Source organism: Eumetopias jubatus, unplaced genomic scaffold, assembly GCF_037043125.1.
Source record: "Eumetopias jubatus isolate StellerSeaLion01/CBP00866 unplaced genomic scaffold, mEumJub1_p1.0 scaffold_2, whole genome shotgun sequence".
Lineage (NCBI taxonomy): Eukaryota > Metazoa > Chordata > Mammalia > Carnivora > Otariidae > Eumetopias > Eumetopias jubatus.
In genome coordinates this window covers 158,711,945-158,833,840 of record NW_028274808.1, presented here as the reverse complement: position 1 = coordinate 158,833,840, position 121,896 = coordinate 158,711,945, and the positions used below count along the sequence as shown (strand labels likewise).

General features: G+C 37.6%; 1 protein-coding gene, 1 long non-coding RNA gene and 1 pseudogene across 2 annotated transcripts; all 3 read right to left on the bottom strand.

Moving 5' to 3' along the window:
• Positions 1-691: 691 nt before the first annotated feature.
• On the bottom strand, positions 692-39,409 carry PDCL2 (phosducin like 2). The gene is made up of 7 exons (XM_088021346.1): positions 39,151-39,409; positions 26,105-26,109; positions 24,034-24,154; positions 23,384-23,474; positions 10,214-10,357; positions 3,980-4,188; positions 692-849 (listed from the first exon to the last, which is right to left on the bottom strand). The coding sequence occupies exons 1-7, from the start codon at positions 39,407-39,409 to the stop codon at positions 692-694; spliced, it is 987 nt and encodes a 328-aa protein (XP_087877472.1).
• A 2,717-nt stretch (positions 39,410-42,126) lies between these two features.
• LOC114206728 (uncharacterized) lies at positions 42,127-51,772 on the bottom strand. The gene is made up of 4 exons (XR_003608707.1): positions 51,697-51,772; positions 47,774-47,821; positions 46,681-46,720; positions 42,127-42,199 (listed from the first exon to the last, which is right to left on the bottom strand). It is a non-coding gene; the product is annotated as an uncharacterized LOC114206728 (long non-coding RNA).
• A 12,263-nt stretch (positions 51,773-64,035) lies between these two features.
• Positions 64,036-64,176, bottom strand: LOC114206863 (U2 spliceosomal RNA; annotated as a pseudogene).
• Between the last annotated feature and the right edge of the window lie 57,720 nt (positions 64,177-121,896).

The window sequence follows — 121,896 nt, the reverse complement described above, 5'->3', positions numbered from 1 at the left end:
CAAGGCCCCTAAATAATAGAATTTAAAATCTATTGATATAGTGGCACCTGACTGGTTTAGTCAGTAGAGCATGTGACTTAATCTCAGGGTCATGAGTTCAAACCCCCCATGGGGTGTGGAGCCTACTTAAAAAATAATAATAATAGGAGCATCTGGGTGGCTCAGTCAGTTAAGCGGCTGCTTTTGGCTCAGGTCATGTGGGATCAAGCCCCGCATCTGGCTTTCTGATCAGCAGGAAGCCTGCTTCTCCCTCTCTCTCTGCCTACTTGTGCTCTCTCTCTCTCTCTCTGTCAAATAAATAAATAAATAAAATCTTTTAAAAAAATAAAAAGAAGAAAATAAAAATAAAATCTATTGATGTAAATGAAATGAAATTTCATGGTCATCTTTCATTATATTCATTCATAGGCCTCTTTGGGAGTAAGCAACACAGAGGACTTGTAATATTGGTGCTCTTATCCAACATGGGTCAAAAAGAGGATAAACCACAGAAAAATATTAAGGGTTCAGTACAAACTCGGCTTTCATTGGAGGCAATAAATATTCTGAAATACGTGAAAGTTTTTTAAATGATATATAAGCTATCATTCTAATATAAATATGAAAATAAATCCATAAATTTTCTGATCTCTGATTACAAAGGCAGTGAAAAACATTCAGTAAATAATTTGCAGCTATTTATTAAATATTTCTATTTGGTATCATCATTATCACTGTTTGAACTACTAGTGTCATCATAAAAAGAAGTGTTTCTAATTGAAGATACCATCACATCTACAATGCCTTTTTTGGGGTTTTCTTCTAAATCAGTCTGTATTGCTCCAACTTCTGCTAGTTTCCATTCAAGTTCTGCAATAAATAACCCATCATTAAATCAGATAAAAATCTTGGAAAATGAAAATAACTCCTCATCTATGTGAAATAGTAATTGATGCTAATAAAATTAATGTGTAAATGAGGATATATTTAGAACTGAGTGACAATGAAAGTACTGCAATATCAAAACACATATTGGATACAACAAAGTTATACTTAAAGGGAGAAATTATGGCTAAAATGTTTATTTTAAATTGACTAAAAATAAGTGGCTTAAAAGTTCAAATCAAGAAGCTAGGAAAAGAACAATAAAGTATACCCAAGAAAAGCTGAAAGAGGAATATAATGAAGAAAAGACTTATTAGCAAAAATAGAAAAACAAAATCAGTATAGGTGACCGACAAAATCAAAAGCTCATTCTTTGAAGAAACTAATAGACATACCTCAGCAAAAATGATCACAAAAGGAAAGAAATCAATTCATATAAAGAATTTACATGGGACGTAACCAAGGTAAAGATTCTAATATGGCTATGACACTATGAAAAAGTTATACCAAGACATGTGAAAACTTCAATGGGAAAATTTTAACAAAAATATAAATTACCAAAATCTATCTGAGAGAGAAACCAAAAGAATTGAACTGATAATCCAAAACCCCAGTCCCTATAAATTCATAATTTTGTTAAATTTATTCCTAAGTACCGTATGGATGAACAGAATATTTATGAGGCAAATTACAAAACACACTTCTGAGGAAAATTATAAAATATGTTACAAAATGTAATATATATATCTCTGAGGAAAATTACAAAAAACAAAAGACCAAGATAAGTGATGAGATATATCTCATTCATGGATTGGAACTTCCACTGTTATTGGATATCAAGGCTCCAACAAATCATCTATAAATATGATTCTAATAATCAACAGGATTTTTCATGTAAGTGGACTAATTCCAACATTCACATGAAATTCTGAAAAAGATTTGCCCTGCTGGAGACAACTGTAGATTTGTTATAAAGCTGTAGTAATAAATGCAGTGCTGTATTGATTCAGGGACAGACAAATAGTAAAGACTTCAGAAATAAATTGAAGCATTTGTGGAACCATGAAAAATGACATTAGGAAACATTAAAAATCAGTGGGGAAAACACCTCACATACATTAGGATTGTTACTATACAAAACACACACACACAGAGTAAACAAGTGTTGGTGAGGATGTAGAGAAACTGGCACTTCTGTGCACTGTTGGTGGGAGTGTAAAATGGGGCAGCCACTATGCAAAACTGTATGCTGTTTCTCAAAAACTTAAAATAGAATTACTATATGATCCAGCAATTCTACTTCCAAATACATACCCAAAAGACTGGGACTAGAACAGATTATTTGTACACCTATGTTCATAGCAGCATGATTTACAAAAGCCTAAAGGTAGAAGCAACCCAAGTGTCCATGGACAGATGAATGGATAAACAAAATGTGGTCCAAACATAAAATGGAATATTATTCAGTCTTAAAAAGGAAGGAAATTCTGGGCGCCTGGGTGGCTCCGTTGGTTAAGTGACTGCCTTCAGCTCAGGTCATGATCCTGGAGTCCCTGGATCGAGTCCCGCATCGGGCTCCCCACTCAGCGGGGAGTCTTCTTCTCCCTCTGGCCCTCCCCTCCCTCATGTACTCTCTCTCTCAAATAAATAAATAAAATCTTTAAAAAAAGGAAGGAAATTCTGACAGATGCTATAAAATGAATGAAACTTAAGAACATTATACTAAGTGAAATAAGCCAGTCACAAAAGAATACTGTATGATTCACTTATATGAGGTATTGAGTGTAGTCAGATTCATGGAATCAGAAACCTTGCCAAGACTGGAGGAGAAGGGAATAGGGAGCTATCATTCAGTGAGTATAGAGTTGCAGTTATGCAAGACGGAAAGAGTTCTAGAGATGGATAGTGGTGATGCTTGCACAACAATGTGAATGTGCTTAATGCAACTGAACTATATACTTAAAAATGGTTAAATAAATAAGTCCTGGGTATGTAATGTACAGCATGGTAACTATAGTTCAAAATAGTTAAGATGATAAATTTCATATTATGTGTATTTTACAACAATTTAAAAAATTGTTTAAATATACAAAAAAACACCAACCCCCCCCAAAACATGGACCAGGTAATACACTATTCATCATAGTGATTGTCTGTAAGGAGACAGGAAGGGGAATGGGACTAGGAATGAAACTATACATAACTTCAACCATATCTGTAATGTTTATTTGAACAACAAACAAATAGCTCAAGCAAATGAATAAATGTTCACATTTGTTATTTTTGGCAGTAATCAATTACATGAATGTTTGCTATATTATTGTTTGTACTCTTATGTATTAATTTTTTTAATTAAAAGGATGAGGTTCAATGGCTTTCACATGATGGTGTGAGAAGAAGATTTTAATAATATAAAGCCGTTCCAAGAAATGACTAGATCAAGGATATGGCCTTAGAAGTAGGTTAGCAAGTAAAAATTATTAAAGAAGTTAAAATTATAAATACTGTGCTATGAAAAAAGAAAATAAAGGGAATTAACTGACAAAATCAGATAGTACGTGGACAAGTGAAAAATAAATTGTATAGAGAAAATATGCTATAGAAATTTAGTAGAGAAGAGGAAGACAAGATTATGAACTGGTCCAAAATGACATAATGAGAGAAATGGAAACCTAGGAGAACCACAAAAAAATAGGGTATGAGAGAGAGAATAAAGAATGGTAGAGTATTTTGGGTACAGGGAACAAGTATGAGACAAAGAATAAAGGCATAAGTGAATAAGGGGTTTCTGCAGTAGTGGTTGAAGAACAGCTTGGCTGGAGCAGAAACTAGAAAGCATTGAGTAATATAGTTGGATAGGTGGGCTGAAATTTTCAAGCAGAAGATTCTGTATTTTTAACTTATTTCACACAAGGAACCATTAAGGATTTAAGCAAGTAGATGTTGTAATAAGAGTACTATTATTAGGAAAATTAATCTGGAGGCATACAAGAAGAGACTAGAAGGGAGGGAAAACACCTTATGTTTTATCGAAATAAACTTTCATGATACTTGTTAATTTATGGAAGTCTTCACCTGTTTTTTTAAATAAACATTTTAAAAATAATATCATTACCTTCCAGCTTGAGATTTATCCCTCCACATTCTATAATTCCAATGAATTTGCCTTCTATCTGACCGTTTTTATAAACAAAAATTGTTGGTAAACAATTGTCATGGTAGTGTTGAATACAGCTATTCACGATGGCTTTAACAAATTTAGTTTCTGGAAACTTTCTTGCTAGGAGACTAAGATGCTGGTTAACCAACAAACACATTGGGATGCTAAAAAGAGAAACAGTACACAATATCTTTAAAAGCAGACTACTTATCTCAGTCTAATGAAGTAAGTGAAACATCCCCATGACAAAAAAATGTATCTTTGGATATGGGTTTTTTTTTTTTAATTTTATTTGAGAAAGAGAAAGAGGGTGTGTGAGGGGCAGGAGGGGCAGAGGGAGAGAATCTTCAAGCAGACTCCCTGCTGAGTGCAGAGTCCAATCCCTTGACCCATAATATCAAGACCTGGGTGGAAACCAAGAGTCCCGAAGCTTAACCAACTGAGCCACCCAGGTGCCCCTCTTCGGATATTCTTTTGATATAACAGCTTATCAGCTCTCATCCTCTCTTGTTACCTTTAGTAATGATAAACTTCAGAGTCCTCCCATATTTATTGTAAACACTATTATAGCCTGGGAGTGAAGCTTGCTATCATGGGAATTTGATGCCTAACTAAGGCTATCTACATCTGACTTAGCATCAATTTAATCAAGTTAGTTCCCAGTTTATAGGACCCAGGAAAAACAAAACAACACAGCACACTTCTAGGGAATCCTTGGCAGTTCTGAGTTGAAACAAGGGATTCCAACTCTTTCCATCACCCCACCACCTTGGCCTTATTTCCACATGAGAATATGACATCCAAAGTGTCTCATCTCAAACTTCCTTGAATTTTTTTTTAAGATTTTATTTTATTTATTTGACAGAGAGAGAGAGAGACAGCGAGAGAGGGAATACAAGCAGGAGGAGTGGTAGAGGGAGAAGCAGGCTTCCCACCGAGCAGGGAGCCTGATGCGGGGCTTGATCCCAGGATCCTGGGATCATGACTGAGCTGAAGACAGACGCTTAACCACTGAGCAACCCAGGTGCCCCACAAACATCCTTGAATTTCTTGACTCTGACATACTTCACCCACACTTTTCTTTGACATCCCAGTCCATGCAGCATCTTGTTCCCAATTATCCAGAACTATTCCCCATCAGATATTTAAGGGGCATCGGACTGGCTCAGTTGGAAGAGCATGTGACTCTTGATCTTGGGGTCATAAGTTTGAGCCCCATGTTGTGTATAGAGATTACTAACAATAAATAAACTGAAAAAAATTGATTGGAAGTGTGACCAGAACCTATAATTCTTCCTGCTCTCTGTCAGTTTCACTCCCAATATACCCACTCTTCAATTAGTTCCTTTTCTCTATCATTCATTCACAGCCTTATCAAACTGTTTCAGAGCCAATCCTTTATTTCATCCCATACTCATTTCACATGGGACCTTTCTCTGTTATTTTGCTCTCTTTTCCTGTTTTTTTTTTCAATCTTCTCCACTTTCTATAAATATATTTAAGTTACTAAATTTTTTAAAAGTTCTTTACAACTCTGTGTCTCCTTCAAATAACTACTCTCCTGTTCATAGCCCAAATAAAAAGGGAAATAATCTCTATGTTCCATTCACTTCCTTTATTGAAAGGTTTTCCCTTTTTTTGGCTTTTTTGATTATACTTTTTTTCTCCCCCAGTGCAAAAAAAAAAGGAGGTTTTATTAAAGCACAGGGACAGGACCCGTGGGCAGGAAGAGCTGCTGCGATAGCACTTTCTATTAATTTCCTTTTTAGTTCTTTGACTGCCTTCTTCTATGACTCAAATGTAGATGTTCTATGTGATTGTGTCCTTCTCACACTAGACACATTCACTGTGCAATCTTATCCATTCTGACATTAACACTGATGAATTTCATCTCCTCTCCTCCCTCAAAGGAAAAAAATGTATATCTGTATATGTTATACATTTCTTCTGTATTTTCTTAGTTTGGCACTGAGGCCAAAAATCTCCCTATTCTCTACAACATCTAATCGGTAATCACATCATATTGCTTCTACTTCCTTATCTCATATCTAACCTCTCCTCTTTTTCTCCATTACCTTACTCCTTTCCTTTCTTATCTGAGCTTCATCAGATTATCCTAAGGGTCTGTTTCCAGTCTTGGTTTCCCAAATTCATCCTTGATCCTGTTGACAAAGGGAGCTCAAAATGAAAATCTCACCAGGTAACAACTGCCCTTCCTTCAAGCTTAAAATTCCTCAAGGGCTCCTTGCTGCCCTCAGGATAAAGTCTGGGCTCTTCAGTATAGCTTTCAAGGTTCTCTGTGGTCTCTCTAGCATTATTCTCTGCCTGCTACCATATTACTTAAAGCTCTCCAAAGCAAAATGCCGTCTTATTTCTGTATCTTTCTTCAGCTGGACACTCCATCTAACATACTCCATTAATCCTGTCTACTTCCTCTTTGGGGAATCTTATTTTTTGAGGCCAAGACCAAGAATTACATACTCTGTAGAAAGTTCCATACTTCCTTCCTCCAAGCATAAAACTTACTACTCCCTCTTCAGTGCTTCCACGCTGTGTACATAATTCAACTGTAGCACCTAAGAGACTTTATTATTATGTCTAGTTGTCTCTCTCTCTACTATATTGATGGCATAGACAGATGTTTTATAGCCTTTGCATCTCCAGCATCTATAAAATCCTCAGAAATCCTCTTAATAGTAGACAATGTTATATATCAATTCATAGAGCAAGAAATTTAATGCATTATACATTTAACTTATATTTCAGAATATATTTCAGAATTATATTTCAGAAATATATATTCAGAATAATTATATTTCAGAATATATAACATCATTTATTTTCATAATTACAACCAACTATAAATCTAGATACTGCTTTATTTTAGTGGGTGACCTACTTTAATATTAGAAAAGTATGTACTGCCTAACTTAAATATCAATTTTCCACACAAAGCAATTAACATAAATTGACTTTATAAGTTTCAATTTTCCTCAAATAGTGAAATGAATCCACTAATATCTAACTTAAAGGAATTTTATCATACTGTCAGAATGAGAGCTGAGTCAGTGGTATGATGGACACTTACAGGGTAGGTGGGGTGAATGGCAGAAGGTAGGTGGACATTGATGGTGATAGTGAAAAGTGTAGAATTAAGAGAGTATGGTGTAACAGATTATGTGATTAGTGCAGAGACAAAGTGGTTGCCTGAAGACAATCTGACAGCAAGTGGTAAGGGAACAAATTTGGTGTTGGGGTTCAGGGGCCAGAATTTAACTCCAGAAGAACTATAAAATATAAGGGAGACCTCTGCATCAGAACATGAGATAAGGGCCTAGTTATGGTATTCAAGGCTCAAAACATACATTTGGCATAGGAATGATGTAAAAACCCAAAATTGGAATTTGGGCACAGGTGTAAGACTGAATAAAATCAGAATCAAGCCTGCCTGGAAGCTTAGCCACTAAGCTCACTGGCCCAGGATGATTCGATCCCTCTAGGGGACACTAGGCCAGCTGAGCCTTCACTTGGATGAAAAGTTGGCCAAGTTCTATAATTTTAACGGCAAAAAGACATTAAAATTACAGAACATAGGAACCGAGTTAAAAAACAAACTCTTGGAGCACCTGGTTGGCTCAGTCCGTTAAGCATCTGCCTTGGGCTCAGGTCATGATCCTGGGATCCTGGGCTGGAGCCCTGCCTCAGGCTGCCTGTTCAGTGAGGAGCCTGCTTCTCCCTCTGCCTCTGCATCTCCCCCCTCTTTATGCTCTCTCACGCTCTCTTTCAAATAAATAAAATCTTAAAAAAAAAACTCTTTTGTTCCTATAAAATTTATAGAAGGCAGCTAGAAACACAAATATATTTAACAGTTATATTCTACTCTACAATATGAAAAGTTATGAGTCAATCCATTATTAAAAACTAGACTTTTCTAAGGACTATTTGTCACACAAGTAATTATTTTCTGTTGTATAAATTTTATTATAAATTTTCTTAAAATGTGTGTTTTATACCAACACATAAATGCATTTTCTTAATGTCAAGAGAATGAATATTTTATGTAACTATCTTAGATTGACTGCCCCTCAGAAAATCTTCTGGGGTCACAAATACTTAAAATATTATTTAGAAGATTCTTATTCTTCGAGTCCATCAGAGGAAATGAGAGTTTGAAACAGCCTAGCTGAAACTATAACACATTCGATCTCTTTCATAAATTTTTGGAAAATTATTTGTCCAACCTAATCCTTTCTCTAGAAATAACCATTAAAGTAAGTAATTTTGTGCTGTGGTATGGGCATTCAGAACCAACATCTATTCTGCCAATCACACTGGCTCCCAGAAAAAGATATTCAGTGAATCACTTCAGTATACAACATTTCTCACACACAAATCCCATTATTGTAAATGTCAGTGTCTCTCATACTTACTTGTGAGGAACCAAAATCAGCAGCATTTACCAATTGGTTTAACCAGATAAGTGGTATAGGAAAAATGGGAAATGATTCTTTTTAAGGCTTTAAACTACTCAAAAATTAGTTTCCAAGCATTTTAGTTACAATAACAGTAATGTCTTCTTTAATGGGACATGGTGTCCTCTCAAAATTTGTCTGAGGAACTGGTGAGCTGGTAAACAGCGGGGCTCTGATTTGCATAAATTGCTCTGTGCAGAGTTTCTGTGAGGACCTGAAGAGAGAAGAAGTTTTTTATTCAGAGAACGAGATGAACACAAGGAGGAAACTGGCATGGCCTCTGTTCCCGGAGTGGCGTGGAGCCCAGGCAGAGTAGCTGGGACCTAATGCTAGAGAGATTTGTGAAACCCTGGGAGCTTGCAGTGTGTCTGTGGCACAGAGTTGGGGAAAAGTCCACTCTACCCAATTATCATATACCAGGCTGGTAAGGTCTGAGGACATTTGGGTTATGCTTAGTACAAGTAGGCACTATAAATTGTTTTAGGAGCATAGGGGAGTACAAGGGAATTGTTCTGTTAAAAGAGACTTAAAAGACATGATCTATCCAAATGCACTGCATGACCCTTGACTGGATCCTTCGTCAATTATTATTAATTTTGGAATTATTACTAATTTTGTTAGTTGAGAAAACAGTATTATGGTTATATAGAAAATGCCCTTATATTTTGAAGATGCATGCTGAAGTACTCAGGAATAAAGGTGTATGCTGTGTATAATTTGAAATGATTCTGCAAATATATATACATGCACATAGCTACATACAAATAAAAACATATAAAAGTGGCAAAATGTTCATTATTGAATCTACCCAGCTGGTATTTAGGGTGTTCATCTTATCATTATTTCTACTTTTTTGAATGTTTGAAATTTCCATAATAAGTTAAAAAAAATTAATGGCCAAAAAGTGTTTTTTTTCTCTTTAAAGTTTATTTATTTAAATAATCTCTACCCCCAACATGGGGCTCAAATTCACAACCCTGAGATCAAGAGTTGAATGCTCTTTTGACTGAGTCAGTCAGGCACCCTGAAAGAATGCTACTTTTCTAAAAAGTGTGACAAGTTCTTTAAATTAGACATGAAAACCTAATAAAAAACCGAACTTAATCCCTGAAGCCCATTACTCTCTACATGTATGTATATGTTAAAAAGAAAGCCACAAGGCCCAAGGTGGAGTTACTTGCTCCCAGGACAGCAAAGACTTAATTTCAGTTTCAACCTCTCCAGGAGTGATATTTTAAGTCAATCAATCTGGAATTTTCTGGTCAGTACCAAATGAGGTAATCTGTCCCATGAGCTCTCCATTGAGATGAGGTAATGAATCTAATAAGAACTCCCCTCCCATTCCCCCTAAGAGAAGGTGACCTTGCCTGAATAATCCTTTCTTTTCTTTCACTAATAACTTCCTGTCCCACCCTCCTTGCTATAAAAACCTTCCATTTTGTACAACTCATTGGAACTTCCCTCTACCTGGATAGGATGCTGCCTGATTCATTAATCACTTAATAAAGCCAATTAGGTCTTCAAATTTACTTGGTTGGATTCTGTTTTTTAACATTATATATGTATATATGTATGTGTGTGTGTATATATATATATATATATATGCTTTCTTTTCTTGAATAATCTTTGTTATATGCTTTATAAAACCTCAAAACCATACATAAATATCTTAAAACATTAGTATAATAACATTTTGCAAAAACGCTATGGTAATTACCTTGATCTGTATAAATGAATTATAACTGATACATCTTTTTCTGCATTTGTGACTTCATTCACATACTGATTTCCAGAAATTTCTCTTAATTCCCCAAATTTTTGTTTTTTCCTAAGAGCTTTCCATTCTTGTAACCGCTTTTCTCTAATTAAAAAAATGAAATAAAAAAAAGAAAATTGTCATAGTCTTCAGGTCATCCCTATATATAGTAACAATTTAGGGCAATGAATGTAATGCTAGAACATATTAGACACTTTAAAGAATGATAGAATAACTATTAATGGTCTTATAATGCTAATTTCTTTTTTTTAAGATTCTATTTATTTATTTGAGAGGGAGAGAGAGAGAGAGAGAGCACAAGTGGGGGAGGGGGAGGCAGAGGGAGAGGGAGAAGCAGACTCCCCACTGAGCAGGGAGCCTGACACAGAGCTCCACCCCAAGACCTGAGATCATGACATGAGCCACAGGCAGACACTTAACCAACTGAGCCACCCAGGCGCCCCCCAATTTCTCTTTTCATACAGGCATTTGTGTTACAGGTATTGCAAAGAATAAGGAGTTAGCTATTGATTTTTTGTTTTCATAATATTTTATTTATTTGCGAGAGAATGAGAGAGAGAGAGAGAGCACAAGCAGGGTGAGGGGCAGAGGAAGACGCAGACTCCCTGCTTAGCAGGGAGCCTTATGTAGGGCTCAATCCCAGGACTCTGGGATCATGACCTGAGCCGAAGGCAGATGCTTAACCGACTGAGCCACCCAGGAGCCTCAGCTATTGACTTTTAAATTTATTTTTATTTAAGACTAGGTCTTAATCATAGCTATAGAGTTTATTTAGACATTGAGCTAACAAATTCTCATACACAGGTTAAACACTTACTAAGGAATACACATAATAATAGCTAATATTTATTGAGTGCTTACTATGGTACCAAGCACGGTTTTAAGTGCATTATATTAACTAATTTAACTTTATCAAGTTAGTACTATTATTATCCTGTTTACATGCTCTTAACTATCATGCTAAGCTGACCTTCAGTCCAAAGCCTTTGCAAATATGTGTAATTACTTGTTATAAATTTATTGCAGGAAGAGAAGTGGTAGAGAAGAGTGATTACTTAATAGTGTGACGGTCAACACTTCTCTTCCTCCTCTACTCGCACATTCTCCTCAGTTTTCTTTGTTATTTCAGTGGGTTGGGCAGGGAGAGTCACACCTAGTTTTGCCATCAGAAGGAGACCTCATGTTCAACGGCCAGCATTTTTCACCTAGCAATCACATCAATTGGGATTCAGTCACAAAAACAGAAAGCCCTCCAGCTATCTTAAACAGACTTAATCTGGGGGATTAAGTGCTTAACACACTTGATGTAAAAATGAAGACTACAGGCTGAGCTACCAGGAATGACTCCCAAAACAACATTGAAAACTGGTCTGCCAAGGGAAGAGCTTTCTCTGCTGCAATCCAGAAACTGGGGAATCTGGACCTACTGTTTCAATGTGCCCTACTATCAGCCTACACTGGGCATCAGAAAGCCACTGCAGCAACTGTTGTCTGTAGGGACCTATCTCCTTTGCAAAGACTGGAAGAAAATATTTGCAGAAGACACATTGGATGAAGAACTATTATCCAAAATATACAAAGAACTCTAAAACCTCAACAATAACAAAACAAATAACCTGCTTTGAAATGGGACAAAGACCTTAACAGACAACTTACCAAAGAATATATTGATGACAAATAAGTGTATGAAAAGATGCTCTACATCCATGTCATCAGGAAAATGCAAAATGAAAGAAGAGACAACTACATATCTATTAAAAGGGCCAAAATCCAGAACACTGATACCAAATGATTGAGAGGATGTGGAGTAACAGGAACTCTCATTCACTGCAGTGGGAATACAAAATGTATACCTTTTGGAAGATAGTTTGGAGTTTTCTTGTATAATTAAACATACTCTTACCATATGATCCAGCTATCATGCTCCTTGGTATTTATGCAAAGAAGTGAAAACTATGTCTACACAGAAACCTGCACACAGGTGTTTATAACAGGTCTAATATTTATCACTGCCAAAACATGGAAGCAATCAAGATGTCCTTCAGTAAGTAAATGGATAAACTGTGGTATATCCAGATAATGTAGTAGTAGTCAGTGCCAAAAAGAAATGAGCTATCAAGCCATGAAAAGACACAGAGGAACCTTAAATGCATATTACTAAGTGAAAGAAGCCAATCTGAGAAGGCTACATGCTGTATGACCCCAACTATATGACAATCTGGAAAAGGCAAGACTATGGAGACAAGACTATGCTTGCCAGGGATAGGGGGAGGGGCGGAGGCTGGCCAATAGGCAGACCATAGAGAATTTTTAGGGCAGTGAAAATACTTTGTATGATACTATAATGATGGTTACATGTCATGCATTTGTCCAAGCTCATAGAAAATATAACACTAAGGATGAACTGTAATGTACACTCTGGACTTTGGATGATTACGATGTATTGATGTGGGATCATCAATTATAGTAAATCTATCACTCTGGTGGGAGATGTTGATAATGGGGGAGACTATGCATGTGCTGGGGCAGGAGGTATATTGGAAATCTCTGTACCTTCCACTCAGTTTTGCTGTGAATGTAAAACTGCTTTAAAAAAAGTCTTAAGTGTGCCTGGATGGGTCAGTTGGTTAAGCGTCTGCCTTTGGCTCAGGTCATGAACTCAGGGTCCTGGGATCGAGCCCATACTGGGCTCCCTACTCAGTGGGGAGGCTGCTTCTCCCTCTCCTCCTTCCCCTGCTTTCTCTCTCTCTCTCTCTCTCTCTCTCTATCAAATAAATGGATAAATAATAAAAACTAAAAGAAAAAAGTATAAAATTTTTTGTTGTTTTGTTTTGGCTGTAAATGAGGAATTTGCTTTAAATCACCACTATCAGGATGACTACAGAATTTTCCCTTGTTAATAACTTTTGAAAGGTTACAGTTTCCTGTTTCCTTAGATTCAAAGTGACAACAGAGATATGAAAGTAATGCCATAAGTTGGTGGCAATTAGAGTTGGAGTTCTGATACAGAATATGGGAGTGAGAGAACTTCCCCATAGAGTACTCCCTTTAATCTCTGTGGCAGAGATTGGTTGGGCAGTCATTGGTATATTTTCCTCTTCCAGGGTTCACGGGAAAACTACATTAGTCAGCTTCCCTTGCAATTAGATTAGGCCCAGGAGCTTGGATTGTGGCCAATAGAACAAGAGTGAAAGTGTTACGTGCATTTCTGTGACTCAGCCCTGAAATCTCCTATACTATCACTCACTCTATCTCCCTAGTCCCCAAGCCTGGAGGGAAAGGATTCTGACATGATGAAGACAACCTAACGAAAAGAGCCCAGATTCCTAGTCATCACCCAGAGGAGAGTTGCTCAGGAGAATTGTAGGACCCACACCACCTGTGAGTGAGCAACTGTCCCGCCTGAAACCATTGAGATTCTGTAGTTGCTTGTTAGAGCCGCATTAATCATCTCAATTCTCATCTCAAATTCTGCTGACACAAACGGTTACATTAGTAGGACTGCTATCTTTGAACAATCCTTGCATTCCTTGAATAACTAATTATTCATTATATGTGATTATTTTAATACACTATTTGCCAATATGGTATTTAAGGTTTTGGCATCTATGTGTCAAAAGAGAGACTGGTCTAAAGCAATGTTTTTCAAGTTAAGGCATGTGGACATCCTATATGAGAATCACTTAGGTATAGCAGGTTCCACAGATGGGCATATTCCTGAGATCCAACCCAAATTTACTGAATATTACCTCTTGGTGCTGGTCTCAGGAATGAGCATTTTTATTTATTTATTTTTTTTTTTAAGATTTTATTTATTTATTTGAGAGAGAGAGAATGAGAGATAGAGAGCACAAGAGGGAAGAGGGTCAGAGGGAGAAGCAGACTCCCTGCTGAGCAGGGATCCCGATGTGGGACTCGATCCCGGGACTCCAGGATCATGACCTGAGCCGAAGGCAGTCGCTTAACCAACTGAGCCACCCAGACGCCCAGGAATGAGCATTTTTAAACTTTATATTATGGACAGTTACTAACATATACAAGGTGAAGAGACCCCAGATGTATGCATGGCCAATCTTCTTGCATCTTACCCCCATTATCTTCTTACCTCAAGGGCTATTCTGAAGCAAATATAAGACATCATATAATTTCATCTGCAAATATTTCATTACATATCTCCAAAAGATGAGAATACTTTAAAAAATGTAACTCACATGGCACAATCACACCAAAAACAGTAATTCCTTAATATATTCAGATATTTTTTAAATAATCCTATTCTAAAATACATAAAATATCCATAAAATTTACCATGTTAACCATTTTCGAGCGTTCAGTGGCATTGAGTACTGTATCCATTTTTAAAAGTTTGTTTATTCAAATGAGGATCCAAATTAGATTTATAAAAATGGTTGTTATATATCTTAAATCTCATTTAATCTACAGATTCCTTTCCATCTATTTTTTTTTCCCTAGCAATTTCTTTGCTTTTGAAGGAAACCAGATTGTTTGTCCAAGGTTTCCCACAGTTTGAATTTTGCTGGTTGCATTATCAAAGTCAATTCACATGAGAAATATACATTTTTTTAAAAGATTTTATTTATTTATTTGACAGAGAGAGACAGTGAGAGAGGGAACACAAGCAGGGGGAGTGGGAAAGGGAGAAGCAGGTTTCCCGCTGAGCAGGGAGCCTGATGCTGGGCTCGATCCCAGGACCCTGAGATCATGACCTGAGCCAAAGGCAGTCGCTTAACCAACTGAGCCACCCAGGCGCCCGAGAAATATACATTTTTATTAACAATGTTGGGTGATTGTTTTGACCAACCAACCTAAGAATCATGAATCTTATTTCCTTTCTTATGAGGCTTGTCTGATTGTGACAGTCAGGTTATATTATCAATTAATATAACAATGTTTTATGCAGTAAGTTAGTAAGCTTTCCATCTTTATAAAAACATAGGTTACATGTACCTTGAAAATAGAGAAGAATCACCTAGAGAACAAATTTTAGGAAGCAGTCTAGCTTCTCTCTTATTCTTTTCTCCTATTGAGTCAATTTTGGAAATTTATATTTTCATCAAAAAATCATATTTTTTAAATGATGCATATGCTCATATATCAAATATTCTGTTGGTCTGGCTTTTTCATTTAGTATAATGCTTTTGAATTTCACCAAAGTTATTGTGTATATCAGTAGTTTGCTTTCTATTCTTACAGAGTAGTATTCCATTTCATGAATATACTACAATTTGTTTATTCATTCACTTTGCATGTATTCATCATATCAATGGACTTTTAGGTTGTTTTGTTTTTAGCTATTATGAATATTCATGTACAATTCTTTGTATTGACATATATCTTCAATTCTCTCAGGAATGTGATTGGTGGGTTATATGTTAAATGTATATGTAACTTTGTAAGAAATTGTCAAACTGTTTTCCAGAGTGGTCATATGAAGATTTCAGTTCCTTCATGATATTTACATTTTAATTGTCATATAATTCATATATTAGCATGCCTTTAAGATATTGTGAGTTCGGTTCCAGACCATGGCAACAAAGCCAATATCACAATAAAGTGAGTCAAATGAATTTTTCGGTTTCCCAGTGTGTATAAAAGTTATGTTTACACTATACTGTAGTCTGTCAAGAGTGCAATAGCATTATGTCTAAAAACAACAATGTAGGGCAGCACCTGGGTGGCTCAGTTGGTTAAACGTCTGCCTTCAGCTCAGATCATGAGCCCAAGGTCCTGGGATTGAACTCTTGACTTTGGCTCAGATCATGGTCTTAGGGTTGTGAGATGGAGCCCCACATTGGGCTCTGCTCTGCACTCAGTGGGGAGCCTGTTTCTCCCTCTCCCTCTGTTGCTCCCCCTGCTTGTACTCACTGTCTCTCTCTCTCTGTCAAATAAATAAATAAACACACAAATAAATAAAATCTTTTTAAAAATCTCAATCCTATCTTAAAAAAATAAAAATAAAAACAATAATGTACATAAAATACAAATAGCAAATAAAAAATATTTTATTACTAAAAAAATGTTAACCATCATCTGAGCTTTCAGAGAGTCATACTCACTGAACATAGATCCCATAACAAATTTAATAGTAATAAAAAAGCTTAAAATATTGTGAGAATTACAAAAATGTGAAAGTCCTGAAGTGAGCAAATGCTTTAGAAAAATGGCACCAAAGCCTTGCTCAAGGCAGGGTTGCCACAAACTTCCAATTTGTAGAAAGCACAATATTTGCAAAATGCAATAAAGTGAAGTACAATAAAGTGAGGCATGTCTGCACAATAAAATTCAACTATTTAAAGTTTACAAGTCAGTGATTTTTTTAAAAATAAAGATTGATTGATTGATTTTAGAGAGAGAGAGAGAAAGCACAAGCAGGGGAAAGGGCAGAGGGAGAGGGAGATGGAGAAGAAGACTCCCCACTGAGTGCAGAGCAGAGCCCCAAACGGGTCTCCATCTCACCATCCTAAGACCATGATCTGAGCCAAAGTCAAGAGTCAGACGCTCAACAGACTGAGCCACCCAGGCGCCCCCAATTCAGTGATTTTTAAAATATTCAGAAAGTTGTGCCTCCCTCACGACTATCTAATTCTAGAATATTTTTGCTGCCCCAAAGAAATCCCATCTGCAGTCGTTCCCTATTCCCCCATCATAGGCCCTAGTAATTAATAATCTACTTTCTGTCTCTATAGATTTTCCTATTCTGGGACACTTCGTATGAATGGAATCATATAAAATGTGGCCTTCTGTCACTGGTTAATTTCACTTGGCATAGTATTTTCAAGGTTCAATCATGTTGTAGCATGTATTAGTACCACAATTCTTTACATGGCTGAATAAAATTCCATTGTTCCGATACACCACACTTTGTTTATCTACTACCCAGTTAGTTGATGGACATTCACATTCTTTGTACTTTTTGGCTATTATAAATAATGCTACTATGAACATTCATGTACATGTACATGTACATGTTTTGTATACATATCTATCTCAGAGTAATTTCTGGATCATGTGGTAATTCTATGTTTAACATTTGAGGAAATTCCAGACTATTTTTCTTTTTTTTTTTTTAAGATTTTATTTATTTGACAGAGAGAGACACAGCGAGAGAAGGAACACAAGCAGGGGGAGCAGGAGAGGGAGAAGCAGGCTTCCCACTGAGCAGGGAGCCCAATGTGGGGCTCGATCCCAGGACACTGGGATCATGACCTGAGCCGAAGGCAGACGCTTAACGACTGAGCCACCCAGGCGCCCCCCAGACTGTTTTTCAAAGCAATGAATCATTTTACATTCCCACCAGCAATGTCTGAGGGTTCCAATTTCTCCACATGCTCACCAACTCTTACTGTCTGTCTTCTTTATTATAACTACCCTAGTGAGAATTAAGTGGAATCTCATGGTTTTGATTTGCATTTCCCTAATGACTAATTAAGTTGATCATCTTTTCATGTACTTATTTTCCATTTGTATACCTGCTCTGGAGAAATGTCTATTTAAGTCCTTTGCATGTTTTTATATTGGGTTGTCTTTTATTGTTGAGTTCTAGGAATACTTTATATATTCTGGTTAGTAATCCCATATTATATATATAATTTGCAAATATTTTCTCCCATTCTGGGGGTTATCTTTTCACTCTCTTGACAGTGTCCTTTGAACAAAAGTTTTCAATTTTGATAAAGTCCAGTTTATCTATTTTTTCTTTTGTTGCCTGTGCTTTTGGTGTCATTTCCAAGAAATCATTGCCAAATCCAATGCCATGGACACTACTCCCCCTCCATGTTTTCTTCAAGGAGTTTTATAGTTTTAATTCTTACATTTAGGTCTTTCATCCACTTTATTTTTTGTTTATGATATGAGGTAGAAGTCCAACTTTATTCTTCTACGTGTAGAAATCCAGTTTTCCCAGTATCATTTGTTGAAAAGATCGAATGGTCTTGGCACCTTGTTGAAAATCATTTGACTATATATGTGAGGGTTTCTTTCTAGGCTTTCTATTCTATTCTATTCTATTCTATTCTATTCTATTCTATTCTATTCTATTCTATTCTATTCTATTCTATTCTATTCTATTGTCTGTGTGTCTATCCTTATGTCACTGCTACATTGTTTTGATTACTGTCGCTTTATAGTAAGTTCAGGAAGTTTGAGTCCTCCAACTTTGTTCTTCCTCAAGATATCTTTGGTTTTCAGGACATGGATTATGTTTCTTTGTATTCATTTTGCCAATTTCTGCTCTTAACTGGAGATCAATTAGATTAATTTAAAATACACTTAAACTATGCAATGTTAAGTGCCTGACATTAAGCTTTTGATTGCTGAGGCATCCATTTCAAAAGATACACATCTTGGAAAACACATCGCCACCTGTATGACACAGCTACTAGCAAAACGACCAGATAAGGAATTAGGCTGCCCCCATCCATGAAGATCCCTCTTTCAGACTTACTTCTGCCATTTAACTCTTCTTTGCATTTCTTACGCGCTTTTTTCCCCTTAATTCTCCCATCACTGTTTCTTTGTGTTGAGTTGATTTTTATACTGTGCCATTTTAATTTGCTTCTTTTCTTTTATTCTTTTAGTTTTTTCTTAGTGGTTATCTTAAGGATTAAAATTAATATCTTATAATGACCTACCTCGAATAATACCAACTTAGTTTCAATACCACACACACTCTACTGGAATACACCTCCATCCTTCCCCTTTTATACTGTTATTGTTACAGACTACATTGTTATATATTGTCTGTCCATTAACATCAACTTATAATTGTTGTTTTATATATTTGCCTTTTAAACCATACAGGTAAAAATAGAGTTAAGAACCAAAGTTGAGTAATGCTTTTATATTTACTTATGTAGTTTTTACCTATGTTACTTACTTCTTCAGAAGGCTTTGAGTCACTGTCTAGTGCTCTTTAATTTCAGCATGAAGGACCCCTTTAGCTACTTTTTTAGGGCAGTTCTAGTAGTAACAAACTCACTTAGCTTTTATCTAGGAATATCTTCATTTCTCCTTTATTCTTATAGCACAGTTTTGCCAAATGAATAATTCTCAGTTGACAGTTGTGTGTGTTGTTGTTGTTGTTGTTTTGCAGCACTTAAAATGTATCAACTCACTGCCTTCTGGCCTCCAAGATTTCTGATGAGAAATTGACTGACACTTATTAAATGTCCCTCGTATGTGATAAGTTGTTTCTCTCTCACTGATTTCAACTTTCTGTTTTTATTTTTTCATAGTTGATTATGATGTGTCTTTATGTGGTTCTCTTTGAGTTTATCCTACCTGAATTCATTGAGCATCTTGGATTTACAGATTTATGTCTCTTCTCAAATTTGGGAAGCTTTCAGACATTATTTCTTCAAAATATTCTCTCTGCTCCTTTCTCTTTTCTTCTGATGAGATTCTTACACTATATTAGTTAGCTCACTTAGTGTATCATAAGGCCAATTAGGTTCTGTTCACTTTTCTTCATTCTTTTACCTTCTGTTCCTCAGACTCAATAATTTCAATTGTCTTATCTTCAAATTTGAATTTTTCTTCAGCTTGTTCAAATCTGTTTTTGAAGCCCTCATATATATTTCACTTCCATTTTTATTGTACTTTTTAGTTTCAGAATATTTTTTTCATTCTTTTTTATAATTTCTATCTCTTTATTGCTATTCTCACTTTGTTCATATGATCCTTTCCTGTCTTTGACCATGTCTTCCTTTATCTCTTTAAGCAACTTTAACTTAGTTGGCTTAATGTTTTTGTCTAATAAGTGTGACATCTGGGCTTCCTCAGGTATATTTTGTATCAGTTTATTTTGTTCTTTGAATGGGCCATACTTTTTTGTTTCTTTGTATGTCTTGTGATTTTTTTGTTGAAAAGAACAATGGATTCTTATAATGTGGTAACCCTAGAAATCAGACCCCCCTCCTCTATGATTTATTTTATTATTGTATGGTGTCTTTGTGTCAGGGATCAGCCTGAGGTAAAAGCATTAAGGTCATCTCAGGTCTTTTTCTGAGCTTTCATCTTTCCCAAGCCTTTCTAAATTCCCTCATTTATTTGGTAGTTCTTGAATGTCCAAAAAACAAACAAACAAATGAACAGATGTGGCTCCTTTAAATCCTCCGGAAGCCACCTGAGCCAGTGAAAGTTGATACCATGGCAACCACTTTTTGGGCCTATACTTCCACATTTAGAAGCAACAATTCATAATCAGAACATTAAATGATATTGAGGACAAAGTCTTCATTGTCCACTCTGGCTCCAGCAAGCTGTGCCAGAAACACAGGTTGCTGTCCAAACAGTTGCCTACCGTGGGGCTGGGGATAAGGGATGGGTAGCTATTACCACACTGAGGGCTGAAATCAACCAATACTAAAGACAACTTACCAGCTAAACTTTATCTTAGAAGCTGCAAGCGTTCAAATAGACTCCAGAGTTCCAAAGCTGTTGCTTGAGACAGTTTCTGTCAGTACAATAGTTATCTAGGTGGACAGATGGATTCCTGGAGCTTTCTACTCTGCCATCTTTCTTTTCTTTTCTTTTTTTAAGATTTTAATTATTTATTTGACAGAGAGAGAGACAGCAAGAGCAGGAACACAAGCAGGGGGAGTGGGAGGGGGAGAAGCAGGCTTCCTGCCGAGCAGGGAGCCCAATGTGGGACTCGATCCCAGGACCCTGGGATCATGACCTGAGCCCAAGGCAGACGCTTAATGACTGAACCACCCAGGCGCCCCTCTGCCATCTTTCTTTCTTTTTTTTTTTTTTAAAGATTTTATTTATTTATTCATGAGAGACAGAGAGAGAGTGAGGCAGAGGGAGAAGCAGGCTCCCAGGGAGCAGGGAGCCTGATGCGGGACTCGATCCCAGGACCCTCAGGATCACCTCAGCCGAAGGCAGACGCTTAACCATCTGAGCCACCCAGGCGCCCCTCTCTGCCATCTTTCTTGATGTCAACCTACTCAGTTGTTTTTTGAAAGTCTCTCAAATTTGGGTTTCTTGCATGTATTTTTATAATTTGACAGAGATTACGAATTATTGACAAGGATACTACATAGGTAATGTGTCCTCCTCAGTGCATCCTATCAGGAGTTACTTGATGTCAATATATATTATTGGTGTTGTTAACCTTGGTCACTTCCATAAAATGGGGTCTGCCAAAACTCTACACTGTAGACTTACTATTTCCTCCCTTATCATTACTAAATATTTTGAGGGAGACACTTTGAGATTATGAAAATATCTTGTTTCTATTTAAGCTTCCCCACTCATTTCAGCATCTGTCAGCAGGGCTGGCCCATGGAGATTATTACTCTGGTGTTTGATGGTGATTTTTCTCTTTCTTTTTTTTTTTAAGATTTTATTTATTTGAGAGCGAGAAAGAGAGAGCATGAGTGGGGGAGGGGAGAGGCAGAAGGAGAGAGAGAGTGAGGAGCAGACTCCCCAGTGAGCAGGGAACCCAATGAGGGGCTTGATCCCAGGACCCTGAGATCATGACCTGAGCCAAAGGCAGACACTTAACCAACTGAGCCACCCAGGTGCCCTTGATGGTGATTTTTCTATTTTCCTCATCCTATCTAACACTTATATATTGGAATTTTCAGTGAAGAAGAGGTGTTACTTTCTCTGAATTTGTTCATGTATTAAGTTATTGATTTATATCACTAGGGACTCCTGGATATTTATTTTGTCATCCAGTATTATGATTATTTATTTTGTTGTTCAAGTTGTTCCAACTCTGGCCATTTTCCAATCTTTAGTTTGGCTCCTATACCTTTAAAAGATATTTTTTCCTTAGCATTTCTTTACTTTCTGGTACCACAAGATGCTCCAGACTCATATTGTAATTACTCAACTCACACAGTCTTCTCCAAAGAACACTGGTTCCTGTTATTAAAGAATAGCATTTATAAAACAAGAGCTAAGATCTAGGTATATTCATGCTACCAGACTATTGCTGCTTCTAACCCAATTCACTATTAGGTTTTTTTTCATTTTCATGTTAAACAAAGCATTCTTGGGGCCAATCTCATTTGATCAGGATGTATTGTTCTTTTTTAATTGCTGGCCCTAATTTGCTAATATTTTGTTTAAAAATTTTGTGCCTATGTTCATAAGAGATATTTTTCTGTGATATTCTGTTTTTAAAATTTATCTGGCTTCAATATCAGGATAAGTTGGGAAATATATGTACCTGTTCTAATTTCTGAAATTTATTTATGACTGGTATTTAATTATATGATAGACATTATCTTAGAAGGAAAACTGTGGCTCTTATTGGTCTTTTATGGATATTTTCCACTTTACTTATATGTAACTTGATGAAGTTCCACTGTATATTATTGGATAGTTTTTTACTTAAGCAAAGGCAAAAATATTCAAGAAAAAAACTACTCTTATATAAAGTGAGTTGGTTTTAAAATGTTCTTAAAAGTACCTCACTGTTTCAGTTGGTAGAGCATGTGACTTTTGTTTTTTGTCGTTTTTGTCTTTTTTTAAAAGATTGTATTTATTTATTTATTTGAGAGAGGGAGAGAGAGAGAAACAACATGAGAGGGGAGAGGGTCAGAGGGAGAAGCAGGCTCCCTGCTCAGCCGGGAGCCCGATGTGGGACTTGATCCCAGGACTCCGGAATCATGACCTGAGCCTAAGGCAGTCGCTTAACCAACTGAGCCACCCAGGCACCCAAACATGTGACTTTTGATCTTGAGGTTGTGAGTTCAGGCCTCATGTTGGGTGTAGAGCTTACTTTAAAAAAAAAGAACCTAAAATGTTCCTGGGGGGCCTGCGTGGCTCAGTCAGTTAAGCATCTGCCTTTGGCTCGGGTCATAATCCCGGGGTCCTTGAATCAAGGACCATCAGGCTCCCCGCACACTGGGGAGTCTGTTTCTCCCTCTTCCTCTGACCGCCCCTGCTCGTGTTCTCTCTCTCTCTCTCTCTCTCAAATAAATGAATAAAATCTTTTAAAAAAACTAAAATGTTCTTAAAAACTAGTTTTGTTCTCTTAAAATCTATTCTGTAGGAAAAAATAGGGCTTTTTTTGTTTCATTCTTATACTTCTCCATTCAAAAACTCATAAGTTGCCCAAATAAATCACTGTACCTATATATTTCAATAGCTCTCATATCTTCTTCATCAAATTCATCTTCAGCTTCCTTCAACTGTGCAAGAGTCATCTTTTCATATGGTTTAACTAAAACAAAATAAATTTTAGATAATTGAATTTAAAAACCATTTTTTACTTTATAGTCACATGGCTAGAAAAAACAATGTATAGATAAATGGAGATAAAGATATCTTTAATGTTGCAGGTTCTCCAATATATAAATCTATTCTGTGGCTGACTACTTCAGGTTTGTTTAAAGTGTGAATTTCCCTCCAAGTTCGCAGAGCTACCAAGCTACATTTAAAGTAGATGTGAACATCAATTAGACCCCATAAATTTAGATTTTCCAAGTACTTGAAAATCTTGACAAATGAAACATACTATTTACATGATCAAAATAGAAGGTAATCACGAGCTAGAGGAATATGGCAGAGAAAAGTCTCACTAGGTTAGATACCAGGTCATTTCAGCTCTGTTACTAACTAGCTTGTGACATTCAACACATCAGTTAAAATTTTTACGTGTCAGTATCCTAACTTCAAAAGTATGGGTGAGATTTCTAATGTCCTTTCTCCCTCTAAGTTTATGGAATACATTTTCACTATCATTATCTCCTTCATCCAGCCCACCAAATGCATAACTGTACCCATTGCTTCTTTCTGTAAACGTAAAACCATTTCTTCAATTTCATCTTTTGGCTCTTCTTTTGGAGGAAGAATGCCAAAATCTCTTAAAATTTCATTCCATTCTGTATCTTCATTTGGATCCTATTAAAAAAATAGAAAATCTATTAACACAATTGTGCATTTTAATATGTGTATGTGAAATTGATATATAGCATTTTTAATTACACAATTGTTCATGAGCTCTATGATAACTAGATAATTAGTTTCAAAGACTAGAACAAAGTGGCCTACTTTTTCCTCATTTCCCAGCACTAGCGGTACCACATACTTCAATAAATAGGATACATCCTCTACCCTCAAAGTTACCCTGAAATGTTTAATAAAAAATCAATTTGGAACACATATATCAAATATTAATGAAGTAAACTCATAAATCATGGAAAATTCTCTGATGACTATAGAAGGCAAAACCAATTCACATCATGCACAAATACAGTTTTGTTTTTCTACATAGGCATTTAAGACCTCCAGGTGAACATGTTTCTCTTTTCAACTATATAGCTTCAAGGGGCTCTTACTCCCAAGCTAAATGTTAAAAGAGGCTAGGAATTTTTCCATAGTTTAAATTCTGTCTAATCATAGTTTCTTTCTATGAAAGTTAACCTTGTTTTCCTTGTAAATTAGACTTTGATATTTTATTTGCTTCTTTTCCAAAAGTTGTAATATATTAATTCTTTTCTTTCTAGTCTGCTGTCCATTTTCTCTAATATTTCCAGAAGAAGAGAGAACTTTACATACATAAAGGAATACTGTAGGAAAGTATTTGATAACCTTGAATGATCTCCACATTCTGGTATTCACATCCCTCCACAGCCCCCTCTCCTTGATTATGGGTGGGAACTGTGACATGCTTCTAACCAAAAGAACATGGCAAAGATGAAGAAATGCCATTTCTGTGATTATACTCCATAATATTATAACTCCATCTTGCCAACACTCTTCTCACTGACTGGCTTTGATAAAGCAAGCTGCCATGTTGTGAGGTGCCCTATGTGACTGTGCATAACCCACAATCAGCTAGAAATTGAGGTCCTTAGTCAAATAGCCCCAAAAGAACTGAATTCTGCCAAATACCATGTAAGTGAACTTAGAAGTGGATCCTTCCTCTGTTGTACCTTCAAATGAGACCCCAGCTTTGGCTGACCCCAGCCACCAAATTTGTGGTGCTTTGTCATGCAACAATAAATTACAAATACAAGTATCACCTTCTCCTCTTCATTCTATTCTTTGGCCAAAGTTTTGTTTTTCTATACACTCTTTGTCTTTTACTGGTTTCTCTATCCATGAGATCTTCCAATCCCATTCTTTCTTCTGTATGTCTCACAACAATAAAAAATCAGCATCAGTAGGAGTTCTGCACTTGGTAATGGTAGACTAGATAATTTGAATCAAGCCTTTTTCTGAGAACATCTAATAAAATTTGAAAGCATTGGAGAATCAACAAGGCAGTGAAGAGAATTATCAGGAGAACATCTTAGATGAGAAAGAGAACTAGATAAGAGTTCTATGTTTGGGGCAATTCCCCTTGGATCCACTACCAGTTCTGCAAGAGGCCAAGAAGCTGAGAAATCAAATAAAGGCTCACAGATTTGAGCACAGTGACCAGAGACAGAAATCATTAAGAAAATGATAACTAGTAGATCATTGTATATTTGGAATTTAAGAAAACACTTTCTAAATAATTCATGGGTCAGAGAAAAAAATCACAACGGGAATTAAAAAGCATTAGGAATTGAATGATAACAATAAAGCCACATATCAAAAATATGTACACTTCAACTAAAGCAATTCATAAAAGAAATTTTATACCCTTAATTTGATATTTATATAAAATAAAAAAAGATTTAACTATTAAGAATCCAACCAAGGAAGTTGGAAAGTTTCAGAAAATCAAGATAAAAATCAAAACAAAGATAGAAAGACTGAAAGTAGAAAATGATGCAATGAAAAGTGAATATATAATAAGATTAACAATGAGAAAAATTGATTCTTAAAGATTAATGAAATTGATAAACACTTATAAACACTTACCAAGACTGATCAAAAAACAAAAAGTGAGAAGGCACAAAACCCCAATACCCAGCAATGTAAAAGGGGAACTCTTGACAGGTGATACATTTTATACAAGGTCCTCTCTATTGTATTTTGCTCTTTTTTTTTTCCTACTTTAAGGTGGAAGCTTAGATCATTGACTATGAACCTTTCTTTTCTAATATAACCACTTATATTTCCCCTTTATATATTCCCAATATATATATTTTGGTATATATATTGAAAATATATATATATTTGTATATATTGTATATATATAAATATATTGTGTGTGTATATATATATATATATATATATATATATATATATATATATTTGGCAATATATTTCCCCTTTACAAATTCTTTAGCTCCACCCTACAAATTTTGGTTTGCTGTACCTTTATTATTACCCAATTAAAAATATTTCTAACTCTTTTGTAATTTTTTACAGACATTTAATTATTTGGAAGGATGCTGCTTAATTTTTAAATAATTTGAACTTTTCTAGATATCTTATTAATAATTTATAATTTAATTCTCTTTGGTTAGAGAACATACTTTGTTAAGATCTTGATTTTTTGAAATGTATTGACTTGTTTTATAACCCAGTATATGATGTATCTTTGTGAATGCTTGAAAAAAGTGTGCATTCTGCCACTGATGGGCTTTCTCTAAAAATCAAAGGATGGTTGACAGGTTTGTTCAAGTCTTCTATTTTGTTAGCAATTTTTATATCTAGTTGTTCTATCAATTACTAAGAGGAGAGGTGTTAAAATCTCAAATTATGACTGTGGATTTGTCTATTTATCCCTTGAATTTGGTCAGATTTTGCTTTATGTATTAAAAGTCTAATTATGCAAATACACAGCTATATTTGTAATATCTTCCAGATGAATTTCTCCTTCTATCATTATAAAATCTTCCTATTTCTAGTAGTAATCCTCTTTGTCTTCTCTTAAAATGTGAACAATTTTGTCCATTATTTCTTTCAATTTTTTCTCCCTTCTTTCTTCACCTTCTAGGATTCCAGTTACATGTATGTTAACCCATTTAATAATGTCTCCTCTGTTCATTAAATCTCTATTCACTTTTCTTTAATGTTTTTTTCTGTTTTTCAAATGGGCACTTTCTACTGATGCGTCTTCAAGTTCCCCGACTCTTCTGCTGACTCTGGTTTGTTGTTAAGCCTATTCAGTGAATTTTTTTATTTCACTTGTTAATCTTCTCAGTTCTAGAATTTCCACTTGAGTATTTTATTGCCCTATTTCTCTGCTAAGGTTCTCCATCTGTTAATTCATTTTTCTTTAATTCCTTAATGATATTTACAATAGTTGTTTTAAATTCTTTGTTAACCTCAGTATCTGGACAATCTCAGAATCAGTTTCTATTGATTGCTTTGCTTTTGAATATAGATTGTATTTTCATGTTCACTTCCTTTTGCTTGTCTAATGTTATTGTATACTAGACATTGAGGATGATAGAGATTCATGATTCTGTTGTGTTGTTCCTTGTAAGCGTGTTGATTTTTATACTTTCAGGCAGTTAACTTGGCTGGGCTCAAATACCAAACTATTTCAACTGAAATAATCAGCAGCTGGAAACTCAGATCTGTTCAGTTCTTTCACCTTCCAGTGGCTACTTTTTATAGGCTCCTTAAAGTCTCCTACATACATATGGAGTTTAGCTGACAAAGAGCTGGGTGGATTTTATACATAGAATTTAAGGATCCTTTCTATATTACTTTCCTTTCTGAGACTTCCCCACAATTCTCTCACCACTCTAGTAGCCCAGAACTTTGCCCTCCAACAACTCAATCTATTAAGATGGTGATTTTCTATCCCCCTATATCAATGATTGTGGAATGCCCTCAGGTACTCAACTGTATGTGATCTTTTTAACCTATTGTGATAGTTTTAAAATAATCCACAAATTCACTCTCCTCTTTGGAGAGGTTAAGTTTCATACCCCTCCCATTGATTAGGCTGGACCCAGTGTCTCAATTCTAATAAACTGAAAACATGATGGAAGTGATACCACATGATTTCTGAGACTAATTCATAAAAGGCATTGCTGCTGGGTTGTTTTTTTTTTTGTCAATCTCTTTCATCCCTTGCTCTGGGGAAAGCCAGTTGCCACGTTGTAAAGATGCTCAAGCAGACTAAGTCTGCTTGTGCTGCCACAACAGAATATAAGACTGGGTGGCTTAAAGAGAATTTTATTTTCTCATAGTTCTGGAGACTGCAGGTCCCAGATCAAGGTACCAGGAAGGGTTAGTTTCTAGTGAGAAACCTGGCTTGCAGGTGGCCACCTTCTTGCTGTACTCTCACATGAACTTTTCCTCTGTGCACAGAGAAAGATTGGGGAGTTGGGGAGGAGGAGAGAATGCTCTGGTGTCCCTTACTCATCTTATAAGGACACCAGACCTTTTGGATTGGGAACCTACCTTTATGACTTCATTTAACCTTAATTACCTCTTTTTTTTTAAGATTTTATTTTGTTTAAGATTTTATTTATTTATTTGACAGAGAGAGTGAGAGAGCACAAGTGGGGGAGCAGCAGAGGGAGAGGGAGAAGCAGGCTCCCCAATGAGCAAGAAGCCCACTGTGGGGCTCGATTCCAGAACCCTGGGATCGTGACCCCAGCCGAAGGCAGTCGTTTAACCAACTGAGCCACCCAGGCGCCCCCCCTTAATTACCTCCTTAAGCATCCTATTTCCAAGTATAGTTACATTTGAGGTTAGGGTCTCAACATATGAATTTCAGGGAGACACAATTCATTCCATAAAACAGCCCTATTGAAAAGTCCAAATGGGGCGCCTGGGTGGCTCAGTTGGTTGAGTGACTGCCTTCGGCTTGGGTCATGATCCTGGAGTCCCTGGATCGAGTCCTGCATTGGGCTCCCTGCTCTGCAGGGAGTCTGCTTCTCCCTCTGACCCTCCCCCCCCATGTGCTCTCTCTCTCTCTCATTCTCTCTCTCAAATAAATAATATCTTAAAAAAAAAAAAAGTCCAAATGGTGAGAAACTGAGGCCTCCTGCCAACAGTCATGTGAGTGAGCCATGTTGGAAGCAGATCCTGCAACCCCAGCTGATGTCTTAATGATGTACTCTCATTAGATATTTCGAGCCAGAGCCACCTGGCTAGACAACTTACAAACTTCTGACCCCCAGCAACTTTGAGATAATAAATATTTGTTGTATTAAGCTGCTAGATTTTGGGCTATTTAGTTACACCATAATAGATGACTAATATGCCTATCCATTCAGGGGCTTTTGTCTTAGTTTTTTTTTTTTTTAAGGTCTAGAAATCTTAATTAAAAAAAATAATCAGAGATGTAAAATAATATTCCTGTTCCCCTATTTACCACAGCAGTATTCATAATAGCAAAATTTAGAAATTTTAGTATTCAGCAAAGAAATTAGAGGTCCATTCAGCTTTTTACTTCAATGATTATAGTTTCTATTTCTAGAGGTTCTTTTCCATTCCTTTATCTGTTCATTCTTTTTTTTTTTTGGTATTTTAATCAAAGTATTTCATTTATATTTTTGTTCATTCATTCATTCATTTAAAATTTGAATTTCAGTATAGTTAATATATAGTGTTATATTAATTTCAGGAATACAATATAGTGATTCAACAATTCTATGTTTACTCACACTGCTCATCATGATAAGTATATATTTTTTTAAATATTTTATTTATTTATTTGACAGAGAGAGAGAGAGCACAAGCAGGGAGAGCAGGAGAGGGAGAAGGAGGCTGAGCAAGGAGCCTGATGTGGGACTCAATCCCAGGACCCTAGGATCATGACCTGAGCTGAAGGCAGATGCTTAACCGACTGAGCCACCCAGGTGCCCCATGATAAGTGTATTCTTAATCCCCATCACCCATTTCACTCATCTTCCCACTGAACTCCCCTTCACTTCCCACTGACCACCAGTTTGTTCTCTATAGTTTAAAGTCTGTTTTTTTTATTTGTCTTTTTTTCTTTGCTTCTAACTTCCACATATGAGTGAAATCATATTCTTTCTCTGACTTATTTCACTTAGCACTATACTCTAGATCCATCCATGTTGTTGCAAATGGCATGATTTCATTCTTTTTTATGGCTGAGTAATATTATATAATTATATTAATTATATATAAGTAATATTAATATACATCAACTCCATTTACCCTTTTTCCAACTTATATGTTACTGTCTTAGTTCAGGCTGCCGTACCAAATTACTGTTCACTGGGTGGCTAATAAACAACAGAAATTTATTTCTCACAGTTCTAAAGGCTGTAAATCTGAGATCAGGATGCTAGCACAGTTGGGTCCTGGTAAAAGCCCTCTTCTGGGTTGCAGATGGCTGCCTTCTCCTTGCAGTACTTCATGGCTGAAAGACCACAAGCTAGCTCTCTGGCCTCTTCTCTTCTTACGTGGGCAGTAATCCCATTCATGAGGGCCCCACCCTCATGACCTGATTACCTCCCAAAGACTCCACCTCCAAATGCCACCACGTTGGGGATATTTCAACATGAATTTTGGGGGAGGGGCCATAAGTTACTCTTATGTAACTCATTTTATTTCCATATTTTTTCTTAACAATACATTATCATTATTAATATTGCTGTTATATTTAGCCAACATTTCCTCAGATTTACTCACATTATTTACCACTTTTTTCTTCATTCCTTGTTGAATCTCAGACCATCCATCTGGAAATACTCTTTCAGCCTGAAGTACAACCTTGAGAATTCCCCTTAGTCAGGACTTGCTAGGGCATTATTCTCTCAAATACCTAAAGCATGTTTTTATTTTGCTCTCTTCATAAAAATAATTTTTCTTTGCTCAGCAATAAAAAAGAATGAGATCTTGCCATTTGCAACAACACAGATGGACCTAAAGGCTATAATACTAAGTGAAATAAGTCAATCAGAGAGACAAATACCCTATTATTTTATTCGTATGTGGAATTTAAGAAACAGAACAAATGAACAAAGAAAAAAGAGACAAACAAAGAAAAAAACCCAGACTCTTAAATACAGATAACAAACTGGTGGTTGCCAGAGGGGTGGGGGGTGAGGGTTTGGGTGAAATAGTTAAAGGGGATTGAGAGTACACTTATCTTGATGAGCACTGAAAAAATGTATAGAACTGTTGGATTATATTGTACACCAGAAGCTAATATAACACTGTATACTTATTATACTTCAATAAAAAATGATAGAATAGAATCCAACAAATCTGGAAGCCTAAAAAATAATTTTTCTGAGTATAGTTTTTTTTCTTTCAACACATTGTTCACTACTTTTTAGATCCACTGTTGAGAAATAGTTGTCAATCTCTTACACTTTTGAAGATAATCTGTCTTTTCTTTGCCTGTCTGCATTTGAGATTTTCTTTGTAGTTCTCTGCAGTTTTGCATGATGTATTTAGTTGTGTATGTAGGGCCCAAGGGCAGGCTGCCTCAAGACGGGCCACTTTGGCACACTGGTTATTTTATTTTTTAAATTTTTTTATTTTTTAAAGATTTTATTTATTTATTTGAGATAGAGAATGAGAGATAGAGAGCACGAGAGGGAAAAAGGTCAGAGGGAGAGGCAGACTCCCTGCTGAGCAGGGAGCCCGATGTGGGACTTGATCCCAGGACTCCAGAATCATGACCTGAGCCAAAGGCAGTCGCTTAACCAACTGAGCCACCCAGGCACCCTGGTACACTGGTTATTTTAAAGTTACTTAAGAGACAGCCTTATGCAAGAAGAACACTCAGACTCTCTTCTGGCCTCCTGAATGCAGGAAATAAATCTTCCATGTGAAAAGTACCCTCCCTGCACGAGGAGGTAAAGAGACATCCTTACCACCAGAGATGGAAAATTTAGAGCCCAGAAGCCTGTATTAATAATAACCCTTGTTCCTGTTTACTAATTTACTACCACAGCCCGAACTCTGTTTAGAATTTCTTACTAACTGAAGCTCCCAAAGTTTTCTTTGATTTGTCAATTCCTCACAGATTTATTCTCTATCTAAAGTGTGCAAGAACTGTCGGCCTTCGTCATTTCTTTAAATCTCAATATCATCATTGGGTTTCCATATGCACATAATAAAACTTTAGTTTTTTTTCTCTTGTTACTATATCTCATGTAAATTTAATTTAGTCCAGCTGGAAGACCTTGAGGGTAGAGAAGAATTTTTCCTTCCCTTCACGTATTTCTTTCATTTATCCTGTGTGGATTCACTGGGCTTTTAGAAATTGTAGAATGGTATCCTTTAAAAGTTCTGGAAAATTCACCTCTACAACTGAAGTCAAACTTGGAATGCTAGATTTTTCCTACTTTATTAATTTTTGTATCTTTCCATATTTCTATACTGACCTGATAAACCTATCCACCTATATTTTTTCTTTTATTGCACATTTTCATTTCAAGAAGTTTCATTTAGCTCTTTACCAAAAATTTTTACTGTGGTAAATGTAAATAATATAAAATTTACTACCTTAACCATTTTTTAAGGGTACAGTTCAGTGGCATTAAGTACCTTCACACTGCGGTACAACCATCACCATTATTCATCTCCAGAATGTTTCATCATCCCAAACTAAAATTCTGTACCTATTAAACAATAACTCCCCACTCTTGAGCTGTACCCTTAGCCTTGGTAACCACTATTTTACTTTCTGTCTCTATGAATTTGACTGTTCTAGCTACCTCATACGTGTGGAATTGTACATTATCTATCCTCTTGTGACTGGTGTATTTCACTTGGCATGTTTTCAAAGATCACGCATGTGGAAACATGTATCAGAATTCCCTTCCCTTGTAAGGCTGAATAATACTCCATTTTAAGTATACACCACAGTTTGTTTATCCTTTCATTCACTGATGGACAGTTGGGTTGTTTCCACCTTTTGGCTAATGTGAATAATGCTGCTATAAATATCGATGTACAAATATGTTTGAGTCCCTGCTTTCGAAACTTCTGACTATATACCTAGGAGTGAAATTGCTGGATCATATGATAATTCTATGCGTAACTTTTTGAGGAAGTACTGTAATGTTTTCCACAGCAGTTGCACTATTTTACATTTCCACCAGCAATGCACAAGGGTTTCAATTTCTCCATATCCTCATCAACCAACATTTGTCATTTTCTGCTTTGGTAATTGTTATCCTATGAGTGTGGTCTCTCATTGTGATTTTGATTTATTTATTTTTATTTTTTTCAAAGATTTATTTATTTTAGAGAGAGAGAGAGCACAAGTAGGAGGGGTAGAGGGAGAGGGAGAGAAAATCCCAGGCAGACTCTGCGCTGAGCATGAAGCTTGGTATGGGGCTTAATCTCATGACTCTGAGATCATGACCTGAGCTGAAACCAAGATTCGGATGCTTAACTTACTATGCCACCCAGGTGCCCCTATTTATTTTTATTTTTAAAATTTTTTATGTGTTTTTTTTTTACATAAGCTCTACACCCAGTGTGGGGCTTGAACTCACAACCCCAAGATCAAGAGTCACAGGTTCTACCGACTGAACTAGCTAGGTGCCCTTGTGATTTTGATTTATAGTTCTCTAACAATTAATGATATTGAGCAGCTTCTTATGTGCTTATTGGCCATTTGTGTATCTTCTTTGAAGACATATATATTAAAATTCTTTGCTCATTTTTAAAAGTCTTAATTTTTTTATGAAGACAATTGTTTAAGAGCAGTTTTAGGTTTACAACAAAACTGAGAGGAAGGTACAGAGATTTCCCATATACCCTTGTCCCCCACATATGCATAAACTCTCCCATTATCAACATCCTCCACCAGAGTCTTACCTTTTTTTTTTTAAGATTTTATTTATTTATTTGACAGAGAGAGACACAGTGAGAGAGGGAACACAAGCAGGGGGAGTGGGAGAGGGAGAAGCAGGCTTCCCGCCAAGCAGGGAGCCTCATGCAGGGCTCGATCCCAGGATCCTGGGATCATGACCTGAGCCGAAGGCAGACGCCCAACAACTGAGCCACCCAGGAGCCCCTGTTACCTTTGTTTAAAGCAAATTCTTCATTTAAAGCCAAAATAAGGGGCACCTGGCTGGTTCAGTTGACTGGACGTCTGCCTTTGGCTTGGGTCATGATCCCAGGGTCCTGGGATCAAGCCCTGAGTCAGGCTCCCTGCTTAGCAGGAAGTCTGCTTGTCCCTCTCCCTCTGTCGCTCCCCCTGCTTATGCTCTCTCTCTCACTCTCATTCTCCCAAATAAATAAAATCTTTAATAAATAAATAAGTAAATAAAATGTTGTTTCAACATTTTTTAAAAAGCCAAAATAAAACAGCAACTATTTTTTTATTAAGACTTTATTTTTTAAGCAGTTTTAAGTTCACGGCAAAACTGAATGGAAGATACAGTGATTTCCAATATACCTTCTGCCCCACACATGCACAGCCTCCACCATTACCAACATCCTCCACTGAAATGACACATTTGTTACATCAGCACATCATAATCACCTGAAATCTATAGTGTACATTATGGTTCCCTCTGGGTGTATATTCTCTGAGTTTGGGAAAATGCATGATGACATGTATTCATCATTATGGTATCATACAGTGTATTTTCCCTGCACTAAAAATCCTCTGTGCTCTGCCTATTCATCCCTTCCCTGCTTTCAATCAGTGACCTTTTGAAAGTCTCCATAGTTTTCCAAAATGGTATATAGTTGGGTTCATACAGTTTGTGGCCTTCTCAGATAGGCTTCTTTCACTTAGTAATATGCATTTAAGGTTCCTCTGTGTCTTTTCGTGGCTTGATAACTCATTTCCTTTTAAGCACTAAATAATGTTCTATTTTCTGGATATACCACATTTGTTTATTTATCCATTCACCTACTGAAGGACATCTTGGTTTGCTTCCAAGTTTTGGCAATGATGAATAAAGCTGTTATTTTTTTTTAATTTTTTTAAGATTTTATTTATTTATTTGAGAGAGAGAATGAGATAGAGAGAGAGCATGAGAGGGGGGGAGGGTCCGAGGGAGAAGCAGACTCCCTGCTGAGCAGGGAGCCCGATGCGGGACTCGATCCCGGGACTCCAGGATCATGACCTGAGCCGAAGGCAGTCGCTTAACCAACTGAGCCACTCAGGCGCCCGAATAAAGCTGTTACTAACACCGAAGTGCAAGTTTTTGTGTGGACATAACTTTTCAGCTCTTTTGGGTAAACATCAAGGAATGTGATTGCTGGATTGAATGGTAAGAGTATGTATAATTTTATAAGAAACGTATTCCAAAGGCTATATCACTTTGCATTCCCACCAGCCATAAATGAGAGTCCCTGTTGCTCCAAATCTTTGCCAGCATTTAGTGTTGTCAGTGCTCCAGATTTTGGCCATTCTAATAGGTGTGTAGTGGTCTCTTATTTTAATTTACATTTCCTTGATGACATAGATGTGGAGCATCCTTTCATATGATTATTTTTAATTGGCTTGTCCTTTTGATATTGAATTTTAAGAGTTCTTTATATATTCTGGATATTAATCTTTTATCGAATATATAATTTACAAATATTTTCTCCATTCTGTGGTTTATATTTTTGCTCAATTGAGAGAGCAATGTCCTCTGATGCATAAAAGTTTTAAATTTTTATGAAGTCCAATTTATCTATTTTTTTCTTTGTTTTGCCTGTGTTTTTGGTGTCATATCCAAGAAATCATTGCCAATCCAATTTCACGGCATGTTCATTATTTCCCCCTATGTTTTCTTCTAAGTGTTCTATAATTTTAGTTCTTACATCTAGGTCTTTGATCCTTTTTCAGTTAATTTTTGTTTATAATGTGAGTTAGAAGCCCAACTTCATTCGTTTGCATGTGGATATCCAGTTTTCCCAGCACCATTTGTCAAAAGACTATCCTTTCACTTGAATGATCTTAGCATTGTTGCAAATCATTTGACCAGTGAGGGTTTCTGTCTGGGCTAATTTATTCCATTGGTTTATGTGTCTGTCTTCTGTCAGTACCACATGGTTTTGATTACTGCTGCTTTGCAGTATATTTTGAAATCAGAAATTGGGTCCTCCAACTTTGTTCACCGTTTAAAAGACTGTTTCAGTTATTCCAGGTCTCCTAAGATTTCATATGAATTTTAAGATGGGTTTTGACAAAAAATATCATTGGGATTTTGGTAGGGATGGCACTGAATCTGTAGACTGTTTGGGGAAGTATTGACACATTAACAATTTAAATCTTCCAATCCATTAAAATGGATTGTTTTCTACTTATTTATGTCTTCTTTAATTTCTTTTAGCAGTGTTTTGTAGTTTTCAGTGTACAAGTCTTTTGCCTTCTTGGTTACATTTATTCCTAAGTATTTTATTTTTTTAAAGATTTTTTTATTTATTTGTCAGAGAGAGAGAGAGAGAGTACATAAACAGGGGGAGCAGCAGAGGGAGAGGGAGAAACAGGCTCCCAGCTAAGCAAGGAGCCCAATGTGGGACTTGATCCCAGAATCTTGGGATCATGATCTAAGCCAAAGGCAGACGCTTAACAGACTGAGCCACCCAGGTGTCCCTATTCCTAAGTATTTTATTCCTTTTGATGCAAATATATAGGGAATTGCTTTCTTAATTTTTTTTTGATTATTCATTGTAGTGTATAGATATGTCTTCATCAAATTTTTAAGCTCACTACCCCCTGCAGGTAATTTCAACCTAGTCTTTTACTTTTTTAAACTAAGACACATAATTTTTTTATAACCTGTTTCTGATCATTCTAACAAAAGTCTTCTGTTGGTTCATGTTCATGGTGCCCCGTTTCCTTTGTGTGCTTGGTTACTTTTGATTGATTTCTGAGAACTTACCTGAGGGAATTCTTTGAGGCCTAAGATAAAGATATCTCCTACACAGAGGATTTTTTATTTCTTCCAGGCATTTATAGGCACTAAGTATATAACTAATATATATATATCAAATTCATAATTTGAGGCTTGCTAGACCACCCAGACAATATGCCTTAGGTTGTAATCTACGTGAGAGTTGCCTTGGGCCACAACTTCTTGGGGACAGGTATTATTCCTTTTCTTTTTCTCCCCTGTTCCACTAAGCATCAAGACAACCTTCCCTGAGTTCCCGTAGACGTGAGTTTATCTCTTGTTCCTACTCCTATTAGTCTACCATCCTTTGGTGGACCATACCCCTTTGATTCCTTCTTACCCTGTGACTCTACTCAGGATCAAAACACAGACTGCTAATGCCTTCAGGGTAAAAGTGGCTTTGGGACTGTGGAAATCCATTTACCTCATTTTCCAATTTCCCTTCAGTTTTGGTCTCATAGTTTCTTACTATCATGTCATCCCTTTGATGCTTTTAAGGAAGTATGTTTTACATGTTAGTGAGCATTTTTACTTGTATACAGCAGGAGAAGCTCACTATCATCAAAAATTCCAGCACTACCTTTTTAAAAAACTCCCTCTGCACTTGACATCCCCTACCATCTTCTCTTTTCTCCTTCATGGTTAAACTTCTTGAAACAACTGTCTACATAAGCTGTAACCACTTCCACCTTCCATTAACTCTTCAACCCACTCCAAAGTTCGCTTCCAATACTTTCAAAAGTGCTCTAGCTAATGTCACCTACAAGCTCCATGTTGTTCATTTCAATGGATATTCATTGTATTTGATCTCTTAAGCAGAATTGGAGAGACTCTGTCATCCCTTTCTTGTTAAAATGGTCTTTCTTGATATTCTTGATGCCACATTCTTACGGTTTTATATCTTCTCTGCTCTTCCTTAACTGATCTAGGAGTTCATTGCAATGGAATTTAACAGTAAATGCTCTATAGTCTATTTTTTCCTTCACTTTTAGAAATTATCTATGAAATTTTATCAGATAGAAGTAAGTACCAGGGTGCCTGGGTGGCTCAGTCAGTTAAGCGTCTGCCTTCGGCTCAGGTCATGATCCCAGGGTCCTGGGATGGAGCCTTGCATGGGACTCTCTGCTCAGCAGGGAGCCTGCTTCTCCCTCTGCCTCGGCTGCTCCCCCTGCTTGTGCTCTCTCCCCCTCTCTCTCAGATAAACAAATAAAATCTTAAAAAAAAAAAAGAAATAGGTACCACAATCTATTTAAAACTATTATGGCTTTTATCATACTACAAATAGTTAACATCTGTCTCCCTTTTATTCCCTCATAGTAAACTCTTTTAGGATAAGTCCATAACTAAACATAAACACTGAATAACTGGCTGTTGAATAAATCAATGAATAAATGAAGAAAGGTTAACGTGCTGTTAACTTCACTCTCAATTATATGTTGGTCTATTTCTTGAAGAGCAGGTATAAATCCAGATAAATTTGCAGCGTTTTCACAGACTGGATAAAATGTACTTGCTAGGAATCTATTATTAACACAAAAGGACTATCCATTAAAAATTCTATGTAATTTATGTTCAAATATTCTAGTAAATTATACAGTATATGCAAATAGAAAATAAATATGTAAAACAAGAAAAATCACAGTGGTTTTAATTTGGGGGAGCAGGTGGGAAGAAGCTGTTTCTGAAAGTCGAAAGAGAATTTTACTCTGACAAAAGAAGAAACAAAGGCACAGGCTTTTCTGGTTAATAAGGAAGCTTTAGACAGAGGAGCCTCCTCCTAAGGAATAAATGGAAGTCTAACAGAGCTTTTGCAATCAGGTAGGACAAACTCCAGGGCAGTTGGTCTCTCTCAAGACAATGCAACTACTGGGTTTCCGTTCTGATCTTTTTTTTTTTTAAGGTAAGGGAGCAGAGTATTTAAATTGAATAACACTTGGGCTAAAGTTGCGGTCTATTTCTCAAGTCATAAATAGTGCAGCAGTCCAGCGCCAAGGACACAGGTGTGAAACACAATCCTCAACAACTCTGAATGCTTCCCCCAGAGACAAACCGAAGTCTCGAATGTTGAAAAATGGTGTTCTCCTGGAGTGAATCCGGACTTCCCTCAAACCTCAACAGAGACGCACGCAAAATTTAGCTCGTACCAGAACAAATGTTAGAAGCCACCCATTGTGGGCCACCCCCCACCTTGGTGCTCACTGGACTCCCCTGGGCGCCCACCTGCATGGTGTTCCCCTTTGCCCTCGTGTGCCGTCGTCGTCCTGCCACTGGTGAAGGACCCCTGACTCACACCAAAGTCTCCTTCAAAGTGGAGGCCAGCCAGGCCTAGCGGTTGCCACCACCCAAGGGGAGGGGGAGGGGCGAACAAGGGCCTCCTACGCATGCGCGCTGCCGAGTGCAGCTTTGTTGCCAGGCAACGTGGAGGCGCGGCCGGGGTGGGGGCATTGCTGTGGGTACAGATGCACCAGGTCCAGGGCATCTATCCCTAAGCAGTGCCTCACCTGTTTGCAGTCTAGTACTGGTGCTCGTATTCTTCCTACCCTTCCTTCTACCACCACCAAATCAGCAAGTTGTTTCAGAGTTGTTTCAGAACCTCTGGCACCCTTCAACCCCCGAGTCCTATCTTCATGGAGAAATAACAAAATCCTGGGGAGAGAACCCTCCAGAGGAGGGCTTCCTAACCTGGAGCCCATAGCCTATATTTGGATGGATTTTAAGGGATCCCTAGCCCACAGCCCCCAATTGTACATAATTTTGTTGTATGTATACATTTGTTGGTTGGGGGAGGGGGGAGGAATTGGGGGTTTAGGACCAGAACTTTCATCAGATGCTCAATGGCTTTCCACCCCCGTATTAAAAACCCACTCACTGCCTTAGAAGACAGGAACTCCGGCTTTAGGTAGGAAACCTAGACAGTCGGGTTCCTTGGCAGTTAGGTTAAGGAAAGGGTGTTTACTGGGAGCTGCCAGAAATGGGAGGAAAACATTTGATATTATCACCAAATAAGGTTATATACATGGTCACAGAGATCTACTGATAGGATTTGGAAAAGAAGAAAAAAGTGTTTTTAGTGACACAATTTTAATCTTGGGTTCAGTATTGGACCACTTCATGTGTAGCGCCCAGTTAATATTTAATACAAATCCTGTACTCCTGGGAGCCTATATATTTTGTTGTGTTTGTATATAAAATATTAATTTGTTTAATATAAAATATTTTAAAACAACCCACAGTTTTTGTAACGATGTTTTGGTATTTTTTCTTCCTTTATTTTTTTAAATATCCTGGGAGCCCTGAAAAATGTAAATGACTTAAGTCTCTCTGTATTTCTTTCTTTTTTTTTTTAAGTTTTTATTTATTTGACTTTGACAGAGAAAGACACAGCAAGAGAGGGAACATAAGCAGGGGGAGTGGGGGAGGGAGAAGCAGGTTCCTGGCTGAGCAGGGAGTCTGATGCGGGGCTCGATCCCAGGACCCTGGGATCATGACCTGAGCTGAAGGCAGACGCTTAACGACTGAGCCACCCAGGTGCCCCAGTCTCTCTGTATTTGTAAGAGGCTCTGGGAACTGCTTAAATTAATATTTGATTCCCTTTTATTTTGACAATCCAAAATCCACACTAGTTGAATTACTACTGTGTGTAGCACTAACTAATGTTGCCCTATATATTTGTGGCTTTAGAGCAGGAGGCCCTCGAGCCTCTCAAGTCACCAACTTTAAAAGCAATTCCTTTTTAAAATTTTTTGTCTTTTCTTCCTTACATTCTTTGCATGGGTTGACAAGAAGTGAAATTCAGGGACTTTGTTAGTAAAAGGAATAATTTAAGCTGTAATTATTGGTCGGCATTAGACGATAAAGCTTTGTGAGGGTCTCTACCCTGAAGAATTTAAGACAATCCTACCCACTCTAGAGCCAACCCCCTCTAATCAGCCAGCCTCCTTGGTGGTGGAGGAGGTTATCCAAGAGGGGGGTCAGAAGGGAAAAATCCAGAGGAATCTGAAGGGAGATAACTAAGCATCCATCTGAGGTTAATTCTGTGTCCAATAAACACTGATTTTGATGTAAAAAGTTTTCCAAGTGTGTTCATGATCCTCTACTAGTGAGATTTTCTTTCTGGCAATGGACAAGACCGGTTGCCTTTCAGATATTGCAAGGTAAAGTGACTTTTTTTTTAAGATAAATTGAACACTACTAGGTGATAGAAAAAGCTAAACCCTGATATTTTTGTAGCAATCAGACATCTCTTGGTAGATAAATCAGAACTTGCTTATTGGACTATTTTGATGGATAATGACCAAATTCTCCAAATAGTGTAGTTTTAGTTGGTAGTCACATTCTAAGATAGTTAACTACTAGACACTATGGTATTTATAAGAGCTGGTGATTTTGTCACTGATGAAATCCAAATAGGATGAACTAAAATAGCTCATTAAAACTCAACTCTCTTCTGAGTGCCTTTAATAAAAATAACAAAAGAGCATGTGTGTCAGTACAGTTGACCCTGAACCACACAGGGGTTAGGAGGACCCCCTGCACAGTTAAAATCTCCCAGACTTAACTGCTAATAGCCTACTGTTGACCAGAAACCTTACAAATAACATAGTCAATGAGCACATATTTTGTATATATATTATATGCCATATTCTTACAATAAAGTAAGCTAGAGAAAAGAAAATGTTATTAACAAAATAATAAGAGGAAATAGGGGCACCTGGGTGGCTCAGTCAGTTGAGTGTTCCTTCGACTCTTGATTTTGGCTTAGGTCATGATCTCAGGGTTGTGGGTTTGAGCCCCAAGTTGGGCTCCCCACTCAGCAGGGAGTCGGCTTGAGATACTCTCTCTCCCTCCCCCTCCCCCCACTTGTGTGCATGCTCTCTCTCTCTCTCAAAATAAATAAATAAAATATTTTTAAAAAAGAGGAAATACACTTACTGTACTGTACTGTATTTTTTGAAAAAAGTCCATGTATAGGTGGATCTTGCAGTTCAAACCTGTGTTGTTCAAGGGTCAACTGTACTGTCAAAAGCTGCAGGGATCTAAGGAACATCATTATTTAGAGCTTTATTACATAAGAAAAAAATATTTTAAGATGCTTTTAAAATTGTCAACAAATTAAACATTTATAATCTCAACCAACTTTTATTGAGAATGTTTACAACACAGGGATTCTCAAACATGATAAGTTTAACAAGGATTGTTTCTGAGAAGAAAAAAAAATGTTAACATTTTGCATCCCCTGGTGCCGCTTCTGTGGAAAATAGTTGGTATCCTGTATAAAAAGAAAAATTAAATTTAGAGTCAAGTATAAGTGAATATGTGAAGGTGTGTATGTAATGTTAGTATACAGATGTTTCTCAGCTATTCTTCAGTCTGTATATTTTTAGCTATTAATCTCTCTCTGATAGAACACTTATTCTACATGTCTGTATTTTCCAAAATTTTACAGTATTTAACTATATAAAAGTGGTTTCCTAAAGTTCATTGATGCCAATAAGATTTATGAATAAAGGGTGCCTGGGTGGCTCAGTTGGTTAAGCGACTGCCTTCGGCTCAGGTCATGATCCTGGAGTCCCGGGATCGAGTCCCACATCGGGCTCCCTGCTCTGCAGGGAGTCTGCTTCTCCCTCTGACCCTCTTCCCTCTCATGCTCTCTCTCTCTCATTATCTCTCTCAATAATAAAAAAAAAATCTTAAAAAAAAGATTTATGAATAAAATATTTCAAAAGTTGCAGTTACTCCTCATGTATTTATTTCCTTTTGTGCAATTAAATCACCCTATTTTATGTCTAACCATTTTCTAAGTAAGTATAAATCCTCAGGACGGAGTAAGACCTCAGATAATCAGATGAGAAAAACAAAGAAAAAATGATTATTGAACTGTTTCGCTACTGACAAAATAAAATGAAATCTTAAGTGAGCTAGTCTGTGTAAGCCCTAATCCTTGAAAAAAATCCAAATAAAGCTATTTTCCTCAAAGAGAAGTTTTTACTAAATTAACCAAATCGTGGATTAAATTCCATTTCACATTTGTGAGCACTCTACCACTTGATTTGGTGTTACAAGCACAGACATTTTTTCCATTTAGTATTAAACTATTTTTTGGTTTCACATTTTATAAATGTCTCTACTTTGTAATATTATAAAAGATAGCTTCTTTTCCATTATCCTTTTGTTCTTAGTTCCTTAAAAAAAGGAAAAAAATTAAAAAACAAATAAAAAAAGGAAAAAATTAAGAATATATTTGCTCATATTTCTGATGTGAACAGGCCTTTGCTGAAACAGGAATTAATGCCAAATATAGTCTGAAAATTTAAGTTCCTAATTATGTCCCATGAACACATTAAATTTTTTCTCCACTTTTTCAATGTATTTGTCTCTTTTATTTCTGTCTTACCTGAGTTGGCTAATGTATAAGAACTGCATTAAATAAAAGGTGACAGATTATTTTTGTTTTGTTCCTGACAACAGAAATTCTCCAAAGTGTTTTACTATCAAGACTGCTACTGACTTTGAGACCATTATATAAATAATGTTAATAAAGATTCATCTCTTTCTATAAGAAGTTTTTTTAAAACAGCAGACATTGATATGGAATTTTGAGATGATTAAATAATTTTTCTTCTAATAGTGAAAATATTTTAATAGATCTCCTAATGTTGAACCATCCTGAGTTGTTAGAACAAACTTCACTTCTATGGAGTTACATGATTTTAAAAATATACTGCTGAATACAATTTACTAATATTTCTTTAACATTTTTGTATTGATATTTATAAATAGGATTACTTACAGTTTCCTTTTTTATACTACTTTTATAAGGTTTTGGTATTAGTATTGCTGACTTCATAAAAAATATTTTGAGATTTTTCTTCCATGTCTGAGCTATAAAAATTTAAAATCTATTGGTCTAGTACTTTTGAGGGGGTAGTTTCTAGATATGTTTACAATTTTTTTCCATGGTCATTAGTCTGTTCAGAGGGGTTTTTTTTTTCTTTCTCCTGACATCAATTTTGGTAGCACCTACTTTACTAGACAATCCTCCATTTTATTCAGGTTTTCAAAGTGATAGGCACAGAGATTTGCAAAGTACTGTTTTATGATTTCCATTTCTTCTATATCCGTTTTAATTTCCTTACTTTCATTTGTATGTTTGTATATTTATGGTTTCTCTTTTTTTTTCTTAAGGTAGGCTAATTAGATTATTTTATTTTTTGCAAATAAATGGATTTTGCTTTACCAGCTCTTCTATTTTACTATTTTATAATGTATTAATTTCATTTTTCATTTTATAATTTTCTTCCTTTTGCTTTACTGAGGTTCACCTTGTTCTTTTTTAACTTTTTGAATTAAATCCTTAATTCACTCATTCTTTCTTGCTTGATAGCATTTAAAGACTTCAATTTGCTACTGAATATGGCTTTGGCAGAGTCCCATAAGTTTTAACATGCAATATTTTTATTATCTGTTTTCTGGATATTGTATAATTTTTGGTATTACCTTCATTAGAAATAGAGCATTTTGATTTTTGTTTCTATGAGAAAATACTAAGAATTTTAACATTCTTTTTTTTCTTTTTTATTGTTATGTTAATCACCATACATTACATCATTAGTTTTCGATGTAGTGTTCCATGATTTATTGTTTGTGCATAACACCCATTGCTCCACGCAGAACGTGCCCTCTTTAATACCCATCACCAGGCTAACCCATCCCCCTACCCTCCTCCCCTCTAGAACCCTCAGTTTGTTTTTCAGAGTCCATCGTCTCTCATGGTTCATCTCCCCCTCCGACTTACTCCCCTTCATTCTTCCCCTCCTGCTATCTGCTTCTTTTTCTTTTTTCTTAACATATGTTGCATTATCTGTTTCAGAAGTACAGATCTGTGATTCAACAGTCTTGCACAATTCACAGCGCTCACCATAGCACATACCCTCCCCAATGTCTATCACCCAGCCACCCCATCCCTCCCACCCCCCACCACTCCAGCAACTCAGTTTGTTTCCTGAGATTAAGAATTCCTCATATCAGTGAGATCATATGATACATGTCTTTCTCTGATTGACTTATTTCACTCAGCATAACACCCTCCAGTTCCATCCACGTCGCTGCAAATGGCAAGATCTCATTCCTTTGGATGGCTACATAATATTCCATTGTGTATATAAACCACATCTTCTTTATCCATTCATCTGTCGATGGACATCTTGGCTCTTCCACAGTTTGGCTATTGTGGACATTGCTGCTATAAACATTGGGGTGCACGTACCCCTTCGGATCCCTACATTTGTATCTTTGTGGTAAATACCCAGTAGTGCAATTGCTGGATTGTATGGTAGCTCTATTTTCAACTGTTTGAGGAAACTCCATACTGTGTTCCAGAGTTCTTTATAGATTTTGGATACTAGCCCTTTATCTGATATGTCATTTGCAAATATTTTCTCCCATTCTGTGGGTTGTCTTTTGGTTTTGTGGACTGTTTCTTTTGCTGTGCAAAAGCTTTTTATCTTGATGAAATCCCAATAGTTCATTTTTGCCCTTGCTTCCCTTGCCTTTGGCAATGTTTCTAGGAAGAAGTTGCTGCGGCTGAGGTCGAAGAGGTTGCTGCCTGTGTTCTCCTTTAGGATTTTGATGGACTCCTGTCTCACATTTAGGTCTTTCAACCATTTGGAGTCTATTTTTGTGTGTGGTGTATGGAAATGGCCCAGTTTCATTCTTCTGCATGTGGCTGTCCAATTTTCCCAACACCATTTGTTGAAGAGACTGTCTTTTTTCCATTGGATATTCTTTCCTGCTTTGTCAAAGATGAGTTGACCATAGAGTTGAGGGTCCATTTCTGGGCTCTCTATTCTGTTCCATTGATCTATGTGTCTGTTTTTGTGCCAGTACCATACTGTCTTGATGATGACAGCTTTGTAATAGAGCTGGAAGTCCGGCATTGTGATGCCACCAGCTTTGCTTTGCTTTTTCATTATTCCTCTGGCTATTCGGGGTCTCTTCTGGTTCCAGAATTTTAACATTCTTAAGCTAACTATGTATTTAAGGGTTGAGATAGTGATATGAAAAAAATATTTGCAAAAATATGTTAAGCATAGAATCTGCATTTAAGATTACATGAAGTTAATAGAATATTCTTTTATTTGTGTGGTATAAATTTATCAATCTGCATTTGGGTTTAATTTCAAAATTCACTGGCTAATAAGATATTAGGAGTAACATATTTATTAAATATGTAGGGCCACCCATATATCTACTATATCTCCAGCCTTGATGTGGAAACTCTGTGAGTCCCCAAGTAGAAGTCATGTTCCTATATCTTTCCACATTTTCTTAGTTCTCTACAAGTGGTAAATCACAGCTTTTATAAAGAATCTTTGGATACAGGTCACTTGGAAAGCAGAAATGCATTCAATCTGTAAGTTCTGCCCATTATTGTGGACACTGATTACCACAGTAAGAACACAATCCCTGACATATTACTTGCACGATAAATGATGATAAGGTCAATGTCTACAAAACCAGTGAGGACTATTGTGGCATAGTCTGAGGAACATGGGCAAAGAAAATCTGGCCCTAAAATACTGACATTTTTCATCATATAAAGCCCCCATTGCCCCTATAACAGTAGTATGTATATAGAATATTAATGTACACATGCAATCAAGTAATAGAAATATACTGAGCATAGTTTAATTTGTGAATATCTGAAAATGATAGAAATTTTCAAACTGGGTTGAACTGAGAAGTACATACCATTTTAAATGTAACCTTCTGACCTTCTTCCATTGCGTGGCTAGAAAATAATAAATAAGAAATAAATCAGTGTAACTAAGGAGCGAAGTTAACTTTCATACAAAGCAACCTAATGATTTTGATGGGTGTTATTATTTCTTCTTTTAATGAGTTTTGTTCTTCCTTCCATCCATTCTCCAATTTGTTGTTAGATTTAGTTTCCAAAATGCAAATCTTACTGTATGGCTCTTCTTAGCCTAACAATAAAGTTGAGATTCCTTAGTTAACTATTTCACTGGCTAATTCCTGTTGATTCTTCAAATTCAGCCCTTAAAGCCTTCTCTGTACCTCCTCTACTCTCTGGCCTGGGTTAAATACCTTTCTTTTAGAAACCTCAGCCCCTGGAATGAAGGTGCATTTAACATAGTATTTTGTATTTGTTTATTTATCAATTTTCTCTATTAGGCTGTAAACTCTTAGAGCATAAGAATGGAATCCTATCTATCTGTATGCTTCTAGTCTTTGCAACACTGCCTAGCACCCAGTAGAAATTCAAAAAAGTTGCTAAATGACTGAATAAAAAATCTCTGGTAATATAGTAAGGATACAAACATTTTAGAAAGTAAAGCTCCTTAGAAAGAAACTCATATTTTGTACACAATTTGGACAAGCAAAATACCAAATGCAATTACAAAGTTTTTTCTACTTACAGCCTCTAGTATAGTTGATTCTTTTACTTTTAAAAACTTATGAAAATAGTATAACTCTTCCAGTCTCCTGAATCAAATATTTAGTAAATGATTCTTTGGAACTTAAGGAGTAATGCATCCTTAAGACACTCATTTCCTACACATGAAATTTCATAGAACTAAACTGTTTAATAGGTGAATGTCAACTGGGGTATTTACAAACATGAGTGGATTAGAGAAAAGATCAGAGATACCATAATATTAAAACAATACAGTGGGGGAAGAAGTGAATCTCAGACTAGAACACCTGATTTCAAATACCTATAAACAAACTTAAAAGCTTAATGTAAATAAATGCACAGTCAGGGTATTTTTTCAATTTTAATGTTGAGTGATTTTTTTTTTAAAATACGGTATTTGCATACCCTGAACAAAAACTGTCTTCGAACTTGGATAGGACCTTGGAATTCTTCCTGGAAGAGAAAACGAGGGCATTACACATCAACTAACAGTAAAAATAAGTGCAAATTCTTAGTGAATTCTTAGTGAAGCTCCAAGTTATTTTCATCTACCATAGTTTAAAAGGAGGGAATCAAGGACTTAAGTATATAATTCCTATCAATAAGGAATCTTTGAATGTATACCTGAGGAATTTTCACCTAGCAATATCACCAGAATGTTGTATTTTAAAATAATTTCCTAAGGGCAGCTGGCTGACTCAGCCGGTAGAGCATGCAACTCTTGATCTCAGGGTCATGAGTTCGAGCCCCATGTTAGGGGTAGAGTTCACTTAAAAATCTTTTTTTAAATAAAATAATAAAATAATTTCCTTATCAACATAACAGCTTCTAGGAAGTTTGTCAGTTGTATGTATATTCAACAGTAAGTAGAATGAGAAATGACAGTTCATAGATAATTAGCTATATCTAAAATCTCCTCTCAGCATTTTGTTACAATGAAATAGTTTCCTTAAGATACATATTGTATGTGCTACCACATGAACAGGGAAAAATATAAAATGGAATCATGCCAGAGCTAAAACACATCTAAAACACTTCCTATATTTCTATAGGAATTGAAATTGAAATTGAGGGACAACTTTGGTAAACTATATTCAGGGAGACTTGAGTAGATTTTCCCAGTATTCCCCATATTCACAGAAATGATAATGAAAAAAATACCAAATAAGAACAAACCAATTTCTCATAATGGGTATATTTTGAAGTGGTTCTTTTCTTAAAACATTTCATTTTAAACAATGGAAAGATTTGACATTTTATGGTTTCCATAAAATAGGTTCTTAGAGCTTCCTATTTTCAACAACTACTACTTATAGAAGTATCAGGTTGGTGGGGTGCCTGGGTGGCTCAGTCGTTAAGCAACTGCCTTCAGCTCGGGTCATGATCCCAGGGTCCTGGGATCGAGCCCCACATCGGGCTCTCTGCTCAGAGGGAGGCCTGCTTCTCCCTCTCCCACTCCCCCTGCTTGTGTTCCCTCTCTGGCTGTGTCTCTCTCTGTCAAATAAATAAATAAACAAATCTTTAAAAAAAAAACCCAAGGTATCAGGATGGCAATCACTATGAAATTTATCATCAAGGCCTTTTGAAATTATTCCATAAGTATAATAAAATTTTTAAATTCTAAGAAATGGCTCTGACATCTATAAAATTCTGAAATTCCATATTAATTTGGGGTGCCTGGTCGGCTCAGTTGGAACAGCATGTGACTTGATCTCAGGGTCATGAGTTCGAGCCCCGCATTAGGTGTAGAGATTACCTAAATAAATAAACTTAAAAAAAAAACTTCAAAATCCTTGCTTTACAAGTAATATATCTTAAATTCTCAATATTTGTACCTAATTCTCATCCTGACTATAAACTCCCCAAATTACATAATATTTTAAAATGTGCACATAGAAACTATATATTTATATACTTATATAAGAAAAGGTATATATGTTATAGTAAACAGGAAAAAAAGGCAGGGAAAAATGTAACTGAAATAGTGTCCAATTTTAAAACTTTCAAGCCCAAACATACAGGTCTTTTTAGTCTTCTTAGTGGAGAAAGAATTTGGGAAGTAGAAATAAAAAAGCTGTGGGGAGGGAAGTGAGGATGTCTAGCAAAGAACGTTTAAGAAAAGTGTTTGAATGCACTAAGATCTGAAAACTCATTTTCTTTAAGAACACAAAACATTTCACTATCAAAAATATGTTTTAAAATTAGGTGACCTAGGGGCGCCTGGGTGGCTCAGTTGGTTAATCGACTGCCTTCGGCTCGGGTCATGATCCTGGAGTCCTAGGATCGAGTCCCACATCGGGCTCCCTGCTCAGCGGGGAGTCTGCTTCTCCCTCTGACCCTCCCCCCTCTCATGTGCTCTCACTGTCTCTCAAATAAATAAATAAAATCTTAAAAAAAAATTAGTTGGCTTAGGCCCGTCAAAGCTAACACTCTACTGTAATTTTTTTCTATTCTTGTCTTACATTCTTTTCTTTCATCGGTTCCTATGAAACGCAGCTTGTTGCAAAATACTTTTAGGAGTTGTTTGTCCAACAGGATAGACTGCTAAGTCAGAGGTTATATATTCAGCTAGTTTTCTGGAAATACAGTCTCACTCAAAGTGGAACATTCAGACAAAGACCCAAACAGGCCACAATACTGAGTGTTTAGCTCTAGTAAATAATGACACTGGAGTGATATAGTAAACTAATAATTTGTTGGTGTGTTTTAAGAAACTGGATCTTTAAATTGAAATCTTACACTTTTCATCAGTCAAGCAAAGTCTTCGGAAAGTAAAAGTTAATTCCAAAAAGCATATATTACTTCTAGGATGTTTGTTGACAACGAATTTTTTTTTCATACTGAAAATCCTAAAATTTTAAGAGGCTATTACAGTTCCTCCTACATTTCTTCTTCAAGTTGGCAGCAGGTTTTGTCTTCCCTGATGGAAGCTTAGTTTAAGAATGTGAAGAATTTAGTAAGGAAATAGTGACCATAAAAATAAATTTTGAGGAATTTATTTGCCTAAACTGTATGCATTTTTTAAAAGTATTTGAAGACCATTGGTAGTATTTTAAGAATAAAATTAACATGGTACTTAAATTAAGGGAAAATCTAACAATAAAATAAGAGGAGCCTGGCTGGCTCAGTAAGTGGAGTGTGCCACTCTTGATTTCGGGGTTGTAAGCCCCATTGTGTGTAGAGATCACTTAAAATCTTTTAAAGAAATAATAGAAGTATCCTAGATTAGACAATAAAAAGACAGCATAGTGAAGAAAGTATTTGCCTAGACTAGAAGTCAGAAAACTGCTGTAATAATCTAATCTCACTTACTAGCATATTCTTGGGAAACACCTTTATTCTGAGTTGTTTCCCTTTTAGCAAACTGAGGATAACAACACTTGTTTGTTTGTTTGAAGATTTTATTTATTTATTTGACATAGAGAGAGAGAGTAAGCACAAGCAGGGGGAGCAGCAGGCAGAGGGAGAAGCAGGCTTCCCGCTGAGCAGGGAGCCCGATGCGGGGCTCGATCCCAGGACCCTGGGATCATGACCCGAGCTGAAGGCAGACGCTTAACCAGCTGAGCCACCCAGGCACCCCTGGGGATAACAATAGTTGTATAAGTACTAACAGAGCTGCCAAAAGAATAAACTGAGGTAATGTAAGACTTAAAACTATAATGCATTATAACAATGTAAGGCATTACTTAAAAATAATACCTAGAAACTTTCATCAATGAAAGAGTTAAAAATTATTTTTAAATGACAATAAAAACTCCACAATCTCTAGTTAAAAACGTGTTAAAACCCAGTTGTATTCCTCTTAAACAGATACTGGATTTGGGCCCTATTTCTGTTTAATTGTGAAAAACCCAAAATGCCTGAGTTTAGTTTCTGATTTATTTACTTCACAAGTCTTACTCTTCCTAACATTTTAGTACTTGGATAGAAAGCTTACCATCCTAGCAAACAGCCAACCTGTTCACCGAGGGGCAGTAAATTGTCCTTCATCTTTTCTCCTGTTCCTACCTAAGGACTAGGCATGCTGCTCTGTCCTTTCCTTAAGCCAAGAATAGGTTTCCTCACTGGGAGGGTCACGGCCCTTAGAAGGGAATGTAGCCCCAGCTTCCCTCATTGCCCTCAGCTTGGATCTGAGGGGATGTAATTCGGGGAGGGGGAACAAGATTCTCTTTTCTTCCTGCGTGAAAACACTTTTGCAAACAGATGCTCTTCTTTAGGGTGTTTATGTCAGGCTTATCCTGAAAAAGACTGTCTTCTGCATCACCACAACTGGGAATTAACGGCCCCACAAAGAGTGGCAAAGCAAGCATGCAGTTTGGGTTACATACGTCCAGTCTGAATCTCTTCATTCTTCTCTCATGCAGTTGAGGAACAAGCTGCAGTAACGGATGCACGACAGATGACTGAGAGACACGAACACACACACACGTGATGAGCACAAAAGCTTCTCAGCATTGGGCATAAAGACAGTTTCCTATTTGGTTTTGGTTTTGGTTTTACCCACTCTACTTGCTCCAGACAAAAAACAACAAGAAAGATGTTATGTAATGTAGCCCTTTGAGAACACTTCAAAGAACATGGAGAATAAGCCAAGAGATTGAATAAAATGTGGTAGCTCTATGCTAGGATCCTTGTCATTATGCTGAAGAAACACTTTCCTTAGGGCCTCAGCCCCATCACCAGCCGCCAGCAAGTAAATCAACCGCCTGCATCTCTCTGAGAGGCAAAAGGCTGTCTGCTTCCAGACTTACGCAAAATGGTTTGGACAGATGAAACCAACTCTGTGAGAATCAGTTTTCTGCTATGAAAATGTTTGTCTGGAAGATTATCCTGTACATACAACTGGGAATCTCCTTCACAAAATATATATTGTATTTAAAACTGAACATATGGAACAAGACAACAGGGGACACAAAAAGTGACAAATGTGTCATTGATCGTGAAAAATGTGACTAAGATACATTTTCTCAAAATGTAAAGATGTCAAGCAGAAGAAAATGAAAGTACATTTGAGACATGTGGATACCTGATACAGTTGCATTTTAAAGGCATGGCTTGAATTGAATCTTCTAACAAATATTAAATTCAAATTTATCAAATGGATTACTTTAAGTCTTATATGATGGTTATTTGTTAACCAATTCATCCTAACATTCAACTCCTCATACATAAGAATATTCAATATGACAAACATTTAAAACTGAGTTTATATTACAGTTACCTTTTCATATGTACATGTATATTTAAAATACACTATGCTCCTCATTCCCTAAATTGGTCCATGGGAGTGAGTCACAAGCACAGAAGGAATATTATAGTTGAATAATTACTAAGCATTCCAGACTGAAACAACAGAACAGCATTTTAAAAATCCATGCATATAAAAAGAAAAACCACCACTAAAACCACACAATTTAGGAGTGAACTGAATTCACGTTACTGGTATCTGGCTAATCTTAGTAAATTCTCACATTAAAAGCCTAATTACAAATAAGGAGAGCTGAAGAATAGAAGTGGATATTTCTAGTTATATTTAATGACATTTTTTGGCAATCATCTTTCTTTTAAGATAATTCTTAAAATGACTTTGGTTAAATCTGTTTTCTCCTTGTACTAATTGATATCTAAAACAGTATGTTTTACTTAATCATTTGTGCTTTTTTTTTTTGCACCTAGAATGTAAATTTCATAACTGGAGGGATTTCTTTTTTAATTTTCTATTTCATTTACTGCTATATTACTAGTACCTAGACTTGTGCTTGGCACATAATAGGTACCCAGTAAATAACTGTTGAATGAACGAATAAACTTAATGTACATGTAGTTATTAAGATATAAAATAAATTAAATGCATAATAAATATTGAATTCCATTTATTTATCCACATATAAACTTTTAAAGGAAAAAGCATGAATTCTGATCTAGCTCTATTAAACTGCAAAAACAGATTTAAAAAAAATACTAGTGATTACTAATAAGAAGTAATTCTACACCTTACCACAACATTTGAATTGCCCAACTTCCGTGTCTTCGAATAATGAAATAAGAACTGTTAAAAAAAAAAAAGGTAGTGAGATTTACTATAGATGGTTACTGGTTTCATTTACTATTTTTTAGTGTATGTATTTATGGAAATCACCTTACCCTTTTGGTATTATCTTTTTCATCTGTTTCCTGTTGAAAAAAGAGAAATAAATATCATATATATAACATATTATAAAATTATAATATATAATATATAAAATACTATATTATTATATTATTGTAGTATATTATAATCATATACTATATGTAGTATAAAGTTTATAACATTATAAAGTTTTTAAAACTGAAATTGGTTAAGCATATCTTGCCCTAAAAATAAATGGGAAATTAAATATTATTTATAAGTAAACAATAAAATTAGAAACATCCTAATAGTTCAACAGTGGTGAAACAGGAAATTATGATACGATCACATAATAAAATCCTGAGAGAAAAACACTATAAGGAATCACATCAAAATCCTCGTAGTTGTTACCACTAAATAATAAGATTATGAGTTATTTTTGTCTTTTCCATAAATTTTTCTATATTCCTCTCTCGACCCAAAAATCTGTTTTATTAAGAATGAGTCATATCATTCCTTTTTGTTGTTCTTTTTTGTTCTTATTTGCTTTTAATACAAAAAGAAACTCATGGGTGAACACCATTGTCATTTCTTTTATCTTATTAAGGAAAAAAAGTCAATTAAGTATTTTGGAAATAACACCACTAAAAACACTACAAAAATACAGTTGTAAACACTTATTTTAGTTTCAGAAACATTTATACTTTTAAAATAGCAACGTTTCTTTGAGTTATTAAATGTGAAAGGTGTGTAAGTCAGAATGCACCAATGATCATTTAGATTAGAATTATTAATGAAAAATGTAATTCTAAACCTGTGGCTCTTTCCCTTAATAAAGTAATTTGAAAATAAGTTCATCTATAGGATACAGAATACAATCTAAGGTAGAGTGCATTATGCTATTTTTCAAGTTCTCACTTATCCTCATTCCAGGACAAAAAGTTCTCATAGATGAATCGAATAATTTTAATAAGAAACCAAGGCATCACAGTAAGAATAAAATCTTCTTTTTTTCTCTTTCTCTCTTTTTCTTTCTTTCTTTCTTTCTTTCTTTCTTCTTTCTTTCTTTCTTTCGGGAGAGAGAGTGCAGGGAGGGTGCAGGAGGGACAGGGAGAGAGAAAATTTTAAGCAGGCTCCATGCCCAGCGAGGAGTCCGAGGAGCACGATGCAGGGCTCAATATCACAACCCTGAGATCATGACCTGGGCTGAAATCAAGAGTCCAAAGCTTAACTGACTGAGCCACCCAGGAGCCCCAGTAAGAATATAATTTTCAAACTGATGTTGACAATATAGTTTGCTTTTTTCATATTCTCTCTAACAAAGTACAATGTTTTAACCTCTAAGCTGCGACAGATCAGTTCTCCAATTGTAGTATAAATTAGGAAGAGAAAAAGAGCCAAAATGATCCCAAATTTCTCTCACCAGAACTAGAATATGTCTTATGAGGGGAGCATATGATTTTCCAATTAGATGATTGTAAACTCCATTATTATTGACGTGAAATTCTCAAACATCTGAGAAGCTGAAGTATTTGTTTCTTATCCAAAATCAACTTAGGCCCTTTTAGCTCTTTATGAAATGCTTCCTAAATTGGGTATATTTTCTTCCAGAAGGAATTCCAAGGTATCACTGAGCAATTTTTTGCCTACAAATAAAATACTATTTCAACCTTACCTGGGGTTTTCGTAGAATCCCCATAATTGTAATGCAAAGCTCCTCCAATGCACTGGATGCCTAATGAAAACGAGAAGATATATAGGCCAAGCTTTTGCTTTCACAACATTTACATTGAAGATAGAACTGTCGAATGTTAGGAGCGCAAGGATATTCCAAAAACCCAGAATAGAATCCTTCTTGTGTCCCATTAAAACTCTGTAGGAATGCCTTGGTTTCTCTCATGACAAAAACTTGGCTCCTAAAAGTAAAACCTTCCTTGCAACCGGCAGGGGAGAATGTTGTATGCGGGACATATGCGCAGATCAAGGCTTGGGTCCAGATACATAGTTCTCAGTACTTGCTAAGTGTCCATGATATTATATGACTGAGAGAAACTAGAACAGGGCCAAAAAAGGGATTATTCTTCCCTGCTTGTAGCAAGAGTCTGAATCTACATGCCAAAGCTGTGAGCCTCACTGAATATTACTCATTATTGGCCAATTTGAAAATCCTGCGATGGCTCGCAAACAATGGCAGTTGGAGCAGAAGAAGCCGCACACCGTGCACCTAATCTGAGTTACCACCCTTCCAGGCTGCTGACTGCACACCCCAGGATCAGGTTTTTCAAAGCATCTGAGCACAGAAGTAGGGCAGGGCTCCCTGTGGTTAGAAGCCAGCTGGGTGTGGTGAGGAGTAACACAAATGGACAAGCAGGGGCGAAACCTGCTTTGCACAGAATTCAGCACACTAGCACCATGAACAATTGATTACTGAATAAATGCATAGTAGAAGTACCGAGGGGCTGGAACAGTGCTGGGGGGTGGGGAGCCATATAATTCGTAGTTAAAAACATGGGTTATGGAGCTGAATAGCGTGCAACTCTAAAGCAGTGCAAGTCCCAGTTCTGCTCTTCAGCTGTGGCACCCTGGGCTGGTTACCTAACCTCTCTAAACTTCAGTGTCTTCAGCTGCAAGGCGGGGTTGACAACATCACTTCGGAGAGTTCTTGGAAGGATTAAGTGTAGGTAGAGCTCTTAGCACAGTGCCAGGTACATGGCAGTTAATTAACAATAATAGCAATAAAGAATGTGTGGTCTGTAAAGCTGGATTTACAGCTGCAGTTACTCTTAATTTCGAAGACATGCCATAAAGGATTGTTCAGGGCCGCCTAGGGTCTCACCCTTGCAACAACAGTGCATGTTGACAGGGTGGCTTATAGCTAGGGATCCAGATGGAGTCCTGAACCGGCTTCTCTGAGCATCCTCCCTAGTGCATCAGAGGTCTGTTTTGTTCTCTTCCATTTGTTTGCCTGCCGTGCACACTGTGGGAATATTTAGGAATAATATGATCTGGCTCCTATTTATGTAGTGCTTCAATAAATTGCAAAATACTTTCATATACCTAATTCGCATTCTGTCCTCAAAACACAGCTGTGTGATATACAGGACAGGAAGGGTTGTTCCCATGTGTGAAGGAAGTGGCCAACAGTTGGTCCAGTGTAGACCTGGGAGCTTGGCCATCGACGTCCCTGTATTTCCTTGGCTGTTTAGCCTATGGCCAGGGAGTTCGATGAGAGAAAGAGTAACACTATGATACACTCCTTCCCACTTTTTCCCTTCAGGGTTGGGTACATAAGTCACCCCATAAAAATCTGGAAACAAATTCCTGAAACCTCCTTTTATGGCCCATCTAGAAATGCTGTAAAACACAAAACAATAAAAAGAAAGTATCTAGTGATGTCATGTGTCTCTTAACACACAGAAGAATAAATTTAGTGTTTCCTGAGAACACAGCTTTGAAGCCAGACAAGGCTTGGCAACAAGACTGAAGTTTGATGGAAAAAGTTTCAAAACATGTTGCATTTTCTCCAGCTACTCTTCTCAGGCAGCCATTATTCTCTGCGCTACAACTAACTTTTCTTTAAGGATGTTTCTTATGCGGGGCGCCTGGGTGGCTCAGTTGGTTAAGTAACTGCCTTCACCTCCGGTCACGGTCCCAGGGTCCTGGGATCGAGCCCCGCATCGGGCTCCCTGCTCGGCGGGAAGCCTGCTTCTCCCTCTCCCACTCCCCCCGCTTGTGTTCCCTCTCTCTCTGTCTCTGTCAATTAAATAAATAAAATCTTAAAAAAAAAAAAGGATTTTTCTTACGCTAAGTTTTTAATATATATTTTTTTAAATTTGTGGACCTTAAAGATCCTTTCTTCCCTATTCGGTAAAAATGTTTTGAATGTGAATGCTCTGTATGTGAATGTTCGCATAATCACATAAGTAATAAAATTACAGTTAATGCGAAAAGTAATGATTTTAAAAGTTGTATCAGTAAATGTAAACGATTCCAGAGTAAATTTACCAAAGCTCTCCTCAAAAGGTACACAGTCTCCAAATTTGGAAAAAGCTTTGTCTGGCTTCATGGTGTCTAGATGAGTGTTTTAAATTCATCCTTTTAGTACTGAAGACATAAAATGATTCTGAGGGTGTTCCTGAATTTTAAATACAATGCAGAAGCTTCTATGCTGATTAACAGCCATCCTACGTTCCATAGCCATCAGTGCTCCTCCAGCGACTTGAAATATTGTTCAGAAATGTCATCTGTTGTGATCCTGGTCTTGCTTTTCCACCTAAGGCCACGAGCTCCCTGCGATGGCTTGCCTGCAGACTGGGGAATGGGTTGAGGCAGGAGGATGTAGCACTGCCCAAGGCTGCTTCTCCACAAGGGCCGTGATGGCACTCGGGGAGGACCACATGACCGTGGCATGGCGTGGCTCCTCAGCCAGACCACATAGGGCTTACGCCCCAGGCACACCGCCGACTGCTCTGAAAGAGGCTAAGCGGAGAGCCTCTCCGGAGCCCTCCTCTCGGTCCAGGAAACTTGTGATACCGATGAAGAAAGGCAACCCACAGACACTGACTCTGTGCCACCCACACCAGGAAGTAGAGCAGCAGAGGTGGTGTCCAGAGGGCACGCTTACTGTCAATGCCTCACCCTTCCACGTACAGGAGCTAGATGAACAGTCCTAACTTCCCAACCCTCTTCGAACTCTTTCCTGGGGGAAGAGGAGGGAGTCCCCTGACCGATGACCGGGAGGAGGCAACCGGGCATGCTCCGTTCAGCCCTTTCCTCCTAGGGAGCCAGCTCTCTGGCTGGCTGTTCTTGTTGGGTCTCCGCCCTGGGCCGGAAAACCTGACTGGCTGTAAGGCCTCGAATCACCCTCTAAGCCCAGGTTAAATTCTGGGAGTAGTTTTAGCAAACACACTTGGTATCCGATCGAAGGCCACATTCATAAAATGACTTTTCAGTTACAGTGATACTTTGATCTCCATAAGTCTGACTCCATGTTTCACTCTCTATGGGTTTCAAACTCAATCAAGGGAGAGGATATTAGCCTCCAAATGCAACAACAGATACATTATTTTTAATCTAACACAGAATTTGATTCTGAAATTAGCATTTTCATTTCCAAAATATGTGCATATTATCTGCAAACCTATTACCCTTAGAGAGAAAGGCCCTAGCACAACCTTACAACATAAACTCACAGCACGGATTATTACCTGCTGATGATGTAATAATTTCTAATGTGTTGACATGTTTTAATGAGTCCATAAAGTCATGACAGGTCCGGAGGGAGAAATGGAGTGACACCTACTTATGTTACTACAAAACACCTCCAATTGGAATTACCTGAGGCTGAGAATCAAGGGACAGCAAGGCCAAACAAGCGTCATCTATCTGTAGAAAATAAAAATGCCAGTTACATCTTAGAAATAGAAAGAATATCCTCAAAATTAAGGGGCACCCTGTTATCATGTGGTTCTTTATTACATAAATCCGATCACATCATCTAAATTAACATGATAATAGCATAAGTGCTAAATGATAAACAGCACACAGAAAAAACTCTACACAACAGCAGTCTACCAGTTCTCTAGCAAGGAGCCAGCATTAGGAAAGGGTTCTAGTTCAGTGAAGGTTTACTGGGGAATCAGTAAAGGTTTTGCTACACTCTTCACATCTGTAAGTTTTCTCTCCAGTTCAGGTTGTCTTCCGTCTATTTAGACGTGGCCACTGACTAAAGACTTTCCCAGATTTTTTACATCTCTACGGGTTTTTCCAACATGAATTCTCTGATGTTCAGCGAGATTGAAGGACTGGTTAAAAGTTTTCCCCACATTCATTACATTTATAAGCATTCTCTCCAATACGGGTACTCTGATGTATAATAAGATCTGAGCTTTCAGAAAAGACCTTCCCACATTTATTACATTTATAATGGTTCTCCGGAAAGTGAGTCCTCAGATGTTTAAGAGCATTTGAGCCTTGCTTAAACTTTTTTTCAGATTCATTGCATTGATCTATTCTCTCTCCATTATAAAGGCTCTGGTAGTTGTTTTAAAATTTTTTATTTAAAGTCAATTAATTAACATATACTATATTATTAGTTTCAGAGGTAGAATTCAGTGATTCATCAGTTGCATTCAACACCCAGTGCTTTTTATTTCAAGTGCCCTCCTTAATGTCCATCACCCAGCCACCCCATCCCTCCCATCCCCCTCCACTCCAGCAACCCTCAGTTTGTTTCCTATGGTTAAGAGTCTCTTATGGTTTGTTTCTCTCTCTGATTTCAACTTATTTTATTTTTCCTTCCCTTCCCCTATGGGCTCTGGTATTTTTTTGTGTTTGACTCCTCTGTCATAATGGCCTTTCTAATTTTACTACACAGGTAAAGTTCTTCTCGATGATTGATACTCTGATACATATTGAGCACCAATGGACGGTTAAGCATCATCCCACATTTATCAAGTTTATAGATTTCTGAATTCTTTGCTGTTGAGTAAGGCATGAGTGCCAGTTAAAGAATGTGGCAAGCCTTTAAACAATGCTAGTCCCTGACTTGTTATCAGAGAACTTATACTAGAGAGAAATTTTACAAATATAAAGAATTTGGAAGCCCTTTAATCAGTGGTGAAGGCTTATTCAATATCGTGGAATTCATACTAGAGAGAAGCCTTATTAATGTAAAGAATGTGGTAAAATCTTTAAGGACTTCTCAACCCTTATTCACCAACACTGAGTTCATACTGAGGAGAAAGCTTACCAATAGAAAGAATGTGGCAAGTCTCTCACTGGAACTCACAACTGACTCACCATCATAGATCTTATACAGGAGAGAAACATAACATGTAAAGAAAGTGGCAAAGCCTTTAACTGGAATTCAGTCGTTACTCAGTATCCCCAAAGTCACACTAGATTCAAAGTCTAGAAATGTAATGAAAGAGGAAAGACCTTGGTTTTAAAAAACACACCTCAGAAATCACCAGGGAGTGCACTGTTTTTTGTAACGGCAATAGTTAGAAGTAGGGAATATTAGCTCTTGTGGTTGAAATAAAGAAATCTTTACAGATTAAAAAAAATAAAGGTTTATTGAACTACAGTTGACAGCAGTTTTCAGCCTTTATCCTAAAGAGAAAAACTTAAAGACTTTAAACTGTAGTATAAGAGATTTATATCAATCATTGAAAAACTGCTGCAAAGTTAAGCACTAAAGCTGGATGTCTGGAGTAGTTTATGGCATTTATTTCTTTGGTGGCCTTTTAAAATGGGACTGGAATAAATAGTCCTGATTTCTTGTCTGTCGGGGGTGATTTAAGTTGAGTCCTGTTTATTCTTTGTTGATTAGTTTAATTTAGTTTCCATTCTTACACTCTACCGAAGAGGGGATAATCATACTCTTTGGTCATAATTCCTCATGCTCCTTATTGATTCCAAGATGAACACGTACTATAACATATGATTCTCCAATTTAGAGAATAACGAAGGTATACAATATTATCCAAGACCAAAGGCTTAATGTCTCTTTCATTTCTATCCTCACAGAGGCTGTCATGTTCTCCGTATGTCACAAACAGTTAGGGAGTTTTTTTTTTTAATTCCTCTCACCCCTTGTGCCCACCCACCTGCCCCTCCTCCAGGCCATACAAATCCAGAATCACGACTACAAAGACACACACACATATATATGCACACAGGGCAGGGGCTATGCCATATCTGACTTGCCCAGAATCAGTGCTCAATAAATATTCTTTAAATTAAATTGCATCGAACTTGTGGAAAGAAAATAAAAAGAGAAGTCAATTGAGAGGGGAAAGGCAAAAAGATACCTTTCTAAAGCTTTGAATGGTGACCAATGTTTTAATATATCACCCCTAAGGGTTACTTAGTTTGCACCAGTAGGGTGGGAGGAAGCTGGTTCCTCCCATAAGGTTTTTGTGGTCCTTAGGTATCTGAAGATACCACATGCTCAAAGGCAAAGCTGTCCACCTGCAGACCAGGCTGCCTGCCGAGGTGAGGTGGCCTCGTCCAAGAACAGCGAACCCTTGAATCTAAGGGCTAACTAATCAGTGCATCAATATTGTTTGAATAAAAATATCAGAATAAGAAAAAACACCAATTAATCAAATTAGGAGATAATTGCAAAGCTCTTCAGTCTTTGTTCTCTTTTCTTTAAAAGGCACAGCAACACTGCTCACCCACTTTTCCATTTGGATAAGCATTTGTTCATTTTACTCAGCTGGTAGCCCTAATGGTTTTAAGTGCCCCTAATTGCTTCTGAGAACTCTGGAGAGCCTGTTGATGAATCTGTTTGAAAACGGTTAGGTCTCTGTACAAGGTCTGAAAAAGATGTGTTTCTAGTGTCTGAATAGCTCAGTCATTTTTAAAACCTCCAGCAGAAAAGTACATGTTTTAGCATCTTAATTTCTTTTTTTTTTTTAGATTTTATTTATTCATTTGACAGAGAGAGAGAGACACAGCACGAGAGGGACACAAGCAGGAGGAGCGGGAGAGGGAGAAGCAGGCTTCCCGCCGAGCAGGGAGCCCGATGTGGGGCTCGATCCCAGGACCCTGGGATCATGATCTGAGCGGAAGGCAGCCGCTTAACAACTGAGCCACCCAGGCGCCCCTAGCGTCTTAATTTCTTTAAGTCTCTTTTTCTGTAAAATAATTTATAGTGTTTTACAACTATAGTTTTTTCCCAGCTTTATCATCTAAAATATTTCTTCAAAGATTTTCTACAGAAATATAGATAATTTCAAGCTAAAATAAATGTTTCTGAATTATACATTAATGTCTGTTGTCTAAATTACTCTTCTTGTATATATACCTCTAGCATGTATTCTGATATACCAAGGCAGAGAACCTTATAACAGACTTTATGAATTTCTATGCCATTAGAGATTGTGTAGTACTTGGCACTTACTGTTCATCTTAACTCTTCCTTTATGTATTTTGTTAGAGGTGGCTTAGGTACACAGAATATTCTCCTCAGCTCCTAGTTCATGATTGTCATTGAACTGGCTTTATTTATTCTTTTATATTTCAATTTCCTACTCCTAGTTCATCCTCCCACGGGCAACTCTTCTAATTTATTTGATGAGTAGTCTCCATTTATTTATGTTCTTGTAAAATTTCTATTGCTATTTGGTGTGCATGTATGGTACTTTCTTACCTTTTTTCACCTAACACTATACTTTGAGATCTCTTCCATGTTACTGGGGACATCTGGTATGTTGCTCCTAACTGCTATAGAATACTCTAAAATGTGCACCTACTCTATGTCTGTTGCCTACCCATTCCCCAGTGATAGACAGCTGGGTTTCCTCCAATTCCATTAAAAGCAAAGCTGTAATCAATCTCCCTGTATCTATCCTCCACTTATGGATCCACAGAAGGACATCTTGGAGTTACATGCCCAGGAGAGGGAATGCTAGATCAGGGATATCTAGGTTGCTTTCCAGATAGCTCCACCAGTTGACACTCTCACCAGCAATGAGTGAGGTTTGTACATCCCACATCCTTGCTAACACTTGCCATTATCTAGATTCCATTTTTTTTTTGCCAATCTAATGGGTAGAGAGTCACACTTTGTTGTTGTCTTAATTTTCATTTCATTATTACTAATGAATCTGAGCATCTTGTTAGATGCTTGTTGGCCTTTAGGTTTCTTCTTTGTAAATCTTTTTGTCTACTTTTGCCTTGGATCCCTATCTTTATCCATTTGGTTTCATGGAATATCTTAGAGATTCTAGAAATTAATCCTTTGTCAGTTTTAGACACAACCAACAACATCCAAAGGCTCTTACTTTTTAAATGTAATCCTTTTGAAAGAAATCTTTACTTTTCATGTAATTCAATCCATCATCTTTTTGGCCTTATGATTTCTATTTGAAATTTTGTTTTAGAAGTCATTCCCTGCTCCTAGCTCACAAAGATATTTTCCTAATAGAAAAGATAGATTCTGTAATTTACCCTTTATATTTAGATCTTTAATCAACTTGGAGCCCACCTGTTAGCTTTTTTATTGAAGAATAATTGGCACATATTAGTTTCAGGTGCACAACATAGTGATTTGATATTTACATACATTACAAAATGGTCAGTAGAGTGTTAGCTTTATTTCTCTCCATACAGCGAGCCAGTTTCTCAACCTTCACTTGCCAAACAATCTGTGCTTTTCCCTATGATTTTTAATGTTACTTTTATTGTAAGTTGTGCATTTCTGCCTTAGTTTGGGTTCTCCCAGGAACAGACCTTGAGATAGTGATGTGGATATGAGTAGATTATTAGGGAGATGATCCAAGAAGCACTGGCAGAATAGTGAAGAAGACAAACAGGGAAGAGAAGGAATCCCATAAAGTATATGTTATCAAGCAGATTACCACCATGAGTAACTGGGATCAATCTAGGGAATTCTAGGAGTCAATGCAGAATACATCTGTTATCCCAACTGAGGGATGAGGCAGCTGAGGTATTTATCTACCAATTCCCTTGGGTCACCAACAGAGGGTTATTTTCAGTGGTGGGAGCATTTACTCTCAGGCACTTCTAGTCCAACTACACCCTACATGGGGCTTGAACTCACGACCCTGAGATCAAGAGTTGCATGCTCTACTGACTGAGCCAGCCAGGCGCCCCCAAATTTTGATTTATAATGTTTTTATGTCATTTAATTCTACACTTGATCTTAGCCAAAAGGCCAAGAAGCGATTGTCATTTAATTCTAACTATTCTATAATTTCCTCTTTAGCCTGGGATTATTTACCAAAATATTACTTGTTTTTCAAACAGATGGGATATTGAAGTTATACTTTTGTTGTTAATTTCTCATTTTACTGCATTATGATCGGAAAACACTTAAAATGCTTCCTTTTTAACTTATGGAAATTTTCTTTGTGTCCTAACACATGGTCTATTTTTGTTTAATGTTCCAATTATACTCAAAAAGGAATGTGTATACTATTTAGTGTAGATTTCAAAAAATATTTCTAATAGACCAAACTTATTAATTGTATGGTTAAATCTTTGCTATATCTACTGATGTTATTTGTTTTAACTATCAGTTTTGAGAGCAGTGTATCAAATTCTCTAACTACAAATGTCCCCTGAAGTTCTATCAGTTATTAAGTAAATTTTGAGTTTTTAAAAATACATATTAATAATGGCTGTATCATTTACCCTGCTATTCTTTTATCAGCATAAGACACTGAGCATAATTTAAGATCTGAGCATACTGAGATACTTAGCATAATTTAATAAAAACATAAAACAAGGTCCCTCTTTGCCAAGATGGTTTGTTTAATTGAATTCTTTTTTATCAGATATTGAGACTGCTCCAATTTTCTTACAGTTCATATTTGCTTGGTATGTCCTTTTCCATAATTTTTGCTTAGCCTTTGTTTTCTTTTTCAAGTGTGACTTTTATAGACAACCTATTGCTGGGTCTTTAAAAGAAAATCCAATCTGAGAATCTCTGTCCTTACGTGGTATTTTTGGTACATTCACATTATTGTAATTACTCTATTATTAGGGCTTATTTCTGCCATCTTACTTTACCATTTGCTGTAATTGTTTTGTTTCTTTTCGTCTCTCTTTCTTTTGTTTCAAAAGAATAATAATTCTGAATATTATGATATCAGAATGTTAGTAAAATCATAGTTGTCCCGAAACTCGATTATCTTATTTCATTTGATAATTTCAAAGAAGGAAAAGTTTCCACTAATTTGTATAAGGACAATGCTTTACCTCATTCCACAGCTGTAGTTCTTCTTCAGGCTGTAATCCTTGAGATAATACTGGAGCACCTGAAAATAAAGTTATATGTACATGTTATTTTTATAGTATTTGTTCTAAAGTTAACCATTTATATATATAATTCAGTTTGGGATGACACTTTTCATTTTCATTGTACATCATTACCCTCCTATTTCAACTAGATATTTCAGCATTTGACTTAGTATAAGAATACATAATTATTAAATAAACCTTAATAACACTTCAAAGACATTACTCTAAGAATGAATTTCTTTTTTTTTTCTACACAAAAACATGTACATGAATGTGCATAGCAGCATTATCCTAAGAGCCCCAGAGTGGAAACAATCCAAATGTCTTTTATCTGAAAATAGATAAACAAAATGTGGTGTGTGCACATAATGGAATACTATTTGGCAATAAAAAGGAATGAAGTACTGATATATGCTGCATCAAAGAGGAATCTCAGACATATTATGTTAAACCGAATACGCCAGACGCAAAAGACCAAGTATTGTATGATTCCATTTATATGGAATGTCCAGAAAAGGCAAGTATATAACAATGGAGACATTAGTGGTTTCCTGGAGCTGGGGGTAAGAATGGAGACTGACTGCAAGTGGACCTAACAGATTTTGGGGGGGGGGTCATGCAAAATTGTATTATTGTGATAGCTGCACAGTTCTTGAAGTCTACTTAAAAGCCACTGAGTTGGGGCGCCTGGGTGGCTCAGTCGGTTAAGTGTCCAACTCTTGGTTTCTACTCAGGTCATCATCGAGGGGTCCTGGGATCGAGCCCTATGTCAGCCTCTGCACTCAGCGTGGAGACTGCTGGAGATGATCTCTCTCTCTCCCTCTCCCTCTGCTCTTCCCCCTGCTCTTGCACTCTCCGTCTCTTTCTATTTTTTTTTAAGATTTTATTCATTTATTTGAGAGAGAGAGCACAAGAGAGGGGAGGGTCAGAGGGAGAACTGACTCCCCGCTCCCCAGCAGGGAGCCCGATGCGGGGCTCGATCCCAGGACTCTGGGATCATGACCTGAGCCAAAGGCAGACACTTAACCAACTGAGCCACCCAGGTGCCCCTCTCCATCTCTTTCTAAAATAAATGAATGAAATCTTTAAACAAACCCCACTGAGTTGCATATAAAGTATATTTCAATAAAGGTCTTTAAAAAAAGAATTACTTGTTAGGCCTTTAATTATTATTGAAGTAAAATGTTAACTAGCTTACATCCTCCAAAATAATATTTTCTCCATAGATTCAATTTTCTAATTCATGCTATGTAAATTATCTCAGTAAAAACACTGAGAAAATATTTATTAATATTAAATGTAATTACTACTTATTTTCTTATATGTTTACATTTATCTTCCATTGAAGATAAGAAAGAAAGAAAGAAAGAAAGAAAGAAAGAAAGAAAGAAAGAAAGAAAGAAAACATCCTGTAGTAAAAGACTAAATTTTTCTAAGATCTCAAATGCAGCAAAATTAAATACTTAAAAGAATAGGCTTAAAGAAAAGAACTTTTAAAAAATAATAAGATAGCACCTACTAACACCGCTTAACCTGCTAAGCACCCAGGTGCCCCTTAACCAGACTTTTGAAGTAGCTATTATACCTACTCCCATTTTAAGATGAGGAAACTGAAGGAAGGGAGGATGAAGTCATTTGTCTCAGGTCACCAAAATAGATACATAACAAAGACTGATTTCAAACTAGGTCTGGCAGATTCCAAATCCTGACAGATTTTTTTTCCTAATTTTGCCACTTTTCAGTCAAGTCTTGCCTTGAGTTCACACAAATTTATACTATTATTTAAGTTCTAATAATATTAGAATGGTTATCAGCTACATTTTCTGTGGCACCAAGTGTTAGAAGTAACTTACAGGACTCAGGTGGTCCATAATAGAGAGTTGATTTATCTCAGAACCTAATTGAATCCCCTTTCATAGGACAGCTGTTCAAGGGGGTAAACTTCTCAATTACATATTTCTCACCATAGCAACATACAAACGTGTATCCCAAAGTTTCTGTTGTCTGGTGGACATTACTCTGAGCTGATTCTGTTTTTAAGAAGGGATAAATCGGCGCTTTTCAACTTTTCATACAAATCACCTGGTGGGTCTTACTAAATGAGATTCTAATCCAGTCAGTCATGGACAAGCCCAAGAGTCTGCATGTCTAGCAAGCTCCCTGATGCTGATGCTGCTGGTCCGTGGATAACACTGAATATCCAGGGGGATAGAGCACTGCACTGTAGGAAGAAACCGAGGGTGCCTCTCTATTCAACAGAACTAAGCGGCTCCAACAAACATTCTGGGTCTAAGCTTCTCTTTAACAAGTCTGAACGTTTCCTAAAGGGGGATATGAATGTTCTCATGAAAAGAGTCTAAAAGGCCATTGGCCCTTTCCTCACAACTTGGATGCGCAGCTTGTCTACAGTTACTTAGACTAAATAATAGGAAGGTGAGAGGAAGAGAAATGGAGGGAGAGAGCAGGAGTTGACTGAAAAGAACAGAACCAGAGCCAACAACTGATGCAAAGGGGAAAACACAAAGATTTCCTGTCTTTGGATTCAGTCTTCACCGGCATGTACTGCTGATTTCTCCACCCACTCTACCGCTGTTCTGTTTGGCAGGGTGTTCCCGCGTAAAGAATACAATTTTATATTCTTTCTACATCTGCCTGTCTCCCACCCTCCTACCTCCACACTGCCTTACCAGCAACCGTGAGCTTGACTCCTTCCATGCCCCCATGCCTGCCTGGGCCACACAGAAATTGCTATTATATCTAACTTAGTCCCAAGCACTTATATAATCAAAAAGGGGTACTTGGTGGCTCTTACACAACACATGTAAACGTAGTCTCAGAATAAAAAGGTTAGAGGAGCCAACATCTTAAAATGCTTTTAACTTTAGAAACCCACTAATATCCTAGTACCAAACCCAAATCTTAAGGGGAATTATTTTTCTCTCCTTTGTCTATCTGTTAACCAAAGTTGATGTGATTCCCCCCCTCCAAGATACCCTGGACGTGAACTTTCTATTGTGAAATAGCAGTACTAGATACTTTCTCAAATATAATCAGAAACATTGCCCTTATCTTCTAGATCATGAAAACAGCACTGTTTTTGATCAGTTTTGAGATATTTATACTTATGTACTATCTAGTGAAGTGAAACCTTTAGTCTTATATTGTACAGTCTAACTAACTAATGCAAATAATATGGGTAGACAACTTTTAACATCTGTAAATACATCATCTGTAAGAGAAAGAAAAACTGACTTTTTATTGGGGTATAACTGACATGCAACATTATATTAGTTTCAGGTGAACAACATAATGATCTTAAATTTGTATATATTGTGAAATGATCACCACAAAAAGTCTAGTTAACACCCATCACCATATATAGTTACAGATTTTTCCTGTGATGAGAACTTTTAAGATTTACTCTTAGCAGCTTTCAAATATACCATATACTCACCATGCTATACATTACATGCCCATGGCTTATCTATTTCATAACTGGAAGTTTGTACGTTTTGACTCCCTTTACCCATTTCACACACCCTCACCTCCCACCTCTGTGAACCACCTATCTGTTCTCTGTATTCACATGCTTGGCTTGACTTTGTTTCGTTGGGGTTTTTTTGTTTTTGTTTTTGTAGATTCCACATATAGGTCAGATCATATAGTATTTATCTTTCTCTGAAAAACAGACTTTAAAAGTGGTGCTAATTTTCTTTTCTCATTGCTAGCACTTAAATAGTGTAGGGTTTGAAAGTGAGAAATTGTTCCTGCTGACTGAATTTTAAGAATTATTCAGTGAGTAGGGTCTGAGTAGGAAAAAACACTTCTTTTTTTAAAGATTTTATTTACTTATCAAAGAGAGAGAGAGCATGAGCAGGGAGAGGGGCAGAGGAAGAAGCAGGCTCCCCCACTGAGCAAAGAGCCTGATGCGGGACTCCATCCCAGGACTCTGAGATCATGACCTGAGCTGAAGGCAGACACTAAACCGACTGAGCCACCCAGGTGTCCTGAAAAAAAACACTTCTTAATTTAGTCTCGGGCATTTTGATCACTTACTATCACAAGCCAAATCAAGGTCTGTTGCAATTATCCAAAATGTGCCCTCTTTTAGGAAATTTCCTTTTTTATTTTAATAATGTTCTCTGAGGAGTAAACCATTTCCATCCACCAAACCTGTGGCTGGCTCTTCACCTTCTCATTGCTGTTGCATGTTCTGCTAACTCGTTTTGCCAAGGATGCTCCACTTACTGGCACTATTTTATTTTCTTTTGGCTTTGTGACATATGTTTTGCTGCTTTTTAGATACATCCAGCTGCATCCTGCATAACGATTAATCTTGGTAGAGTATCTCCCATGTTTGGTTATATATGTCATGCTTCCCCTCCAGTACCATTTTTAGGAACTCAGGACTAGGGAACATCACACTATATGTCTCCCCTCTTCCCTTTCCTCTCACATCTTTAGAGAGATAAGATTAGGTTTTTTTAATATCAAGAGCAGGTCTACAGGGGAAAAAGATACAAAATGGTAGTCTAGGGGTCTCTGTGTAGTGAAAAAGGCATCTTGTCCCTTTGCTTGAGAAATATTGGGGATACTTATGAGATAATTGGTCAGCAAGGAGATATGCTCTTTTTTGAAATAAAACCCAAGACTTGTCTTTTTTAGAAAGCAGCCTTCCAGAGTTTCTGCTTAATCACCAGCAGCCTGAAAATAACCCACTTCCCAACTAATGCAAATATCACTGTAAGCATATAACATGTAACATGCTTGGCAAGTACATTTGTTTAATGGAGAAAAAGACACCTTTAAAACTATAATTATCTGCTTCCTTAATAAGGTAGATAAAGACTGCCATCCTAATTCTACCATAACAAATTTAAAACAGAAAAATATTAACATTACTTTGCATAAGTTATGCTGTATCACTGCTGGCTATGCGATGGAGAAGGTTTAGGTCTAGCTAGCCTCTGACTGCTTAGATTCCATAGCCAAATGACCTCATTTTTCAAGCAGGAGAGCTCCCCCACCCGCCCCCTTCTCCAATGCCCCAGGAAAGGGGGGAAAAAAATGAAAAGACAGCAATAAAAATAAATACATTGGAAAAGAAGACTAGCTTTAGTTTCTCCACCTCTAATTGAGGGCTGGCCTGCATGCTCTGAAAGGTCCCTGCAGTTATGGATTCAAGTCCCCAGTGTTCTGAACAATGATGAGATGGTCTGCCCACCTTTCCCTCACTGACAGGAGAGCAGAAGGAAGCTAAGAGAAGCTGCTGTGGAGTTAGAAAATTTGTGGTCTTAGCAGGGTATTGGTTGGCCCTGGAGGGGACTCTGGGTTCAGAGGTGGGAGGTAAAGGATGGATCCCTCAAGGGGATCTGGTACCTGGAAGGTACCTGGAAACATAACCTTTAGGGAATAGGGAAGGGATCTCCCCCATTGGAACATCCTGGGCTCAGCTCTACCTTGTCTTCCAAGCTTCAGACATCCCTCCGTGACCTCGCTTTTGCTTTTGCCACTTCTTTTCTCTAAGCCAAGCACAGGAAGTCTCTATTTTATCAAATCACATCTGCCTTCACTGGCTTTAGCTGTGGCGTGGACTGAAAGCCCGGCTTGTGCACTTGCCTCTCCAGCTCTATGATTAAAAAAAAAAAAAAAGTCTCCATTCTTTTTCTTGATCTGGTGCGTCAAAACCTAAAAGGCACAGAGCCCACCATGTCCCCTTCTAAATGGCTAGAATGGGGCCTGTCAGGGTTGTCTGGACGAAACACGCGCTCACTCACTAAAGAAGATGCGTCCTCTCCAAGTTTACCTGGCATCAGCAGGTGAAGTATCAAACTCTCGTTTTACTTTAGCCATCAATCCCTCTAGTAATTGCAATGAAAGGGAACGCATTTTAATTTTCACTATTTTTTAAAAGATAGATTTATTTACTTATTTATTTGACAGAGACACAGCGAGAGAGGGAACACAGCCAGGGGCAAAGGGAGAGGGAGAAGCAGACTCCCCGCGAGGCCAGAGCCCGATGCGGGGCTCGATCCCAGGACCCTGGAATCATGTCCTGAGCCGAAGGCAGACGCTTAACGACTGAGCCACCCAGGCGCCACTAATTTTCACTATGTTAATTTATGGAAGTTTTCACGGCCACGGGCCAGGGACATCCCGAGTGTGAGGGAGCCCTACAAGTTTCCGCCCACCGCAGGCTGCCCGGGGCCTGGGGATTTGGGCCGGGCAGGGACTGCGCTCCAGCCGGGCCACTCGGCCTGCGCCGCTCGCGGGTCGTCAAAGGCGAGAATCTGGGGAGCCCCACAGCACGAGGGGAAGGAGAGAACCAGAAGCCAACAGAAGAGGAAAGGGAGGGAAGAGAGCGCGGCAGGTGGCCAGGGGAAAGGCGCAAGAAGCGGCGGGCGCGGGGCGGGGCGGAGCGGTGGCGCGGGAGCCCGGGAGGCGCGCGGGGCCCGCTTACCTAGGCAGGTGCCCGCGCAGCCAGCGAGCAGCAGCAGCAGCAGCAGCAGCGGCCGGGACGCGGCGGCCACCTGTGCGGGGGCCCGTGCGGGGCGGCGGTTGACTGCTCGCGGCATCTCGGCGCTGGCGGGCGGCTCGGGGCCTCGGACTCTGCGCTGCGTGGGCCAGCACTGCACGCGGGGCCCTGGCAGTGCCTCTGTGTCCCGGGCGCGCCGCTCGCGGGGCTCCGCAGCCAAGCTGACCTCCCCGCGCGCCTCCAACTTTTAAATCTCGCGGACACGTGGGCTGGGGCGGCGCGGTCCTCTCGCGCGTCACCTCGCAGCCCACCGCCCCCGGCCTCCGTCGCGTCACTCGCTACCCGCTGCCCGCCCCCGGCCCCCCCACCGCAGCGGGATCCGCCCCCGCTCATAGTTCTGACTCAGGGCACCGCGCGTTTTCTCTCTGCCCGTCCTTGCGGCTCTGAGATGAGCAGGGAAACAAAACAGTGCGGGTCCGTTCGCTTCTTGGCAAGAATTTGATTGGGAGCCGAGGAGGATGGCAAACCAGGAGGTCGGGAGAGGCTGGGATTGGAGGTTTTTAAGCTTGGCGGTGGCTACGCTCTCTCGTTTCTCACGTCTGCCTGGGACGCCCCTTCTTCACCCGCTCGGGAAATCTTTCTGTGCGCCACCGACTGTGCATGGCTCCACTTCTGTAGAAGCACCTCTGTCCGGCTCACTCGTTCATCCCCAGCTCTCAACACCAGCTCGGTGCATATCAGAGCAGTGGTGTTGTTGGTGTGCCCCAAATTCCTGCAAGGTCTGAGATCATTTAGGGAAATGCAGTTATCTGTTGAAGAAGGTCGAGAAGAGGGGATTGCTGAGATTTGACCACACATACATTTCCAATAGGTCTGGAAGTTCTCTGGCTGTCCTGTGGATTTCCAAGTCCAAGGTTACTTTTTTCTATGCGTTTCTCCTGCTGTCACTCCCTGGCCGTTGCCTTTTGATTTCTAGGGTGATCGGAGCTCTGCAATCCTCCTCCATACTTTCCTTCACTTCCTGAGTGGAAATGTCCAGGAAGCAGCCTCTTCCAGGAATACTGGCTGATACTGTTTTAATTTCCTTCTACAGAAAGAGGGAAGACTGATCTCATTTGACTTCCTTTCGAAAGGAACACAGAGGAAAGGGTAGAAAGGACGTACATTAACATTTCTTAAGGGACAACTTCCCATGCTTTTTAATTTAACACTCATGGCATCTCTGGGATGTAAAAGTATTATGACTCTCATTTGATGATGCTTGGAGATATTAAACTGTCTGCCCAATGATATCAGCTTGTGAGGGAGGCCCCTCTGTGAAGACGTTTCTTTTCTAAGTCGGGGATTTTAATGCATTAGATATGCACTGTACAACCCACTATAGGCAAAGCATGGCCTTCAAGACTAGAACATTTAGTAACGGGAGGAACTTCCCTAGAGGAAATTAGAACTTGGTGAAGGACCCCAAATCCATACTCAAATAGCAGTATTACATGGCAGGTTGGGATAGTGCTCTGTCAGAAATGGAGTGAGGGGCGCCTGGGTGGCTCAGTGGTTAAGCGACTGCCTTCGGCTGGGGTCATGATCCCAGGATCCTGGGATCGAGTCCCACCTCAGGCTCCCCTTGCTCTGCAGGGAGCCTGCTTCTCCCTCTGCCTCTGCCTGCTTGTGCTCTCTCTCTCTCTGTCAAATAAATAAATAAAATCTTTAAAAAAAGAAAGAAATGGAGTGAGGAAGGCATGTGATCCTGACAGGTAATGTGAAAAAAATAATCACTACCTTTTTTAAGTTCTTTATATTCATGCAGCATGGGAGCAAGTCATGGTTCCGAATCAAGGATGGATGAGAGTAGATTTGATTCAAGATTGCTTATGCTTTGATTTATTCCCAAAGTAGTAAAAAGGTAGTGCAAAGGATGTCAGTGGGTGGGGGTGGCTCTGATTCCCCACTGCCTTCTTTAGGTTTCCTGGAAGTGCACTGAAGGATGTCTAGCCTCAGCAGCGTGCGGGGAGTGAGGTGTCAGTGAGAACAGAGAACCCTGAAAATAGTGGCCTCAATGCTTTTTATACCCCTAGTAGGTCAGCAAAAGGAACAACTCATGCATTACGAGTGTTTTTCTGCATGAACCTGGCAGCTCTGAATGTCCCTGTACATGTCCCTCCGTGCACATGCACAGGAGTTTTCAGAGGTATATACTTAGAAGTAGAGGTATCATGGGAGAAAATCTGATTAAACTCCACTTTAAATTGTTTTCCAGTATGTTATACCAATTTACACTCCACCAGCAGTGCATGAAATTTCCTTACAAAAAGCTTTGCCAGTCTGGTGGGTGTGGCATCTCATTATGGATTTGATTTACAGTTTCCAGCATTAATGAGAGTGAGTGTCTTTCCACAAATGTATTGGCCATCATTGTTTTCTCTTCAGTGAAATACACATTTGTTACTTGTCCTCATTGGGTTGTTAGGTTTTTGTTTTTGTTTTGTTTTTTTTAATTACCCATTATAGGAATGCTTTCTGGAACTTTTACTGGTTAAATGTTCAGCAAATATTGTCTCCTTATTTATGGCTTATCCTCTACTCTCTGTATATGAGTTATTTTTGAAAAAATGCCTAAGACAAAATGTGCAGTAATGGTCATGCCGTTATGTGGCTTGGATGATAAGAGAAGACAGATGGGAGAATGAGGGAAGATAGGCACTTTATTTATCCAGGAGCAAAGATTGGGGGTTCCACGATTGACTAAACGAAATGAAGCTGATTCCACAGGTCCCCCTTTGTCTGAAGAAGTTAGATCCCAGAATCTCTGCAGGGGAGACTTAACAATTCAGTTACAAACATTCCAATCTGTACCTAGAAGTTCACATTCATTTAAACTGAGCTTGTAGTATATCAGGTGTAGTATATAGCATCTAAAGCACTCTTACTGTGTTCAATACTGAAAGTTTGACTCTGGGTACCATGCTCATTCCTCTCACCCATTATCTCTGGCATTCTTGATTGCAAATGGGCAACTGAACTTTGCTTTCTGCCTACAACCTGTAAGAATGAAGGTTCAGTTTGATCATGGACCCACAGGTTAACAAGACCTGCTATCCTGTGATAGGGATGTCCAGAAAAGTCATCATGGAGGGTGTTAGGGAAGGGTTGAATGTCAGACAATGAAAAAGCCCGCAATAGAGACAAATCCAGTGAAGCAGTAGTTGGCAATAGCAGTCTAGAAATAGGTAAAGAGACCCAGCTTTAGGAACTGAGAATCGGGCAAGATCTAGAAGCTTTCTGAGCTCTAGGCAAGACAGTCATGCAATCCTTCAAATATTAATTGAGCACCTTCTAGGCTCCCTTTTAGAAGCTTGGGATCCAGCAATGACTAAATCAGTTAAAGTCTCTGCCTTTATGAAGTTGACAGATTTGCAAGGAGATAAAGATGATAATATGACAAAACAAAACAATTTCAGATAGTAGTAAATACTATAAAGAAATTAAAACAGGATAATGCAATAATAGGTGATTGGGAATTGAGGGACAGATACCTGAGACAGGTTTATCTAGCCTTGCTTCTCTGAGGAGATGCTATGGGAGGCCTTAAAGATGAGAAGAAACCAGTTGTGGGAAGAATTGTGAGAGAAGAGCCCCAGGTGAAGGGAGCATCAGGTACAGAGGCCCTGAGGCAGAAACAAGCCGGAGAGGTTAAAGAAGCAGGAGTAACTGGCACAGAGTGAGTGGGGTGTGGGAAGCTGAGGTCAGATAAGTAGACAGAATCAGATCCTGATCACTGAAGACTCTTGGAGCCCATGGCAAGGAGTTTGAATTTTTCTCTAAGTAAAATAGAAAACCTTTGGAGGATTTTGAGTAACGGAGTGAGGTGATGTGATTTTACATTTGAAAAAGATCACTCTAGCTTCAATGGTGAGCAGGTTCTTGAGGACCCTAGTAAATGCAGGCAGGGTGACCAGGTGGGAGGACATTGCAGAAGTCCACACCAGCACCATACAAAGGGATGAAGGACTGATACTTGCTACAACCTGGATGAACCTTGAAAATGCTTTGCTAAGTCAAAGAAGCCAGTCACAAAAGGCTACATATTGTATGAGGCAAGAAAAAAGATGAGTGGTTTCCAGGGCCTGGGGAGAGACAGGAGTGGTAGCTAATAAGTAAGGGGTTTCCTTTCAGGGTGATGAAAATGTTCTGGAATTAGACAACAGTGACGGCTTTACAATCTTGTAAATACTAAAAACCACTGAATTCCATACCTTAAGAGGATAAATTTTATGGTATGTGAATTATACCTCAATTTTCAAAGAAGAAAGAAGTCCAGGTCAGATATGATGATGGTGACCTGTTGGACTAGATGGTGGCAGTGTTTGCTAAAAATTTAGCACAGGGAAATTTTACCTGTTTTTGGCATGAAATATCCAACATTTGCTATTTAATTCCTGGATGTTCTTGGCAACTATAAGATCCTCCTCTCCAACTTGGTGAAGACATTAACCTAAGCCATGTTTGCATCAATGACTATGCTATAGGCACGAGCTTTGATTTTTTTTCAGGTCAGGAAATACTTCATTCCACCCACATAGAGAACCTTTGTCTTCATGGTCACTTTGATATAACTGTTAACTATGAATATCATCATTATTTAAAACATGGAAAGTGGATACTATTTGTGAAATAATGATAACTTGAATGCTTTATAGGATGTTTATTGATTCATTCATTCATTCATTCAGTGAGCATTTATTAAGCCAGTGTCAGCTGTAAGAGTTTACACTCACAAAATGCTGAAAAGTCTGTGTCCTGTTTTGTCTTCTCTAAGACCACTTCTCTAAGACCACCTGTCATCCATCTTCTTTACTTCCTGTTACTTACTGCCTATATCATGTAGGATGAATCTTTTAGAAATACCAACCTAATATCAAATTTAAAATGTAGAGAAAAGTTTTTGCTTAAGAGTTTCTAATACCTAAGAGTCAAAGCTCTATGGAGGTTATGGAAGTTGACAGGCAAAAATTCCGGGAGCACCTGGCTGACTCAGTTGGTAGAGGATGTGACTCTTGATCTCGGGTTGGTGAGTTCAAGCCCCGTTTTGGGCGTTAGAGCTTACTTAAAAATAAATAAATAAAAATTTTTGAAAAAGTAGATAAATAAGGGAAACTGGGTGGCTCAGTCAGTTAGGCATCTGACTCTTGATCTCAGCGCAGGTCTCAATCTCTGGGTCATGAGTTTGGGCCCTGCACTGGGGTCCACACTGGGCATATAGCCCACTTAAAAGAAAAAGAAAAAAGTAAATAGATAGTTTACTAAAATTTTTTTAAATTAATAAATAAAACAGCCAGTGACTCCAAAGACCCAATTTAGCCTACGGTCTTCAAGTAGGAATCAGGGTAGAAGCCAGTTGTGGAGCTACAGAGCTGAGGCTCAAGAGGAGATGGTCATTTGCAGCAGGAAAATGACCAAGTGACTGTGGATCTATTTGGTTCAGAAGATGGTTATTTATTATTTAGTGACAAGGATACCTTTCAGCTCTTTCCACAAACATCTTTGGCATCCGGATGAAATTCCCATTTTATAACTGAGTTTGCCTTCTCTTTGAGCACTAATATTGAATAAGCTTTATGGTAACTCCAATAATCCTAATTATTCCTTTTCCCATCTATCTCTTCAAACTATGTAGATATCAACCTCTCTGCTTCCAGGAAAATCTCTTGACTCAGAAGGACTTTTGGATAGATCATATTGTACTGAGAAATCACTCTAGGAGAAACTTCTCTAGAAGACAACAGAAGAACAATGAATACAAAAAAATGGAGGACCAGAGACCAAATATATCTACATTTCTTAAGACTTTCTGTTGTAGGATAATTAACTGCCTTGATAATGACACAGCAGCTCACATAATTGTAAGAAATACAACATCTTTTACAAGAGAAGGAAGCTTTTTAAAATTTTCTCTAATTACTTGATAAAATTAATTTAATTTAATTTTTTGATGAAATGAAATTCATTTTAAACAGTTTCAGAAATAATAAGCAACCTTATTATAAGTCCCTCCCCTTAAAGGTGTTTTCCAAAGCACATAGTGACTGATATGGACTTATGGCCAATAAAAAATATTTGTATGTCCAAGAGACATTCTTGCTAATGTTTTGGGGTTTTCTGTTTTCTGTTTTTGTTTTTGTTTTTTGCACAAGGAACTAGGTTTCATCTCTTTAACCTCTTGAGGTCAGGAGGCACTGTGGGTGGAAATATTGTCTATGAATTCTCCCAGCACAATCCAGGGAAGGTTAACATGCAGACTGCAAGCAGCTCAGGCTTATCTCAAATACTTTAGAGATAAATTCCTTTCGAGAAAAGTAATAAGAGAATTTTTTAAAAAGCAAAAGTCAATAACTTTTTGCAGTTACATCAATGCCCACAGGGCTAGATTTTTCACATGATAGATGTTCCGAGGGCAAAGCCATTACAGAAAAGCAGCTAATTTGTCACTGCTCATTTGAAACATGATGATAAAAAAATTTCAATCAGTTGAAGGCAGAATCTTTTCTTTGTTCCTTAAATTGCAATTAAATATTAATACATACTAATGAGAGATTTATTAGATTTTCTTGACATATTTATGAATCACACCAGGGCAAAGCTGGCAGAAAAACAAACACTTCCAGACATTTGAGGCTTTACAAAAACAGAACCTACAATTAAATGATAGCTATAAAAATAAAAGGGCAGATAAAATAAATTTTATTATTTCTACACAGTAAACTGTAAAACCATTTTTTAATCACTAGATGGTTTTCAGTCTATTTAAAAATGAATTAAAACATTATTATATTTTCTAAAGATACCTGGTACTTATGAAAAGATACATAATTTCCTTACATAGACATGTTCAAATAAAAAATCTTATTGCTTCTCAAAGGTAATTGAAAGAAAGAGAGGAAAATGGTATAATTTGATCTTTCTAAAAAATGTTAAAATAATCAAAAGAGACCTGGAGTAAGTTTCTGAATATAAAAATAAGTGACATTTCAGTTAGTCTCATAAAAGGAGTAATCACTACTCATTTTTATCTTTAGTGTCTCATATAATTTTAGCTCTGATTTTTATTTATTTTTTTTTAAAGATTTTATTTATTTATTTGAGAGAGAGAGAATGAGACACAGAGGGCACGAGAGGGAAGAGGGTCAGAGGGAGAAGCAGACTCCCTGCCGAGCAGGGAGCCCGATGCGGGACTCGATTCCGGGACTCCAGGATCATGACCTGAGCCGAAGGCAGTCGCTTAACCAACTGAGCCACCCAGGCGCCCAATTTAAGAGTTTTTAAACAGCTGAAGGGAAAAAGCAGAAATAGACAAGATAATGTATTTACTTCTTGGAGAAAACTGCAAAATAAAGTGAAAGCAATCACTGCCTTAACTGAGTAGGTTTTTAAGCAGGTCACCCTGGTATTCTCTGTCATGACATCTATATGTTTAATGTCTATTGCTCCAATTGCCAACAGTTGATTTGTGGCAATTGTCATTGGCCAATCAAAATCAACCTGAACTCCTTTTTCTCACCCTTCTATCTCCTTGTACTTTCATTCTCTTAAAAATATATCAAGGGAATTGCCTCCAACTCTTGACCTATCCCATCACATCATCAATTCTATACTGGACAAAACATTGGAGGTGGATAAGATGCTGCCTAATTGATGTTTTCCTTCTCTGATCACTTGATAATAAATAGCACACTTCTTCCTCTCAGCACTTCCTACCTCCTTTACACAGCTTGACTGTTTCTCCTTAGCACTTACTACCATACTATCACCTGGACCATACTAGATAACTGGGTCAATATAGTTGTTTTGTTTATTATCAGTCTCCCATTATGGGAGAGAGAACTCCAAGTCAGGATTTTAATCTCCTTTATCGTTTTAAAAAGACTTATTTTAGGGACACCTGGGTGTCTCAGTTGGTTAAGCATCCGTCTCTTTTTTTTTTTAAGATTTTATTTATTTATTTGACAGAGAGAGACACAGCGAGAGAGGGAACACAAGCAGGCAGAGTGGGAGAGAGAGAAGCTCGGCTTCCTGCCGAGCAAGGAGCCTGATGTGGGGCTCAATCCCAGGACCCTGGGATCATGACCTGAGCCAAAGGCAGACGCTCAATGACTGAGCCACCCAGGCGCCCCTCAAATGCATAAATTCTTATAACCACTACCAGAATCAAGACAGGACAACTCCATCACCACAAGGCTCCCTATACTACCATTGTATAGTCAAACCCAGCCCACTGGCCTCATTCTTAATCTGAGCAACCATTTGCTCTCCCTCTATATTATTTTGTTATTTTAAACATGGTATGTAAGGGGAATCAAATAGTTTGTTACCTTTGGAGACTAGCCTTTTAAAAACTAAATAATTGGGACGCCTGGGTGGCTCAGTCGGTTGGGCATCTGCCTTCGGCTCAGGTCATGATCCCGGGGTCCTGGGATCGAGTCCCACATCGGGCTCCCTGCTCGGTGGGAAGCCTGCTTCTCTCTCTGCCTCTGCCTTTCTCTCTCTGTCTCTCATGAATAAATAAAATCTTTAAAAAAAATAAAAAAATAAAAATAAAAACTAAATAATTCCCCTGAGATCCTTCCAAGTTGTATCATTAGTTTGCTTCTTTTATTATATTCTATTTAACCATTCAACTGTTGAAGGGCATCCAGTTTTTGGTTATTATGAATAAAGCTGCTATGAACATTTATGTCCAAGTTTTTGTGTTGACATAACTTTTCACTTCTCTGGGATAAATGCCCAAGAATGCAGTTGCTGGGTCATATGGTAAGTGCTTGTTTGAGTTTTGTAAGAGATTGACAAACTATTTTCTAGAATGGCTGGACCATATTACTTCCCCATCAGCAGATGGTGATACAGTTTCTCTGTATCCTTTCTAGCATTTGGTGTTATCATTATGTTTTATTTTAGCTATGGTGAATAGTGATATCTTCTTCTGGTTTTAATGTGCAATTCCCTAAGAGCTATTGATGTTGGGTGTCTTTTCATTTGCCTATTTGCCATCTGTATGTCCTCTTCAGTGAAATGTATGTTCATGTCTTTTGCCTGTTTTCTAATAAATTTTTTTTACTGTTGGGTTGTAAGTGTTTTTTATATATTCGAGATACAGGGTCTTAGGTTGAATATGTGATTCACAAATATTTTCTTTCAGTCTGTAGCTTGGCTTCTCAGCCTCTTCACAAGATCCTTCACAGAGAATAAGTTTTAATTAAAAAAAAAATTTAAGTAAACTCTACACCACAGGTGGGGCTAAACTCACAACCCCAAGATCAAAAGTTGCATGCTCTACTGAGTATCCCAGCCAGCTGCCCCACAAAAGTTTTAATTTTGATGAGGTCCAATTTATCACATTTTTTCCTTTTATGGATCATGCTTTTGGTGTCACATATGGAAGAAAGTTTTTCACCTACTCTAGGTTTTGAATGTTTTCTCCTATGTTTTTTCCTAAAAGTTTTGTAGTTTGATGTTTTATATTTAAGTCTGTGATTAATTTTAAATTAAATTTTACATAAGGTATAAGGTTTAAGTCAAGGTTTTGTCCAATTGCATGGACTGATGGATGTTCAATTGCTCCTGCACCATTTTTTGAAAAGTCTCCCATAAACATTTTTTTAAATTTTTAATAAGATTTTATTTACTTGTTGGAGATGGAGAAAGTGAGTACGTATGAGCTTGGGAGGAGGAAGACAGAGGGAGAGGCAGACGCAGACTCCCAGCCGAGCATAGCCCGATACTGGGATCATGACCTGAGCTGAAGGAAGATGCTTAACCGACTGGGCCACCCAGGCGCCCAGCTCTCGTAAACTTTTAAAAACATTAAGTTACCTATAAATGTGTTTTCATCCTTTTGGTACTATTTTCAAAGCTACTTAGAAAGTAGGATAACCACTTTTATTCAAAAGTCACTTTCGGATAATCTTGTTTGTGTTGATTTGATTTTACTGTAGCCTCTGAAAGTCATTTTTGTTGACAGATCAATTGCATCTCATTACATTTCAGGAAAAGGAACAGCAGTGTCCCAGTCCCTCCCCCACCCTTGCCCCACAAGAGCACACTTAGAAAAGCGATGACCTTTTCCAAACCAGGAAAAACTGCTGCTTGTAAAAGTAACACCCAAACCTCAAGGTTCCCATCATTTAACATAGTTTCTTCTTCCTCAGCAAAACCTGGCATTTACATGGGGAGTTAATGAAATTGCAGAAAGATCAATGCTTCAAGTGCTACATGGAAACTATTTTCAAAAAAGCCCATGTATGGAGTAAGTCAGCTTAAAATAAGAGATCAAGATATATGCTGGGACATGACTTCATTTTCAAGAAAACAGACTCAGTTGAGAACCTGAAAATGTCAAAGGAAAGACCTGTACATTCATTCCTTCTACTGGAAAGTGAATATGGGCCTGTGTATGGGATAATTCAGTATCTTTTCCCCTGACACTAACACAAAGACCTTTGCAATCCTCAGGAAAATTTCAGCAAGTTGTGTATACCCTAGAGAAAGAAATGCATCCCTTGGAAGACAGGTGATGATACGTAATACTGCTGCACACAAGTATATACTTTTCCTAATTACCTCTTAGATATGACCATGATGGGGTAGCATTGATAGTGGCCTGGAATTCCGAATTCAATATGGTTGCATTACTAAGATTTTTTTTTTTACAAGTTAGCATTTAGTACCCATTTATAATTTACCGTTCAGACTTCAGCAAAACTTGTTTTATAGAATAAAGGGGATGAAAAGAGTACTGAGCTTTCACTAAAATTCTCTATGTCAACCAGATTTCCTTTAGAGAAGGCCACATCTGTGCGCATGGGCTAGCAAATCAACGTCAGCTTTGCACTATAAGTCTATTAATAAATCCATCATTGGACTTTGATGGATGTTTAGATTCTTTCTCAGAAAACGTATTTGCATTTCTAGAAGTAACATTTTTTTATATTTCCAAATTACATGTAATTTCAATTAAGACCAGTCCTTACAGAATAAATGCACAACTGAAATTATCCCTTTATAATTATAATCATTTTTTATCCTTGAGAATGATTACAATCTCTTGTCAAGCACATTGCTCTAATCAAGTGTATAGGATACATATAGAGGATTATCGCTACTTTTTAAAAAAAATAATTAAAAGTATTTGTTTTACATGGGTTGAATAGTAATTTCAGTTAGTGTCTCCAGCCAGAATTTGATACACATATAATGTCCAAAAAACCTTTAATTCCAACAGTTAAACTCACTGCATTCAGTTTATAAATTTGATAAATGGGGGAGAGCAAATTTATGGTACTATAGATAAGAAGAATGCATTAAATGGGATTAATATTAAAACCTATAATCACTTGTCAAATCTCAAAAATTTATATTCCCATCTTGTAATGCAACCCATGTTATAAGTTAAAAATTGTGTTTTATACATATTTTGATTTATTACACTTGAAAGTATAATTACAAAACATGACTAATTCTAATGTGAAATAATAAAGTTATGGTTAATTAAAATATTGATAGTTGAAGTTTAAGGATTGAAGGACTAAAAGTGAAATGAGCTTAGATAGAGGGGTTTTTTAATTATTATGTAAATTTTTAAAATTTTATTTTATTATGTTATGTTAATCACCATACAGTACATCATTAGTTTTTGATGTAGTGTTCCATGATTCATTGTTTGTGCATAACACCCAGTGCTCCATGCAGAACGTGCCCTCTTTAATACCCATCACCAGGCTAACCCATCCCCCCACCCCCCTCCCCTCTAGAACCCTGTTTGTTTTTCAGAGTCCATCGTCTCTCATGGTTCGTCTCCCCCTCTGATTTCCCCCCTTCATTCTTCCCCTCCTTCTATCTTCTTCTTCTTTTTTTTTTTAACATATAATGTATTATTTGTTTCAGAAGTACAGGTCTGTGATTCTTACCCATTACTAAGATTTATAGCTAGAAATTTGACCATTTCCTCAGGAATATATGCCTGTGGAAGGAATAATAATAATAATAATAATAATAGATACTGTATTTTACATATTTCACAGAAGAAGAGGTAGCTGCATAAAAAGATAGAAATAAACCACAATGGTAATTACGGATGTTTTTATTTTCTCTCATTTTCATATATTGCACAATGTGGTTAAATTACTTTTCTAATTAGAAGTACATGTACATATTATAAGGTCATCAAGCTACATACCCTGAGCACTTTGGGTTTTTTTTAAAGATTTTATTTATTTATTTGACAGAGAGAGAGAGAGAGAGCACACGCAGGGGGAGCGGCAGGCAGAGGGAGAGCGAGAAGCAGGCTCCCCGCTGAGCAGAAAGCCCACCCCGTGGGGCTCCATCTCAGGGTCCTGGGATCACAACCCTAGGGGAAGGCAGACACTTAACCAGCTGAGCCATCCAGGCACCCCTATGCTGAACACTTTGATTTTTATTATATATAATTTCCCAAAAAATGTACTAAAAATAGAGTAAATGAAATGTATGTGCAAAACACACTACCAATAAATTAATTTTGTTATATTTCTTTTTCAAGATTTTATTTTTAAGTAATCTCTATACCCAATGTGGGGCTTGAATTTACAACCCTGAGATCAAAAGTCTCCAGCCAGGCACCCCTTGTTATTTTTCTTGCAGAAAAAAAAAAAAAATACTTGAGAAACACACCAATTAAAGGTAATGTGTGGAATTTGTTTAATACTAATTTTAAAAAATCACGTATATATAAATAAACAATTGGGGATTCAAAACTGGATATTTGGTAGTATTAAGGAATTATTGTTATACTTTTAATGAATATATAACTTGCATACAACAAAACACACAGATCTAAAGTGCTCAGTGCGTCATGTTTTAACAATTGTATCCCCTTTAACAATTTGGATATCCACCACCCAAAACAAGATGTAGATGTAGAACATTCTCATCACTGCAGAAAATTCCCTTCTGTTCCTTTCCAGTCAATAGTCCCCCAGTCTTACCTCAGGGCAACCAATTTCTGGCTCCTAATACATTGACTAATTTTGCCTATTCTTAAACTTCATATAAAAGGAATCATACATGAATATACTCTTCTACATCTGGCTTCTTTTACATATCATTACATTTACCCATTCAGAGTGTACAGTTGAATGACTTTCAGTAAATTTACCCAGATGAGCAATTATATAATCTAGTTTTAGAATACTTTAGAATATTTTTTAAATTTAATTTTATTATGTTAGTCACCATACAGTACATCATTAATTTTTGATGTAGTGTTCCATGACTCATTGTTTTCGTATAATACTCAGTGCTCCATGCAGTACGTGCCCTCCTTAATACCCATCACCAGGCTAACCCACCCCCACCCCCTCCCCTCTAAAACCCTGTTTGTTTCTCGGAGTCCACAGTCTCTCATGGTTCATCTCTCCCTCCCATTTTCCCCCCTTCATTTTCCCCTTCCTTCTCCTAATGTCCTCCCTGCTATTCCTTATGTTCCACAAATAAGTGAAACCATATGGTAATTGACTTTCTCTGCTTGACTTACTTCACTTAGCATAATCTCCTCCCCCATAATCTCACTTAGCATAATTTGGGTATTCATCCTTTCTGATGGCTGAGTAATATTCCATTGTATATATGGACCACATTTTCTTTATCCATTCGTCTGCTGAAGGGCATCTTGGCTCTTTCCACAGTTTGGCTATTGTGGACACTGCTGCTCATCTCAATAAGATCCTTCATGTTCATTTTTGAGTAATTCCCAAACCCACACCCAAGCCAGGCAACTCTTAATGTATTTTCTGTCTTCACACATTTGCTTTTTCTGGAAAATCGGTGTAAATTGAATCTTACAATATGTGGCCCTTTGTGTCTGGCTTCTTTCCCTTATCACAGTATTTTTGAGTTTCATTAATATTGTAGCATAGATCTGTACCTCATTCCCTTTTATTGGCTAAATAATAGTCCATTGTGTGGACATGCTTTAATTTGTTTATTCATTCATTTTATCAATCCATTCATTTGTTGATGAGCATTTGGGTTGTTTCTGTTTTTTGACTAGCATGAAAAATGCTGCTATGAATACTCATATGTAAGTCTATGTTTTCACACATGTTTTGATTTATCTTGGGTAGAGAAGTAAAAGATGAAAATCCTGGCTCATATGGTACATTTATGTTTAACTTTTTAAGAAACAGTCAAACTATTTTCCAAAGTGGTTACATAATTTTACATTCCCACCAGCAATGTATGAGGGTTTTAGTTTCTTGATATCCTTGCCAACATTTGTTTCTGTCTTTTGATTACAGCCTTTCTAGTGGGCACTTTGATTATCCCAGGAGCATGGAAAACTCCTTAAGGACACTATAATCAAATTTTATTAAATCAGTATTATTTTCAATCTCTTAAGGAGAATAAATAACTTGCCCAGATAATAGATGAATAAACAAGAAAGAAACATTATTTTTGGATATAGACTTCTAATGTATTATTTTTTTTAATAAAGATTTTATTTATTTATTTGAGAGAGAGAGAAAGTGAGAGAGAGCATGAGAGGGGAGAGGGTCAGAGGGAGAAGGAGACTCCCCGCTGAGCGGGGAGCCCGATGCGGGACTCGATCCCAGGACTCCAGGATCATGACCTGAGCTGAAGGCAGTCGCTTAACCAACTGAGCCACCCAGGCGCCCTCTAATGTATTATTTTTGTTCTCATTTGTTAGAAATTAGTTTTTATATTTATTAGTTATACCACAACTGCCAACTATTAGCATTCTCATCTATAATGGTTGCCATTTTTAAAAACCACAGTAAGGACACTCCAGAAAAAAGGACATCATCTAGACCCAGGCACACAAGATAACGGATCATTTTTATTATGTCAGAGGACAGTCCAGAGAAAATAGTTCATTCTAAGTATCTTCTCTCAGAATTATTAACATTCTCTTGGGACAGAGAAGGGTCCCATTGCCTGTCAGTAGCTTTGATAGCCAGATTTTCATTTCCAGGTACACATAGTACTCATTTAAAACTTACAAAGATTTCAAGTGGATAAAGTCTCTTTTCTTCCCAAGGTTTGATTGATTATTTAATTCTGTGACTTCCTACTTTGTGAGGATATGATTTCATGAGAGTCATTTTAATTCCCTAAGTCTGAATTAGAATTGAAGTGTTGCTTTTTTTTTTGTTATTAATTGCAAAATCTTGAAATTAGTTTGACTCATTTCTGAATTGTATATACCAAAAATGATACACTCCAGGCATCCTGAATTATTTAACTTTATCCTGTACAACTCTAGATTTATGAACTGTACTTAAGCTCAGCTGAATTGTAAGTGATTATGATAAATGTAAATGGCCCTAGACAGTCCCCAGATCCTGTATCTCCTTAAATGAAAGATTCTTAAACAACACAAAAGTACCTGAAATTACATACCTGTCATGCATTATATTAAAAATAACAACATCAGTGAAATGTCTATTTCCAGATGTCTTTTTTGTACAAGAAATACAAGTAACTTAAAAGGGAAATTTTTAAGTTTTTGAAGGTTTGTTTTATGAATAAGCTTTCTGCAAATTTAAGTATTTAAATTTCCCTTGTTTTGGTAGCCATTATCTAAAAATTATTTACTATTTTTCCTCCATCTCTTGGGGGAAATTTTAAGTTCAAATTATTGAATTACTACATGTCAATGACTATTCTTTTCAAAACTTTCCATACATTTTTTTTTCAAGTAGAGACCTTCAAAAGCACTTTCTTTTTATGGTACCAGAAGTTTCAGATGGGGCACCTGGGTGGGGCTCAGTTGGCTAAGCATCTGACTCGTAGTTTCAACTCAGGTCATGATCTCGGGGTCATGAGATCAAGCCCCACGCTGGGCTCTGTGCCTGGAGCCTGCTTATGATTCTCTCTCCCTCTCTTTCTGCCCCCACCCCCCACTCACATGTACTCGCTCTCTCAAAATAAAATAAAATGAAAAAAAATAAAACATTTTAAAAAGTCCTAGTTAAGCCTCACATTTTATTTTCATATTTGGATGTTTCTCATGGATGTGTCATTCCCAAGGCAAGATTCAGCTACATATAAAGAATAAAGCATGCCTCCATATAAATGATTCAGAGATGTTGTATGTGAGGTAGTGAAACAAACCAACAACAGTAATTTTTTTCCAACTGCTTTTTTGAATATTCATTTCTTAAAGTTCTATTTAGACTGTCTCACTACTTCTAAGTGGCAACAGATTAGCTAGTGGCTAAGCAACTGGGTTCACTAAACATAGGTTGAATTTTGTGAGGGAATTATCTAGTGAGATTCACAAGTTTGTAGTTTTATAACATCTCAAGATACATACTGTGGAATGTCAAGGGTCCACAGAGTTACTATGCACATTTTATAGATGAGCAAAATGAAGTTCAGGGAAGGTAAGTGATTTTCTCAAATCTGATTCAAACCAGGACAGTCTAACAAAAAACCTATTTCCTTTCCGCCATATGTGGGGCTTTAAGCACTGACACTGAGCAAACATTCTGGGCACAGGTGATATTTGCCCTTTTCAATCCAAGCTTGAGCTATAAAATGAAAATAATGGAAGAATCCACAAACTCGTAACTGCAATTTTAAAATCCAAAAAGTCCCAAGCTAGGTTTCATAACTCATTTGGCAGTGAAACCTGAAGTAAGCTAAATTAATTTGGTAGCAAAACTTGGCCTGAAATGTAAAGACTACTCATAGCTATTTATTTATATCATTTATACCATTTAGTGTGAATCCCCAACATTTTGTAGCATAAATATTTGTTCATTATAGGATTCTTTCCCAGACCAAATGGCAGTTGTTTTGTAATACACTATAAATATATGTATTACTTTTCAAAAGTCTAAAAAATTTTGAACTGACATACATCCAGCTTCAAGGGTTTTAGACAAGGAATTATAGACCTGAATAATGAATAATAATAATAATAATGATAATAATGATAGTAAAGGTTAAGTTCTATAGTTTTATCTCACCTTATGGGTTTTTTTTTTAAAGATTTTATTTATTTATTTTTTAAGTCATCTCTACACCCATCATGGGGCTCAAATTTACAACCCTGAGATCAAGAGTAGCATGCTCTACCGACTGAGCCAGCTGGCTACCCCTCACCTTATGTTTTTTTACAAAATGATTATATATACATATGTATATATGATCGTTATATATATAAGATTACATATATATAATTATATATAGCATTTGTCATCATAATGTGAATTACTTCCTAACTTCTTTAAATAGGTTTGCCCTGATTATCTATTTAGAAGGAAGGAAAAACATGACTAAACTCTTGACTTCATGATTTTTTTGGATAAATGTATATCTGACATCAAACTGAGTTTTAACTTCTTAAATAGGAAATTAGATGAAACAGAAATAGAGAATGCTGTTTTGTATATATGGGTGTCTGTGTTTCTTTTTTCTGAGCTTTTCTTAAATCTAAGCCTCTCTGGTGATTTGATTTAAATAAAGATGGCATTAAATTTTTATTTTGTTGTCTAATACAATTAGACTACTGTAATAAATTAAGGACCTTAGTGACCAGTGTTATGAAACAGCATTCCAGCAGAATATGTATATGTATATATATGTATATGTATATGTATATGTATGTGTATATGTATATATTGTTCCCCCAAGTGAATACATACTTTGTTGTCCCTTTGCCATTTTCCTAAGAAAATGACAAGGTATAATTCTCATATAAGCATAGAAAGTGTTTCTTTGTCTCATAGATTATGGATGATCAGTTGTACATATTTAATCTCTACTCTAGAAAATTTTAAATTTAAATCAAGTTTTCAAATATTAGCTGTTGTAAAAAAATATATTAGCTGTTGTCTAGATCAGTAGTTTTTCAATCTCCTTTTTCCACCTCAGAACACATTGAGGATACAGCATATTCCCTTCAGTAACAGCAATTCACAAAATAAATTATTATTTATATAACCAGCAACCATTCCCATGCATGGCATCCAGCGGAACGAGACAGTGTATCAGTTTGAGTTTTAATAATCATCCAACACATTTTATATATTTCCTTTTCAATGTTCTGGGTGCTTCTTACAGCTTGTACTTTGCTGGCCTCGGTTGCAGGCCTAAGGTGAGGGAAATCTAGAATGGACAACAGAGGAGGTAGTTCATAAATATCAGGTGTAGCCTTGAGACCGTTTGCAGCAGCAGTGACTTAGTTTGTTTGTTCCATTAACCTTCCTGAACTGAATCTTTTTTTTTCATTTCTGAACTGAAACTTTTATAGAGATTGTGGCCTGCCACTATCTTGAGGGCTCTGGACCAGACTTAACACAGGGCAACGAGTGGATCTTGTGGCACAAAGGGTGGACTGTCATAAACAGTTCTTATGTTCAGTCTCACATGCTTTCTGCCATCTTTTACTCCAGCCATTACCATGGCAACCAGCTCTGCACAGCTCTGATAAGACCCTGCCTAGGCTCTGCCAACTACCTCCTGCTTTCTGCTCTGGAGCCTCTTTGATGCCTCAGAGTGGGACCTACTCAGGAGTTTACAATCTAAGTGGTCAAAATTTAAAGGAGCCATTAGCCTTCTGAAAAAAAAATCATTGTTGGGGAGTGGGATGGATAAATGCTCCCACCATGCTTTAGGAAGAGTTCTGAGAGAGATTTTATAGCTCCTTGGAATGTTCCAGGAACATCAAGCCATAGGCACTTACAATGATGATCAATGCCATAACATGTACTTGATTTCCTTCTTTCTCTTTGGTTCTCTGGATCACCTCCCAAATAAACTTCCTCATGGGGAGATCCAGGGTTAGTCTTGCCTGTTCCATGTTTTATCAATGGTTCCTAAGACCACACTCAAGCTTGATGATTTGCAAGAAAGACTCAAGAGAACTCAGAAAAACTGTTATCCCATGGTTACGGTTATTACAGTGAGAGGCTACAGATTAAAATCAGCAAATGAGAAAGGTGCATGCGATGAAGTCCAGGAGAAATCAGGCACAAATTTTCGGGTGTTTCTTCCTAATGGAGTTGCATGAGGATGCACTTCATTCTCTATGCAAGGATATATGACAACAAATGGGAAGTATTGCCAGCTAGAGAAACTCGGTCAAGCCTTGGTATCCAGGATTATTACTGTAAATCAGTCATGTAGGCATGCACTGCCCACAGGACAAACCTAAACTACTCAGACTGCAGCTCCCCAGAGGTGAAACTGATACAACATGGTCCAGGGCCTCAGGCATACAAAAACATGCTTATCAGGGCTGGATATTCTAAAGGCTCAGAGATTATCATCCAGGAGCTAGCCCAGGGCCAGTCTTATAAAGATAGGCTTTCTTTGGGTTTGAGCAACCCAGACCTGCTGAGTTAACCCTTTACTACACACATGTAGGTTTTTATTTCCCTAACTAGAGCACTAGAGCATAAGGTCCTCAAAGAAAAGGATCATATATATATATATATCATTCCCCCAAGTGAATACATACTTTGTTGTTCCTTTGCCAGAGTCAGAGCAAATTAGCATTCCTGAATCCCTGGACCTAGTTTTCTCCCCAAAACATGTTTTAGTATTATATTTTAAAAAACCATTCTGGGGCTGCAGTATTAAAATGGTTTGACACCATATTGACTACGTGCAGTGTTATTCACCTCCACAAAAAGCTCAAGGGTTCCCACTCTTACTGACTCCCTACTCCAAGTCTGGATCAGGGTCAAGGGCAAGGTTATTTTATTAGATCACAATGCCAAGGGAGAATTTCACTGTTAATGCAGAGGGATGAAAAGTCCAAGCTTTCACAGAATCATCTCTTTTTGACTCTTCCTTTTTGGCTCTCTTCCATCCATGAACCCCAAACCAATTAGATTAGAACATCTGGAGGTGGGGACGAGGATCCCAGGTGACTGTAATGTGCAACTGGGACTGAGAACCACTAATGTAGAGAGTCAAGATTCGGGTGGGGGCTCAGGCAGGCAGTTGCAGAAGAATCCTTTTGACTTACTTAGATGTAACCAGTTACAGCCTAATCCTCACTCAAAGCATGGTCCATGGACCAGCAGCATTGACTTCACCTGGGAGCTTGTTAGAAATGTAGAATCTCGGGCCCTACCCAGCTATCTCAGGCCCTACTCAGAATCTGCATTTTAACAAGATGTTTGGGTGATTTATTTGTATATTTTCAGAAGCAGTGACCTACACAGTAGGATTTCTCCTTGTACTCTAGGGCTCCATGTTAGGGTTAGAGCCCAAATCTCTTGCTGGTAAGTGTTCCTTGGCCTGGCACATTTCTTTCTTATAGATGATTGGTGAAGGATGGAATCAGGTTCCTGTCATTTCCATTTCACTCAGTCTAATATCTTAATACTTAAGTTATTTGCAGTGGGTAAAGAGAGGAATGGTGCCAGAATCAATTCCATCAATGACATCAATTTGTATAATAAGAAAATATATGAACAGTGGGCTTTCACTATACTCAAGAAGTTTGTTTTCTTGCCAAGTAGAGATAATAAGGTTTCAGGGAATTGGCTAAAAAATCTTCTGTCACTTTTAATGAATGGAATTTAGGGAAAGAGAGGTCAGTACTTAATATCCCATAGTCATTACGCTTGGGCACTAAGCTATTAAATAGTAGTCTCATGCCAGACCTAGACCTGTCCTAAAGGAGTTACAGACAAATCTGCTTACCTCAGGTTCTCCCAGCAGACCAGCATTGTCTCTGGACCATTTGGCCAGGAGCCTTAAAGTAGGACCTGCGGTTTTGAGATAATGGCTTACAAAACTCAGACCTTGATAATGATGTTAATGAATCTTTTTTGAACACTTACTATGGGCTAAGCACTATTCTAAAAGGATTTTTATTATTATTATTATTTTTAAGTAGGCTCCATGCCCAGCATAGCCCAGGGCAGGGCTTGAACTCCCCACCCTGAGATCAAGACCTGAGCCAAGATCAAGAGTCAGACACTTAACCAACTGAGCCACCTAGGAGCCCCATAAGAGTTTTAAAAGTATTAACTTATTTAATCCTCACAACTATTTGAGATACTGTTATTGTTCATTTTATACAGGTGGGAAAATTGAGGTACAGAGAGGTTATACGAATGGTAAAGGCAGGATTCAACCCAAGGTAGTCTGCTATCTTCTACATGAAACAGTAGACCTTACTGCATAGAGAATCAATATTGGAAAGGAAAAGAGACCATCTGACTTTCTCTTTTGCCCATCTGGGGAGCATTTGTAAGTTCTACAATTAGATGGGAGAAAAAAATACTCTTTAGTATATATTTTACCTCCCAATGCAATGCCTTTAAAACTTTAATGTGCATACAAATGAGTCAGGGGTCTTGTTAAAATGCATATTTGGACCTGAAGATCTAGAGTAGAGCCCAAGATTCTGAATTTCTAACAAGCTCCCAAGTAATACTGATGCTACTGGTCCAGAATCCACACTTTAAGGGGCAAGGCCATAGGATGCATAAATATTTTTTTTAATGCATAAACTCAGGGTCACCTCTTGTTAAATAGATTTTGTAAGAAGCATTTCACTCCAGAGGCCTGTGAGGCTGCTCCTATCTACTTGTTCATAGGATTTAGAAATGCTTTCCAGATGGGCAGAAGGAGAGTAAGATGGTTCCTGATGCTGTGTGCTGATAATTGGAATCTTTTTTATTCTTGTAATTTAGTATCGCTGATATGTTTAGGATGGAGGTATTCCAAAGTACGTTTCTTACCTCACTGATGATAATAGTTGCTAATATTATTTCCTTGGTTGGTACCTAAACTGCTTAATGTTTCAGATTTTACGTTAAATAATATAAACATATTAGCCAAATGGGTAGTAAAGAACAGTAATTTAATTTAATTTCTCTGTAGACACAAGTAAATTTTATTGTTCTCTGTTATAAGGAAAACAAACAATAACAGTATTAATATTTTATAACATTATTTTGAACAGATGCTGAGGTTTGGATTTAAAAGGTAGGACTACAGCATGTAGATTAAATACTATTTATTGCCTACACGGCACAAGAAAGCACATGTTGCAAAGTAATATCCTTTTTAAAATTAAAATTTAGTGAACATCAAAGGTATTTTTGTAATCTGATGTTTTATTTAAAAAAAAAAAAAAGAGGGAGGGCACCTGGGTGGCTCAGTTGGTTAAGCGACTGCCCTCGGCTCAGATCATGATCCTGGAGTCCCTGGATCGAGTCCTGCATTGGGCTCCCTGCTCGGCGGGGAGTCTGCTTCTCCCTCTGACCCTCTTCCCTCTTGTGCTCTCTATCTCTCATTCTCTGTCTCTCAAATAAATAAATAAAATCTTTAAAAAAATTAAAAAAAAAGAGGGGTGCCTGAGTGGCTCAGTCGGTTAAGCATCCAACTCTTGATTTCCACTCAGGTCATGATCTCAGGGTCATGCAATTGAGCCTCTAGCTGGGCTCTGTGCTGGGTGTGGAGCCTGCTTAAGATTCTCTCTTTCCCATCCCCCCTCCGGTCCCAACCCTCGCTCGTGCTCTCTCTCTTAAAAAAAAAAAAAGTGAACAGGTTTCACATCAGCATATATAATATGATGTCAATAATACACACACAAGAAAGAGACAAGGATATGTACTGAGATTATCAATAATTATATATGGACAGTAGGGTTATGGATTATGGATTTCTATAATGTAATCTGTAGAAACTTTTTTTCTACAACAAACATATAATCAAGGAAAAATATTAAATTTAATTTTAAAGAAAATAATGTGATCTAAAATCTTTTTATTTTAGTAAGCCAAGAAAAATATGTATATTCTGGCCAATAAGACTGACTTAGTTAACATCAGCAAATCAGTAGTAGAGTTTTTTTTCCCCCAACAATAACTCATTTGTCATCAAGCTAAAGATTTTTAAATTGTTCTTAGCAAAATCGTAGCACCTCAAATTTATTTTCAAATTCCATAGTTAATTCTGTGCTGCCATATTTTGCTTTTATTATGAAGCTTAAAAATTCCCCAACACCTTAAAATTTCCTGGGGAGGAGGGGAATATACCAACATAGATACAGACCATTAGCTGATTAACTTCTTTACTCTCCAATAGAGAGGCGTGAACATGAGATAGAAAATACTTATGATCAGGACACCTGGGTGGCTCAGTCAGTTAAGCGTCTGTCTTTGGCTCAGGTCATGATCCCAGGGTCCTGGGATAGAGTCCCACATTGGGCTCCCGGCTCAGCAGGGAGTCTGCTTCTCCCTCTGCCTGCCACTCCCCCTGCTTTGTACTCTCTCTCTGACAAATAAATAAATAAAATCTTTAAAAAAAATACTTATGGGCGCCTGGGTGGCTCAGTTGGTTAAGTGACTGCCTTCGGCTCAGGTCATGATCCTGGAGTCCCGGGATCGAGTCCCACATCGGGCTCCCTGCTCGGCAGGGAGTCTGCTCCTCCCTCTGACCCTCTTCCCTCTCGTGCTCTCTATCTCTCATTCTCTCTCTCTCAAATAAATGAATAAAAAATCTTAAAAAAAAAATTAAAAAAAAATACTTATGACCAACTTTATTACTTGTGAGAGTAAGAATTTTGAAGCCAATATAAAATAAATACTTTGTACATACTTATGGAAATTAACATTGGCCCTTTGTGTGTGGGTGCTAAACATTTATTTTTTTTTTAATTAGAACATTTAGTCCACTTATTTAATGTAATTACTAAATATTTGTGGGGTTTTGGAGGTTTTTTTTGGCGTTTACACTCTTTTTCCCCCAAATTTTTATTTAAATTCTAGTTAATTAACATATAGAATAATATTGGTTTCAGGATAGAATTTAAGTGATTCATCACTTACATATAACACCCAATGCTTATCATAACAAGTGCCCTCCATAATACACATATGGGTGTTAAACATACCACTTTGTTCCAACTTTTTTTTTTTTTGAGAACTGGGAAAAGCCTAGATTGATATGAAAAGGTGGTCATTGGTTCTTGATCTCTTCAATATTTAAATATTCCTAGTGAAAACTGCATAGGTCAAAATCCATTTGTAGAGACAGAATTCACTCTAGCTAGACTAAGCAGAATGAGATATATTACAGGGTATTTATTGGCTCATGGAACTGTTGGGAGGGCTGAAATAACAGACTTCAGTAACATCCTGGGCCATCTCCTGAAGGCACATCACAAGAACTGGGCTGTCAAGGCAGCTGCTGCCCCTGACACAATCAGGGAGCTGCCTGTTGAATTGGGCAGTCTGATCCATGCATCTCTAGTACAGTAGACACCATCCAATGGGTACTAGATATTATTCCAATCCAAACTAGATATCTCCATTCCAATCCAAGTCTCTTTGAAAATGCGTCTGCATGGCAGAATCCAACTCACACCCAAATCCTCAGATGCAAGGAACTCTTAGGAATGTAGTTCATAACTTCTGAGCCTCTTCAGGGCAGGAAGACACACTAAAAAGATGTCAGAATGGATGGTGAGTTAGCCAATTGGGCTCTTTTACAGAATTTATACAGTCACCTACGACTGGGTTATACATAGTAATGAGACATCAAGTGTATTTGCTTTTGGCTATAATTGCATCAATTCTGTCTCCTTCATTTTAGATCTCTTTCCTCTGATCCATTAGGCATTCATTTCAGATTCATTTTCCTTATTTCTAAATTCTTAGGATCCCTTACTATAATTCTCATGAACCAACAATTATTATTTCTCAGTAGAAGCAGTTTGTTTGCTAGGCAAAATTTTCAAAACATGGAATCTGTGGAGGAAGGAGGATACAACAATAAAAGTTTTCCTTGATCTAAATTAAAGAACCATTGGTATAAACACATCCAATAAAATAGATAAATGGCCCAATTGATGGTAGTTTTCTCCCATTGTTTTAAAGAAACCAGAAAATGGCCCATCAGCTCCTTGTGAATATAACATTTCTTTTTTTTTCCTAAGAGAGAGAGAGCTGGGGGGGAGAGGCAGAGGGAGAAAGAGAGAGAGAAATTTTTTTTAAAGATTTTATTTATTTATTTGATAGAGAGAGACACAGTGAGAAAGGGAACACAAGCAGGGGGGTTGGGGGAGGGAGAAGTAGGCTTTCCGCCAAGCAGGGAGCCCGATGTGGGCTCAATTCCAGGACCCCGGGACCATAACCTGAGCCGAAGGCAGAGGTTTAAAGACTGAGCCACCCAGGCACCCCGGAGAGAGAGAATCTTAAGCAGGCTCCAAGCTGATGCAGAGCCCAATGTGAGGCTCATCGCAGGGCTCAATCTCACGATCTGGAGATCATGACCTGAGCCAAAATCAAGAATCAGTCACTTAACCAACTGAGCCACCCAGGCACCCCATGAACATGAAATTTCTTAAGATTCAAGTTCATCATGTTAATTAAGAAAGTTGAGTTCCACCCCTTCGACTTGCCTCAGGGTGGAAGAATTTAGTGAAAAGGACAAAATTAGGAAGGATACATACAAGCAAGCAACATGGTCATGCAATGCTTTTCCAAGAAAGTTAAAATTAGTTCAACTTATAAATATATAAAAACTAAATCACAATATCAGTGCACCTCTCTTTTTGCAAACCTCATTTGTTTCTAGAAATTTGAAAGCCAAGTTCTAATCCAAAATTATCGTGGGTACCTAGAGCCCACATTCATAATTATGACTCTCAAATTTCATAAGATGTCTGGGTAAGAAGCTTAATAACTTGTTACTCCATAGTCTCCATTGTCCCTCAAGATGTCATCCCTGATTCATTTGGGGCATTTAGAACTATAACTGAAGCTTCAGGAGTAAGGTCCTTGCAGAAGGAAACTCTCTGCAGCCCTCTTCATAATCAAAGCTTGTGAATCTTCTCAGGGCTGGGCCACTTACTAGTTGCTCACTGGAGGCTCTACAGACAGCTCCACAGACAATAGAGCAGAAGCTCCTTGAAATCAAACAAAGACAGACACTGCTCCAGGTTCTGATCCTGGAACTGACTTTCAATTTCATGCTTCTTTTATCTCCTAGATTCCAAAACCTAGAACACTGCTCACGTGCCTTGGCTGTTGAAAAACTTACTCTAACTCCTTCAGCACCTCCACTAATGGACAGCTCTCCAAAGGCTCTGATGTAGGACGTATGCCAACTATCTGGTGGACAAAAATTCTTAGAACTGTGTAAGAAAAGTAAGGCTATGTAACATTGCACCATATCATTCTCCTACCTGTTCTTTAAGTGGGGCATGTGCCTACCAGGGATACTATTCAGTAATATCGGAACTCACATGTAGGGGAACTTAGCAAAGCAATGGATTCCCCTTAATATGAGCTCTTCTGCGAGCAGAGGGGCACATATAATAATAACATAGCATTTATTAATCACATGCTACCTGCTATGTACCAGGCACTGGTCTAAGAGTTTTACACAAGTAAACTTATTTATGTAACTACTCTGCCAGACAGCCACGTACAATATTGTCATTGAAATAATATCTCCATAGTATAGATGAGGAATCTGAAGGAAAAATTACTTAATAATTTTATATGTAAAGTACCTAAAACTGTGCCAAGCACTCAGTAGAATCAATAAAGATTAGTTATTTTTATCACACAATTACCAAGTGGCAGAGCTGGGATTCAAACAAAAGCACTCCACATGTTTAACCACTTAACTTCTACTGTCCCATCTATGTAAACAGAGAACCAAGAACAGTCTTAAGCCCCACAGTTACTCCATAGATATCTGGAAGTAGGATTTTCTAATGCAAAGATCTGATCATAGTGCTCCTTTGCTTCATAACCTTTGATGTCTCACTATCACTTTCAGAAAGAGGCTGACTCCCTTTAGCATGACATTTGAAGCCTCTCACTCACGGTTCCCCAAACACCCTGTGCTTGAGCCCCACTATTCCCTTTACCATGGCAGTACTCCCAGCTTGTTTAAATCTCTCTCTCTCTCTCTCTCTCTGTTCATGCTCTTCCTTTTGAAATGTTCTTTTCCAACTTCCCTACCTAATGTTACCCCATCAATAAAACTTTCTTTGAAACCCCTCCTCCAGTCCCAATCCCATCCTGCTGAACTGTTGATTCATCTCTATTCTCCCACAGGAGGTTTCTCACACCTCCCTTATAGCACTAACTACATTGTATTAAAGTCTCATAGTTTATATGTCAACCTCTCCCAGTGGGTTGGGTGCTCCTTGAAGGAGGACCACAAGCAATGATTGTTTGAAGAGTATGCATAAAAGTTATTATTATATACCAGGGACCATGTCCATTATAGTTCATCAGCTGTGACTTGTGAATATTAATTTGATTGGTCCTACAGCTAGGGAGTTTTCTTTTCTCCATTATATCATGCCTCAGTTTGGGCTCAGAAGCAAACCCTGAGACAATGATTCAAGTGAAAGTAGTTTATATGTAAAGTGCAGGAAGCACTGGTAGGGGATGAGGAAGTGAGACAGGGAAAGGAAGGAAGCAATAAAGGGTATGTTATCAAGCTACCTATCATTGTGGACAACGGGAGCTTAGTGCTGCTAGGAATGCAGTGAAATGGTGTAATATACACACCTCAAAGTTGTCCACTCTAGAAGAAGCATTATGTTGAGTATTTGTACACCATGTCCTATTAGTCCTTGGTTGAGGGAGCTCAGGTATTTTAATTCCCCATTCCTTCCTTTTAGACTGTGCCTTTTTATCTGGGCAGAGCCCTCAAAGAGGTGGAGATACCAGCAGCTGGAAGTGGGCTAGGGTGTGCTGAAGTGGCAGAAGGAGGAATCTGGGCAAGACACTGACAGACTGACAGCATGTGCAGCAATGCCACTCTGAAACTCCCTAGGGTTGTGCAGGGGGAACCTGAGTTAGAATTTTGGAAGGTTTTAAGTCATTCTCACTTGATAGTAAAGTTTCTTAACTCCTAGAACAGAACACAAATTCCCTGTCTATGGAGCTAGAGAACGTAGGTGGCTGGAAGCCTGAAAGTAATATGAGACTGAACCAGTGGATAGAATCTAATATGAATTGGTACTGGTATTGTTTGCATTATAGATGAGGTTATAACATCAAGGAATAGGTGAATATCTACTATAAATCAAGAAATTTTTAAAAAAGGTTTTAGTTAAAGAGCACAAATTGCAAATGGAGAGCATGGCCTTTAATCATAGATATAAGCCAAATAAATATAAAGACATTTAAAGATCAGGTTAATAAAGGAGTTAGCAGATAGGATCTGGGAGAGTACACTCCAAAGGAAAAAAGTATTAAGAACTTGACTAGCCATCTGACACAACTGTGCTTGTGGCTTAAATATCTCTTCTGGGTTTTGATAAGGGAGTTTTATGGAGAACAAACCAATATAGGAGCAAAATATAAATGGCTGGAATCTGTAATAATAGCTTAGGGGGAATAGTAGTGCTATGCTGTTTCTTTAATGTTCCCAGCAGTGTTCTTACAAGTATTTTACTAAGCAAAATGCAAGTTTTAAAAATAACTTCTTGCATGGAGCTCTCTGATTTACTCTGTTCAGAGCATGCCATGTCTGTGCAGGCCATACAGTGCAGACAGGTAGAGGGGGTAAAGAACTGAGTTGACTGAAAATATCAACCCATATGTAAAAGGTAGCCAAATTTTAAAAAAGGAGTCTAGCCCCCACAGGATATTTGTGATATAAACATCTCATAATAAAGAATGTTGCAGCAAGAGAGGGTAGTCTACATGAAAATATGAAAATCGGGGTCAGAACAACAGAGTTGGCAGTGTCCTATCTAACACTGTCCAGGGGAACAAACACTGATGCTGGGGAAAGTAAATATGCTTACTAAAGACAGTACCCAGCTCTGAGTCAGAAATGATTCATTTAGCTTCCTGATATACCTGGCCATACTATCAACCTTCCTTTGTTCTGACTTTGTGCTCACAAAACCACCAACTGATTTGTATTCACACAGGCTTGAAGGTATCTTGAAATCAGGAAGAGCTTCGTGGAGGACGGTCGTGAACGTGTTGCTATAAAGAACAGCCCGCAGCATAAAATGATAATTTGGTGAGCATTGTGGTTGGTCTAAGTAAGATCACTTGAGTCAGCTGGCTTTTTTGGTGGGCTGGCAAAGTAAAGTTCCTGGGTCACAAAGCTAAGAACCAGACTTGGAAGGCTGGTAATTTCACCAAGATAGGGCCAATCTACAAGGTCTTCCTCACAGATTGGAAAACCAGCCAATCAACCCCTACTCAGATGACCTCCGTACCTTCAAACTGGACAATATTACCCACACTGGCAGTAAATGTGGAAAAACATATACAAAAGAAAACTTTCTCAAAACACAGAGGCAAAGAGGGCCAGTACAGTATTAAGAGCCCACACTTTGGAGTGAGGATTCCAGGATACTCTGTACCTCTACCTCCACTGTAGAATGGAAATAGTTATAGTATCTGCTCCTGCCAGGGCACCAGAATTTATACAGACAAATAAACATTGTCTTCCAAGGTCATCTTAAGAATCTATATATTCTTTCCAAAAAAAAAAAAGTTCCTGTTCAAAATATTTTTTGGGGGGGGGGGGACACCTGGGTGGCTCAGTCGGTTAAGCATCTGACTCTTTTGATTTCAGCATAGGTCTTGATCTCAGGGTTTTGAGTTCAAGCCCCACACTAGGGTTCACATTAGGCATGGAGCCTACTTAAAAACAACAACAAAAAACAAAAACAAAAAAACTTTTTGGAACTTTACTTTGGCAATTTCCCTCAGAATCATTTTCCAAGCCACAAAACAAAATCTGTCTCACTTACCAGGATTCCACCTCAGTTTGCAGCAAGAAATAACCTTTCCCTGTCTAGTCACCCACTTTGGCCATCATACTATGCTGTAAATGACAACTGTGTACAGTTTATAACTGCAAAACGAATCTCCCCGACTCATGGCTCCTTTCCCACAGCCCATGAACATGGCTAGATTCTCTGAACTTCATTGCACCTAGCTCTAGCTCCATTATTTCTATACTGCCACAAAGCTAGAAAGAGTAGTCTGCATTTCTGCTTCTTTATTCCTCCTTAACTATTGACTATCTGCAACCTGACTTCCAATTCCTCTACTCTACTTGATTCCTTTGTCAAAGTTCACCAATGGCTTTCTAAAAACTAAACCCAACAGCTTCTTCTCACACTTCATTCTGCATCTCTGGAGCATTTGATCCAATGACCAGCCCCTCCTGACACACCTTTCTTGGTATCTCTGCCAATCATTTCTTCTGATTCTCCTCCTCTTTCCCTGATTACAACTTGATATGTTCTGATTCTTTTTCCTTGAATGCATACTTTCTCAGAGTTCTGTTTTGGGGTCTCTTTTCACTTTATACTCTTTTCCTGGGAATATTCAGTCATCCCATGGCTTAACATAGTTGCCTCTTGAATCAATCTCTGTAGCCCTAATTCCTCTGGGTTTGAAAGTCAACAGCTTTCAGGACATCTAAATGTAGCTGTACTTAGACATTTCAAATACCATGTGTCAAAACCTAAACCTATTGTCTCATCTCTCTACCTAGACCTTGGCCAGGGCTATTGGCTAGAACATCTAAATGTGGCCTCTCCATGTGATGACTCTTCTTCACAGCTTGGTGACTTAGTTCCAAAAGGGAGTGTCCAAAGAGGACCAAGTGGAAGCTGTATGCCTCTTATGACATAGGTTCAAAAGTTAGATAGTGTCACCTCTGGTATTCACAGGCCCACCCAAATTCGAAGGAAAGGGAACACAGAGCCTACCTTTGGATGGGAGAAACATTACCATCACATTCTAAGAAGACCACTGGGTATGACTGATCTTGTCACAGCCATCTAAAAAAAATGCAGTTTGCCATATTACCTTTCTGCTCCTCCCACAGTATTATACAGCTCTCAGGGATATCATTTACCTGGCAGGGTTTTGGGGAGCTACTCACATAAAATACATTTTTGTGGTTCAGGCCCTCCTCATCTCTCATCTGGATATTGTTCTCTATGCTTTTGCTTTTTCATTTCTAATCCACCCTTCTTACCATTCTCAACCCAAAATTCTTCCTAAAATCAAATCATCATAATTATAGCTAAATTTTATTGAATACTTACTATCAGACACTATGTTCAACTCCATATAAGCATTAACTCATATAATCTTTAGAGCAATGCTAAAAGTTAGGCCTTATTATCACTCCATTCCACAAATGAGGAAAATAAGAACTTGAAAGTTAAAGTAACTTGCTTAAGAGTCTACACTTAAATAATGGTGGATCTAGGGTTGGTACCAGAAAATCTAACTTCAGTGCATAAAATCTTAGCACCTATATTGGCTTCCGCAATTCCAATTATGTAATTTCTTGGGGTACCTGGCTGGCTCAGTCGGTGGAGCAGGAGACTCTTGGTCTCTGATTTGTGAGTTTGAACCCCACATTGTGTGTAGAGATTACTCAAAAATAAAAAAATCTTAAAAAAAAAAAAACTTCTCTAGATCTACATTGCCTTCATTAACATTTTTTTATGTTGGTCCCTCCCCTCCCAGCCTAGTCATTCACCTTAGCTTTTTTGTCCCTTACAATCTGGTCATGCTTGACTTTTTCTTATTCCTCAGATATTCAGCTTAATGCCCTTTGATTTTGCTCATCCTTATGCCTCTTCCTAAAAGGCTATTATCCCATTTTTATGGCTTTTCAAGACCATCATAAGCCTTACCCCTACTATGAAGACTTCATTCATCCCCCAATGCTAACACTCTGCCTTGTGCAAAGCAGGTGTTCAGTGGAAGCTTGTTAGGCTGAAGAGTATTATATACATGCTTCTACATAGGAGATATTTTTTGCAAATAAACTAAAAAAGTATTTTTTGGACTTTTACTATCAAAAACTAGAGAACAGCAATTACTTGGCACCAGAGCTGGGATCTGGATCTGATTCTTCTGTAGAAGTACTCAACACCCTGTCCATTGAATCATTCAGATGTTGTGCCCATTTCATAGAGGCAAACAAAAATAGAGTAAGTTAGATGTTTCAATAAATTATAATGTTTTGTATTATATAAAGTACAAGGGAATGAAGGGAATGATTATTTTTGCTCTAGTGGGATCACTTCAGGAGAGCAAAGTAAAACAAATTTCAAGCAGAGGAAGAAGCAGGAGAGACAGTATAATGGTGAGAATGTGCACAGGATGTCCAGGTAAATGACAGTGAGAGATATGGGGAAGCATGTATGTAGGCAAGTCTGGAGAAATGAGCTCAGCAAAACTGTAAAGGGCTTTTTTATTTTAAAACTGTGTTAAGATGTATAGACTTCATTCAGAGGGCAAAGAGAAGCCATCAAGAGTTTCAAGTGGGTAGATGCCATGGTAAGATCTGCGTTTTAGAAAGATCACTGTAATGTAGTGTGGGAGGTTGAATGGGAGAAGAATGAGCCAGGAGAAAGGAACTGCTGGGCTGATTCAGGCAGTGGGTGTGGAGAAGAGTTGGATGTGAGAGACAGTCTAACAGAACCTAGTAGCCTTATTACTCAGAGAGATTATGGTGACAAAATACAAGAGAAAAGTAATAGAATGCAAGAGTGAATGCATATTTGCCCATCCATGTACTCAGTTTGTTACTTATTCTTTAAGCATAGTACCTTGAGAAACTGCAGATTATTTGAATTTTATCCAAATTGCTCATGTTTTGTGATTATTCATTATTTTAGACTAGTTCAGAACTTGTAATGAAGATAATTGCTGGGTAAAATTTAACTTGGCACCATCTTTTAAAAAGAAAGGACAGAAGGAAGGGAAGGAGATACATTTGCTAGGCAAATTAGTATTATAAATCGGACTGTAAGAAAAATTTCTTCTGAAAATAGCAGTTTTGAGCCTTTCAAAATCCATATAAATACAAAGAAATACGACTCAGTTCACTTCCCGTCCACACAAGGAGCCACATTGCTATGTTCCACCCTCTGTTCCTCACCCAAATATCTCTTCTGTGGTTGCCTAAGAACTGGGAATAATCTTAGAGTTATTAAAAAACTATGGGGCTGGAAGGAAAGAAAAAGAAGGAGCAGCGATAAGCAATAACAGGGTGAGGAGCGGCCAACTCCTCATTGCAGTCTGCAAAACCTTAACCTCTTTCTCCCTCACTATCTGGATCTTTAAAAATTGCTTTGTCATCTAGCCAGAAATTCTACCAATTAGCAGTTCTTTTGGGCTCATAAATATCTGTTTAAAAAAAATCCAAATACTGCGGGGATTATTAAAGTCATGTTAGTCATCCTTGGATTACTGAGAAAGGTGGGAATTTGGCTCAGATCCTTTAACAGGGCAGAAGTAGAACACAGTAGGACTGGTGAGGAGATGCATTAGAAAAAAGAGTAAGAGGCAAAAGACAGGCCAGAACTTTGTACTTTATTGCTCAGATAAGAGCAAGAAAACATCCTTTCTCTCCCTCTTCACTTCAGCATCTCATTTTTGTTCCTAGAACCAAAATTAGGATGAGGCTTCTTAGTATAAATTTGGGCACATTATAACTTAAGTATGCTGCCATAATCAAGAATTATGGATTTCATCTTAAATGCCACTTCTTAGACCCTTTATTTGGGGTCTCAGAAGTAGAAGAGAGAAAGGTGTAGAAAAATTATTTGAAGAAATAATAGCTGAAACTTTCCTATCCTGGGGAAGCAAACAGACACCTAGGTTCAGAAAGCACTTAAACAATGAACCCACGGAGGTCCACATCAAAACATATAATAATTAAAATGTTGAAGATAAAGGGTGCCTGGGCAGCTCAGTTGGATAAGCAACTGACTCTTGGTTTTGGCTCAGGTCATGATCTCTGGGTCATGGGATTGAGCCCTGCGTCGGGCTCCGCACTCAGTGGGGAGTCCGTTTGAAGATTTTTCTCCCTCTGCCCCTCCCCCCCACTCACATGCATGTGTGCTCTCTCTCAAATATATAAATCTTCAAAAAAATTTAAAAATTAAATGTTGAAAATTAAAGATAAGGAGAGAATCTTAAAAGCAGTAAGAGAGAAGCAACTACTTAAGTACAAGGGAAAACGCATAAGGCTATCAGCTGATTTTTTAGCAGAAACTTTGCAAGCTAGAAGAAAGGAGCATGATATATTTAAAGTGCTGAAAGGAAAAAGTCTACAACCAGGAAGGCCCTACCCAGCAAGGTTATCATTCAGAATTGAAGGAGAGATAAAATTTCCCAGAAAAATAAAAGTTAAAGGAACTCATCACCACTAAACCAGCCTTATGACATTAAAGGGTCTTCTTTAAGCAGAAAAGGCCATAATTAGAAGAAAATTATGAAAGGAAAAAAATGTCATAAGTAAAAGCAAGCATATAGAGTAAAGGTAGTAGATAACTTATAATGCCAGTAAGAAGGTTAAAAAACAAAAGTGGTAAAATCAATCAGACCTCAGAAAATTATAAAGAAGATGTGGTCCATATATACAATGGAATATTACTCAGCCATCAGAAAGGATGAATACCCAACTTCTACATCAACATGGATGGGACTGGAGGAGATGATGCTAAGTGAAATAAGTCAAGCAGAGAAAGTCAATTATCATATGGTTTCACTTATTTGTGGAACATGAGGAATAGCAGGGAGGTCATTAGGAGAAGGAAGGGAAAAATGAGGGGGGGGAATCAGAGGGAGAGATGAACCATGAGAGACTATGGACTCTGAGAAACAAACTGAGGATTTTAGAGGGGAGGGGCCTAGGGGGGATGGGTTAGCCCGGTGATGGGTATTAAGGAGGGCACGTACTGCATGGAGCACTGGGTGTTATACGAAAACAATGAATCATGGATCACTACATCAAAAACTAATGATGTATTGTATGGTGACTAACATAACATAATAAAATAAAGGAAAATTAGTTAAGAAGACTCACAGAATAAAAAGATGTAAAATATGACAACACATACATAAAACATGAAGGGGGGCAGTAAAAAATGAAGTTCTTTTAGAATGTGTTCAAACTTAAGTGACCATCAACTTAATAGAGCCTGCTAAATACTTAGGATGTTATATATGAACCTCAAGGAAACCACAAACAAAAACCCTATAATAGATGGATAAAAAGAGAGAGAGAGAGAGAGAGAGAGAGAGAGAAAGGAATCCAAGCATAAAACTAAAGAAAGTCACCAGTCACTAGGAAAGAAAGAAGACAAAAAGAAAGGAACAGAGAAGTACAAAACAACCAGAAAACAATTAACAAAATGGCAATAAGTACATACTTATCAATAATTACTTTAAATGTAAATGGTCTAAATGCTCCAATAAAAAGATAGAGGGTGATGGAATGGTTTAAAAAACAAAACCCATCTATATGCTGCCTACAACGGACTCATTTCACGCCTAAAGACACATACAGACTGATAGTAAAGGAATGGAAAAACATGTAAATAAAGTGAAAAAAAAAAAGCTGGAGTAGCAATATTTATATCAGACAAAATAAACTTTAAAACAAAGCCTGTAATAGGAGACAAACAAGGGCATTACATGATAAAGGGATCAATCCAACAGGAAGATATAATAATTATAAGTATCTATGCACCCAACATAGGAGCACCTAAATACATAAATCAAATATTAACAGACATAAAGGGAGAAATTGACAGTAATACAGTAATAGGAGGGGAATTTTACACTCCACTTACATCATTGATCACCTAGAGAGACAATGAATAAGGAAATAGTGGCTTTAAATGACACATTGGACCAGATGAACTTAACAGATATATACAGAACATTCCACCCAAAACCAACAGAACACACATTCATTTCAAGCACACATGGAACATTTTCCAGGATAGTTCATATGTTAGGTCACAAAATAAATCTTGATAAATTTAAGAAGATTGAAATCATATCAAGCTTCTTTTCTGACCACAACAGTATGAAAGTTAGAAATCAACTACAAGAAAGAAAAAAATGGGAAAAACACAAAAACGTAGAAGCTAAACAACATGCTACTACACAACAACCACTGGGTCAAAGAAGAAATCAAAGAATACATGGAGGCTAATGAAAATGAAAACACAACACTCTAAAATCTTTGGGACACAGCAAAAGCAGTTCTAAAGTGGAAGTTTATAGCAATATAGGCCTACCTCAAGAAGTAAGAAAAATCTCAAATAAACAATCTAACCATATACCTAAAGAAACTAGAAAAAGAACAAACAAAATCCAAAACCAATAGAATGAAGGAAATAAGAAAGATCAGACCTCAAATAAATGAAATAGAGACTAAAAATATAATAGAAAAAACCCAATGAAACCAAGAGTAGCTTCTTTGAAAAGACAAACCAAGTTGATAAACCTTTAGCTGGATTCATCAAGAAATAAAGAGAAGACTCAAATAAATAAAATCAGAAATGAAAGAGAAGTAAAAGCTGATACCACAGAAATACAAAGGGCTGTAAGAGACTACTACAAAAATTACATGCCAGAAAATTGCTGGAAACCTAGAAGAAATGAATAAACTTCTAGAAACATACAATCTTCCAAAACTGAATCAGGGAGAAATAACAAATCTGAACATACTGACTACTAGTAATAAAATTGAATGGGTAGTCAAAAACTCCTTAAAACAAAAGTTTAGGATCAGATGGATTCACAGATGAATTCTACCAAACATTTTTTAAAGAAGCATTAATACCTATTCTTAAACTATTCCAAAAAATAGGAGAGGAAGTAAAGCTTCCAAATTTATTCTATGAGGCCAGAATTACCTTGATTCTAAACCATCCAAAGACACTACCAAAAAAAAACAAACAAAAAAACTACAGGCCAATATTCCTGATGAACATAGATGAAAAAAATCCTCAAAATATCAGCAAACTGAATTTAATAATACATTAAAAGGATCATTCACCAAGATCAATTGGGATTTATTCCAGGGATGCAAGAATGGTTCAATATCTGCAAATCAATGTGATATATCACATCAACAAAATGAAAGATAAAAATCATATGATCATCTCAAAAGCTTTTGATAAAATTCAACATCTGATATGATAAGAAAAATCTCAACGAAATTAGTTTAGAGAGAACATACCTCAACACAGTTAAGGCCACATCTGACAAACCCGCAGCTAACATCATACTTAATGGAGAAAAACAAAACTTTTTCCTCTAAGATCAGGAACAAGAAAAGGATGTCTGTTCTTGCCACTTTTATTCAACATAGTACTGGATGTCCTAGCCACAGCAATCAGGCAACAAAAATAAAAGAAAGGCATCCAAATTGGTTAAAAAAAAAAAGTAAAACTGTCATTATTTGCAGATGATATACCATATATAGAAAACCCTAAAGACTCCACCAAAAAAATTTAGAACTAACAAATGAATTCAGTAAAGTCACAGGACACAAAAGTAATACACAGAAATCTGCTGCATTTCCGTACACTAATAAAAGTAGCAAGAATGAAAAATTAAGAAAACAATTCTATTTACAATTGCACCAAAAAGAATAAAATACCTAGGTATTCCTTAATACATAGGTATTAAACTTAACCAAGGAGATGAAAGACCTGTACTCTGAAAACTATAAAATATTAATGAAAGAAATTGAAGAGGACACAAATGAAAAGATATTTTATGCTCATGGGTTGGAAGAATTAATATTGTCAAAATGTCTATACCACTCAAAGCAATCTACAGATTCAATGAATCGCTATCAAAATACCAATAGTACTTTTTACAGAACTAGAACAAATAATCTTAGAATTTGTATGGAACCGCAAAAGACACCAAATAGCCAAAGAAATCTTAAAAAAAAAGAACAAAGTAGGAGGTATCACAATCCCAGATTTGAAGATATACTGCAAAGCTATAGAAATCAAAAACAGTATTATACTGCCAAAAAATAGACATAAATCAATGGAACAGGATAGAAAACCCAGAAATAAACCCACACTTATATGATCAATTAATCTATGACAAAGGAGGCAAGAATATCCAATGGGAAAAAGAGTCTCTTCAAGAATATCCAGTCTCTTCAAAAAGTGGTGTTGGGAAAACTGGATAGTGACATGCAAAATAATGAAACTGATCACTTTCTTAAACCACACAAAAATGAACTCAAAATGAATAAAGAACTAAATGTGAGACCTGAACCATAAAGCTCTTAGAAGAAAACATAGGCAGTAATCTCTTGAGCATCAACTAAGCAACATTTTTCTAACTACGTCTTCTCAGGTAAGGGAAACAAAAGCAAAAATAAACCATTGGGACTATATTAGAATAAAATCTTCCCCATGGTGAAGGAAACAATCAACAAAACTAAAAGGCAACCTACAGAATGAGAGAAGATATTTTCAAATGATATCCATGATAAGGGGTTAATATAAAAATATGTAAAGAGGGGTGCCTGGGTGGCTCAGTTGTTAAGTGTCTGCCTTTGGCTCAGGTCATGATACCAGGGTCCTGAGATCGAGCCCCACATCAGGCTCCTCAACTCAACACATACACACAAACCAGTCTAAAAAGAGGCAGAGGACCTGAATAGACATTTTTCTAGAGAAGACATACAGATGGCCAACAGACAAGTGAAAAGCGCTCAACATTACTCATCCCCAGGGAAATGCAAATCAAAACCACAATGAGATATCACCTCATATCTGTCAGAAAGGCAAATACGAAAAAGACAAGAAATAACAAGTGTTGGTGAGGATGTGGAGAAAAGGGAACACTTCATGCACTGTTGGTAGGAATGTGAACTGGTGCAGCCCCTGTGGAAAACAGTGTGGAGGTTCCTCAAAAACCTAAAAATAGAATTACCATACAACCCAGTAATTCCAGGACTGGGTATTTATCCAAAGAAAATGAAAACACTAATTCAAAAACACATATGTATCCCTACGGAAAGCATTGTATACAATAGTCAAGATATGGAAGCAATGCAAGTGTCAAAACCTACAGATGAATGCATAAAGACGATGTGGTGTATACACACACACACACACACACACACACACACACACACACACACACACACACAGTGGAATATTATTCAGCCATAAAAAAGAATGTGATCTTGCCATTTGCAACAACATGCATGGATCTAGAGAATATAATGCTAAATGAAGTAAGCCAGGCAGAGAAAGACAAATGCTGTATGATTTCACTTATATGTGGAATCTAAAAAAACAAAACGAATGAACAAACAAAACAAAAACAATAATATAGAGAACAAACTGGTGATTGCCAGAGGGGAGGGCGTTGGGAAGATGGGAGAAATGGTAAGTGGATTAAGAGGTCCAAACTTCCAGTTATAAAATAAATAAATCAGTAGGATGAAAAATACAGCATGGGGAATGTAATCAATATTGTTGTAATAATGTTGGAGGAAAAAAAAAGAAAATGCCAAACTACAGACTAACATAACTAGGGATCCAAAATATAAGACCTATGAAATATGAAGATCATATAGATTAAATCTTTCATGAATTACTAAAATTAAGTGTGCATATGGGCACACACATATGCAGGCACACACACACACCCACACACACACCCCATACTCCTATAAATGTATTCCTTTTAATTTTATGGTGACAGAAATTCAGGATTATCATTTGCTACTTTTACTTTTTGGTGACTATTTAACTTAAAAGAATAGACTATAAATTATCTTCAATGCAACAATATAGCATATAGCTAGTTTTAAACAATTTCAGATTAGTTATAGTCTAACCAATAATACAATCACACAGAAATGGCAAATATATGAACTGCCTATGGCCTTAATTTCAGGTGGAATTACTATGGATTTTGGATAAGATAAAAAACTTATCCCCATCATCATTATCACTAATATTTAACAAGTATATCAAGTTTGCCAGGAACTGTTCACTATCTCATTTAAACATCATTATCACTCTGTGAAGAAGTATCTTGCAAACCCTTATCACAGATGCAATAACCAAGACCTGTGGATTATAGCAGATGCTTGTGAAGGACCATGCTACATGTCCTGGTATGCTTGATTTCAGTGCATTTTGGATGCATTGTTGCATGCATGTTGGCAAGGTCCCACATCAGTTCTGGGCCTCAGCATTTCTCTGCTTTGCTGCCTCAGGAGCTTCTTTGAAGCCTTGAGAAGCGGCTCAGCCACCCAGCAATCTAGAAGGAGGAGGGGTCAAGACAATGACCTTAGGGTCTACTCGCAACCAATGGGGGCAGGAATCAGTAGGTAAATGCACCAGTATCCCCATCTTGTAATGAGACAGTTCTTACACAGGTCCTCAGAAGGTCCCGAGCACAAGTAAGTCTCATTTGCCCACAACAGCAACCAAATCATTAATATACCTCTCGTATATTAATTATCTCATATTTTTTCTCCTTACCAAATCTCAATTTTCCTACCTTTGCTTCCTGGGATCACTTCTGAAGTAAATTGTCTTCACCCAAGTTCTTATTTCAGGCTCTGCTTTCAGGAGAACCCAAAATAAGGCAAGTTGATTAAGTAATTTGCCCTAAACCAAACAGCAATCGGTAGAGCCAGGAATGAAAGCTCATAGTCTAATACCTACGGTCTTAGAGCCATTCCTACTATGCATTAATATTGTATCTATAAAACCAAGTAAAGAGAGAAAAAAGAGAAGGTGGATATCAAATACATTCTCCATTCTCTTAAAAAAAAATCAGATATGGTTTTGCTATTCCACATTAAATGTCATGCTGAAAGAACAGCATTAGCATGCACTTGGCCCCTGACCTGGCGAAGCTGGGATCTAATGCCCATAAGCCCTGTGTTATGGACATCAGTGAACAATATGAAGAGACAATTTACTAGGAGCACTGAGTCTAGTGATGAATGTGTGATATTCACATCTGTATCAGGGTCATAAATAAGAACCCATTCAGGCTGGAAGATAATACATAATTGGAGCGGCCAGGGAATCAGAGGAAATTTTAGACAATTTTAGACAATATTTTCAGGCCTGTGTTCTGGTTCCATTACTAAATATACCGTGTGGTTTAGGACACATTATTAACCCTTCTTTTTTTTTTTTTTTTAAGATTTTATTTATTTATTTGACAGAGAGGGAGAGAGAGAGAGCACGAGAGCAGGAACACAAGCAGGGGGAGTGGAAGAGGGAGAAGCAGGCTTCCTGCAGAGCAGGGAGCCTGATATGGGACTCGATCCCAGAACCCTGGGATCATGACCTGAGCCAAAGGCAGACGCTTAACGACTGAGCCACCCAGGCACCCCATTATTAACGCTTCTGAGCCAGTTTCCTCATTTGTTAAATGAAGACAATACTTCTTACCCTGTTTCTTCCACAGGGCTGCTGGCAAACCCGAGTGAGATACTGTACCTGAGACTTCTTTGAATCACATAAAGCAGTTGGCAAATGTAAACTACTGTTACTAACAATTTGACACACCATCATCACCAATGTATAGGATTAGTTCTGCATTTATTGCATGACAAGCACCATGGACAAACTTTTCAGAGGACGTGTCATATGTGCAGCATATGACCTTCTATGACATTAGTTACAACAGAGTGGAATTAAATGCAGAACATATCTGATTTTGAGCCTCCGAAAGAAATGGTCTTTCACTAATGAGAGCTTCCATATTAGTGTAATATGGCATTGAGAATAATGCTGTGGCAACGTTTCAGCATACTGCTTTCTTTCTCTTGAATGTATTCCAGGGTCAACATCACTTAGTTGGAGTTAGCTAATTGGTTAAAGACATGAGTTAACTCCTCCAGACCACTGGGTACCAATTAGTGCTAATTTTGGCTGTAGTGAAGAACAGGCTGGAACCAACCTAAAGACATTTAATGGGATAAATGCAAAGTCCTGTTTTTAGAGACAAGGAATTTTAGAAAATGAACATTGGTTATCTTCCCATTGTTTGGGAGGGCCCAATAAATAGCACTGTATCTGAACCAACTGAGAAATAGAACAATGACATAAGGCAGTTGGGGATAGAACTGTTATTTTATTACTGTTGAAGTTCATGATGAAATAACTGGCTTAAATCTGCAGGCAAGTGGGCCTCCCAATACAGAACCCCACTGGACTGCTGAGGCCTCCCTGGGGACTCACACTCCTTGTAAAACTTTTAGCACAGGGTAGCAGGCCAGGGCACATCATTTCTGTGGGCCAGCTTGCTCCCAAAGAAAAAGGAGATAGAAAGGCATGAGCTATGGGTGTCCATGTTCTCCTTCCAAACTCACCTATCCGATTAAGTCACTCTTCTGGAGAGATTGAGTGAGAAGGATGGATACAGCCCAAGACCTCATTCAGGAACAGGGTTTGTACCACCAGAATAATACATCAGGATTGGGGAGAGAAGTTCTCTGCTCTGTAAAGCAGAGAGGCCTGGAGAGACTATGTGACCTTTCCAGGATTATACAGCAAGTTGATGGCAGTGTCAGAGCTGAACCCCAGAGCTACTGTATTTATTTGTACTAAAAAAATGGAGCAAAAACAGAGTGAGAGAGACACTCTGATTTATAAGCTTTGCATCTTGAAAGGCTGAGGGTTGGGGTTGCTTGGTAAACTACAAACTTAATATGAAACAGTTGGTGATGAATGTATCTCTGGAATAGTGTCCTGATCACAGAAACGTATTTATTATTCTCCAAAACTTTCTGGAGGACTGTATTCAACTCTATGAGCCCCATTTCATTAGGAAGATTGATAATATAGAAAATAAAGAAGAATGTGATCAGGATAGTAAGCCACTGAAACAGAACTGCAGTTTGAAAAGGCATCACTGAGAAGAGGGAGCGGATTTGTTTCTGGAGAGCTCCAGAAGAGAGACAGAACCAAGACCAGTGAGGCAAAGTTATATGGAAGCAGTTTTAAGTCAGTAGAGGGAAGAACTTTGTAACACACACACACACACACACACACACACACACGTAGCCTTGAGAGGGATGCCAACTTGATCATGTCACCCCCTTGTAAAAACCACTGGATGGTTTCCCAGTGCTCTTAGGAAGAAGTCCAAGTTCCTTAGGAGAGTTTACAAGGCCTTTTGTGGCAGGCCCTCCTGTTGGTGCCCAGCCCCAGCTTGTCCCTGCTCCCCCCTTATTCAGCTGGCTGCAGCCACACTGGCCTTCTTTCAGTCCCAGTACACAATAAGGTCCTCCCCACCTCCCAGTCTCGAACATTCAGGTTCTTCTGCCTGGGTGGTCTTCCTGCTTTTCTATACCAAACCACCCGCCATATATCTTTCAGGTCTCAATTCTCCCATCTTCATGGAATCCTTCCTGACCTCCTGGAGGAGGCCACTTTGTCCTCTGTGCTCTCCATCTTAGCATTTATCTTTACTTTTCTCACTTGACCTTTTAATAAATGTTTGTCTTGGGCGCCTGGTTGGCTCAGTCGGTTAAGCGTCTGCCTTCGACTCAGGTCATGACCTCAGGGTGCTGGGATCAAACCCCGCATCGGGCTCCCTGCTCAGTGGGGAGTCTGCTTCTCCCTCTCCCTCTGCCCCTCCCCCCTGCTTGTGTTCTCTCTCAAATAAATAAATAAAATCTTAAAAAATAGATTTTATTTATTTATTTGAAAGAGAGTGACACAGCGAGAGAGGGAACACGAGCAGGGGGAGTGGGAGAGGGAGAAGCAGGCCTCCCGTGGAGAAGGGAGCCCGATGCAGGGTTCGATCCCAGGACCCTGGGATCATGACCTGAGCCGAAGGCAGACGCTTAATGACTGAGCCACCCAGATACCCCAATAAATAAAATCTTTTAAAAAATATTTGTCTTCCCTACTCATCTGTGAATTCCATGAGGGCAAGAAGCATATTTACACTGTTAATATTCCAGAGCCCAACACAGTGCCCAGCACACATTTACTTAACATAGATGTCCTGAGAGAGGAGGGAGTAGAGGTGGGAAGGAAGGAGAAAGGAAGAGACTTCCTGGAACCAGAAAGGTTCAAGCAGAAGGAAAATGGTTGAAAATATTCCTGCACTGAGTGGGAAGATGGACCCAGATAAAGCTATTCAGCAAATATTTGCTAGGCACATACGGTGTTCCAGATGCTATGTGCAGATGATACAGTACTGAATCAATCCCGACTCTGATGTATAAGGAACATTTAGATTCTAAGAGCTGGTGATTAAATGAAGCAAATCCATTTAGTACAGTAAGATGGAAAAAAGCAAGAAAAAGGAAAATGTATGGCATTCTGCACCAGGTTTCCATCCCAAACTACAGTCATATCTAATTTCATTAAATCCATATGACTGACTTTGAATATTGGAATTACTTATTTCTGGCAAGCCATAGCTATAGTTAACAGAGAACAGAGAGGGAGAACTAAGTTAACATCTTGTGGAAAACGACTGTGAGGAAGAAAATAAGGAACCATCCCAGGGATTCAAACTAACCTTTCTTAGTAACCACTGAATACACACTTAAAACCCAACTGAATTTGTTTCCATGGAGTCCTTCCAAAGAGTTCAAATACGTAAGGACAGAGATGAAAAAAATTTAAATTCCCCTTTTCCAGGATGTCATCAGCAGTGAAAGTCATCATTTAGAATCCATTGCTTTTTTAAAATATCACTTTCATGTTCTTCTGATGAAAGAATGAAGTTAGACTTGCAGCTCCTTCTATGAGCAGGGCTAGGCAGAGCAGATCAGGGAGGTCGAGGCCAGAGCTGGTTCTGGGCTTAAAGAGGAAAAATTGAACCCTATGCTGATATTTCTTTGCGCAATTTGTTATTTTATTCTTTACTTGCTGGCCTATTCAGAGTTGCTTGGGAGCCTCATGTGATGTTATGAAACACCTATCTGCTCTTATTTACCCTGGAACAAGCTGCCCAAAAATGGCCTTATGAGGAGCAGCTTGAAGGAACCAGTGCCACAATTCATGTCCTCTGCCCTTGGGACACTGAGCAGCCACTGATTTCTCTGTCCACAATGTCTTAACACCTACAGCACATACTCTTGTCCTCTTCTGGCACATCAACAAGAGTTTGGTGCCTGGGAAGAGTCTTGTTGTATTTCAAGATAAGGAATACCAGACTAGACTAGTCCACACAACCACAATAAGTAAGAACATGGAGAGAGACTGAAGAATCAGTTTAGGGAGGAGATAATTAATGGAGCAAGATTTTGGAGAAGGTGGGAAGAGTGGAACACTACGTGTGTTCATCTAAAAAGTCATTTTCATACCGAGTTCAAGAGGTTCACTAAAAATACTCAGGGATATCTAACTTGGAAACTATTCAAGTTTATAACTTCTCTCTTGTTTATATTTGTTTCTTTTTATCCAAGTAGTAAAGCAAAATGACAATTCAAAAAAAATTTGCTGTTTGACTCTCAGAATACAGCCACCATAACACAAATTTAAACCATACCAGCTTCATTGCATGGAAGATGTTTGGGTTTCCATTGATTAGGGCCTAAATTAATTAGTAGATTTAAGAATCATATTTATAAATGCCTATGTAATGAAATAAACCTGATATAAATAAACAATTTACCATTCAGGCATAGCCTATGGGTAAAATGCTTAGACATAATTTGTGCCAAAGCTCAATACTAAAATAATGTGGAAAACTGGCTGTCAAATTAATGGTGCAGGTATATGAAGCCAACTTCTGTGGCCGTCAGAAGCCAAAGATTCATTGTCTCATTTTACTATTTTTCAAACCAATTAAATGACCCAACTCTGAGAAAATGTGACGTTCACTAGGTATTTGAGAGTGGTTAATTTGATTTGTATGTCTGTGTCTTTGTACTTTTTTTTTCTAACTTTGTATTATGGAAAATTTCAAACACATACAAGAAAGAAGATAATATAATGAAACCTTATGTACCCATCATCCAGCTTCAAAATCTTGTTTCATCTACAACCCTACCCATTCTTCCTGCAAATTATTTTGAAGCAAAACTCCAATAGCAATTTATTTCATCTGTGTCAACGTACTATAATTTTAACTCTTATTACCAGTGCTTACCTCCTGGGATTGAATTATTTATCAGTTATCAAAGATGCAAAACAAGAACAATAGCAACAACTTTCTCAATAAATATTTGTTAATAAAAATGAATGAATGAAAAGTTAATATTTGTTGAGTGCCTACTGTGTGCCAGATCCTGGGCTGAGTGTTTTGTGTGCACTAGCTCACTTAACCCTTATAACAACCCTAACCCGAAAATGTTATTATCTTCACATTTCAGATGAGAAAAACAAATGTAAGGAGATGAGGGGACTTCCCCTGAGAAAGACACAAAATAAATGAAAATTAAATCATATTTTGAATATAGAATAAAAGCAAAGCATGAATGACACTTGATATTTGACGTGGGTTTAAAATGTAGGCCTTTCAGAATAAAGATAAACGTGGCAAAACATAAAAACTCTGGAATCTGGGTGAAGATATATGGAGGCTCATTATACCATTACTGCAACTTGATGTTTTAAATTATTTCCAAATAAAAAGTTAAAAATTTGAAGTGAGGCCATTTTTTTCTAAACTAACAAAATTCAAGGAAGATCTTGACCGACATTTTGCATAATGGGCCGAGATTTCTCCTATTTGGGGTCCCTCTGAAATGAGAACCTGAGTCAGACTTAGGTTTAGGTCAGTTTTTGGGGGGTCTTGCTTAGGGGGGAGGATGATCTCAGGAAGCAGAAGGGAGGGAATGAGGAGGGTGACATGGAAGAAGAAAAAGACAACCCAGCAATGCATTACCTATTGATCTCTCAGTCCTGTTGGGACCTGTGGTAGCCAGCCTCCAAGATGGCCCCTGATGATACCTACCTCTTTGTAGTCACCCCTGGGTGTGTCTTCCCAGATTCTACCAGGGTTGGTCTGAGTAACCAATAGCAAAAAATAGAAGGGATGGTGTGTCGGGCGCCTGGGTGGCTCAGATGGTTAAGCATCTGCCTTCGGCTCAGGTTGTGATCCCGGGATCCTGGGATCGAGTGCCGCATTGGGCTCCCTGCTCCTTGGGAGCCTGCTTCTCCCTCTGCTTCTCTCTCTCTCTCTCCCTCTGTCTCTCATGAATAAATAAATAAAATCTTTAAAAAAAAAAAAAGAAGTGATGGTGTGTCACTTCTGAGATTAGGTCATAAAAAATGTTATGGCTTCCATTTTGGGCACGGCCCTTATTCTTTCAGACCACTCACTCTGGGGGAAGCCATGTGGTGAGGAACCCCAAGAATAGGTCCATATGGCCACGTGAAGCCTCCTGCCAACAGCCAAACATGAGTGTGTTGGAAGTGAATCCTTCAGACCCATGCCTCAGATGACTGCAGCCTTGGCGGACACATTGATTGCAGCCTTCTGAAAGACTGAACCAGAACCATCCAGCTAAGCTGCTCCCTGATTCCTGACCTATAGAAATTATGAAATAAGAAATGTTTATTATTTTAAACCAAGTTTAAGGCAATTTGTCACACAGCAACAGGTAACTAATATAGAACTCTTTGAGGAATACCTCAAAAACCTCCCACCAAAGATTGGGAGGCTAAGGCATTTATCTGCAAAATCCCAATACCAGAGTGGGCACTGGAGGTAGGATGCTGTCAACATGCCAGAGCTAACAGCTGAAATCGGGTGGGCTAGAGGTGGGGGCACCAATAAGCATCTACTAAAGTGTCTTATGATAGTAACATTTTTAACTTTGCCAGGTGTCATATAAGAGGAAGCTCCCCTTAGGAACTTTTCCTCTTTATTTACTATGTTAGTCTTCCAAATTCTGCAAAGTTCATCTTTCAGAAACATTAACATAGGCAGAACTGCAATCTCTAAAGATGTTTTTCTGATTAAAAAAGTCATCTGTTTTTAAAATATTTTTGAAAATACAAGAATACTCAAAGAATAAAACTTAAAAACACCAAAAAAATACATCATTCATAGATGATCATTGTTAAAATTTTGTGCCATTTACTATGCTGTAAAAATGCATATACATCTTTATTGAAAACATATTAGTCAGTTTTATAGACTGCTTTTATCACTAACAAATATATTGAGAACAATCTCTAATGTGAAGTGATATACCGCTTTACTAATTAAATCTTAAATACACAATTCAATGAAAAACAATGTATCTTATCAAGTTTCAATTATGTTTTTCAGTATGAGGAAGTTACCAGTTGGAGCTTTGAGCAAGTTAGGATGTGGTATCATTTATTTAAGCAAACATTAAATAAACCCCATGCCTTGACCCCTACCAAGGCACTCCTAAGTATATACTGAAATACCTTCTAATCATGTTTTTCAATCTCTTTTAGGATTTTTCATTAAAAATAAAAATGACCTGAGCCAGTGGGTCAACTTCCTATCTTCATTTGCTGAGCCGAGAGCCTGGCCTTATACTCGTTCCATACTTGTTTCTTGACCAGGTGCTCCCTAATGGCCACCTCTGTGGGGTAGGCACATACCAGCTCTAAAGCAGTTCTCTTGAATTCAGTGCTGGCTTTCGCTAGAAACAAATTTTGGGGAATAAAAATGCATTATACTTCACTAATCCAGGACAGAGGAATAAATACAGTGATGTTTAGTTGTTTAATTCACAAAGGAAATGTATTTAAGGTCAAATATGATTTTAAAGGGTTAGCGTGCCCCTCCATCCAAGGGTCTAATCAATCAACATGGGTGTAGTGGGTTTATGACTGGTCTACCCAATCTGGGAACCAGGATGGCAAGTGTAAAAGTCATTTGGGTCCATGCAGTCCTGACATCCCTCCTTATCAAGACCTTAAGGGAATGTGTATAAGGACTATATATGAAAGGATTAGTTAAGAAAATATGAACTCTAAATGGGACAAACCATACACAATTCATATGTAAGACAGGTAGTTAAATGAAAATTTTCAAGCAGCAAAGAATGTGGGTCTGATGTTAACTGTCCTGTTAACAGAGGACATAGTGCTCTGTGCTTCTGTTCTGCTCCAAGTCCAAATCTTCCTTTTTTTCTACTGGGTCAGTTTCTATGCCTCTGACTTCAGTTGTACACTTCTATATTCTAGATGGGTCCATATATACTAGGAATAGAACTGTGAGTATGAAACGTTCTCATAGTAGACTTCATTCTCACTTCAATTATTCAGAATTTCTGTCTCCCCAAGATTCATCAGGGCTATTTCTTTTGGTTTTGCAATTTGTGTTTTTCAAAATATTACTATTGCCCAATACCAATGTATCAGACTTTAGAGCCTCTTAAATAGTTTCTGTAGCATGGTAGGAGTGAATTAGAATCCTCTAAGATTTTAAAAGAAGTAAAGAGAATATTCTAGGTTGGATATGTCTGGAATGTAGTCTCTTATTATTTAAGTGGCTTTTCTTCTAGCATTTTCCCTTTGTTCCAATACAAATTCTCCTATTGCAAATGACTGCTCAAGAGGACAGAGGTCAACCTCATAGTGAATAGTTCTGTAGGCTAACTCTGTATGGATTCTACAGGCAAGGCTCTGGTTATGTGAGTTTCAAAACTTTCTTGAGTGCTCTTAATTTATACTGTTTGAAAACTTTTGTGGATCTCAAAAAGTAAGAAAAAATCCCAAGACTTTTTAAGGTTTCAGTTAACACAGGATAAATCTCGAATATGTATATAGCATGGAAAATGTCAGATGAAAAAGAAGATACTCTTTTTTTTTAGATTTTATTTATTCATTTGAGACACAGAGATACAGAGAGAGAGAGAGAGAGAGAGGGCATGAGCAGGGAGACTGGCAGAGGGAGAAGGAGAAGCAGGCTCCCTGCTGAGCCAGGGGCCTGATGTGGTCCTTGATCCCAGGACCCTGGGATCATGACCTCAGCTAAAGGCAGATGCTTAACCATCTGAGCCACCCAGGTGCCCAAGATATTTACTCTTGACAAAAAAAAAAAAGTAAGACTAAACAAAATTCCAAGGCAAATTAAAAATTTTTAAGTCTATTTAAATTGCTTCAATAATTCTGAAACTAAAGGTTTGATTCTCACGAGGTCATCCTCCTCTTTGGATTTGTACATTATGGAATGCTGCTAAAAACTCCATCTTGTCTGTGAGCTCCTATGAACTGACCACGTGGACTAAGCATATGATTTTTCTAAGAATGATCAGAGGCTCCTTTGGAAAAAGCCATGCTCATTTGTGCTTGAACCAAGCACAAATGAAGATAACACGAAGTGTCCACTGTTTCTGCCAAGCCCCCAAATTGTAAGAGAACCCAAGTCACTAAAATTAAAGGTATCTCTTTATCAATTAAATTAAGCA

Excerpts from the sequence above, each read along its gene's own strand:
- PDCL2 (XM_088021346.1), bottom strand. The coding sequence starts at position 39,409 with ATGCCCTGGACCTGGTGCATCTGTACCCACAGCAATGCCCCCACCCCG. Across the intron at positions 4,189-10,213 it reads ATTCATTTATACAGATCAAG|CATCCCAATGTGTTTGTTGG; the intron begins GTAATTACCATA and ends TTCTCTTTTTAG. Across the intron at positions 850-3,979 it reads GATAAATCTCAAGCTGGAAG|AACTTGAATGGAAACTAGCA; the intron begins GTAATGATATTA and ends TATTTATTGCAG.